This window comes from Phoenix dactylifera, chromosome 6 (assembly GCF_051530095.1).
Source record: "Phoenix dactylifera cultivar Ajwa chromosome 6, Ajwa_hap1_PhDact_Kaust_v1.1, whole genome shotgun sequence".
Taxonomy (NCBI): domain Eukaryota; kingdom Viridiplantae; phylum Streptophyta; class Magnoliopsida; order Arecales; family Arecaceae; genus Phoenix; species Phoenix dactylifera.
The window spans coordinates 31,294,500-31,437,107 of NC_143195.1; the positions used below are offsets into that span (position 1 = coordinate 31,294,500).

A 142,608-nucleotide genomic window follows, 5' to 3' on the forward strand; every position below is an offset into this window, starting at 1 on the left:
AATTGCAGATATGTTGGATGCGCCATAGAGTGATGCTCGGATGAAAGCTTTGTTTTCCCAAATAAATAGCTTTGACAAGCATGTGTCAGTGCTTTTTCCTAATCTCAAGGTTGGTTGTGGTATATGGGGAAGCACAAGAATGCTCAGTACCAGCCAGAAATCAAACTCCTCAATGGATTATATTAAATAATAAATGACTGTTAATTTTCATATTTTACTTATATTATAAGCCTAATTAAGGAATCAGTCCCCAATTCTACAACTAAGGTATGGGTCGTTTATTATAAGCCTAATTAAGAAATTAGGCCCCAATTCTAACAACTAAGGTATCAGTCTCGACAATCTCGAATGAGCTTATGTTGAGCTGCCAAATTTGGATAAATTGGTTCAAAATATATAAAAAAAATAACAAATTATACTTGAGTATCTCTCCCCCAATCGATCCTGCCACAGTTTTCTCCCAGACAGGCTCTAAATAGTTAACTCAGTAGTGCATGGAAAGCCAAAAACCAGCATCCAAACTTATGCGAGTAATATATATGGCTAAAAAAAGGGCCATGATCCATAATATTAATGGTGAAAATAAATCAACTACTATTCATCTAAATATATTTTTTTGTATCCAAAACTATTACAATACGAATACAAATTTTAGCATATGATAAATATCGATATTCATATTTGTATCTATCAAAGAAAAATAGATGATGATATGGATACACAAACTATTCTATTTATAATCCTATTTAATCTTGTATCTTTTATAAACTTCAGAGAGATAGATGACAAAACCAGCATACTTTTACTTGTGGCAATATTTTTGATTTGGTAGCTCAATAAGTTTAACTATTTGATTTATATTCATATTGTCAATTTATGATATATACTTGTATCCATAGAAAATAAATATAAATTTTAGCATCCAAGTAATATCGTCATCACACAGACATTGTACTTCTATTTTCAGCCCCGGTAATATTAGCTTAAAACATTTCAAGGCATCACTTAGATTCAAAAGGTGGATGGAAGATTGTGAGAAGAGCAACAGATAGGGCAAAAAACACGTTCCCCTACATGAAAATTTTTCAGATTCATTTGCTGCTCCCCAACTTGATAGTTCTGGATATAATTTTGAGTTCACCCTCCCTTATTACGGATTGTGGAACTTTGCATGACCAACCAGGAGCTGCGTGCCCACACAGAGGCTACCAAATTTATAGTCGTTAAAGCACTTCTTACCGAGATCAATGGCGAGTGAGCTCGCGCGCGCGCGACCCCTCCTAAAGCAGCTACTAGGTACATAATTTAAGTTTGAAAAATAGAACATTAAGTCGATTGATGCAGCCTGTGATCGATCAAATATTCCTCATGCTTCAATTAGTCTCAGGAATGGCATGCAGCAAGAAAAATAAATTCGATGATATTTTTACAGCAAACAAAAGGCTCCTACCCTACATGTTCCCGAACAATTAAGTGATATTCCTCTTGGGCTCAAAGAAATGAACTTTCGGTCAGCTGTTACATATCTGAGCAGACAACAAATCTACTGGTACGATCCAGAATTACATTATCACCTGGTAATTGCAGCTTATACGGCCATTTTTCACTTCCAATGGTTAGGCACATCAGGCAAGCCAATATAAACCACTCGAAGCATGAACAATATCTCTTCATAGCATGAAAATAATCTTTCCTTCTGACATCTACATACTACTAAAATATATGAGAAAATTGATTCACATATCTACAATCAAAAAGAACTTCCTGAACCATGTCTACCTTGGTCATTGGCTCATCTCCATTTTACTCACCCACTGGAATCTTCAATCATCACTTCATTGTCATCGTTTGCAGCATCATTCTCCGAATCATCTTCGGTACCATCACCATCAGATGTATCACTATTGTTGCTACCCTCGGTTTCTGCATCAGACATGGACTCATCCTTCTCCCCCCCTCTGCCACCCTGGAAATGTTGCCTGAAATCAGGTGCAACCATTGCAATCATGGCATTCAGCAACCGTTGTTCCTTGCTCAGTTTAGGGACTGCATTAACACCATTGCTCTGACTCCCTGCTGCCTGACCATCAGAGCAGGGCAGAAGTGTGGCAGTGGTGGTGGCAGTTGCATTGCCTTCGGCACCAGCACCAGGATCACCAATGCTCCATGGGGACTCGTTCTCTCCATTGACAGAAGGGGCTGTGCTCGCTGCCCAGCTACCAGCAACTTCAGAGGCCAAAAGATCAGCAGTCTGGATTGTACCAGTCTTTGTATCTTCCAGTCTTGACTGAGAGCAACCAGCAGTTAGGCCTTCAAGCTTCCCAGCAGGTTCCACATTTTCTTGGACCTGGGCTTCATCATCAAGCTGCATTGTGTCGCCTCCCAGATTACTGCATTTTTGCAAAGCAGTGTTTCGTTCATCAAAGCATGTATCACCAGCTTGGTTTTCTGTCTCAAGAACTCGCTCAGTGTCTGTAGGTTCCCCATCAGGAACCACTGCTGCGCCGACACCATCAATGTCTGAACCAAATCCTTTAACCAATCTATCTGCGCTCGTGCATTCTAAGTCTTGGGTATTGCCGTCTTGGCTTCCCAGGTCACAGTCATGCTTCTCCGTAGTGCTGGTATCATCAGCAGAACTGTCTGTCATGGCTTGGGCATTCTTTGGAGAAGCACCAGAAGCTTCTCCTGCATTGTGGCTCGGTTGAGCTGCTTCTCTTCCGCTGACGGAAGCCACATTTACATTTCTCGCTGCTGGTTCATTAAGATCAATGCCTATTGATGCATCCTCATAGTTCTCCTCATCTTCCAAAGCCTTCTGCATTGCCTTCAGCTGTTCCTGCTGTTTCGCAAACAATGCAGTAATTTCCTCAGTTGTCGAATAGAAGGAACGCAATTGGGTTTCCCTGGATGTCAGCCATAAGCAGATTATATACAGAAGAAACAATGTAATTTAGTATATAGGGAACATTCCAAATATCCTACGCAATAGGGTCTTCCTTTTTTTTTTTCCGGGTACAAGCAATAAGGTCTTCCAGAACGTTAGCCACAAGTGGGCTATAGAGGAACTAACATAATCTTCACAAGCAAGAAAAAATCCAAATGTAATCAGCAGTACAATTTCTTAATATGAAAAGGAAAAACTAATGCACTTATCATAATGCCTCATTTGATATTTAAATATACCCAAGAGAAGAAAAATATCATTTTCTAGCCAATCATTTCTATCACCCCAAAAATTAAAATAAAATGCACGTAGAGTATATTACAAGACCAAACCATTCTATAGTGAGGTAGACTCCAATTCACACAGAAAAAAAGTGATAGCACAGGTCCATCCAACAAAAGATGGCTTTTCTTTAACTTATATGATAATCAACGATTTAAAAATTGCCACCAGTGACTAGGCAGATCATACAGCAAACAATGTCGAGGCATGGTTAATATGAACTGAACTACCTATAAAAAAAATATATCTAAAAGCCATGAGTGCTATATGTCAAACTATCACAGTCCGTACGAGCAGCTGGTTTCACTCAAGAACATGATTGCCATAGCATGCAAAATAATGGGCAAGATCAATATGACCTCATCATATATCAAATTCCATATATTATTAGACAGGTTTTAGATATACCAATTGTGGTTCAGCAGACCATATACGAATAATAAGACAATAGAGACTCCCCTTTGGAGATTGCGTCCATTATGTTTTAAGTCCATACAATAAAATATTTTGATAAAGTGATATGAACTAAGCAGTATTTCGGCAAGTATATTATGTAACTTATCATCTTGTTTTGTTTTGTTTGAATGCGCAAAATTGGATGCAGATTTCAAAACAAAATGTTCCACTTTCAGACTATTGTGCAGAACATTTTGTTTTAAAATCTGCATCCAATTTTTCTTTAACAAAAATGTTTTCTATGCTTACCGCAGAATTATTCTTTCCCTGGCTCCTTGGAACCTTTGTTTCTCATTAGAAAGATCACGAATTGCAGCAGCTATTTCAAGCTCAAGAGCTGAGACCTTTGCCCATGCTTCTTCTCGGGCCACCTGCTAACAACAGCATACAGAATTCTCAGATACAGAAGGGAAATGCATGTAAGCCTTAAGGTTACCCAACTTGTAATATATCATGATACAGCTTAAAAAGAACCCATCTCAGTATACCCGAGGAAAGCAGCAAATGACCAATATAACTAGAGTATCAGGCATTAAATATAAAGATATCAAGTTTGTAGTGGCATATAGTAGTACAAGATCAGAGGCATGAAATGCTTCATTAAAGAAATCATGAATGCTAGCTCACCTAAAGCAAAAAGAAATCTGCTTCAGGTAAAAATTATATTGCAGTTATAAATTTAGGAAATGGGATTTTGGAAACTTGATATACATGAAATTCACAAAAAAATAGGTAACTACTTACATGGTTACATCCCAACTATGACCAAGATCTAGCTATTCTTTTTGAGGGAAGCAAGGTCTAGATATTTAAAACCACCAATTTGAGATGGTAATCTTTACTTAGATCACAACTGGTGTGCAGAAGACGACTGGTGTCCTATGGTTCACCAGTCAGACACGATAGATGACGGATAAAAATGGATATAGACAAGAATCTATAAGATCCAAAAGTCCAGACCATGCAGCCCATAATTTAAATAGCCAAAAGAAATGATATATAGTATATAGAATGAAAATACATAGACAGTGTAAACCAAACGTACAAGGTGATACATGGTGTACCGTACCAACATAGTACATTACTGGGATAGTAGTATGAAGGCTCAGTATGCCACCATAACAACACATGGTATAGGTGTTGTGCCGACTCCAACAGTGTATCATGTGTCACGATGGGGGCATATCAATACCACATAAGTAAGGTACCAAGGCATGATCCAATACCAAGACTTGAAAAATTGACCTTGATATTACCTCCTAAACATAATAGTATCAACCATGGGACATGATTAATTAGGCCATCTGCAGAACTACACATGGTATCAGCATGTGAAATAAAGATCCAAGAAGGATCCTGTAAGGACTTACTCGAAAGTACAGTATGGTCAGACAAGGATGGGAAGACCTGATAGCACATATAGCCCTTAAAGAATGCAGCAAAAAAGGATCAAAAAGTGAAGCTTGTAGATTATGGCTATGATTCTTATCTTCATGTTACACATGCATCTATATTTATATGGTACAGCTGAAAAAAACATCGTAAAGATGATAAACAAAAGCAGGAAAAAGATAAAAGTGCTTGTAGCGACACATATGAGACTATGGGTGGAACAAGAATAGCAGGAGGCAATTTTTCCCATGTATGTATATCTTTGAATTTACCTCTAGTGGGATCCAGCTGAAAGTGCAACCATATGCTATGTTTTAAGATTCTGACAGAACACAGTTTTGATAGGTAAATTTCCCAATTATGTCCCACTCATGAAAAGACATTCTATGAAGATGAAAACTTTGTATGGGGCTATTATGAACAACGGTGCATGCCACAGTTGTGGGTCATGCAAAGTCATGGAAGGTATATATAAGAATATATGACTAAAGAAGGAATGTCGAAAGGAATCTCCATTAGTGAAGTCAGATTTTTCTTTCCAATTTCTTGTATTTTTCTGGTTCATCTTCTGTGTATTTTAACTTCGAATTTCCAATCTCCATTGATGGTCCATTTTTCACCTTTTTTTCTAATATTTCAGCAACAAACCTTGGAAAAGAAAGCATCTTTCATGTTTTAATTTCTTGATTTTTTTTAATAAAGTTTGTTTCTTTTTTTATTATATTTATGTGTATGATCCATTTCAATGCTAAAAGAGAAGAATGTATTGTTCCTTTTTTTCTGAGTGTCTTTGTCTTTGTTGATCTCTTTTGATGGTTCAAGAGACCGATGTAGATATGCTAATTTTCTGACTCTATGTTTTATAATTAATGTATTATATTTTTGTGTTATTTCATCATAAGCGGTTGTTCATAATGCTAAATTGTCACAGACATCCAAAAACAGATGAGTCACAACCAATTATAGTCACATAATGTGAAAGACTACTGGACTGGTGTTGCTCTTTTGCTAAGTGAACAATTTGATAATCCAGAGTAGTGCACACCACACATCCCATCCAAGAGTCACCGCAATACATGGACCATGGCTCACTATATCACATCAGAACAGATGCTGCACATTTTACAGCATTCAGAGCATGTTCTCTGCATTGGATGATCAAATCATCTAATAAGAAACAGATATAACCTGCTTGCTCTGCTCCTTAGCGACACCACGACCACTCGATGACAAAACAGACAAGTGTGTATTAAATGCACCCCATTGTTTCTGCGTGCATACATGATGCATTATTTCTTTGAAATGAACCTTGAACAGCAAAATTTACATAAAATGGACAGTATCTACCATGCAAAATTAATTCAACCCATGAAACAAATTCTTAGTTGAATCAGTAAACAAAGAAAACTCCGTACCACCGGAATCCTTACACAAGAATATATTTACAAAAAGAATACTATTTCTACCTTTTCACTTTCAAGTTCCTTCTGCAGTCTTTTCAATTCAGACTCCAGCATTTCTGATTTCTGTTCAACAACAGCAGTGCATAAATGAACATAAGACTTTCCTTGACAGTAGATATTGCTACAATAACAATAAAAAGATATTTCAGCCACTCAAGTGAACAGGACTGCTATCAGGACAAGGCTCAAGTAATGCCTAGTGGACACAGGAAGGGGTAAAAGTTGTCTTATTTCCTAATTTTCAATCAATGAAATTTATTCTTTTATTACTAATTAAAGTTAATTGGAGTGTTGAAGTAGTATCACTCATCAAATTTCTCATGCTTCTTTCCAAATCTAATTATAAAACAAACGTTTAATGCAGCTTAGCATACCTTTCTACTGTTAGCGAAAGCTAGTTGTTCATCCTGAACCTGGACTTCCAGTTGCCTAACTTTTTTCTCGGACATCACAAGGCTTTCCCTAGCATCTTCCTTTTAAGAGAGGCAAATAATTACAGCACAAGCTACTGGAAACAGTGCCATAAACAAGATAAGATGTCAGTTTAGCTAAAAAAAGAATGAGGCAACACAGTTACCCGTTTCGATCTTAGTGTTTCCACAAGCAAACGACTTTCTTTTTCTGATTCCTGAGTATGTATAGAGGAAAAAATAGTAACTATTTATAAATGAAAATATAATATTTTCACTGATGTCACTACATATTGTTTTACGATCACATAGAAGTAAAAGTTACTAGAATAATTTACAGACCTGAAGCTTACTAATAACTTCCTGCTGCTCTCTATGTTGTCTTATGTAAACATCAGCCTGCCGTTTAATTTCCTCTTGAGCCTCTGAGTGAGCTTTCTGTAATGCAAATTTTAGTTCTGCAGCAGCCTTTTCTCGCTCCTCCCTTCTCAAGTTTCTTTCTTCGTCTAGCCGAGACTCAAGTTCAGATATTGTTGCTTTCTGACTACAAGAAAAAGTGAGAGCCTTTACATCTTTGCTTCAGCCAGAAAAAGAAAATAAAAAAAGAAAGTTGTAAGAGAAGCTTAGTACGGGAATACACAACCAAGAAAAACAATTAGCACAACAAAATCAAAACATGTCCCACAAAGGTTTTTAAAAAATGACTTAGGAAAAAATATGTTCCAGCCATCATGTTTAATTGCGGAGAGTACTGTTCAATAGTCACTAGGACCTAATGAGAGGTGTTTGTTCCACCTTAACATATTAACCCCTTAATTCATAAATTAGTCAATTCAATCACCGTATCCAAGAGACTCTCACAGCTACCCAGCATTTGGCTCCATATTTCTAAGATGGCAATTAGCTTTTCCTTCAAAATTTCAAATCTAAAAGCCATAGAATATTTTATATAAGGCTACTATCCTAGAAACATAAGATATGGAACGCAGCCTTGCCTCCAAATGCAGAGATATTGTTTCTATGTTTCAAACCCATGACAACTAGATCACAGTGGAGCAACCTTATCTTCGTGCCAAGGCTCATTCTCACCAGATTTACCTAAGTACCCTTCCAATATTCCAATGCACTTGCAAGCAATAAGGTTATTCTCGTAGCACACCGATCGTGTCATCATTAGCCTGTGTAACTAATTCTTTTGGGTGCATTTAACAAGTTGGTTAAATTACAAGAAAACTCTCACTCTTTGGACTAATAGGAATAAAAGCTATGGTATTTAGGTAATTTGAACAATGAATGCAAACCGCTCCTAACTGTCCTATTTGCACTACAACCCCTACTTAATATATATGCTACAGAAATAATAGATAAGCCAATAATCGCTGCATAGTGGGCCAAATTTCTGAACTGATGGATATAAAAAAATCAAATAATTATATAGTAAATTGTCCAAGTTAATAAACAGCCAAAAAAAAAAAAACCCTCTAACCAATCAGGAAACAAGAAAAGGGGTAAATTACTTAGGTGTGTGACATTAGTCATTTTACAGTAAAATTGGAGTGTAAATAAAATGGTCCACAACAAGAAACTGGTGACAGAAGCATTGGTGCATGATTAACTACATAATACTAAACCAATAGTGCTTACAAAATGTATTAGCATATTCAATCATATTCCCTTAAATATTGCCTGGACCTCCTTTTTAAGGATGACATTCATTTAAAGACTCAACTGGAAATTGATATACAAATACACAAGACAGCAACCCCATTCCATCCTGCCCTAAGCATGTGTCTGGAAATGTTGCATAAAAATACATAAGCATAACATGGATGGAAGATAACAAACAGTGATGCTCATGCACATAGGAACTGTGGCAAAAAATAAAGCAGCCAAGCATAACAATTTAAATCTGCATTGAAAAACTGGTGACCTATTGTGTTACATAAAATATGAAAGTGTAATTCTTTTACCTCTGAATTATCTCATCAGCATCAACTCGTGATTGCATGGATGCACTAAGTCTTTCATTAAGATCTTTTACTGAATTCCGTAGTTCAGCTGACAATGGGTTAAGCATATCTAGTTCTTTCTGCTTCTCATCTAACACCTGCTGCAGCTCTTTAATTTGATCAAGAAAAGAATTTGATACAGTCTCCTTTAGCTCTTTCATTTCCTGCAAAGTCAAATTTCATTAATAAGAAAACATGTACCGGAGAGTTAAAATGTCGAGTCTCATTTTGATGAGAGAGGAGTAGCAATAGTTACTTGGTCATTATTATTGAGCAACCCTCCAAAAGACAGGAAAAAGATCAAAAAAAAAAAAAGTTTGAAGTAGATGAAGGTCAGAAATGAAAACCATGTGCATGGAACTCAATGTCCAAGAAAGAACCAATGTTTTATATAGCATGGGGATTGCAAAATGCGACTTTTAATCAACAGAAAAAGATCATGCATGTCATGAATCTGCTAGCATGTGGACATATTATTATTGTGATGTAGGGAAACACTGAACGTGATCCTCCAATTAAAAGTTGGGCAAAATTTTTTCTTATTTCAGATGTTCCATCGGTAGCAACATATTTAAGCAAAAAAAATATATTAAAAAATGCTTGCAGCAAACACTTTTTAATACTTGATCATCATTTTTAAGAGCTCAAAGATATCCGACCTTTCTAGCCCAAAGTTGTCATGGGCGAACACTTAGGCACCAAATAGTCCCACCTAGGCACTTGGACAACCCAACTGCATAGGCACCTAGCGCATTGCAAGCGTTCAAACGAGGCTGCTGCTCAAGTGCCTAGATTGGTGCCTAGGTAGGTGCCTTGTTGCCCAAGGACTATCTTTATCTCGGGATGTTGGAATCAGGCCAACCTAGCGACATTCCTACCTAAGCCCAATCTGGAAATTTCTTTGGGGCTTCGCTTCAAGCTTAGGCCCAAAATTTCTTTCCATATCCTGGTTCAGTCGAAGCCCAATCAGGCCACCCCAAATAAGCCCATTGGGAAAGGTTGGGTCCGATTCAAATTGGCCCGACAGACCCAAAATTCTTGACCCAAATTGGCCCGATAGACCCAAAATCTTTGGCTCAATTGGCCCAAAATGTTTAGCCCGATTTGAATGACCCCTGCTAGAAAATCTAATAAATTCGTGCTAGGTCCAAGCTCGAGCTTGAGGTCGAGCCTAGGCCAAGCCAAGCACTCGCTCGAGCTTATCTCAAGATTTATTCAGGCCCTATTTTTAAGCCCAAGCTTGACCCAAACAGTCTCGGGCCTAGCCCAAGGCTTGATCCAAAGCCGGCTTGGCCCAACGGGCCTCGAGGCGACTCGAGTCCATTTCCAACCCTATGTCTTAGGCAAGCACCTTGTTTGTTAATTTATGAAAATATTAAATTTTCACTAATTCTCTAGAAAAATATTTATTCGTGAGAGAAATAAGTTGAGTCCATCAATAACATGTCCTCTTAGATGCTATTTGATGCTTAAACATGTTATGTTTCTAAGGATCTTTACATCACTTAATACAAAAATGATCAAGCAAAACTACAATAATTAATTAAAGATTTCGATGTTGCATAATTTAGTAGTCGATAAACTTATTGTTTATCAATATCAAGGTTTTCAATCTTGGTACCAGGTCTCATACGGATAGCTTACTGGTACAATTCGGGTCGACATAATGCACCCTGGTTCAGACAAATGGTGTGCTGCAAAAGGCTTCGTGTGCTACTAGAGGCGAGACCGTGGCTAATACCATGTGTTGGTACAATAATATATTACACCCCAAACATCACTCATACCTTATCAGGTTGATAAAGCACATGGTAGCATGGGTTGGTACAGAAAACCTTAATCAATAAAATGTTCTTTGATGTGTTTTTATTAATTTTAGGAATTAAACATGAAAACTAACAATTTTATTTATTTATAATAATTTCTCTTTTCACCCCAGATCATGCCTAGCCACCTAGGTATTCCACCAAGGCATTTAAGGGGTCGACACCTAGAGCCGCCTAGGGGATTTGCCAATCTTAATCTAGCTTGAATCCATATCAAGGGGCTTCTGCCTCAGCAAAACAAAAATGTATGTTTCCCCTCAACAAACTTAATGTTAAATCAATAAAGTAAGAAAATAATATGTATCAGCAATAAAAAAGATAAAATTAACAAGTATCACTTCATGATGGATGTCATTAAGCCTCATGCCAAGCTTCCAAGTAAAACTATGAGGGAACCACACCATCGTCAATTTCATCACCATCAAATCTATAAGACTTCTTCATAGTCTATAATTTAATTCCTCAGAGCAAAATTGCTACTACATGTGCAAAGAAAAAGTTTCAAGCATTCTTAAGGTTAAACTCTTTGGTTGTGAATCTATCCCACTTAAGACGAGGTAGAGACTACATGATGATGATATTGATAATCCCTTCTTAGAAAAAGCAAGAATTAGTTTCTTTTGGCAAAGAAGGATTTTGGGTGGAATCTAGTAAATCAATCACGTTGCCTTCCCACATATGTAAAAGGTTTTACAAAGTTGGCAATCCATTTCCTTCTGGTATCAATTTCCTGATTGAAAATGGCAAAAAAATTCATTTTTGGCTAGATACATATCTTTGGATCTTCCCATCAAAGAATGCTTCATGAATTTTGTTCTGCGGCTACAATGATGCAGAAGTCTTTCTTGCTTCAAGAGGTGCAATAGATGACCTCTTTCAATGGTGCCTTGAGGTAATAACTTTTTTCACCTATTTTGGCGGATGAAAGAATCTTCAGACAGCTTCTCTGGGAGATTCAATTCTCTAACTTTTTTTTTAATGTTCCTTCCCTAGTATTTTTTGTAATCCAACGAAAAGAAAGAAGGGAAAGGTGGGGCAGCAGGGTACAGGGGCAGACATGCATACAAGATATCTCTCAACTACATTTAGATGCATAAGTCCTAGGGGTGGCAAAATATGACCCGACCCGCCAACCCGACCCGTGTTCGACCCGCCATAAACAGGTTTGGATTTGGCCTAAATAGATTCGGGTCGTAAACAGGTCGACCCGTTTAACCTGTTTATTAATTGGGTCGGATACATATTTTAAATGTTTGACCCGTCTAACCCGTTTAATATATGGGTCGGATTCAGGGTCATGGCTACGGGAAAGTAAAAGCTACAGGGTATGGATGCTAATTATGGCTATGGCCACCTAATGACGTGATAGCGTCGGCACGACGAACCAAGTCAGAGAAGGCCAGTCCATAAATGCCGAGTTTAAAAGGGTCGGTGAGAGCAGGTCATAAATACACGCAAACCATCGCGTAGTACCATCTTCTCTCTGCCATGCTTTTTTTTTTTTAAGCTCTCCACACTCCACAGGCAGCCTATGGGCTACCCTCCTCAAGCCTTCAAGAATTAAGACGATGTGACTGAAAGTCTGAAATGAAAGCCCCTATAGGCCTACGACTGGTTCCTCGGGCCTCCATGCCACCCATCTCGTGACTCTCGTTGCCTCGCATCACTCACCTACCATGGAGGATTATCTCACCTACGCGCAGGACACCATACCCGGGGACGACCAAGAAGACAAGCAGCTCCGCATGGTGGACCACCGTTGCGGACAGTGGTGCGAGCTGCGACTGCACGGCCTCCCTCAACCTTTTCGCCGGCCTTTCCTACGCCCGCTTCCAATCGCCGTCCGTCCTCGTCCACCCCGTCCACGAGCACCACCTCCCTCCGTCCTCCGCCACCCTGGTCTGCCTCCCCCCTCCCTCGCCGCCGCCCTCTATGCTCGCCTCCTATCCCCCTCCTTCGCTGAGTTCCTCCCCTCCGACCTCCCCTCCCTCCTCTCCCACCCTTTTACCCTCGGCTCCTTCCTTGCCCTCCCTTCTTCTTCCTCTCCTCCTTTCTACTCTCTCTCCCACACGCTTCCCGAATCCTTTGCTTTGCTTTCCCTCTAGGACTGCACCAAGGTCTTCCGCCTCCGCGTCGCCGGTGCCCCCGCCGCCGTGCGCTGCCCTCGCCCTCCTCCGATCCCTCGACGAAAGGGTCCCTGGATGCGGCTCCCTCCGTGCCTTCCGTTCGGCGTCTACTTCATGTACGGACTAAACAATTTAAACGGGTTAAACGAGTCGGGTCGGGTTACTTATTTCATAAACGGGTCGGGTTCAGGTTATAATTTCTGACCTGTTTAATAAACAGGTCGGGTTCAGGTTTATGATTTTCTGACCCGACCTGTATTTGACCCGACTCGTTTATGTCCGACCCGACCCGATTGCCACCCCTAATAAGTCCTTGAAATATATGTGTCAACGCAGTTTAGCAATGCTCATTACTAATTTATTGTCATAACTTCTCAACGTACCAAAACAATGTCTAGAGACTTGATCTCGATGTGAAGCAGAAGGTTAGAAAGCATCCATATATAGCTACCAAATCAAGTTCAGAGTAGGCTTAATACAAATCACACAATAAATGGAATGACAAGTTCTGGGGAGAAATATTATTTTTAATTGAACTCCAAGACAAGATTTGTCCATTTAAAATTCAAGATTTGATGAACATGTGCCATGTAAGAAAAAACCATCTGAATAATAAAACTGTATACTGCCCCATTCATAGCACAAGTACCAGGAAATTTTCATGTCAGTCAGCATTCATATGAGATGCCAAGTCTGTTTTAACATGACTAAATTCAGCTTCTAAGACATGTGCAGCTTATATTAAATTAAAATTAACGAGGGAAAGATCAGAGAATATCGATAAACTATAGTAATTCTGAAGCACAAAATTGTGTATATGAATGAAAGGAAAAGTCCTAAGGAGATAGAAAACCATGAAAAAACATACATTTTCATGTCGAACAATGGATGCGCGATGTTCACTATGCAAGGTCTCAATTGTAAGAACATGAGATTCCAATTGCTGCCTGAGCTCCTGCATATATTTTAAAAAGCAACCATTTCAAACAGAATATCATCCCCATACGCTCCTGATTATAGCTAGAGTTATTATAATTCTCTATGATAGATACCGTGTTAGATCGTTGAAGACTTCGAAAATCATCTAGTGAAATTGGGCCATCAGGTGCACCAATGCCAATGCCTTTCAGCCTCTTGCTTTCAACAACAACATCCTCTTCAGGATTACATATATGAAATGAGATATATTAGAGGTTAGAGGTGAGACCAAATTAAGCTCAACGAACGCAAACATAATCGCAAGTTTGGTGTTCTAGAGCAACTCAAATAGGGGCATATTTGGAATTCAGAAGGAACAGATTTTTGCCAAACAAATTCAGATATTTAGAAAAAACAACAAAACAAAAAAGTACTTAAGATTATTAATATATGCATGTAAATATAATATATGTAAAACAAAAACAGAAGAGACAAAACAAAAGGTCAAGACCAAAAGACACCAGCAAAAGCATTCATTAATTTGCAATCCACGACCTTTTTATTAAATGGGTCAAAAAACCAAACCTGAACTTGACCATTTTACTAAACAGATAAGCTAACCTGAACTCCTGACCTCCAACAAACTTGAGCTATAATACCATGTTAACTAACTAATTAACCCAAAAGTTGAGGCTGATAGGAAAACGGTTAACAATGTATATTAGGCTTAAGACAACCATCCCACCACCCCCCACATCTCATGTGAGAACACGGACCAACTTGGGTATGGCAAAGGACCTACTAAATAAAACTTCAAGATGCCCCAGATTTTTTTGACTCACCACAATCAACATCATTCACTAGAGGCTGAATTTATTCATGGCAAGGGGCACTTAGTTGGCAAGAAAAGAGCTCTTGATATTACTATGACCCATTGTCAGATAAAGAATTAAAGTTAACAAGAAAAAAACTCTTGATATTACTATGGAAAATCCCCTTTTCTTCTCATCTTACCACATTGGGTATGGATAGAGTCAATGGAGAAATAGCATGAGGGCACAGCTAACACAGGCAAGGTCTGCCCAACCAGGCCGAATCGCTCGGTTCACCCCGTACCAAACCAAAACAGCGGAAAACCGGCTCAGTTCTGCCCTAAATTTCAAAATCCTCCATAAACTACCCTGAACCATCTAGTTCCTAAATTTCGAAATCCTCCCTCAACCGCCCCGAATCAGGTCGTTCGAAGCGGAATCGGTGTGAACTGAGTCGCACCGGTTTGAACCAGTTTGGACCCGACCTCTTTAAAAAGTTTGAATCATGGTATATTGAACCAGGTGAACCACCCACCCCGTACCGAACCGGAACCATACCTAACCGGTACCATACCAAACCAATAGCTGACCGGCATGGGTCTCAGTACCGGTTCGGCTAACTTTGAACAAAAGTGTGTGTGAATGTGATTTCATGCTATATTTATGTGTGCATATCTATGTATAGGTATATTCAGGTGGGTGGGTGGGTGCACAAGCATGTGTTATATGTCCGCATGAGGGATAATGCTTCTCTTAAGAGTTGAGAGGAAAGAATCTACTACTAATTTTAATCATAGGGGTGGGCCTTAAAAGTAGCCAAATTCATCAGATATGGACATCAGAAAAGAAGACATCCCATTCTTTGCTGCCCCTATCCTCCTCTATCTTCCATGACTTCCCCCTCAGAAGCTTGTTCCTCCCTCGGGAGTAGACACTGGAGCAGTAGAGGAGGAGGAGACAAGGGGAGGGGGGAGGAGACAAGGGGAGGCGACAAATGTGGGAGGGAAAGGATGGATGGATGGATGGATGTGTTTTGAATATAGTCCACATGTACTACCTTTGTCATGTACAAATCCCAATGCATGAGTATGACATTTTCAAATTTGCTGACCTCTAGGGCATGTGAACTAGACAATAAACAAAGCGTCAATGACCATTAAATATGCATATTTTATGGGTACACGAGATGCATTAATATATACCTGACTTCCTTTTCAGAACTGCACCATTTGCTAAGGAAGTGGATTTTTGCACTTCTCGATATACAAATGCATAAGAGTTATCTGAAAAACATATAAAGAAAAAAAAAAGGGCACAATATTAAACAAGTTAAAAAGGTCCCATATAATCATTCTGCATGAAGAACAGAAACAACATAAAACAAGGGTAGCCATATACAGGATACTGAAATCAACAAAAGCCAATGGCATTGTAGAAGATACAAATATACATTAGTGAAGTCAGATAGCTAACAGCCACCATCATCTAAAAAAAATCCAACATTGCATCAATGCCAAAAAACGATGGAACACTAGCGAGCAACTTTGGGAGGGCATCATAATTTTGCTATATAGTACATTCTAAGCACACTGGAGTTTGACATTTGCAATGCATGTGAGAGGTATTGTAGTTGGTTGTGATCTCATTGTGGGATGCACAAGTAGATTGGACAGCTATTATCCTCCAAATTTGATTCAAAATTTTTTATTATTTATGCAATTTGACAATTACAAACTTAATTATGGGAGGTGCACTTTGCTTATTTCTCTGCTCAGAAACTGAACTAAGTCTTTCATCTAGTTGACAAGCAACAGTAATTAAAGCAGAGAGAGTGATGCGGAGAGGAATGACATAATCCTCATGCAAAACACTCCAGAATATGGGCTGAATATTAGAATAGACTATAACTGCCACATTTTTGAAGGGTTTGATCATGGACACTATGTTCACTGACTCCTATAGGAAAAGGTCAGCAAGGTGAAAACCGAAAAAATTAAAGTTTAGTATAAATGGGGGATGAAGATCATATCAATTTCATGCATAAGGTTAGCAGTTTAGTAAGATGACACTATTCTAAATCAGCATGTATTTTTATCAAATATATAAGCAATCCAGTTGTCGCCTAAAAATGTATCAATACATTAGCACCCATACCGGCAAAAGAACGCCTATTGTTTAATTTGCAAATGCCTGAAAGAAAGGATACAAGGCCTACAATCACATTATATTATTATCTGTGGGATAGGGCTGCACAAGATCCAAGGTGTTCGCGAACAGCTCAGTATTGGCACCCTATAGAGTTGTCTGGGCTCTAGGAAACAAGACAGGCTCAAATAGATTACAAAAGTTCGGCTAATAAACAGGCCGAGACTGAACAGTTAAGGCATGCAAAAATAAATAAAAGCTTCAATTGGCTCTGCAAGAAGCTTGTTCAAGCGCCACTTGTGTGATATCTAAGCCGAGTTTGATCACCTTCTGTTAAGCTCCTCAAGCTCAGCTTGAGCTCAGCCCATTCATATAGCAAGCGGAGCCTAAGCAGTCTACTACTCAGCTTGGCTCGGCTTGTTTGCAGTTCTCTAGTGGTGGAATTGAGCGGCCTAAAAGCTGTTCACATTATTGATGAAATGACCATACTTTTTAATGTCATATTTTTCATTCATGCGGATGCTTCACATGTTATATGAGAGACATTGAACATGAGTAGGAAAAAAGTCTATTGTTTGTGACGACTGAAGTAATTAAACAGTTAGTTTCAAAGCAGATTACGATATTATTGCAGTAATACCTGCAATTCTCAGCAATCCATAAGGTCAGAGGCATATGACTGCAACTGTGGAAAGTGTACAACCACATTAGTGGTTATTCCATGACCCATTAAAGAAGGATCTCATATTGACCAACCAGTCTGTCTCTCACCAAATGGTCAGTGTTAAGAATCCACCAAATGAATAACAATGTCCGTATGTGTCATTCTCGATGCAAGAATTTACATGTGGTCTTTCGACTGAGCACAAATTTGCTTTGTGATGGTATTACATATAGTACTCATGCGAAGCGCCCTCGGTGGCTAGGCTCAATTATGGATGGAAATACAAATGTTTAGCATGGAATCCATCATATTTTTCATTTTAGGAATAGATGTGACTATACACAAAATATTTATCTCAAGTGTTCAAATTGTTTTTGCATGATCCCATAAATACCAAAAAAAAATGGTAAGAAATAACATCATGATTCCTTAAGGATTACATTCTTGAGTGACTAACAATCTGATGTCCAGATGGTCATGATTCATACTGCTTACATTTGACCAGCATCAGTAGGTTGATCCCAAGAACCATTTGGGGTAAGGTTTTATCAAAGGATATGATCACAAAATTTTTACATGTGAATAGCTTTAAGTTATGATTTCTTTTCCCAAATAACCAACTGTTTTTAAAGTACAATTACAAGTAAGCAATTCCACCGAATTAAATTAGTTGTGCTTTTGATCATCTCTAGGATAATAAAGACGCATTAAATAGATGGGCTGCCTAGGCCCAAACCGCTTAGTATTATCCTCATTTTCAAATTCTTACACATTTTCCCTTATATTGCAAGTCTCCCTTGTTAGGTTGTCTGCCTCTTGGTTTCCCTACTCCAACCACCAACCCAATCAGCAGTGTAACAATGAACCAAGCGTTGATGGGAGAGGGAATTAATGGCCACAGGCGGAGCCACAACAATGGCAGATGGCAGAGATGACAGCAACAGCCACCAATTGGGCCAAGTAGCAGCACCCGAAAGGCGGAGGTGACAGCAGCAACTGCCAAATGTGCTAGGTATGTCACTTCTTACTTATTCTTCCTATGCTGATTCTTCTTATTCTTCCTATTCTGATTCTTCCTAGTGTTCTCTTTCTCCATTCCCTTCTTTCCTTGTCTAGTTGATTCTTCTTTTTATATTTTCGATCCTTCTACTTCTTAGTCAGGCCTAGGCACTGAATTGCTGGTGCCTTGCAACCAGCAAGCTGTACCGCTTCTATTTCCTTCTCATTCACTCAATGAATGCAAGAAATAGATTTAACGTGCCATACATGATGCAGACGGGGTTTATTTAAGAGGATTTTCACAATATATAAGCATCATATGTATCTTTTGCAGTGTTTCAGGCATTTCCTCCCTAGGCGGCTGCCTATTTGCTTAGGTCCCTGCCTGTGCCATACAGGGGGGCCATTGATTGGCCCCACCTAAGCCGTTTCAACGCTTTGATGGACAACCAACCCCAATTACAAATATGCAAGCGTGTGTATGCATTTCTTTTTCCATATGTGGTCTTGTGTTGTTTAAGCGGGACAAGCTACATAACCCTTCCTAACCTTCTCAAGAAAAAAAAATGAAAATGGTAAGAAAGGGTAAGAGAGTGGGAGAGCAGTCCTAGCAATGCTTGGTGGAGTTGATATAAAGTGGCAATGTACAATTTAGTAGAAATCTAACTATACTGCAATTATTCTTTTTATGACAAAATGCAAGTAACTTCTATTTTCTCCTCCCTCCTCTCTATGTAATCTTCCTCCAATATGATCAGCCCATTAGCTAGAAATCTTTTAGGATTGCATCAGGATGCTCAAAATCAATTGTCAAAGTATGAAACCCATTGTATGCCTTATAAATGTCTAATCTTGACAAAATCTCTCTCTATAATAATTGGTCATATCCATGTTTCACAAGAACAATTCAATGAAAGAAAAAAGGGATGATTTTGCATATATGCATCCTGAATATCCACCACATTACCATCAGTGTGTTGCATTTTTTTTCCTTGTAATTAACATAAAGATTAGTAAAGGCATATTGCATGGAAGACTACAGTTACCCCAGAAACATAAAACTGCTGGGCATATTGGTATACGCACCCTCTATCTCCTGATTAGCAAAGACAAATGAATAGTATTTAGTTTCAAGATCAGGAGCAACACAACATGTGATATTGTATTTAAGTAAAAATATCTTTTTGATCATCAATATCAGCTCATAGAGCTCTAATAAAAGTTGCCACTACTATGACATAATAGAAGGCAGACTAACAAATGCAACTTCTATGAGAAAAAAGTTCTCGTATATTACCATTATGTGGAGGAGCAATAAAAGATATTATATCCCCATGCTGAAGTCTAGCTTGTGGAGAACGTTTTCTTAGCTTTGTCCAGTTGAGATATGTCCCGTTCGTGCTGAAAAGCTAGGACAAAACAGTTTATATACATACAATCATCTGAGGAATCATTTATAAATACAACCTTGTGTCTTTTAGGAAAACCGGCACAGACAAATTGGGATCCAGCTCTCCATCTGCAGCAGCTACTCTGTCCCTAAGAATTCTGCAATGATTTGCGCTAACAGCAATTGCTCCAATCTGGAAATGTGCATCCTCTACACATCGGCCCAGGCAATGCTCATCCGCACTCAAAAGAATATTAATTCCCTTGTATAAACTATCTCCATCAGCAACAGTTGTCAAGAGATAACAAGAATATAGTGCAGAATTTTAAAGCATAGTTCTTTGATGAACATGTCATAAAACTAAGAAAGATCAAGTGAGAAACAAGCATCTGTACAAGCCAAAGAGTTGCATTAGTTGGAAGAAATACAAAGAACCAATCAGGATGATATGTTCATGTGCAACGAGGAACAAAGGATGCACCTTGATCAAACTGAAATATCAGACTTCGTTTATCAAACTCGGAAACAATCGACGTGGACAAAAGAAGTTCGCAGTGCAAGTTATGCAAAGTGTCAGAAAAGAATATGCGAAAAGATGCAACCCTTCAGAAGCAAAGATTTATATGAGGTCGGTCCCCAAGCACATGGTATAAAAAAGATTGTAGGATAAGGTCAAAACAGCCAACAGCCGAGCAAATAGTAGATATGTCGCTTCAGAATATGAATGATCGATCCTAAATTTACTACCAAATTACATGATTGATTGCTATTTCTCAACAAGTAACGTGAAGAAAGTTGGAAAATCCGGTGGCTGAGAGTTTTAACGGCTATAGCATGACCCCCAAACCTCTTATAATTTTAAATAAAAGGACTACGACTTTAAACTATTCCACCCCGTTTCAGAATCTTGAGAAAACCAAAGATTGGTTCTTGGGTAACTTACGAACAAAAAAGATACAGCACTCCTAGTTCTAATGCACCCGTACCTGCGCAGCACAATGCCGGAGTACAGCAGAGAGAATACGGCTAGGGTTAGGATAAGGGTCAAGATTCGAGGAGTTCTTAGCGAAAAGGGAACGGGGAAGAGTGAGAAGGAATACCTGGGGTCGCTGACGGGCGTTCTTCGAGATAGCGGTGAGGACGGCCCAGACGCCGGAGTCGGGGTTCTGGACGGGCTGGTCGGCGAACTTGCGGGCGACGGCACGGATCTCATCCTCCGAGCTCGCCGAAGATTTGGGAACCGACGGAATCGACGCCGCAGACACCTCGTCCTTCGCGGGATCGCCGGCGGAGTCCACCGCCATTGCCATCCTAGGCGTTCGGAACAGGGGAGGATGGGGCGAGCAACGGAGCGAGGAATAAAAAAGACCACGGCTCTCGTACCCAAGAAGCGGGTGGGGAGCTCCCAGGCGAGGCGCGACTCGATCTCCAGGGGCCAACGCCCGGGTGCGGATCAGTGGGGATTTGGTCCGGTCGGGTGGCTAATCGGTTCGATCAGGACAAGAAATGGACTCGGATTGGCCTGTTAGATCGACGCCGATTGTACGCGTAGCTTTTGGACTCGTCCCATTAATTCGTCCAGCTCTCTTGTCGCCTAATCAAGAAGCCCCATCTCCCGTAAGAAGCGGTCGCCCGCAAAGTGATGACAGCGCAACAGACCACGACCTTCCACTGCTCCACGCCGTTTCAGAATCTCGAGAGAACCAGAGATTGGTTCTTGGGTAGTTCATATAAAAAAAAAAAAAAAAATGCAAACAAACAACAAGAAGAAGATACACCATTCTTAGTTCTAGTGCATGCGTACCAGCACCCAAGTAATTTACTTCGTTTAATATATATGTCCATACTATACAAAAATCCATACAGACATGTATTTAGTCTCACATCAATTATTTACTGAATAGATCTTGAATACTTATACAAGTCCAAGAAATCCAAATAATACCTCCCGGCTAGTCATTTTGAGAAATTGCTTTCCGGCGAAAGCCCAGATGTTGAAGCAGGTTCTAGTTTTTGGATGAGATCCTGAGTTGTTAAAAATGATATAAGAGCAGATCCAGTCCATAATCTATATACGCTAGAAGATACTGCAGCATAAATCCATTAGGACTGACCACGAACCGATCGTGATGTTTATGATTAGATTTGAATGAATTTGAATTCTTAGCCTAACAAAAATATTAGGGCTTAAATGAAGAAAGTATGTGAAAATCCGTACAAATGTATGTAGCTAGTTATTTTGAATGAGATCCTGAGTTGTTACAACTATATATATATATATATATATATATATATATATATATATATATATATATATATATATATATATATATATATATATATATATATATATATATATATATATATATATATATATATATATATATATATATCGCGGCACTAAAATGTTCTCTTTCTCCTCAGCAAACCAAATGGGTTGTACAAGTCCAAATGCCTCTGAGAGTCATCTTTTTTTTTTTTTTTTTTTGCTTAAGCGGGTTATTCATACCTCACGGGTACGAATACACCCTAAAGAGTCAGAATACAAAATGTCCCGAAGTGCTCCGGGCATCTCTCTCTCCCCAGCCCATAGGGTGCCTCCAGAGTGGCTCGCAACAAACGCGGCCACCCAATCGGCCGCCCCATTGGCCTCACGATATACATGCATAGCCTGTAGCGTAACACCCTCCCTCACCATCATCCATATGTCACGAAGCAGAGGATGAGCATCTCCGTGACCGACCGGGCCCCTACGAATCCAGCTGATCACCGTAGCCGAGTCGCCCTCCAGAAGGACCGAACTCGCCCGAAGTACTCGCCGCACATAGGACAAGCCCAACCAGGCCGCTCGCAACTCTGCCCCTGGGACAGAGATATCAAAAATCTGACGGCCCCCTGCTGCCACCACATCCGACCTCGGGCCCCTAACAACAAAACCGGCCCCTCCCCTCCTACCACCGTCCAAGACTGAACCATCAAAATTGACCTTGAGGAAACTCGGGGGTGGGGGCTCCCAGGTAAAGAATACCCTGTGTGGAGCTGCCGAAGCACTATGGGATCCCCAGATGTCCCGAGCTATCAAAGGTCTATGAGCTGGCTCTGCCTGGATAATCTCTGTCGCCTGAGCACAGGCCCGCTCCATCACAAACCGTAGGGACAGCCGACGCTGACAAAACACCCGGGCGTTCCTGGCCAGCCATATCTGGTACGCTGTGCAGGACGCCCTAATAGCCAATCCCCGCATCTGAGTAGAACCCGCCCAAAGCCGAACCTCCTCCAAGTAAAACTCCCTACTCCTCCAGGTATCCTCCGGTATCCCAGTCAGCCTCCAAACACCTCTCGCCCATGCACAGTGGAATAGAACATGATCCACCGACTCGTCCACCCCACAGTCCGGGCATAAGGGTGAAAGGCCCATACCTCGTCTACACAGCTCTGAGCATGTCGGCAGTCGCGCCCAGGCCACCTTCCAGAGGAAAAGAGCAACCCTCTGGTGTAGCCCAAACCTCCACACCCAACCACAATCTAGCCCCGACTGTGAACCTGGCTGAATAAGCCGGGTAACATCGCCGACCCCAATGCTCGCTCTACTGGTGGTGCTCCAGACTCTGACATCTGGACCTCCTGACCCCGGAAGGGGAATCGACCAGACCCGCTCTACTAGATGCTCTCCAAACAGCTGGCCCAGCCTGTCACTATCCCACTCGGCTCCTCCTGGTCGGAGCAGATCGGAAACTCGGAGACCCTCCCCCGCCTCAGCACAGAGAGTCGTCGGCCATAGTCTCAAGGGAAGTGCATCCACCCATGGGTCCGCCAGCACATCAATACTCCGTCCATCACCGATCAGCCACCTCGAATGCGCTAGGACCATAGGCACATGCCTCTCAATCTCTCGCCACATAAAGGATCTCCTCCGCCGGGCTATCCCCTGACCCTCAAGGCCCGCCCGGCCGTACCTGGCTCCAGTGACCATGCGGCTCCAGGACAAACTGTGCCGCCCTCCGTGCCAATAGGGCCTCGCGTCGCACCAGGGGTGACTGCACCCCCAGCCCGCCCTCCCGCAGTGGTAGACACACCCTCTCCCAAGCCACCAGATGTATCCCATGCCCCCCTCCGTAGGAGCCCCAAAGAAAGCTCCGCATGAGCCGTTCAATCCCCACCAGCACAGTCTTCGGCACTACTGTATGAGCCATCAGATAAAAAGGCATGGAACATAGAACTGACCTGATCAATGTCAACCTCCCCATCATAGAAAGTGATGATGCCCTCCATCCCTCTAATCTGCTCCGCACCCTCTCCAGTAGGGTAGAGCACTCTGCCACCCGTAATCTCCTCCCTGTGATGGGAACCCCAAGATACACCAGAGCTCCTGTCTGCTCCTGTATCCCCAATGTCGCCCTGATCTCCCGGCGCACCCTCCCCACAGTGCTTGGGCTGAAGAAGATGGCGGACTTGTGTAGATTGACCCTCTGCCCAGACATCACACAATAATCGGATAGCACGCTCTGGAGGGCTCTGGCGTCCGACACCCTCGCCCTAGCAAGTAGAAGGCAGTCATCTGCAAATAGTAAATGAGAGATAGGTTGGGAACCCGGGGCTGGACAGTAGGGTGCCAGCCCCCGATTCCCACAAGCAGTGTGCAAAGCTCGGGAAAGCACATCGGAGCAAATAATGAATAGAAACGGGGACAGAGGACATTCCTGACGTAGCCCCATAGTAGCACGAAAGAAGGGCGATGGTGAGCCGTTGATCAAAATGGAGAAGCTAGGCCCATGCACACATCCAAGAATCCAATCAATCCAAACCTGGTGGAACCCAAAACTCTCTAGTGCCCGCCGCAGAAAATTCCATCGGATCCGGTCATAGGCACGCTCCATATCTAATTTCACTGCCATCAAGCATTGCCTCCTCGAGGCTCGCTGCAGATCCCCCATCATCTCCTGGGCCAGCAAAATGTTGTCTGAGATGCTCCTCCCTCCCACAAAGGCTCCCTGCTCCTGACTAATGATACGTGGCATAAGGTGCCTCATCCTCCCCACCATGATCCTCGCCACCACCTTATACAGGGTGTTGCATAAACTAATGGGTCTGTAATGACTCGGTTCCGAAGCATCGGGACGCTTCGGTATCAAGGTGATGAAGGTGGCCTTCCAGTCATCTGCCATGCCAGCTCGGCTAAAGTAAAGCTGTACTGCCTCCACCACTGCCCTCCGAATAATGCACCAATATCTACGAAAGAAAAATGGAGGGAAACCATCCGGACCAGGGGCCTTGTCCTCTGCGAGCCCCCAAACTGCCTCCTGCACCTCCAACTCCGTCACTGGCTGAATCAAGGCTGTGTTCTCTGACTCCTCCACTCTGAACTCCGACCGTGGGAGAACTCCCGTCTCAACTATCCCCCCCTCCTCAGTCCATCTAGACCTGAAGAACTCAAATAACACCTGCCTAACTGCCGAGTCCTCCTCCACACGGTGGCCCGCCCCAACCCTCAAGGAGCGGATCATATTCCTCTGCCTTCTGATGACTGTGGATCGGTGAAAAAAGCTAGTGTTCCGGTCACCATCCTTAACCCACTGAATTCTGGACTTCTGTCTCCAAAAAATCTCCTGCTGCCGCAACAAGGAATGATGGGAGGCCAATGATCGCCGCAGGTCCGCCAGATCAGCCTCCGAAAGCACCTCCCCTCGATCCTCCCGCCCCTGGGCGTCCGATACCTTTTGGCCCATAAGTTTGCATGTTTCTTCTTTGGTTGTAGTATTACGTTCTATCAGATAGAATTCAAATCTTCAACCGAAATAAAGAATGATGATATACATTACGGAAGCACATGATTGATCTTTCAAGAATCTTTCTTCAACCGTGATTACAGTTCTTAGGCTGCTTGTTATATTTTTGAATATTTTTTCCAGTTGTAGCATGAATTTATGGTTGGAAATCCATTAAAAATTTGAAGCCGAGGCTTTTTCTCATAATCCTATGATCCACTGATTTCAAAGATAGATTGCTTACATAATCTCTCTCGTTTTTCACCCCCTCTTTTTATTGTATGGGTGATTAAAATGTTCGTTTAAATTTAGCATGGACATGCTCTCATAGAAGCAAAACTTTGGTTCTTAACACCGTCTTTTATCCAATGAGATGAAATTTGATGGTGCCTCCATTATTTCTTGCATAGGAAGGAAGAGAGGAAGAGAGAAATTTTGTGCTAAACAAAATACTTAGATGATCCTGCACTCCCCCCAGTATCTTGAAGATTAACAGTTCAATCATATAGCTAAGGATCCTAATTGCACAAGGTTGTACCCATATCTCATTAACACGAAGTTCGCCATTGTCACCAAGCCATAAACATGCCAATCCTAGACTATATATGCCACGATCAATTCTTGAAGGACAAAATAAAGAATCAGGCTAATAATTGAGTAATATCTCCCGTCTCTCCCAAGCTTGCCATGTTCAACTCGCATGGACAAATATTGTACCAAAATTCCAGCTCGCCATTGCAAAGCCTAGCAGCAAATCTTATCCATAATATATTAATATTCTTCTATTCTTGATGCCCTCGGGAATAAAGTCTATAATTGCTTTGGCTGGCTATTTGCTTTTGAGCAAAGCGCTCCACTGGCTTGGACTCTCCGCTTCGACCTCTCCACGCGTCGGATGCCAGATAACTGACCGCGCTCCACCGCCGCGACCGAGTCCACTCACAATCCACGGCCACGTGGTGCCCAATGCCGCCCGCGCCTCCCATCCCTGAGGTCATTTTCGTAAATTAATTCAACAAAATAAAAAAGTGTCGGACTTTAATTAAAAAAAAATCCGAACATGACGCCAAAGCCTATCACCTTCTGTTTTTTTAACCAATCCGTCTTCGTCCGGGTATTTAGGTTTTCCTCCGCCGAGAGCGAAGCCACTGCTCCTCTGAAACCAACTCCACACTTCTCAAAGGCTGAGCCTTTACGCTTCTGCAAGCGAGAAGCTGGGAGGCAAAGCCTTTGGTTTGACCCCCCTTTTCTTCCAAGTTTCTTTTTTTAAACGAAATATACCCAGTTTATTGTTCCCCCCTGTTCCTGGGAAGAAATTGGCGTTTTTTAGGTGTTTGATTGAGGGGTTTTGATGGTGGTTTGATATATTTGCGGGCGATGACTTATGGGGTACAATCCGAGGATGATATCGTGGTTTTGGGACAGAAGATGGGAATTGGGGACGGGAGTGGGGATTATGTGAAATTGGGTGATTTGGAGGCAGGGAGGTTTGTAGGGGTACCGGGGCAATGTCATCCGAAGAAATGGAATTCTCTCTGGTGGTGGATGAAGGTGGTTTTGTTGTCCCTTGGCTTGCTGGCAGGCACGGCGGCTGTCATTCTCTGCGTTGGCCCCGTTATCATCAAAAAGGTCTCTCCTTTTTTCATTCGTTCTTTCTTTTTTCCTCTGTACAGTATTTTGCTTCGTGATCATTTTCTTTTTTTTTGAGGTATTTTTTTGGAATCAATTACCGCTTTGCACTGAGATGTAGTAAAAAAGTTGGCATTGATTGCAAACTAGATTTCGTTGCTTTGATATTCTAAAATTGCTATATTTTCTTGAAGAGAAGAAGCTATTTTTAGAGCTTATATTTGTCGGTAGAATTTGATCTTGTTATCAACCATTACTTGTTTCATTGCAACAACCAGCTAATTGTTCGTTAAATAATGAAATCGAATTAATTTAACTTGATGGAACAATCTCTCTCCCTCTCTCTCACACACACAGGCACGGAGAAATATTTTATTGCTTGCACTTTAAAAAAAAAGAACTTTCATTTTGAAGAAAAAAAAGTGGGTATTGACTTAAAACAGGCTAACATTCTATAAAGGGCAAGATTTGGGAACTCATTATGGTAATAATTTTTTTTCATTGCTTTTCTTACCTATCAAGAAAAACCACACTGTCCCCTTCCTGCCTCTTAAGCACATATAAAAGCTAATTCTGGGAGTTGGAAGCATATCGAGCATAGCTGTGCGGTCAAGAAATTATTCGATGCATGGAATCAAAGAAGTACAAAATGAATTATTGAGGGTTAACTGGATAAGTCTCCTGTTTTTACGTTGAGAAGTGTTGAAGATGCGAAATACCCTAGTTGCTGGCAATGCGATGCTCTATCATGCTTTTAGGTTTGTGATTGGATTCAATAAACTTGAATTCCTTTTCATAGATGGTGTTTAGTTAATGTGGCAAATTATGGCTTGAGATGTTTTCCAAGATCTTTTTCAAGCTGAGATTTAGATGGGAAGCTTAAGGATTGCTCTCATGCATGTGGAGCCTCACTTGGGAGATCCAAGTCGCACATTAGGAGGAATTGTTAGTCCTTTTTTATTAAAAAAGAAAAAAACCCAATTGTTGCTGGAAATCGGACCCGGGGGCCGCCGTGAAGCCGGGGAAGGAGGAGCTCCGCTGCTGTAGGAGGCGGGCGGCGGTGCGCCGGCTGGCTGCGTCCTCCGCCGCGGGGGGGTGTGCAAGTCCTGCAAAGAAAACCGGTGGCCGGGCTCCCCGGCGCCGGCCCTTCGATGCCTAAGTCAGAGAGGGCAAGTATGTGGAGAGAGCAGGGAAGAGAGTATGTGGAGAAGACAGCAAGAACATTTGGATAAGATAAAGAAGACGAAGAGGATGATGTCCTTAATTGTGTCTGTGCTTCCCGGCGGGTTCAGTCCCGGGGATCTGTTTCCGTTTTTGTTCCCCTCTCCCCCACTTGGTTCTCCCAGGTTCCCTTTTATAGGGGGATTACGTTACCTGGGAGGTCACCGGGGGATTTGTCCCTGTCTGTGATAATTGGGCACGATTTGGCCCATTTATGGCGTAGTGGAGAACGGGGCCGAATCAGACCGGAACCAGGGAGTTGTCACGGTCGATCGGACCTGTTGGAGTGGTTGAACCGCCGGCCGTAGCGGGCTTGGGGTCTATGGATGGTAAGTGCATTTATTACCGAATGAACCGGCGGCCAGGTAGAGCCATACGCTCTGATGGTTCAGTGATCCGGAGATCGTCTTGGGCCGTGTTCATTAAATGCCTGAGTGTATCGGAGACTTGAGGGAGTCTCATGCATTAATGGCAGGTTATGCCGAACGCCTGCGGAGATCTTATGCCTTGATGGCTTGGAGATAGTGGCAGGTCGCAAGCCGTAGGAGTTGTCAAGTCCCTTGGACTTTTTGCGGGGGTTGAACATTTGGTAAAGGCATCGGTTCGGCAAGGGTGCCGAGCCGAGCTGGTCGCCCAATGGGGCGCCCTGTGGCGGGGCTGCTTTGAGTACTCCTGGTCGGCGCCCTTTAGGCGAGCACCTTCTAGCAGAGCGCCTTGGCGCTGTCTTTGGTCGGCACTTTCTAACCCAGCAGCTTACTTTGGGTGGGGCACCTCTTGGCGCGCGCTCTGGTCGACGCCCTCTAGTCGAGCGCCTTCCTGGTCGGCGCTCTTCGGCCGAGCAGCTTTCCGGTCGGCGCTCTTCGGCCGAGCAGCTTTTCGGTCGGCGCTCTTCGGCCGAACAGCTTTCCGGTCGGCACTCTTCGGCCGAGAACACTACCCCCCGACTTCCGAGCTCCAGTTGGCTATCAGCTGGAGCGCGGGAAGTAGCTTTAATTGGGTTATTACGAATTCCGAAAATTTTGATTTACTGCGCGTTTTGAGCTATCGAACGCTTCAAGGTGCCTTTAATAGGCGGCGTCTCTTCTTTCCCGAAGAGCCTCATTATTGGGACACCTTTTGCGAAGCGTCCTCGCGTTGTGGGCTCATGATGGGGCCGCACGATCTTCGATTGCGGACGCTTCCCCGCGCGATCCGATGGGGCGCTTCGACGTTCAAAGCGCTAGCCCTAATTAAATGCGTCGCTCTGTCTTTTAGACCGACACGTGTTATCATCTAACCAGGACGCAGCGCTTTCTTCGCTGATCCGGGCCGTTGGGGAGGCCTATATAAACTCTCCCCCGGCCCCCTGTTCTCTTTCCATTGCTTTCTGCTTCCAGCTTCCTATTCTCCCAGTCTTCCTCAAACCGAAGTCCCTTCTCTCCGGCTTCCTTCTCAGGTCCTCCTTCTTTTTGATTTCCCTCTCTTGTAATGGGTTCTTTGCCTAGCGAAGTAGTATCCACCATGAGTGTCCTGGAGGTCGAGATGACCGAAGAGTGGTTTTTCCCTCTTCACGGGTTCCGTTTGGAACCCGCCAGGCGAAGGGATCGGGTAACCGATCCTCCGGTAGGCCGGATCGGAGTGCACTCGGAGTCACTCTGGGTCGGCCTCCGATTTCCTCTCCACAGCTTTGTGAATGAGTTGCTGGCGGTATGCCAGTTGGTTCCGGCGCAACTCACTCCAAACGCTTGGAGGACAGTAATGGGTTTCCTGTCACTGTGTTTACTACAGGGGATTCCTACCTCTGTCAACGTCTTCCGGCGACTTTTTATTTTCAAGTCGAACCCGGGAGACGGGGAGTGGCTCTACATCGCCCTCCGGGTGGGTCGGCCACTTTTCCATGGTGCCCCCTCATCCATTCATGGTTGGAAGGAGAAATTCTTCTTCCTGGGCTCTGAACGGTCCTGGGGGTTTGACCCCAGGTGGAGGCCGGCCCAACTTAAATCCATCAACAGGCTCCCCCAGCTTTCTCCGCGTGAGCAGGAGATCTTCGATACCATCCGCAGCCTTGGGGACGGGATTTTGCTGAACGGCCTCATTAGCGAGGACGCCCTGGTGAACGTGGGCTTGAGCTCGGCACGTCCTCAGGGTAAGGATAGTTACAGCAACTTCTTATTTCCTTATTGTTCTAATGTTCTAATTTTGCTTATCTTTGCAGACATCGCAAAAATGGTGACCAAGAGCGAAGTCCTCTACGCCCGCTTCCAGAAGAGGGCAGCTGAGCTCTCGGGGGAGCCTGCGGAGCCGAGGAAGAAGCAGAAGGTCTCGGCAACCTCGACTCCCTCGGCGGCAGTGGTGGCCGAGGCGGGTCCTTCCCGCCCTGCGCATCCCGAGGCGGGGCCTTCTCGCCCCGCCAATTCTGAGGCGGGGCCTTCTCAGCCCGCGTGCCCTGAGGCTGATCGGAGAGAGGGCGCGGGCTCCGGGGGCTCGGGCTCCAGAGGAGCCCCGATGGCGCCCCCATGCCCGACGCCCTTGGCACAGGTTCCTGGTCGGCAGGACGCTCCAGTTGCCGACCAGGGGAGGAGTTCAGCGGGTCCCGTGCTTGCACGCCCCGCTATAGTTGTGCGGCGGTCAGATCGGCCGCTCGTCCGACCCCAGCCCCCTAGCTCCGAACCGGGGGGCAATCAGGGAGCTTCGGGGTCGGCTCTACCTAGGCCAGCCGATGCTGGCCTTTCGGGCCCATCGGGCTCGGGGGGACGGGTGCCCCTTGCACCCACCTGGTCGGTGTTCGAGGGAGATTCAGCCCTCGAGAACCCTCGAGTAGCGCTGGAGGTATTCCGGGTCGCGCTGCTCCCAGCTGACCGGGCAATGATGCAGTCCATGAGCTATAATACTTTCATGGACTACACTCGCTGCAACGCCGTCCGGGTAAGTAAAATCTTCCACTTGTGTAATCCGTATAGATTTTCTACCAGTGGCGCCTTAATACTTTTCTTTTCGTCTCTTTTACAGCATTTGCACGAGACGGAGATGCTGATGCACCTAGTCCAAGAATACCGGGAGAAAGCCCGGAGGTGCCAGCGCGGCTATGACGAGGCCCAGAGGAGGTACACGGCCGCCGAGGTGAAGTACCAGGCCTCCGAAGCGAAGTACCAGGCCTCTGAGGCCGAACGACAGGTGCTCCAAGAAAAAGTCGGAGCATCTGATGAAAGGATTCGAGCTCTGACCGCCGAGCTCGATGAAGAGAAGGGCGCGCACGCATTGGCAAGGTCCGAGCTGCGCGCCGCGGAGGCTCGATTGGCTAAGGCCGAGCAGGCGTTGGCCTCCCGCGAGCAGGAGGTGGGAAATGCCCGCCTCCGACATTCGGAGCTCGAGCAGGAGCTGAGGGGCCTCGAGCGGAGAGCCGCTTACCACGAGGCCCGGGAGATGGAGGCCCGGGAGAACGCCCAAAACGCAGTGAAGCTCTTCCGTGAGTCGGAAGAGTTTCACGAACTCATGGCTGAGGAGGGCGTGAACGGGCTGATCCAAGGCTTCCGGGATTTCCGCAATCAGCTGCGGCGGCTTCTCCCGGATTTTGATGTTAACCTGCTCCAGCCGGGAGCAGGGAGGGCGGAGGCAGAAGCAGAAACCCCGGAGGCGGAGGCAGAAACTTCGGGGGCCGAGGTGGCCGCGGCTGTCCCCGAAGTGACCGAGGTTGCCCCCGAGGTCGCCCCCGAGGCTACTCCTATTGCTGCCGAGGCCATCGAAGAGGTCCCGGCAGCCGAGCCAACCACTCCTAGTACTGCCGAGGCCGAGGTGGTCGAGCTTGAGCCTCCGATGTAATTTTTGTTATTTTTTGTAAGATCGGGATGGCTTCCCATACTTGTAAGGGCCAAACCCGGATTTTGTACTTAGCCTACGGGCCCTTTTGAAATGAATATACATTTCTTTTTTGAAAACTCTGTCTGCCGTAGCCTAAGTTTTTCTGCTCGGATCCGTTTTAGGTTTCGAGGATATGGGCTCTAGGGCCTCAGCTTTTCCCGCCACAGGGTTTTGAGTTAGAGTTTGGCTTGCCGAGCTCCATTGCTCGGTTCTTCGACTAATGGTATAGCAACACTTGTGCTTATACCAAGGGTTTGGGCTCGGAACGTTTTTCCGAGCCTAGTCCAGAATTCGACTAAGCCCTAGGGCGGTCGTTAGGACTTGGGACTTCTTAATGCGGCGAATTTCGAATCCGAGCCTCGGGTTGCCGGGGCGAACCGGATTCTTTTCTTACAAATGGACTGCATACCCGTCAGCCCGTGACGGGGATTCACCGGACTTGCAACAATGTGTCGGTGTCATGAGCACTTCTTCGCCGAGGCGATCGAAGACGCTCCTCTGTTCGGTGTCCGCTTTTTGAGGACATCGGCAGAGAAAAATCCAAGACAACGTAGAAGCATTAAATGAATGGGTACCTTGTACCATATGCGTCCTTGCGCCGAGGCGGCTGAAGACGCTTCTCTGCTCGGACTCCGTTCTTTGAGGACGTCGGCAGAGAAATTCAAAAGCAGAATAGATAATGTAAAAACATTAAGTAAATGGGTACCTTGTACCGTATGCGTCCTTGCGCCGAGGCGACTGAAGACGCTTCTCTGCTCGGACTCCGTTCTTTGAGGACGTCGGCAGAGAAATTCAAAAGCAGAATAGATAATGTAAAAACATTAAGTACATGGGTACCTTGTACCGTATGCGTCCTTGCGCCGAGGCGACTGAAGACGCTTCTCTGCTCGGACTCCGTTCTTCGAGGACGTCGACAGAGAAATCCAGAAGCAGAATAGATAATGTAAAAACATTAAGTAAATGGGTACCTTGTACCGTATGCGTCCTTGCGCCGAGGCGACTGAAGACGCTTCTCTGCTCGGACTCCGTTCTTCGAGGACGTCGGCAGAGAAATCCAGAAGCAGAATAGATAATGTAAAAACATTAAGTACATGGGTACCTTGTACCGTATGCGTCCTTGCGCCGAGGCGACTGAAGACGCTTCTCTGCTCGGACTCCGTTCTTCGAGGACGTCGGCAGAGAAATCCAGAAGCAGAATAGATAATGTAAAAACATTAAGTAAATGGGTACCTTGTACCGTATGCGTCCTTGCGCCGAGGCGACTGAAGACGCTTCTCTGCTCGGACTCCGTTCTTCGAGGACGTCGGCAGAGAAATCCAGAAGCAGAATAGATAATGTAAAAAACATTAAATAAATGGGTACCTTGTACCGTATGCGTCCTTGCGCCGAGGCGACTGAAGACGCTTCTCTGCTCGGACTCCGTTTTTGGAGGGCGTCGACAGAGAAATCCAATAATAGATAATGTAAAGACATTAAGTAAATAGGTACCTTGTACCGTGTGCGTCCTGGCGCCGAGGCGACTGAAGACGCTTCTCTGCTCGGACTCCGTTTTTGGAGGGCGTCGACAGAGAAATCCAATAATAGATAATGTAAAGACATTAAGTAAATAGGTACCTTGTACCGTGTGCGTCCTGGCGCCGAGGCGACTGAAGACGCTTCTCTGCTCGGACTCCGTTTTTGGAGGGCGTCGACAGAGAAATCCAATAATAGATAATGTAAAGACATTAAATAGGTACCTTGTGCCGTGTGCGTCCTGGCGCCGAGGCGACTGAAGACGCTTCTCTGCTCGGACTCCGTTTTTGGAGGGCGTCGACAGAGAAATCCAATAATAGATAATGTAAAGACATTAAGTAAATAGGTACCTTGTACCGTGTGCGTCCTGGCGCCGAGGCGACTGAAGACGCTTCTCTGCTCGGACTCCGTTTTTGGAGGGCGTCGACAGAGAAATCCAATAATAGATAATGTAAAGACATTAAATAGGTACCTTGTGCCGTGTGCGTCCTGGCGCCGAGGCGACTGAAGACGCTTCTCTGCTCGGACTCCGTTTTTGGAGGGCGTCGACAGAGAAATCCAATAATAGATAATGTAAAGACATTAAGTAAATAGGTACCTTGTACCGTGTGCGTCCTGGCGCCGAGGCGACTGAAGACGCTTCTCTGCTCGGACTCCGTTTTTGGAGGGCGTCGACAGAGAAATCCAATAATAGATAATGTAAAGACATTAAGTAAATAGGTACCTTGTACCGTGTGCGTCCTAGCGCCGAGGCGACTGAAGACGCTTCTCTGCTCGGACTCGTTTTTGGAGGGCGTCGACAGAGAAATCCAATAATAGATAATGTAAAGACATTAAGTAAATAGGTACCTTGTACCGTGTGCGTCCTGGCGCCGAGGCGACTGAAGACGCTTCTCTGCTCGGACTCCGTTTTTGGAGGGCGTCGACAGAGAAATCCAATAATAGATAATGTAAAGACATTAAGTAAATAGGTACCTTGTACCGTGTGCGTCCTGGCGCCGAGGCGACTGAAGACGCTTCTCTGCTCGGACTCCGTTCTTCGAGGGCGTCGACAGAAATCCAGAAGCAGGAGGGAATGAGCCGAGCTCGTCGGTTGAAGCTGGTAAAGAATGAGCCGAGCTCGTTTGGCCAATAAAGACAACATCCCAACGTATCGGGGCATCCCGATGAACCGGGGCATCTCGATGTCTCGAGGCATCCCGGCCGAGGTCGGGGTAGGAGCACGAGCCGAGCTCGTCCGGTCAGAGAGGGCCGCTACTCAATAGTCGATGGAGCACAAGCCGAGCTCGTCCGGTCAGAGAGGACCGCTACTCAATAGTCGATGGAGCACGAGCCGAGCTCGTCCGGTCAGAGAGGACCGCTACTCAATAGTCGATGGAGCACGAGCCGAGCTCGTCCGGTCAGAGGACCGCTACTCAATAGTCGATGGAGCACGAGCCGAGCTCGTCCGGTCAGAGAGGACCGCTACTCAATAGTCGATGGAGCACGAGCCGAGCTCGTCCGGTCAGAGGACCGCTACTCATGTCTCGACGCCTCGAGCTTCCCGGTAACCGGGACATCCCGACGTCTCGGGGCATCCTGACCGTGGCCAGGGTAGGAGAATGAGCCGAGCTCGTTGATGGAGAGCGCACCATAAACTCATGGACATCTTTAGGGAGTCCACGCAGGTACTCCATCATCCCGAGGTATCAGGGCATCCCAACCGTGGTTAGGGAAGAATAAACCTGATGCCATGAGTTAATCAAGAAAATTGGTGAGCTCGGAATAAGTTCGCAAACCATTAGTTTATCGTGAAATGAAATTCATAGAGTGAAATTCATAGAATGAAATTTAATGGTTGAATAATGAGGGACCCCTTAGGGTTCTACTGGTGGTACACGCGGAGATTTTCAGAGCTCCAGCTCCGCGGAATGGGAGTCCCATCTAGAGACTCCAATTGATAAGCTCCGGGTCGGCGAATGCGCGTGACTCGGTATGGTCCCTCCCAATTCGGGGCCAGCTTCCCTCGCTCAGTCGGTCGGGAGGTTTCAGCTCTTCTTAGGACAAGGTCCCCTGGTCTGAAAGATTTGACTTTGACCCTGGCGTTGTAGTACTGAGCTGTCTTTTGTTGGTACCTCGCCATACGCACTCGGGCGACCTCCCTTGTTTCCTCGATCAGGTCGAGGTTGCCTCTGAGCTGCGAAGAGTTGGAGCTAGCATCGTGGTGCTCGACTCTTGGAGAGGGGAGCCCAATCTCTAGTGGAATGACGGCCTCCGTCCCATATGTCAGGTTGAAGGGAGTCTCGCCGGTGGGGACGCGGAACGTAGTCCGGTAAGCCCACAGGACATTGTATAGGTCTTCGACCCATTGTCCTTTGGATTTGTCGAGCCTGGTTTTGAGACCCTGCAAAATAGTACGATTTGTTACCTCGGTTTCTCCGTTTGTCTGAGGATGCGCGACCGAGGTGAAGTGGTGGTCAATGCCAAGCTCGGAGCAGAACTCTCTGAAATGGATGTTGTTGAACTGGCGACCGTTGTCAGAGATAAGGATGCGGGGGAGCCCAAATCTGCAAATGATGGACTTCCAAACGAAATCCCGCATCTTCTGCTCGGTGATCCGGGCGAGGGGCTCAGCTTCCACCCACTTAGTGAAGTAGTCGATGGAGACGACCAGGAACTTCCTTTGCCCGGTGGCCAGAGGAAATGGCCCGAGGATGTCAATTCCCCACTGGGCAAAAGGCCAAGGAGAGCTGATGGAAGTCAAAGGAGCCGAGGGCCGGCGCTGAACATTGGCGTTCCTTTGGCACCGGTCGCATCTTTGGACGAAATCCATAGCATCCTTCTGGAGTGTCGGCCAATAATATCCTTGGCGCAGAATTTTATGGGCCAAGGCTCGTCCTCCCAGATGGTTTCCACAAATTCCTTCGTGGACTTCGCGCAGGGCATAATTAGCTTCCGTTGGGCGAAGGCATCTGAGAAGGGGAGAGGTGAAGGATTTCCGATAGAGCTTTCCCTCGTATAGTATGTATCGGGTGGCGAGGCGCTTGATTCGGCGAGCCTCTCGTACATCAGCAGGGAGGGTTTCGTCTTGCAGATAGCTGATGAGTCCATCCATCCAGCTTGGCTCGAGCTCGGTGCAGAGGGTCTGCTCGGGCTCGTCTGTGCTGGGCTTTTGGAGATATTCCAGGACTGCCTCTTTGGGAAGCTCGCTCATGCGAGAGGACGCCAGCTTTGATAGCTGGTCGGCCCTGAGATTCTCCGACCTGGCAATATGTTGAATGTAGAAAGAGTCCAAGGTCGAGGCGAGATCCCGTACCTTCTGGAGATACTTCTGCATGGTCGGGTCTCTGGCTTCGAAGTCGCCCATAATTTGGTTGACGACGAGCTGAGAATCACTGAAGGCCTTCAAGTCCTTCACTCCTAGCTCTTTGGCTAGCTTAAGCCCGGCGACGAGCGCTTCATACTCCGCCATGTTATTGGAAGCAGGAAACTCGAGGCGCAGGGCCTGCTCGGCGACCACCCCCTCCGGGCTGGTGAGAATAAATCCTGCTCCACTACCCCCCGAGTTTGAAGAGCCATCGACATGTAGAGCCCATGTAAAACTCGGGGTCCGCTCCAGCGGTGGCTCGGGTTCAGGCTCGACCTCATCTGGTATGGTGCACTCGGCTATAAAGTCTGCGAGTGCTTGTGCTTTGATCGCCTGTCTGGGCCGGTACTCAATGTCGAATTCTCCGAGCTCAATGGCCCATTTAGTGATCCGACCCGCACGATCTGATCTCTGCAGGATCTGCTTGATCGGCTGGTCAGTCAGCACAGCCACTGTGTGAGCTTGGAAGTAGGGTCGGAGCCTCCGAGCTGAGATGACCAAAGCATAGGCGGTCTTCTCAAGCTTGGAGTATCGGGTCTCAGCATCCCTTAAGATCCGGCTGGTGTAATACACCGGTTTCTGAAGTTTCCCCTCCTCTCGGACCAGGACCGAGCTTACTGCTACAGGGGAGACAGCTAAATACAAGTAGAGAAGCTCACCCTGTTGAGGCTTCGTGAGTAGGGGAGGGAAAGCCAGCAGGTGCTTGAGCTCTTCAAAAGATTGCTGGCACTCGTCCGACCACAAAAAGTTCTTCGGCTTTTTGAGGGCTGCAAAGAATGGAAGGCAGCGCTCGGCTGAGCGGGAGATAAACCTCCCGAGGGCTGCCACTCGGCCCGTGAGCCGCTGTACCTCCTTGACCGTCTTGGGAGGCGTCATCCTTTGGAGGGCTCGGATCTTCTCTGGATTGGCCTCGATTCCTCGTGTAATGATAAAGCCGAGGAATTTGCCGGAGGTGACCCCGAATGCACATTTAGCTGGGTTGAGCTTCATCTGGTACTTTCGGAGTGTGGAGAATGCTTCGTTGAGGTCGGCTATGTGGTCTTGCGCCGCCTTACTTTTCACCAGCATGTCATCCACGTAGACCTCCATGTTTCGGCCTATTTGGTCTTTGAAGATCCGGCTGACCAGCCTTTGATAAGTCGCCCCGGCATTTTTTAGACCGAATGGCATCACTTTGTAGCAGTAGGTTCCCCCGTCGGTGATGAAGGCTGTCTTTTCCTCGTCTTCTGGCGCCATGCGGATCTGGTTATATCCGGAAAAGGCGTCCATGAATGCCAGCAGCTCGTGACCCGAGGTGGAGTCCACGAGCTGGTCGATGCTGGGAAGTGGAAAGCTGTCCTTCGGGCAGGCTTTATTCAGGTCGGTGTAGTCCACGCACATACGCCACTTTCCGCTAGCTTTTTTGACGAGGACCACATTGGCGAGCCATTCCGGGTAGGATATCTCCCGGATGAAGCCGGCTTCAAGGAGCTTGCCGACCTCCTCGGCTGCTGCTCGTTGTCGTTCAGGGGCGGCGCCTCGCTTCTTTTGTCGCACGGGCTTGCAGGTCGGCTTCACCTGAAGCCGGTGGACCATGACCTCCGGGTCTATCCCCGGCATGTCTACAGGCGACCAGGCGAAGACATCCATATTGTCCCGTAGGAAGTCGACGAGGCGACTCCTCTCGTTTTCGCCAAGGCCAGAGCCGATCTGCACGGTTAGCTCGGGAAAGTTCTCTCGTAAGGGAACTTGAATTAACAACTCACCAGGCTCTACCCGCTCTTTCTGGGGGTTGACCCGTGCCTCCATAACTTCAGTTGAGGGCTGGTCAGTCGTTGGGGCGGGCACCTCGGCTGGTCGTTTTGCCTCGTGGGTCGCTAGGTAGCATCGCCTTGCCACCATTTGGTCCCCTCGGACTTCACCGACTCCCTGGCTGGTGGGGAATCGCATCAGCAGGTGGTGAGTTGAGACCGCTGCGCGGAGGGCGTTGAGTCCTGGCCTTCCGAGGATGGCGTTGTAAACCGAGGGCAGGCGTATCACAAGGAAGCTCATACCCACGGTACTTTCACGAGGGGCGAGCCCGGCTGTGACCAGAAGGTCGATCTCGCCCTCTACTGGGACTGAATCCCCAGTGAATCCAACTAGCGGAGCATTCATCCTCCGTAGCTGTTCTTTTGTCATCCCCATTTTACAATAAGCATCAAAATACAAAACATTCGCCGAGCTTCCATTATCAACCAGGATGCGTTTTACATCAAATTTATTTATGATCATGGAGATGACCATGGCATCATCATGGGGAGTTTCGACTCCTTCTAGATCGTCATCTGAGAAGGAGATAGCTTCAGAGGTGCGCGGGCGCTTCGAGGAGGCTTCTTCCCCTGAGGCTTCCCCAGCCGAGGTCCCTCCTCGGATAGTGTTGATGACGCCGGCGATGGGCCTGTTGGCATTGGAACCTTCAGGCTGTGCTGCTCCTTCGGCTGGCTTCTTTCCTTCACGCCGGCCTTGCACAAACCGATCGAGCACCCCTCGGCGAATGAGTGCTTCGATCTCATTTCGGAGCTGATAACAATCCTCGGTATCATGGCCGTGATCCCGGTGAAAACGGCAATACTTCCGGAGATCACGCCGGATTCTGGTGTCTGGCTTTGGAGGGGGGAGCCGGATGCAATCCCGATTCTCAATCTCCATGAGGATTTCAGCCCGAGGAGCATTGAGGGGAGTATACTTTTCATACCTCCCTTCAGGTGCACGGGCCTGCAGTGGGAACCTCGGGCGGAGTGACCTCTGCTGCGGCGGTCCTCTCAATCTTCGGGCGGGGCGGATTCTTAGCTCGTCGTGGAGACGGGCTTCTGGGTCGGCCGCGCTCCTCGCGGCGTCTTTTCTTGGGGTTCTGCTCGGTTCCACCCCGCCTAACTGCCACGGCCTCTTCTGCCTTGGCATACTTCCGCGCCCGAGCGAACATTTCGGTGAGGTCCGCGGGGAAATTCTTCTCGATCGAGAAGAGGAATCTGTAGGACCGGGCTCCAGTCTTCAATGCTGACATGGCGATTGACTGGTCAAGCTCCCGGACCTCCCATGTTGCGGCGGTGAACCGGTCCAAGTACTCCTTGAAGAATTCTCCCTCTTTTTGTTTGATGTCAAGGAGGGAGTCGGATGTCCGCCGCTGGGGCTGGCTAGCGGCGAAGTTGCCAGCAAATTGTCTGCCGAGTTGCTCAAAGGAAGAGACAGTACTCGGCTTCAGCCCGGTAAACCAAAGCCGGGCTGGCCCTCGGAGTGTCGCCGGGAAAGCATTGCACATCATGGCCTCCGAGGCTCCTTGTAGGGCCATTAAGACCCGGTAACTCTCCAGGTGGTCCAGGGGATCAGCCTTGCCGTTGTAGGGCTCCACCTGGGGCATCTTGAACCGTGGTGGGACCGGTTCATCTTCGATCTCCGGGGAGAAGGGAGACTTCGTAGTGAACTCGAAGTCGTTATCACGTCCTGATTTTCTCCCGTGGAGTGCCTGAATTTGGCGCTCCAACTTCTCGACCTTCTTGTCGAGTTCATCATTCTGGAGGATTGCTGCAGCGGTTCGTTCGAGCGCAGGTTGCCCTGGAACCGACTCAGCTTCTGAAGGCTGTGGCCAGCCTCCGTAGCCTCTGGCTGGGTGCTCTCTCCAGAGGGAGGCCTGGACTTGGGAGTCCTGGCCTCGAAGGGGAAGTCCGCTTGTAGGAGGCTCCGGCTGAGCTGGAGCTGGAGGAGACAGTGCCGTTGGGATGCCCCTGGGTTGCAAGCTTTGGACAGCGGTAGCCAAGGCTTGCACTTGCTGCACCAGGGCATCAAATTGTTCCGGTTGAACTTGAGGTGCTGGCTCAACCGGGGGTGGTGAGTTTCGGGCGGAATGCTCAGGACTGGGTGGTGGACGTCGAGAGGCGTTGGAAGCCCCTTTGCTTCTTAGCTTCATGGCAGCGAACTCGGGCCCTTCCTCTAGCGCCAACTGTTGCTGGAAATCGGACCCGGGGGCCGCCGTGAAGCCGGGGAAGGAGGAGCTCCGCTGCTGTAGGAGGCGGGCGGCGGTGCGCCGGCTGGCTGCATCCTCCGCCGCGGGGGGGTGTGCAAGTCCTGCAAAGAAAACCGGTGGCCGGGCTCCCCGGCGCCGGCCCTCCGATGCCTAAGTCAGAGAGGGCAAGTATGTGGAGAGAGCAGGGAAGAGAGTATGTGGAGAAGACAGCAAGAACATTTGGATAAGATAAAGAAGACGAAGAGGATGATGTCCTCAATTGTGTCTGTGCTTCCCGGCGGGTTCAGTCCCGGGGATCTGTTTCCGTTTTTGTTCCCCTCTCCCCCACTTGGTTCTCCCAGGTTCCCTTTTATAGGGGGATTACGTTACCTGGGAGGTCACCGGGGGATTTGTCCCTGTCTGTGATAATTGGGCACGATTTGGCCCATTTATGGCGTAGTGGAGAACGGGGCCGAATCAGACCGGAACCAGGGAGTTGTCACGGTCGATCGGACCTGTTGGAGTGGTTGAACCGCCGGCCGTAGCGGGCTTGGGGTCTATGGATGGTAAGTGCATTTATTACCGAATGAACCGGCGGCCAGGTAGAGCCATACGCTCTGATGGTTCAGTGATCCGGAGATCGTCTTGGGCCGTGTTCATTAAATGCCTGAGTGTATCAGAGACTTGAGGGAGTCTCATGCATTAATGGCAGGTTGTGCCGAACGCCTGCGGAGATCTTATGCCTTGATGGCTTGGAGATAGTGGCAGGTCGCAAGCCGTAGGAGTTGTCAAGTCCCTTGGACTTTTTGCGGGGGTTGAACATTTGGTAAAGGCATCGGTTCGGCAAGGGTGCCGAGCCGAGCTGGTCGCCCAATGGGGCGCCCTGTGGCGGGGCTGCTTTGAGTACTCCTGGTCGGCGCCCTTTAGGCGAGCACCTTCTAGCAGAGCGCCTTGGCGCTGTCTTTGGTCGACACTTTCTAACCGAGCAGCTTACTTTGGGTGGGGCACCTCTTGGCGCGCGCTCTGGTCGACGCCCTCTAGTCGAGCGCCTTCCTGGTCGGCATCCTTCGGCCGAGCAGCTTTCCGGTCGGCGCTCTTCGGCCGAGCAGCTTTCCGGTCGGCGCTCTTCGGCCGAGCGCCTCCGTGGATGCATGACTTAGGGTTTTTCCCCTAACACCAATCTATCTATATTGTTTTCTTATAGGGATTATAGCATCACTTGGAAGATGTATGAGTCACTGAGAGGGGACCATGGTTTTTGTTTCAACTCCTACTTATTTTATGTTCTTTCCATAGCTGAAAATTGTTTTAGAGGAAAGGTATACAGTCAAGATTGTCCATTAGGATCAAAATACCTTGTCCAATGCTTTTATTTCATGTCTACTGTAATAGCAAACATAATTTCATTTTATAGCTATATCAAACAAGTCATCGCTCAACTAAGTTATAGTCGGCCATTTTTAACCATGATATGGTATATATCCACTTCACGAAAAATATAAAAGGAGTGAAGAAAGAAAGGAAGTAACCAACAGTAGTCATTCTTAATATCTTAGTAAACCTGATAATTTGAATGTCCATGGAATCACTGTGGTTGGTTTCTGGTGACCTAATATATTTGGGTAACAGAATTGTAGATCTATGAATCATGAATAACAATCCATTTATACAAGATAGCTTTTGGATCATCAATACGGGACATCTTGTGCGATATTCTTTATTTTGCACATAAAATTCTGAATTTTTGAGAAACAACTGAATTCTTGTTTTCTAAATGTCTTTTGGGCCACAAAGGAGAGAGAAACCATATAGGAGAGAAGTCTGGTTTTAATTTTTAATCTTTTGTTACCAAGGCAATGGGCAAATATTTATAGGAACACTTTATAGATTTGAATGTTTTGTGTGCAACATTGTAGGGGATTGCTTAGAAAGCTTGCAAATTAATGCTTTTTTTTATATTAGTAAATTAATTTATATAACGTCGTATTTGCTTCATAGCCATTCATAAAATTGCAATCCTCTACTTTTCATTCCAAGAAACTAATATTGTATGATATGTTTGTTATATACAGATCTGTTTATTCTCCATCTCTAAATTTAATATTTTATAATGATAGGTTTTGTTACTTTTGTATCACTCAATGTTCAAAATAATTCTAATTGGAAGTGTTAGGAGCTGTAGAGAGGAATAATATTGGTGCCATGATAGTATTACTTTGTTCGTCGAAAAGAACTATAAATAGTAGTTATGCATGATTTCTGCATCTTTGGATATCCAATTTTGCTTCTGGAGATTGAGATGCAGCTAAAATTCTTCACTATGTGCATCCTTAATGCATGTGGATCATGTGTGAAGATATGCATCTTATAGATGTGCAAGCCATAAACTTACAAATTGCTTCATAAAGAAAAATTGTATATTTAAGATGGTGAAATGAGTGGAATGAACCGAAATTTGATTCTTCCAACCTAGTATTCAATTTTTGCCTTTATCATGAAAAACCTTTCACTCCTGAAGTACATTGTCCTTTCACTTCTGAAGTACATATATCACCTGTTTTCTAGACTTACAAACACAGTGTGCTTGTTTCCGAAGGCCAAAAAGATGGGTTCAGAGACTTATGAGGGGAGGAGGTTTGGGAGAAGTTGAGATACATGGTTGGGAATGATTTATAAATAGGGATTTTTTTTTCAGAAGTATTTGGATCAGAGAACTTTCAATGTATTCCTCTAGATTATTGGGTGTTTCATTTCCTGCAGCTTGGGTAGCCAAATCTATGAGATTAGGGAATGGTTGACCCTGTCAGAAATCAGAATGCTTCAAAATCTAGTCATTGGCTGTTTATCTGTAAAATGATGGTCAGAATCACTATGGCTTATTAACAGGAATTTTGGAATTTTTAACTAATATGGTTCTATAAGCAACTGTTTGGTTGTAAGTAAACCTATGGAAAGGATTTTTTTTTTACATGGGAAAGGAATCTTTTATTTTTCATTTGATTGGTTGGCTACTAAATTTGATGATTTGGAGGGGGAAAAAGCTTCCCTCTATACTCTGGATCTGGAGAAGTTGGACTTCTTCATTTTACAGCACTTTTTTTTCTGGGAAGCAAAAGTGAAACTTTCCAATAAATATATATTATTTTTCTTTCTTTTTTCTCTGTTTTCACGTAAAAAACAAACAGCTAGAAAATGTGTTATTCTAGAAGAAAACTAGTTCTTTTAGGATATTTCCCCTTGCAACCAAATAAACCCAAAATGAATTGGACAACTGCTTCTTTTTTCAGAAAAAAAAGGTTTCTTTTTTCTTTTCATTTGATGTGCTGCAAAATTGTAAGTTCATTTTGCCCGTGTGATATAAGCATGGTGCATTGATAACTTGTCATTTGTGTGTTTTTGTAGTAGGTCTTTAACAAAAAATGTATCTACAGAACAATCAAAATGGAAGTATTGATGTAGTAACGACTAAGTGACTCCTTTGAATTAGATTAATTACATTGCACAAAGAAACTCTTAAGCCGTCCAAGGCACCATCCGGAAACTCCATATGTCTGACTCACAGAGCTTACAAGAAGTGATAAAATATATACTGACTGAATTGCAACAACACTAAAATTCAAAATTAAGTAAAGGCCTTGTGCTTAAGTCATGCAGATATTACTTTTACTCCATATGGAGTACCTTCTGTTGCCTAGATAATCAATTTACTTTAGTTGCCTTGAGACTTTCATTCGGATTGAAAATGAATCTTCCAACAGCAACTTCTAAGTTCATCTGAATGGTTATTGTTGCGGGAGGGGGAGGGGCCTTGAATTTAGTTCCACATCGGCTAGTAGCGGGAAGGTTCTGTGCCTTAAATGGGGGTTGGAAAACCTTTCCTCTCGAGGCACCTTTTGAAGGGCAAAACCGTGAGGGCAGTGGTCTCCCCCCGTCTGCGCTGGACGCGCGGGCCGGAGCGCCCAAAGGGCAGTGGTCTCCCCTCGTCCGCGCTGGATGCGCGGGCCGGAGCGCCCAAAGCGGACAATACCTCGGGAGGAACGCAGTCCTCTTTCTCTGCTAGCTTAATGTGGGCTAGGCTGTTGTGTGAGGCTCCGACAGAATGCCGTCCCCGCAACAGATGGCACGCCAGGTAGGGGCGCCTCCTCCGACCGTTGACTACCCCTCAGGACTGTGGAGGCTCAATAACCTTCCCGCTGGGGGGGCTATGTTGCGGGAGGGGCCTTGAATTTAGTCCTACATCGGTTAGTAGCGGGAAGGTTTTGTGCCTTAAATGGGGGTTGGAAAACCTTTCCTCTCGAGGCGCCTTTTGAAGGGCAAAACCGTGAGGGCAGTGGTCTCCCCCCGTCTGCGCTGGACGCGCGGGCCGGAGCGCCCAAAGGGCAGTGGTCTGCCCCCGTCTACGCTGGACGCGCGGGCCGGAGCGCCCAAAGCGGACAATACCTCGGGAGGAACGCAGTCCTCTTTCTCTGCTAGCTTAATGTGGGCTAGGCTGTTGTGTGAGGCTCCGGCAGAATGCCGTCCCCGCAACAGTTATGTAGAGGTTTTAAGCTGTATTCATAACATGAAAATGTCATTAATTTAATCACCTTATCAGTGTGCAAATGAGATAATGAATCTGTGGCTAATGCTAGTCCTCAAGAACATACCTTTGCCAGAATATAAGTTTGAGCTTTAATCTTCTGTTCAAACATTAAAGCTATATGAGGGACTACAGAATTTGTAGACCGCACAATCCAGCACGTGTTTTTTTTTTAAATTTGTTTTTCTTATCTCCTCATGCAAATGCAGCTAGAATACCAACCAAGGAGCAACCTTAATCCATCCACTCTCAGCCTCATTTCAACATTCTGAATTGGTGCTAAATTTGTAGCTAAATTATGAACAATAGACAATCTTGCCATGGAGCCTGCAAGACTATTTTGTAGTTAGTATGCATCTTATTGGTTACATATTTAAAGGTCATGCTATTGGGAAGCAACCATCCAAAGTTCTCTAACTTGGAAAGAATCTAGAGGATGAGGGAAGAAGACAAGTTTTGATGGAGAGAACTGTTTTTACCTTTGTGGCACAAATTATAAACCATAAACTAAATTGAATTGGCAGCATTAATCGAAATAAACTAGAAGCTTGTTTTTATTAAATGATGTCACAATGATGGTAATACCTCAACCTTTAGCCATTTTTCTCATTCATTTGACTTCATTGGGTTAAATTTGTTATTTTGGCAGGTGGTTATACCAATTTTGGACTGGGAAATGACCACTTTTAGCAGACCAGTTCTCGGACTGTTACTTTTTACTGCTATTGCGGTATTTCCTGCTCTATTGGTGCCCTCTTCTCCTTGTATGTGGATAGCTGGGATGACATTTGGCTATGGTTACGGCTATCTGTTAATTATGGCAGGGACAAGCATAGGCATGTCATTGCCATTTTTAATTGGTTCTCATTTTCGTCATAGAATACATGTTAGTCTCTACTTCCCTCCCTTCTTGTCTATGTTTGTTTTCTAAATTTGTTGCATTTGTTTAATGCTATAGTGGATTCTTCTTTTAATTCTTTTGCAGAGGTGGTTGGAAAATTGGCCAAAGAAAGCAGCTATAGTAAGAATAGCTGGTGAAGGAGATTGGTTTCATCAATTTAGAGCTGTAACTCTATTGAGGATTTCTCCATTTCCATATCTCATTTTTAATTATTCATCTGTGGCAACAAATGTCAAGTATGGTCCATACATATGTGGTTCACTCATAGGAACAGTGCCTGAGAATTTCCTAACGATTTACAGGTTGGAATTCCCCTCATACTATGCGTGCCTCTGTTTTTTGTTTTTCTTTAAATTTTTATTTTTAAGTACAGTAGTTGTAAAGCTGCCATTATAAATCTATTTGCAATATATTTTCTTTTTTTGCTTATTGTCTGACACATCTTGTTTAGTTATATGTGTTTAAGTTTCTTACAAGCATGCTGCACGCATATATATATATATATATATATATATATATATATATATATATATATCAATGTTGTTAAAGGCAGCTGCTTAGGTGCCAAATTGAGCCAGGCTGCCTAGGCCAAGCCCACTGTAGGCTTTACTTCATTAATGGTTTCTTTTTTCCTTTTTCCTCCCTATTTGAACCCCATAAGGGACCTTTTGGAGGGTAATGGAGGCTGCCACCAACCACTAGCTGCTGGTCGGCTGGTCAATAGCTTTTGCTGGATCAGCCAGTGGTGATGAGTTGCAGCGATGATGCCAAATTGAGACAGGCTGCCTAGGCCCACTGTAGGGTTTACTTCATTAGTGGTTTCTTTTTTCCCTTTTCTTCCCTATTTGAACCCCATATGGGACCTTAATGGAGGCTACCACCACCCGCTACCTGCTGGTAGGCTGGTCAATAGCTTTTGCTGGATCAGCCGGTGGCGATGAGTTGCAGCGATGATGGCTATATATTTTTCGCTTTTCTTCCTTCCTTTGTTCTGTTCTTTCTCTAGACCAATATTCAGCATCTTCTTTGTCTTTTTCTTCTTCTCCATCGTTGATTTTCCTTTCTCCTACAATTGCATCTTTTTCACTTGGCCATGCTTCCCCTACTTTTCATATTTTTGCCTTCATCTTGCTTGCTAAACTTTGTTCTGAACGCCACCTCCTTGTCTTCTTCTTGTTGATGGGTGTTGGCTATGACCCTCCAGTCTATTGGGTTCTACTTCCCTACGATCCTCTTCTTCCCTCTTCTTCTACTCCGTGCTGGGTGTTGGCTTTTTGAGGCCCTAGCTATGGCCTATATAGCTTGATGGTCACTGCAATGGCGGTAATTCTATTACTACTCTCCTTCTTCTTTATCTTGTACATTTTGATCTTGGACTTTTTAAGTGTGAAAAAGATTTCATGATGCCATAAAAAATGGCAGCCGAGTGCATGAGGCTTTCGCCATTGCGGGGTTTGTGGAGGGTTAGATGTACATAGTCTTACTGCGAGGCTGTTTTCGTGTTTTGAACCATAACGTCCAAGCCACAATGAAATAATTTTATTGTTGTGCAAAGGCTCACCCTCAGTTTTTGTAATGCCTTACATTGTGAGAAGGACAATCATAATTTCCTCCCTAGGTCGCCACCTAGGGTTAGATATATATATATAGATATATATAGACATATATGTATTAAGATAAATTTGCTAAATTTGCAACACGGCAGTCTCAAATACACTATTAAGATACAGTTTTGTTCAGAAACTACTTAAGCCTATGAAGTATGAACTATTGCATGATTCAATGAACTCTTGTCCATTTAACTGTGCTTGTTTTGTACTAATAGAAGATGTTCGATATGATCGTTAAACCTGCTAACATGCTTGTGCAGACATGGCATTATGCATCAATATTGTAGTCATGGTTGTGTTTTTCGATTAACTTTCTTGGAAAGGGTTGAAAAGAAATAGTGCTAATAGCACATGCAGAATTCTTTCTCCACCTCATAATTTGTGTTCAAAAGGCCTCGCGACCCTTTGGATATATTTCTTTTTGATAATATTAATCCAAGTAGGAGCTAAAACATTATTTACTCATCACTAGGTTCTAACTTATTGGAGTCATGAAGAAAGATTGGCTGAAGGACTTGGCTCATGTCAATCCATTTTTATATGTAATATTTACTTGATTTGCTATTATGCATGCATCACTATACAGACATCCAGATACACACATCATCTGTATATATGAAAAATAGCCATCAGATTTGGAATGTAATTCCATGAATAAATCATGTGATACAACTAACGCAAAATGATGCTTTATAAGTAGTTTGGCATAATATTCTGGATAGTTCTTTAATTGATTTAGGGTTGGAAATGGGACTAGGCTGCCTTGAGGCCCATCGTACTGGGCCAAGTTGGATAATGCTTTGGGCTTGAATTTTATTGGTCCGAGTTGGACACAGCTTAAAACTTGAGGCCCAAATAACTTTTGGTTGTATGTGGGCAACCCTTGGCTCAGCTCAAGTGCAACTTGCAGTTACTAAAAATTTATTGTATAGAGGCACGTAAACATTAATCAATTAAATGAGTTAGTTAATGCAATGGAGAATGCTTCAGTCATTTTAATGTTAGGGGCTTACCAGGAAAAGGGATGAGGAAAAACTAGCAGATGTTCTTGTTTTCAGTAGTATATACATATCTAGAATGTGGTGTGAAGAGATGTATACATATCTTGAACTCTCACATTTTACCGTTGAAGTCCCAAGTGTGTGTATGTGTGTTTGTGCATGACAGTATCATTATGGAGAGAGGTTTGCAAGCACAAGCATGGAGGAATGTCTGTAATGCATGTGCAAGAGATGTGAAAGTTGAAATTTGAATCACAATCACTGTGAAGGTGCGGTGGGAATATAGAGCCAGATCAGAGAAAAACAAAATGGATGCTTCCTAAGCTGGTTGAATGAGAATCATTCTAGGAGAAATGATGGGAAAGAGCCTTACATAAGGATGACTTTAATTTGTTAAAAAAAGAGAAAGCTTTACCAAAAGTTAAATTTGTGTGGTTTTAGTGACTGTGGAGAAAACAGGCTTTAAAATTAGATGTGACATGATTAAAAATATGGAGAGTAACAGAACAAACCAAGGCAGGCTTGCTTAACATGCCAAATGGTATAAGCACATCCGATGAAAGGGATTCATTGTACTTCACAAAGTACTCCCAACCAAGCTCATATAACCCAATGTTGGCGTGCTTAACATACCATGAGAATTTCAAATGGTACGAGCACATCAGAAGAAGGAGGCGTATTGTACTTTACAAATTACTTCCTAATCAAACCTTTAAAGCCATATATGAGGGTATGAAAGAGGGTGGTCCTAGAAACTCAGGCAGGTAAAGTACTTATAGTACTCGGGCAACGAATAGGAGTACTGGCAGTGTCTAATGCACGCTTTCCTGGATAGTTCTCCTGTTTTTGAAATCTTATAGAAGGCAAGGGAGCTCCAATTGGCACTAAAAGGTGATCTCCAGAGGCTTGTCCGTTCATATTGTTTGCAGATTACAAAACATTAGTTAATTAGATTAAGGAACCAGTCAACCTTAAGTTCGGTATATGCTACATCTTCTTGGGAATTAATGTATAAATGCTGGCCCTGTATGATACAAAAGCACAGAGTAAATTAAGCACAATGGAGAAATGGATGGTGTTTTACGCAATAACAGGTGACTAAAAACGATTGCCCAATAACTTTTTTTCACCTGCTGATTTATTTTATGACCTAAAGGGCTGGATGGATTGGATGTTCAAACAAATTATATAGGTTAGATGCATTGCAGAACCGCCTTGATATCCATTAAAATGTTGATCTGTGAAAAGGGCCTGATGGGCACAAAGTATATTTAAGGATTCGAAGGAAAACTGTATGAACAATGCCTGCCGCTTTTCACAGATAACCCTATTTAGGAGGGGCCAAGAGGTCTTGAATGCAAGATGAAGAGATTATGATAGGTATAAAAGAGATTATATGGAGGACTAATAAGAAATGATCTGAGGGCATCTTATCTCATTCTCAATAATAATAGGAGCAGGGGTTAGTGGCTCTTTGATCCATCATGTTAGGTTTGGCAGCCTGCTTTGTTCTCTCTCCTGCAGCGCCCCACCATCTGATTCCTTGAGCTGGAGGGAGTTAATTCTTAAATTAAACAGGCTTTGATGTGTCAGTATAATTTCTATAGCACACTGTTCGTATAATGATTTCTTAGTCCTATCAAATGTAGGCTACAGATTTAAGGAAAAGAGATCTCTGATTACTGACCAGGTTGCGGGTTCACATTGGAAATGGATCTGTTGTTGATTTGGATCAGGGCCCTTGTTCTTGGAATTGGATGGTAAAGTTGGTGAAGCTCACGGTGTTAACCAACAGTGTCGCAGTTCAATCCATCGAAATCATATAGCTTTGTTTGAATCTTTCTTTGTTCCCCTGCATGGTGAAGGAATCATAAATAGTTAATGTTTATTACAAGAAGAATCTTTGGGGTAGTATTCCTTCTGGTCTTTGTTGAATGAAATTTCAAAAGGGAGTTTCTGGCATATTACAGAGGCCACTGAAACTTTTGCTCAGGTGTCTTGTGGGAAGCTGCCAAGAAGCATTTTCATTTCTTGTTTTAGTGACACAAGGGCACACAGGCTTCTGAAGCAGATAAATAAAAGTAAACCTGGGCTGTGTGTGAAAAATCAACACAATCAATCACTCTCTTTTTCCTGACCCTTGTCGAAGCTTTATGATATATACTTGCTTTTGAGTAGTGAAGATACTGTCTCTATTTGCAAGCAGCAACCTGATCTATTTTTCTTTTGGGTGTATATCACTTGCGAGAACAGTGGGAAACTGCTCCAGGCCTTGGCAGACGCTACCAATAGAGGTGGCTTCCTTTCAGTGGAGCAGATCATTTATGATGCTCTCGGCTTCTTTGCTGCGATAGCTGCCACTGCAGCCATCACGGTCTATGCCAAGAGAACTCTTCAAACACTCCAAGCTGAGGAGGAGCTCAGTTAGCTCCAGGCAATTCATCAACCTAGGCATGGACCACAGTAGTTGATGTTTGCAGCTGTGTATTCATGGAGCGCTCTCTTCTGTTTTCTTCTTTGCTGCTATACACCCACAGACATTCTGCTTTGCGAACAATTTACTTGTACACTATACCTTGGGGCCAGTGTTATAAGGAAGGGGAGTTGATGTTGCTTTATAAAGCTTTGCAATTAGTAGCAGATGCTGGAAAGAAACTGTGACTGTATGTACTTATTGTTTTTTTCAGACAGGGAAGAAAATTTGTTAAGTTATACTTTCTTTCTTCTTTTTTTTTCTTCTTTTTGCCTAGTTTGAAACAAAAAGTTATGAATGCTATCTATCTAACCATTGCTTGTAAATGCCATCTTCCAAGTTGTCAAAGTTGTTAACATGACATTTACTGCATCATTGATCAATAACATAAATAAAGCTGTTCTTCAAGAATGACTGGATGTAGACACTGGATGCCAGGTCATCAAGTTAGACTTGTCAGAGCAAATTTGGATCCCTTGGGCCTTTTAGTCTTTCAAACCTAAAGGCTCTCAGAGGCGTCCTTTTTAATCATAACTGCAGAAACCTTTGTGTTTTCCAGTCAACCTTTACAGAAACAATTTCCTTTTCTTTTAGGGTGCTGACTTACTCGGTTAAGTTACTGGGTGCTGGGAAAGTCACTGGGTTTCAGAACTTGGAACTCATGATATTGTTTCAAATCCTACCTGCACCTGATTTATTTTAAAAAATGAAAAAAAAAACTTTACCTGCTATTATTAAAGGTCAAATCTGTGGGTGGCTTGTTACGGCGTTGCATTGATGTCAAAGCATCCGGAATTCCTCCCGTGACCATCAGCCAACCTGGCATCCTTGGACTAGCAAGAATACCAGGATTCCCACTGGAGAGTACGTAAATATGGATTGTATCCTTAAGAGATCTTGGACTCTTACAGGATCCAATCACCAAAATATAACAAATTGATGTTTGGATTTTACCTGTGGATAAGGTTGAATTTTATTTGGAAGTTTGCTCTTTCAGTTCCCATTATTCTAGATTCATTAAATTGGTATATGTATTTTGATGACATTGTAAGGTGATGAAATTGCTTTAGGATTATCAATGAAAGTTGAAATATATGATAGATTCTATATTAATTACATAGATCGCTTAGGGCAGACGAGACAAGAGGAGAGGAATGTTGTCCACGAGGAGGCTGCATGTACATTGACATATAATGTCTCGGGCCATGGATGATACAAAAAAAATTATATAAAACATAAATGGCCAGCATCGCCGCAACTCATCATCACAGGCTAAATCACTGCACTTATACCCGATGTAATGCTGCATCAGGCCACCTTAGGTACAGACTGCACTCGGTTTAGCTGGGATAAGCTTGTATTAACAAAAAATGGGGAATAAGCTAAACCATTGAGACAGCTCGCTATGTTTGGTTATTATTATGGGTTTAAATAGGAATAAACCATCTTTATACCAGATCCAAATAGGGCCTTAAAAACTAAAGCCACCAGACCATGGATGCCAATAATCTCTTTTAGGTCCTATCACAATTGTATACGTATGTGTGTGTGTGTGTGTGTGTGTGTATATATATATATATATATATATATGTATATATATATATATATATATATATATATATATATATATATATATATATATGTATATATATATATATATATATATGTATATATATGTGTACTCAAGACAATCGTTCATAATTAATTACGAATAATAAGTAACTATACAAACTAAAAGAGAGACCACACATGATTTTTTAGGTTTAGATTTTCAATTAGATAGTATATCACTGACTTTGAATATTTAACTTTTTTACAATAAAAATTTAATATAATATTTAAGTATAATCTTGATTGTGGGATCTTCATCAAATGTATACGTTTAAATAAATTATGTGCATCGGACATATCTTGCGCAAGTAAATAAGATATTAAAATTACATCTTTACTAATAATAACAGTGAAGCCATGCTGATGGGGCTCTAGGTTATGATTAATTGTTAAGAAAATAAAAAAATAAAAGAAATAAGTCAAAGGCAGAAGGAACATATTTATTTTTTTTATTTTGATAAATACAAAATTTAACTATTTAATTGCAAGATAAAGATATAGAAAAATAGTGTTCTCCAAAAAAAATTCCTTTCTTCTTGTTGTTTGTATGGGATTAAAGAAAAAAAGAAAAAAAATAAAAAAAAACCATTTTGCATGATTGGAATTTGACCTTTTGTTTTCTAGAATAAAGTTTTATAAAATTACCAAATTAGACAACTAGAAATTAATTTTTCTCTATTTCAAGGAAAAAGAAATGGCTCTCAATAAATGGAAAACCCTCGCTTTCTCTTTATTTTTCTTTCCATTTATTTTTTTAATACTGAATAATGAAAAAACAAAGCAGATTCTTCTCCACCTCTCCAATTCTTCTGCTTTATTGGCAACTGAGCGTCAAGATGTGGTCCAATCATGGTCACAACGGAGACCAACGTTGATGGCAGATGGGGATTCGGACCCATCCAGCCTTGTAATTTCTCTCCGCATTACTTGGTTTGGGTCATGTCGAATGTGATGGATTTGTACCAAAAGTTTAAAAAAGTAAGAACGCAATGGAATCACGGAAAAAACGAAATCATAACCACGGGTTGTGTCAAAGTTTCATTGCCTGTAGCTGACTTAATAAAATAATTTTCATTGGGAACATGATCATATGAATCCCCCTGGATTTATCGCTCAGTTTGACGTAGCTTCATATAACTGTACCAACCACACCTCTTCCTTTATTACTTTTCTTTTTAAAGGCAAAGCCAACTTGTCTTGCATGCACGCCGTTGCTTGGACGTTGCTTAGACTTATCTAATTATTAAAAACAAAATTATCGTACGAGCCCTGGAGCCCTTCCCTGCCTACTGCGCTCTGTTTCTCCGCTCCATTATTTTTAAAAGTTAAATTCTTTATCTTGGTAGGTGAAGCTCAAGATATTGAGATTACTTATATAGATATGAGCCAAGTTTAGATTTTTGATATGACCATCAAAAGAATACATAAATTTTCTAGCTAGCATAGTAGCATCTCCATGCTTAAGTATTTGCATAAAATTTCTACTACTTTTTGTTTTTATTTCACTTTAATTTCAAACTAATACATCATCGCTTCTAAAAACTTTAAACATCATTGGAACAGTTTGATAAAATAAAAAGGTTTTGTCATATATGCCCTTCAATTTGGTTCATTTTTTTTGAAATTTTGAAAATGAAAACAGAGAGCAAGAGGAAAAATAGTCATACGGGTCCGCAAGGAAGCAGTTTTCTTGATGAAGTTATTGAAATAGATGTAGGCTATAAAGGCTACCTGTAAAAGTGCAGAATCAAACAAAAGCGAGAAATAGAAAAATAATAAAATCTATCGAGATCCAAGGAAAAAGTAGAATGATCAGTGGAGATGCACATCCCAGAGTTATAGTTACAAAAGTAAAGATTATTTTTTGCACCTCTGCTCCTTTGACCATAGTTATTTCTTAACATGGACATTTGATTGGGAGATCCCCATGGAGATCGGAATTGTTGAGAGCTTGCCACTGCACATTATGATAAATAGATTAACAAAGATGAGAGTGACATCAATAAGAACCTGTTGTCAAAGCTGAAACTTGCCTTTCAAGCTCCCTTGTGACAAGGAGAAACACCCGAGCTAACCTCTCTTTAAAGAAAGCTCTTTTCTCTACATGATCCTACTATTAATGCAACGAAGAACATTGATTTAGATATTTAAATTAGGGAAAAGAATATATGAACTCAGAGATATCTAGAATAAAATAGAAAGATTCTACAATTAGCAGGGCATTAACATCAGGGCTAAAAAAGATACAGAGGAAGAGAAATGACTTGCAAACCTCTGTTTCATAATAAACTATGATCAACCACAATCATCCATGACTCTTTACAAGACTCCATAAGTGGAAGTGATAGAATTTTTTTCTGGAAATGTGGTGGTAAATAGATCATTCAACGATCTAGATCGGATGGATTTTATTTCTTTCTTCAATAGAATAGAAAGAAAAAAATAAATTAAATTGTAGAGTCGTAAGCATAAAAGATGCCTGTACGATTGTACAATTCTATTAAGCCCCTGCGATACATATAAGAGAGTTTTATGTACCTTTAATAAGTGTAAATAAGCTCAAATGTCCAATCAATCACCCCATGTTCATTCTAACAATGGGACACAAGAGGAAGTGTAGCAATGTACATTTTTGTCCAAATACTTGGTCATTGCACAATATACAAATAATAAGTGATCTAAAGTGAACTCTCAATACCAAACACATAAAGGTCAACAACTGTTCCTCTCTCAAGGGCTTGCCTTTGGAGAGGTGCTGGCTTTATATCATTTTAGTGGTACATTACCATCCAAATTGGAGAGCAGTCTGCTCATGCACACACTTCTCTCCACCTTATCTCTAAGGATGCCAGAGAATAAGATTTTCTAATAGTACTACACGATCAATTCTCTTACCATATAGCAAGAATTGATGCATCTTATTAGAGTTGGCTGCAGAGTTGTCGATTAACTAGGTATTTTTCATTTTCCAATCTCCGCCTCTCTCTCTCTCTCTCTCTCTCTCTCCAATTTTTTGGTATGCCATATATCAATTGTAATTGAATTATGGGTGTTTAATTTCTGATATCCATAGCCAACAACAATTTTTAAATTCTTCTTCAACTGAAACAGGCTTTCTTAATGATTGTCCTAGAAAAAAGGCATGGGCCTTTCCATTCCAACTTCCAAGCTCTGAGTTTGTTGTGCTCCCCTTCAGGCAAGAGCTTTCCATTCCCTCCTATTTAATTCCAACCACAAAAATAAAGTAGCAGATAGTGCCCAGGCATGGTGATGTCTGTCATCACAAATCTCCCTTTTCCAAACATAAACTATCCCAACTAACTTCGCCTACTCTTTCTTTATCTTTTCCTCAACATCGCCTCTTTTAAGTTTAGTAATCAGGGACAAAGCAGTCTCCTTCTCCCTGTCATCTCCTTTGGTGCTTGGAAGTATGGAACCAAGACAAAAATGGTACTGCATTTCCTGTTCATCACGCACAGCAAGAGAGAGGATCAAAAAATAACTGTGAATCCACATGTCGTATTTATATAATACTACCTCAGGGATTGTTGTTTAAGGTATGAATCCATGATTACAAAAGTTTGGTCTCCTACTCATCTTCAAATGCTTAGACAACCTGGCTATGAAGCTATGGCACTCAGAGCATGGAATTATGTGTCAAATGGTTGACCCACAGGCTGATGCCATGCAATGCTGTTTTGCGCTGCTTAGTAGTTTGTTTGATGTAATGGGAGAGATTTGTGGCATTTTTTTATATATGGATGGGACCATTCATGGGTTGCCATTTGATGGATAATTGAAACAAGTAATATGGTGGGGCTGCATAGCTTTTTCTTTTAAAAGAAATAATATTCCCATTTTTTTAATCTTCTTTTTACCTTCACAATGGCGCTGATATATGCTAGTTGTTATATTTTTTTGTTTCATGAATTGATTCTGCTAGCAATGTTATCTACATATTTCTTGCATGAAAAAGTCACCTATTATGTGCAGCATATATCTTACTGAAAATTTTAAATAAGTAAATTCTAGGTGATCTACATATTAAAACAATCTTAATGAGATTAGCTATGGAGGTGGGGAAAATCCAACAAATAATATATTAATAAAAAATGCCTGCTATATTTAACCCATCAATAATTTTTTTTAAAAAAAATCAAATTTTCATTGATTGGTAAACCCAGGAGGAATAAATAGCAAAGCTACAAATGAACTAATTGTAATAAATTTTCAGACCATTCTTCAATTCTAGAATAGTTTTCCAGATCTTTAATGTGATTTATTAATCTGCCACATCAAATGCCATAGCTATTTCTTTGTCCGAAGTCTATACAGCTGACCCGCTCCCTCACTTTCTTCTCTCTTTCCCAAAGCAACAACCTTTTCCGCTTATAATTCCTTGCTCCCATCTCTTCTTCTCTCTGTTTATTTTCTGGTCCGTACTCTCTCCGCTCCCATAAAGTAGTACAGGAAACAACAAGCCCCTCCTCTCCCTTTCCCTCCTGATAAAAAGAAAATAATCAAATTTCCAAGCTTTATTTTCCTTTTAATCTGAATAGAAACAGCTAAGACTTCTCCCACGCGGTTTCTCATTCTTTCAATTCCTACATCTTTCTTCTCTCTGATGGTTGGAAGCAGAAAAATTCAATTATTCTTCCAATAATAATAAAAAAGAAGAATTTTATCGCTGCCACCACCAAAACACCATGAGCTCCTTCCTTTCCCCATTAAATGCCAATTTCCCCACGACTGAGCACGTGCTTCGGCCCTTTTTTTTACCGCTCACCGGAGGAATTCCCCAGCCCCATTAGAACCAGTCACTTGAAGCCCACACCTACTGCTCTCTACCTTCTACTCGCTTTCTAGCGGGGATGCCGAGGGCGGTGACCGCACCACCCTCGATTAACGGCCGGCCAGGATGACAAGCCGCCGCCCTTTCCTCCTTCCCGCCGCTTCCGCGCTCCTCCTCCTCCTTCTCCTCCTCCGCCTGTCTCCGGTCACGCCTGCGACAGAGGAGGAGGAGGAGCTTCTCCTCGAGTTCAAGGGCAACGTCACCGCCGACCCCGGCCGCGCCCTCGCCTCCTGGTACGCCGCTCCCGGCCGCGACCCCTGCAGCGATTTCGCCGGCGTCACGTGTGGTCCCTCCGGCGACGTCGAGAAGGTTCTCATTCACAGCGCCTCTCTCGCCGGCACCCTCTCCGCCGCCCTCGCTGGCCTCCCCTCCCTCCAGATCATCTCCCTCTTCGGCAACCGCTTCTCCGGCGGCATCCCGCCGGAGTTCGCCGCCCTCACCACCCTCCACAAGCTGAACCTCAGCAAAAACGAGCTCTCCGGCCCCGTCCCGCCCTTCCTCGGCGACTTCCCCGGCCTCCGGCTCCTTGATCTCTCCATGAACTCCTTCTCCGGCGAGATCCCCGAGAACCTCTTCAAGAACTGCTTCAAGACCCGCTTCGTTTCCCTCTCCCACAACAATTTCTCCGGCCCGATCCCGTCCTCCATCGCCAACTGCTCGAACCTCGTCGGGTTCGACTTCTCCTTCAACAGTCTCACCGGCGAATTCTTGCCCGAGATCTGCGAGCCGCCGGCCATCAACTATGTCTCGCTGAGGAACAATTTGCTTACGGGAACCGTCGCCGATAAGGTCTCTAGGTGCCACAGCTTGGACCTTTTTGATCTCGGGAGCAACTCCTTCTCCGGATCGGTGCCTTTCGATCTCCTGGCCCTCCAAAACCTCACCTACTTCAATGTATCTTCTAATAAATTCCAGGGGCAAATCCCGGCGATCAAGACTTGCAGCGAGAGGTTAGGGCATTTTGATGTCTCTGGCAATAAATTGGATGGCGAAATCCCTTCCAGCATCGCAAATTGCCGAGGCCTGAAGTATTTGGATTTAGGCTCCAATGATCTCAGTGGAGGAATTCCGGCCGAGATTGGGAGCTTGAAGTCTCTCAATGTTCTCAGGTTAGGGAACAATGCCGCCATTGGAGGCTCAATTCCGCCGGAGCTTGCAGGCGCGGAGCTGCTTCTGGTTCTGGACGTCGAAAACCTTCAACTCTCTGGCGAGATTCCAAATGCCCTGAGCCAATGTCGCTTCCTTCTCGAGCTGTGAGTCCTTGCCACAGTTAAAACTTAAATCCACAAACCTTCAAAAGGATCATTTCTTTCAGGAATTTGATTGAAGGATTCACAGAATTGTGGTTTTGCAGGGATTTATCAGGAAATCGCTTGCAGGGAGAAATCCCTGACACTCTCTACAACATCACGTACCTCCTATACCTCGACCTCCATCGAAACCGGCTCGATGGGAGCATCCCGACGATACTTGGCAACCTCACCAAGCTCAAATTCCTCGACCTCTCGGAGAATTCACTGACAGGAACCATCCCCGACTCGCTGGGGGATCTAACACTACTGACCTATTTCAATGTCTCCTACAACAACCTCAGCGGCGCCATCCCTTCCTCTCCCACCATCCAACATTTCGGTCCATCGGCCTTCTCTCACAATCCATTTCTCTGCGGCCCTCCTTTAGATAATTCCTGCTCGGGCGGTCCTTCCCGGCGACCAAGGCAGTTGAGTACGTCTACCATAGTGGTCATTGTCGCCGCCGCCGTGATTCTCATCGGCGTCTGCGTGGTAACTGCGATGAACATCCGGGCATATAGGAAGAAGAGACGGGAGGAAGAAGAGATTCCGGTTTCTGAGAGCACCCCTCCAGCTTCCACCGGTTCAGGTGTGATCATCGGAAAGCTGGTTCTTTTCAGCAAGAGTCTACCTTCCAAGTACGAAGACTGGGAGGCGGGGACCAAGGCATTGCTCGACAAGGACTGCCTGGTTGGAGGTGGATCGATCGGAACAGTCTACAGAGCCAGCTTCGAGGGCGGCGTCCTCATTGCTGTGAAGAAGCTGGAGACACTCGGGAGAATAAGGAACCAGGACGAGTTCGAGCAGGAGATGGGCCGGCTTGGTGGCCTCCGCCACCCCAATCTGGTGGCATTCCAGGGCTACTACTGGTCATCCACAATGCAGCTGATTCTATCCGAATTCATCCCCAACGGCAGCCTCTATGACCACCTCCATGGTTCTCGCATTACTTATTCTGCCAGCAGCAGCAGCGGCGGCAGGGGAGAGCTGTTCTGGTCCAGGAGATTCGACATAGCTCTTGGAACAGCGAGGGCTCTCGCTTATCTTCACCATGACTGCAGGCCCCAAATCCTGCACCTCAACATCAAGTCCACGAACATCCTGTTGGATGAAGGGTTTGAGGCTAAGTTAGCTGATTACGGGCTGGGGAAGTTGCTGCCGATCCTGGGCGGCCATGTCTTGACCAAGTTTCATACCGCCGTAGGATATGTGGCGCCGGAGTTGGCGTCCCAGAGCTTAAGATACAGCGACAGGTGCGACGTCTACAGCTTTGGGGTGATTTTGCTGGAGCTGGCGACCGGGCGGAAACCGGTGGACAGCCCGGGGGCGGCGGAGGTGGTGGTGCTACGTGACTACGTGAGAGGGGCGTTGGAGGATGGCACCGCATCCGATTGTTTCGATCGAAATCTAAGGGGCTTCGTGGAGACTGAATTGATTCAGGTCCTCAAGATGGGGTTGATTTGCACTTCCGAGGATCCTTTGAGGCGGCCGAGTATGGCGGAAGTGGTGCAGTTTTTGGAGTCGATCAAAACCAATTCATGATGTTCGTGGCAAAGAGGTGATGGACGCTTGGGTTTGGTGGGATTGTTGGTGGCTAATGCAAGTGTTTAGAACAGAGAAACAAAAAAGAAAAAGAAAATTACATTCTTTCCTTCATTCTTTTCATTGGTCACCGTATTTATTGGAATTTGTTATGTGCAATTTAGATGTTTATTGAAATAAAAGTTGATTTATTGCAATATCTGTCGCTTCTTTCTAAGATAACAATAACTGCAGCCCACGGATAATAACTGGTTTCTTGATTTAGATGTCTGTTTTCTTGATTGTTGGTGCGGTTTTCTAAAGTTTTTATTTATTTAGATGTTTAATTTTTTTTTTGTTTATTGGAATTTGTTATGTACGCCCAGAACTGCAGCCCAGAGATTACATATAGCAATAACTGTTCCTCAGTTTTGAGTGCCATGCCGAGAATGTTCTGGGACAAGCCATATTGTTGAGCCGCAAATTGAACTCTAAAATGAAGCCAGTTGGTGTTAAGACAAAAAGCCACTCGATGGTAATTTCTCAGACTACAGCTATTTGGTTTTGTTTTTTTTAAACCACTGCACATTAAATTTTACTTTGAGAAGTATCCATTAACAGATATTTTATACACTTTGATGCATGCATCTGAAACGATATATGGTTCCTGCTATTACGGCAGCTGCCTTTGATTTACCTGAATCTTCAACCAAAAAAACCAAAAATGACACTACCGTATTCAGACTCCAGGATCAGGTCTTGCTGGTAATATTCAACCTGCTTGCTTGACTAAAGTAGACACCAGCAATCTAGCTAATGGAAGACTGGTAGATGAGGAGCCAATTTAAGAGACTACAAATCCACTCAGCTCCAGGCCCTTAAGACCTTTTAAATGGATTATATCCGGGATCAGGTCTGATTAGTTAATAGTCAACCAGGTTGCTTTAACTACACTAGAGTGACTAGACACCAGCAAGCTAGCCAAAGAAAGTTCATAGATTAGGAGCTCAGCTCAGCCACTATAAAATGTCTGGGTCTGTAGCCCTGTTGAATGGACTTGGTCTATCACTAGTAGCTGCTTGAAGTACGAATGTCAGCACATATCATATCAGAGAATTTGAACTGCAATCTATCTGGGGACAATCGATTTTTATATTTCCCTTAAGCATCATATATTCCGCATACAGCAGAGAACTTCTGGACTGGTCGCTCATACAGTAGAAATATAGAGACTGCTCATGATTCCTCCCACCGTTGCAGGTATTCATAAAGAAGATCCTGCCTATATGCTTTCCATTCAGCACCAGCAGCAACAAAAACAATGTATTTATCAGCAACTGTCAAAGCAGGAGATTGATCACCACAGGACCTACTCAAGGATCATCTAAGATTAGTTATATCTCACCCTGCACCTCAACCTGTATGCTTCCATGTAGTGATTCCAGAGCTGAGAGCTCAACAACATATTCACCTGCCTATTTCTAGGATTGGCAAAATAGATGGCAGTATTGAGAGATAATTACCATCACCCCTGCTATCTATGGCAGAAATCTTGCTGAGTCAGAATAATAAAAAATCACAGACCTAATTGATGTATCATGGAAGTCACCTTCTAGCATTTCAACGACGATTGTTATGGCTATTAATAACTATCATCATGCGTTGGATAACTACAGGTATATCACCCTCCGACAATGTTGTAAAACAACACCTAAACCATCCAGGTTCGATACAGTGGCATGATGATCCAGGTGTTATATTAATCTTAGCTACATTAAGCAGTTTATCCCACAGCTCGAGCTCCCCTTTCTCGCTGTATGGTCGAATGAACTTGCTCATGTCTGCCCAACAGTAAAATCCACCACTGCTTTTTACACACTCAATACCTAACTGTTTGAGCGCATTCACAAACAAAGCATACATTTTCTGAAGCCTCGTTTTGTTTTGCATGATATACCTAGTAATAAATTTTGAATCTGCAAGCATTGAGACCAGCAAGTGCTGAGTGGGAGCTGAAATGGACGAGAATCTTGCAAATTTTGAAGCAGCTGCCAGTACATGTTCATTAAAGGAATAGATGACTCCCACTCTGAAGCCCGGAAGAGAGAGATCTTTTGACAGCCCATATATTATATGAACCCTGCTCCTGTCAAAATCTTGTGTCTGAAGAACCTCTGCAATGCTAACAAATTCTACATTTCCGTGGATTGATCCGGCATATACTTCATCAGAAATCAGATGGATATTCTTTGCAGTGGCAAAGTCAAGAAGATCATAGAGTGTTTCCCTATTCAGTAGATTGCCCACAGGGTTGGAGGGGTTTGAAACAAGAACAGCACGGACCTTTATGCCTCGCTTCTTTGCCTGATTATATGCTCTTTCAAGAGTGGCGATATTCAAACTAAAGTTGTCAATGCTTCGGCACGGTACAGGTATTAGATCTATGCCAGTTCGCCACTTTATATCCCTATCAAATCTGCACACAACAATACTGTAAGAATATGAAATGGATGTCTTGGTATCACAGATCAAAAAGGAATAATTTGTTACAAGAAGAAAAATCACCCTGGATAATATGGTGAAGGTACAAGGAACGCATCTCCAGGGTCTGCAAGACAGAAACTGAGGGTCTCAATTGCAGGAGTTGCACCTGCTGCCAATATGATTCTTGATGGATTAACTGAGACTGATCGTTGCATGACATGACTCATAAATCCAGCCACAGCCTGTAAAAAAAAAGTACAAAATTGTTAATCGACAAGCATTTCTAGCTTAGCCAGGAGTCGCAATAAACAAACAAAAACACTATATATTACATGCCTTTTCCTACCTATTTGCTGTGACTTTACAGATACTAGCTCATAATTGGTTAGTATAGTCATAACTAGGGCTATGCTGTCGATGAGCTATGCTGTCGATGAGCCATGCTGGCACAAGTAACCAAAGACCCAGCCTAGGACCGAATCTTTGAAGCTCAAACGAGTTTAAGCCAGGTTGGGCTTAAGTTTTTGGTTAAAGATGAACTGGATTCATTTTGAGAACAGCCTAGCTCATCAAGAAATCCATATTTACTCTCAGTTTCAGGCTAGACCAGGCATGGATCTTATATTTACAATTCAAGGCACAGCACTCCAATATAGATGACTTTGAATAGCAAGGAAATTTAGGGCTATGTTACCCAGACCATTGCTATTACTGCAAAGTACGCGCAACTGATCGTTCAACATGGATTTGAGTTTGACACTTGGATATGTATCCTGATGCCCCATGATGGAGAGGAAAGGAGGTAGCCATGTGAGATGCAGCATAAGGCCTACTTTGATCGGTCTGATTTGGGAATTGGTCCATGAGCATTTCCTGTATCATGCTCGCAAGTTGAAATACTTAATAAAAGGATTGGACATTTAAAGTTGCATCTAGACCTGAAACTCATGCTTGACTCCATGGAACACAGGTCTAGGTAAAGGAGGGTCAAGAACACATCCCAAAGCTAACTTCAAACTTCAAAACCAAAACAACTAGCAAGTTCTAGAAGTTGCACATCCTCCAATAGCAACTTTTAATCAGTGGATGTTAAGGTAAACTTCGAAGCACTGGAGGAAGATATTGAGAAACAAAAGAGACCGTGGTTGTCAATATTACCTAACAAAAGCTGATAAAGCTAAATTTATCAGTGGAAAATTCTTTCGTAAAGTCTAACTCACAATAGATCTCAAGCATTCAAGTCAAAATTTTGATATATTAACAGCAAAATCCAAATAAAAGATATGAGGAAATTAAGATCTTCACTCCAGTTTTTCAACTTTCTTGGTTCAGACTTCTTTTTTTTTTTTAAATAGTTTTAGTAGCATATATTTGGGTTTGCTTAGGTTGCTTTTGTCAAAAGCTTGAGGCAGGTTATAGCAGGTAAGTTTTAAGTTTTGGTTGTAACCCCAAGAAAGTACTAGGGAATGAGCAGCTTTGACCTAGTGACGGCTTGTGTTTGGCCAGACAAAGCTAAGGATATGTTCTTCTGCATTGGTTGTTGACTTACATGAATTGGAACTAACCCAATCTTTTAATAACCTCATGAATGTCATCGACTCATCTTCCAACTTAGGTTTTTCATTAACTTGGACCAAACCTCTCTAATCCATAATACTGTGTAGCAAATAAGTTAAATATTTCAGGTATATCAAGGATGCACCAATGACTAGCAATCATTTTCTTTCATATAAGAAATATTTAAAGCAGAGAAGGCGATGGTGCAGTTGCAAATAGGGTGTTGTTGACACCTCCACAAACAATGACGAGAAGCGAATCTCTGAGATCTTGCTAAGGATGGTAAATTCTAGGTTATGCTATACTCATGAATAGACCAAAGGAGAACTCTAATAGTTACAGTCTTCCACTTCTATCGATGGTAGTCATCATAGTTGATGTTGTCAAGCACCAATTCTCATACCAAGGAGTGTACTGCGATGTTCAATTCATGAGTGTATCATCATTGAAAAGTCATGGTTGTCAAAACCCTCCAACTCCTAACAATCAACCTTCCAGCTCAATCTTCCATTCTTAGTTTTTAACAACCATATCTATTAGGAGTTGCAGGCTAGACAAGGAGGCTATTTGTTGGCATGCATTCAAAACACAGATTTGGATACCCTGCATTATGAGACAACAGTTGCAAGGGTTTATCGACATAGGGTACAAGATACCCTAGGTGAGATGAATTGACCCTTTGACCTAAGGAAGATGAAGGCCAGAAGGTTTTTTGTAATATTTCTACAAATATAGACCTTGCCAATCGTTAAATATGTCCCTGAATATTCAAATATGCTCACCTACATTCTTGCAAATACTACCAACAGACGGCTTGCTCGCACAAATATAGTATAAGTGGGGAATTTTCTTGATAAATGAGTATCTTGACTTCATGAATTTTCTACTTAATTCTGTGTTCATTTATTAATCAAATTATCAAAATAAAAAAACAAATATGCCAATCAATATTTGATTACTAATTTGTTATTTATTTCGCTCCAGTTTATCATTCTGGTGACAGTTTAAAAGCAAATATATTGTTTGATTTTGAGAGCTTTGAATATATAGCTTTCAGAATTTTTTAAAAAAATTTACTCCTTATATACCTTTACAACTTGCACAGAAATTTTATGTTTCGTATGGACTTGCATATCTGTATCTAGGTTTTTTTATAAGAAACTAACTGTCATTGAATCAAATGGAAGGACTGCCATTCGAGAAAACATAGTAACTAACTATTTAATTTGCTCTATGTATCACAAAGCATCTAATGTGAAGTTTCTTGAGTTACACCAAATACATAAATGGTACGAGAAATGTTAAAGAAAAGAATGAATTAATGAGTGAAAGAAAGAAAGAAGAACAAAGCTCGCAGACAAAAATAAGCAAAAAGGAAAAGCGAGGACCTAAGTGAAAGAGAGAGAACGAAATCCATCCCTTTGCTTACCATCTTCAATTCCATCAATCCATCAAACGGCTGATAAGTTGCCAAGCCACTGATACTCAAATTTCCCTCCTCGCCATCCAGCGCCAGATCCTTCAAATTCTCAGCAAGCCAATCGCGGAGCAAATCCAGCGACAACTGCTCTAAAACCAACAAGCTGACCTAAATCTCCACATCCAAAACAGATCAAAAATAAGAAAAGAGAGCTAAGAGAATACCTGGTTCTCGGCCAATCCGAGCTGCATGACGCCATCGGAATTGGAAGCGGGATGGTAGGGGTCCTCCAGGCACTTCTTATAGCCAACATAGTACGGGGAATCACTGGGTCCGGCGACGGAGGAGGCCCGGGAGGAGATCGGTGCCGGGCCGACGGAGGTTTTCGAAGAGAGGATACCCCGGGAGGTGGTCCGGGGAATACCATTGGGGAGCTCAGAGACGCTGGCGGCTGCGGAAGCCGCGGAGGAGGAGGAGGAGGAGCGGTTCTTGCGCTTGAGGTAGAGCTGGAGGACGTAGAAGAGGGCGCAGGGGAGGAGGGAGCCGAGGACGAGGCCCCCCCGGCCCTGGACCACGCCCTGGAGTGGGACCACGAGCCGCATCGCCGTGCCCCCTCCGCCGGACGGCCAGGTTTCGGCGGTGTTCTCCTCCTCGCCGGCGGACTCCGGGGAGGGGGTTCGGGTCATTGGGGGAGGGCGACGAGGAGGGTTTACGAGAGGCTTTCCTTTGGGTCTGACGGCCGCTTTTTATTGAACTTTAAATTTGGTAAGAGTTTGGTGGGTTTAATAAAGCTCGGTCCATCGGAGAGAGCGGGGGAGAGGGAAGGAGGGAGACAATTTTGCCGGGCTGGGCGCATCCTCTGGTCTTGTGGTATTTGGATTTTTTTGGGGGAGTGGGGAAGATTGATGGATTTACCAGAACGTCCTTGCTCCTTAGCGAAATTACTAATGAGCCCGGTCAAATTTGCATCCCCCCCCCCCCCCCCCCCCCCCCCTAAAAAAAGAGGAAATTCACTGTAACAAATTATGGATGGATGAGAACTTGGGTGTTAATGGGTTGCCTTTTGCATTGCTTTTGTATTATTAACTGCTAGTCGCTGGGTCGGATAAACTGGATTACCTCTATATACACGATGTGTTGGAATCACATGTACATGGTGTCCACAAATTATCTAATTTTTTTGCAAAATATTTATGGTCAAACATTATTACCATCCTGATTCACCACCGTATGGATGAGAGAGAGAGAGACAAAATACATGGAAAACTATTATTTTCATAATTTGTTGTTGATGAGATTTCAGCTAAACTATTGATTTTCCTACTTCTATCTCATCCTCTTATAATTATTCTCGCTAGTATGTATGGCACGATTCGAATTCTACCATTATTTTGGAACAAACATTATGACATGCTTTCGCATTTAGAGCTAAAAGCGGATAAGATATGGATCGAATACTAATATATCCATATCCGTATTTATTTTGTTTGATAAGTAGAGATACAGATACGAATATTAGTCGGATGCAAAAATATATATCCATATTTGTTTTAAACAATATAAATCGGATACCGAAAATACGGATATTAGTTGGATAATTAAATTTTATAATTATAAAATCAAAAATATTACTAAATAGATAATAAATCAAATTAATAGCATATTAATTTAATTATTTATTTTTTTAAAATGTTAATAAGTACTATATAGCTACGCATAGGGTTAGGGCATCACCTGGAACCAGAAGCGAGTTTGGAAAGTGTTCTAAGCCGCGTCCCGCTTAGCTGTGATGCAAAGAAAAAGGTAATTCAAATTGGACAATCTGGACCTCGACCACTCCGGCGTCCCTCCAAATTAAGCTAGCGGCGGGAAAGAACTAGCATCGGGCCCATCCCGTGGGGAGCCGATGGAGCCAGGTGCGGGCTGCTGTGAATGCTCCCAGATCGCAGGGGATCTTCTCCACTGCGAAGAATCCGTCCACTTCTTTGCCATGCTCCCCCCCCAGCACTCGAATCCAAAGCCTCCTCGCGTCCCGCCACACGGGCATCGAACCCCTTCGGCACCAAAAATCCAAATAATCTGAAATTCATCTACTACTCTGTTCAACTTTATTAGTCATCCACAAGCTTAGAGGCAACATTCGTTACTTTGGACTAGATCTTCCCAGCTCCATCTATATATTAGGATCGCATAACCCTGACCAGTCACTGAAACATCTAAGTCCCTTTGCAGCACTTAAAGCAATTGAAGATCTTTTATTTAAAAAAATTCTAAAGTTCTGCTCCTTCCAGCAGGTCCAACATATAGCAGCAATCAGTATGAGAATGGTGGACTGAACATATTTTGTGAAATGGTTCAGCCTCCAATTAATGCATAGATTTTGAAAACCTAGTTGAGGATGAAACATCTCAAGAGAAGAACAAATGATCTTCCATATAGTGAAAAAAAACTTATAGGTGCAGAAAAGATGATCAATAGTCTCATTTGTATCATAGCACAAAACACAATTGCCAAGATGCTACCCATTTTTTTGTAAGGTTGTCTTCTAGTATTAAGTTTTCTTTTCAAACACAACCAAAGAAAGCATTTGATTTTAAGTTGTATCGAGAGCTTTCACAATGAGTGAGCAAATCTACATTAGATATACACATGGTGTTCAAAAAATGGTAAAAGCGATTTTGTGAAGAAGGATCCATTGCTACTCAATTTCCAACATATTTGATCTTTTACCTGATTAAGAGTGACCGAAATCAAGAGAGATGAAAGATTAGTGAACTGGGTTCAAGCTTCCAAGGAGGCAAAGGATGGCCTTTTCAGCCTCTAAGATATATAATGTAGGTTATAATGATCGGTGACCGTGCTATTTTTTCTCCTGCTAAGATTATATAAAGTTGGAAATATAAATTGGAGGGGTGCATCACAAACCCAAGCATCTTTCCAAAACAATGTATTTTGCCCATTGCCAATTTTAAACTGAGCTCTATTCCAAAAGGCAAGGAGAGTGTTAATGACATCACGCCAAATATTAGAACACCTTCTAATAGGTTTCTAACTTATAGATAATTTAACTTTTCTATAGTAGGCAAATTGTACTTATTTTCTTCAAATTTTTGAGTTATTTGAAATATACCTCCATCCCCATTTTGATAATAGAGACATATTAAATTAAGCCAAATCCTTGACTCCCAAACTTTCTCCTCTTTTTGAAAGATAAACTGTACTCCAATTAACCTTACATAATACTCCATGATAACTTGAAGAGCTTAACCATAGGAAATATCTTCAATATTTATCAATCATCTTGATCACCCATGCTAGAAGCTTGTAAATTGACATAAAGTAGATACGGAGAGATGTGAGTACGGAGTTGATTAACATTAACCTTCCCCACAAAAGACAAGAATTTGATGTTCCATATTGCCAATCTAGCTTCAACTCTTTGAATTACGACCATCCAATTAACTTTAATATGTTTACCTCCATATAAAGGAAGCCCAAGGTATTTGATTGGAAGAGATCAGCAACAACAATTTAGCCAACCTGTGTGTCCTATCGTAGCTATGTTGTCCTGTCCCATAGCCAAGAGGGAGCTTTTATGATAGTTGATAACGAACCTAGATATTATTTCAAAATAGTAGAGAATGATCTTCAAAGCAGCCATATGCTCCTTCCTAGTAAATACCAGAGTGTCGTCTATATATTATAAAATCTTCGTCCTTCGACATATCTAATAATTACCATGCCATTTAAAATTTTAGCCGTTGTGGCACAGTTGAGAATACATAGGGGATGGATAGCAAGAACAAAAAGATATGAAAAAAGAGAATCTCATTGCCTTAGCCCGCTCCTGCAAAAGATCTAGTCTCCATTCTCGCCATTCCCGTTCACCGTCCTAAACTTTTTTAGACTTCATATTTTGAGCTTGAGTTCGGGTTCTTGAAGCCGATCATTGGGCTAACTTGACCAATTAACACCTTTGTTTTAAAAGAATTGCGATAAATATTTGCAAATATCTTCGTAAAAAAGAAGTAAAACAATGTGTTTGAGGTAGAGAGCTTATGCAATCGAATAAAGTAATTATGGATCATCATGTCCTTGGTGCATTATTGGCCTATAATGCCACCACGGAATAGTCTGTCCGTTGTTCAATTATCTGATGTCGTTTTCTTGAATCATTTTGCAATAACCAGAGCTTTCAATAGTTTCAGGCAATACAAATGTTCATCCCAGCCCGCAAAAGTCAGATGTCATGCGAAGACTTTTTATAAAACTTTTCTATAATTCATTTCTTTTTTTTTTCTTTTCAATAAGACAATGATTATTTTAATGATATTTATAATGATCTGTAGAGGCCTATGCAGAGATGAACCAATCTATGGTGTTTGCATAAATGTACACAGGAGAAACAACTTAAATTATTCATTGATGCGTAAGAGCAAAATAACAGCATGATGAAGATTTCTCCGCACCGATGAGATTACATTAAGCAAATTGCTTTTAATTGTTGTATTAATTATTTTCTAATTGGTAATTTGGTATGATGTTTATATAACAAATGAAAAAACATTATTTTATTTACTAGCAAAATTTGTACGTGTGCATGTTCATACTTATTTTATTTTGATAGTCAATTTTGCATCAATTTTTTATTAGCCAAATGCATTGCACATGTAGTAGTTTACTTCGACAAAAGTTCCTGGTGCATAGAGGTGGAATCGAGCTAGATCGAGCCGGGCCACATGTCTGCCCAAACTTGGCCTAAACATTTTTCGGGCTTCGGCCCAAGCTTAGATCCAAAATTTCTTTGCAAATCTCTGTCTGAGTTGGCCCAGCTCAAAAGCCAATCAGGCTTGACCCGAAAAGCCCGTCAGGGCCGAAAGGCCGGTCAAAGGGACAGAGGATCCTCATTATGAATTCGAGATTTCGAGCTAAGCTCCAGGCTCGAGATTTGGACCGGAGTCAGGTTTGGGCTTCTGGACGGACCAATGCAGATCAAGTATCAGCTACTTTTAGGCCCGAGCATGACGTGAGCATGTTTCGGCTTCATCCGAGATCCAATCCAAAGCAAGCCCAGCCTGATGGCTCTTGGGTTCGCCAAAGCCCATTTCCAAGCCTACTCATGAAGGGTTCTTTGTCCCATCCTACTTACATGGCTATGGCAATATTTTGACAATAGTTATAACGGTCATAGATGCCTTCTTTTTATATTTATTTAAGGGGAAAGGTACCTCCAATGTACGCATGCTATGAATGTACCAAGGTACCTGTGGAAGTCTGAAATCCTGTTACGCAGCGAATTGCATGGAAGCCTCTCGAAATACATGCTTGGCCTGAATGGCCACCCCAACCCCACACATCAACCCTATGTCCCGAACCAAGGGGTGGTCTGAGCCCTCACCCCTCAGCCCCTTCTGAATCCAACTGATAACTGTGGCTGAGTCGCCCTCCAAAACAATCGAGCCAGCCTGCAAAGCCTGCCTCGCATATCGAAGACCGGCCCAGGCAGCTCGTAACTCTGCCCCGGGGACCGACGTGCCGAACAGCTGACAACCCCCTGCTGCCACGACTCTGGAGTGCAGGTCCCGTATCACAAAACCCGCACCGCCTCGCGCGCCTCCATCCAAAACCGATCCATCGAAATTGACCTTGAGGAAACTCGGGGGTGGGGGTTCCCAGGTGAAGAACACCATCTGAGAAGCTGCCGAAGCAGAAAGAGAACCCCAGGTGTCCCGAGCTATCAGAGGTCCATTTGAAGAGGATCTGATCTCCAATGCCTGTACGCGCGCTAGCTCCACCACGAACCTCGGTGACACCCTGCGCTCACCGAGGGTACAAGCGTTCCTTGCCAGCCAGATCTGATGTGCTGTGCAAGTCGCTCGAATAGCCTCCTGACATGTCCGAGGGCGGACCAACCACTGCTGCATCGTCTGTAAAAACTGAGTCCTCCCATGCCAGACCTCCGGCGGAAACCCTGCCCACTGCCATGCCGACCTCGCCCACGTACACTGGAAAAGCACGTGGTCGACCGACTCCTCCACACTGCATGTCCCGCACTCCGCCGGGATCCCACATCCACGCCTACTCAGCGCTGCTCTCGTCGGGAGACGGTCCCACGCCACCTTCCATAGGAAGAGTGCAGCCCTCGGGTGAAGCCCTGACCTCCAGATCCAAGTGTAGTCCGGCCCTGGCTCATGCTCCTGCTGGATAACACCGGCGAGATCTCCCAGTCGGACCCTGGATCGGTAGGAGGTGCCCCAAACCCTGACATCAGGCCCCCCACAGCCTGGCACCGGAAGAGACCGGATCCTCTCAGCTAGGTGTCCCCCGAACAGCTGACGTAACCTGGCATCATCCCATGCTGACTCTCCTGGGGCAAGAAGATCAAAAACCCGCAGTCCCTCCGCAGCCGCAGCATCAATCATGGTCGGCCAGCACCTCAGTGGGACAGTGTCCACCCATGGGTCCGCAGTCACATCAATACTCCGCCCATCGCCGACTATCCACCTGGTATTTGCCGACACCGTCGGCACATACCTCTCAATCTCACGCCACATGAAGGAGACTCACCGCCCACTCCATGCCACCTCTGAGCCGTCGCGTCCATATCTGGCAGCCATCACCTGACTCCACAGCCCGTGTGACTCCATATCTGCCGAGCAATGAAAGCCTCGCGACGCTCCAGCAGGGACTGCACCCCGAGACCGCCCTCGCTGGTAGGCCGGCAAACGTGCTCCCAGGCTACCAGATGCACCCCGCGGCCTCCGCCATGTGACCCCCACAGGAAGCATCGCAACAGTCGCTCGATCCTCAGTAAGGTCATCTTCGGAACCACAGTGTTGGCCATGAGATAAACTGGCATGGACCCCAACACTGATCTGATCAAAGTCAGTCTCCCCATCATAGATAGGAAAACTGCTCTCCACCCGCTGCACCAGGCTGGAACACTCTGCCACTCGTAATCTGCGGCCTGTGATGGGAACTCCCAGGTAGGTCAATGTCTCCTCCTGCTCAGGAATCTGCAAGATCCCACGAATCTCCTGTCTGACCCTGCTCTCCGTGCTCGGACTGAAGCGGACAGCTGACTTTTGGAAGTTAACTCTCTGGCCCGACGCCATACAGTAATCTGCTACCACCCTACGAAGGACCCGTGCATCAGAAACCCGCGCCCTGGCCAAAAGAAGACAATCGTCAGCGAAGAGTAAGTGGGAAAGAGGACTAGCCCCCGGGGCGGGAACATAGGCCTCCAGCTCCCTACGGGCACACACCCTCTGCAAATCACGAGACAAAATATCAGCACAAAGAATAAACAAGTAAGGAGATAAAGGGCATCCCTGACGCAGCCCCATAGTAGACTCAAAGAAAGGAGAAGGTGTGCCATTGACCAAAATCGAAAACTTTGGCCCCCTGACACACCCCAGCACCCAACCGATCCACTGCCTATGGAATCCGTACGCCTCCAGTGTCTGCTGAAGAAATCTCCATCTGATCCTGTCATAAGCTCTCTCCATATCCAGTTTAATAGCCATCAGGCTATGTCGCTTCGATGCTCGCTGAAGGTCCCACATCATCTCCTGAGCCAGCAGAACATTATGGGAAATGTTTCTGCCAGCTATAAACGCCCCCTGCTCCTGACTGATGATGCCAGGCAGAAGGGGCTTCATCCTCCGAACCATAATTCTGGCCACTACCTTATACAAGGTTGTGCACAAACTAATGGGTCTGAAGTGGCAGGGCTCGGCCGCCTCCTGACGCTTCGGAATGAGCGTGATGAAGGTAGCCTTCCAATCCCCTGGCATCACCGCCTGGGAGAAGAAGCACTGAATGGCCTCTACCACCGATGTCTGAATAATACCCCAATATCGTCAAAAGAAGAACGGGGGGAACCCATCTGGTCCCGGAGCCTTGTCTGGAGCCAAAGCCCAGACTGCCTCCTGTACCTCCTGTGCCGACACCGGTCGGACCAGGGCTGCGTTCTCATCATCCTCGATCCTCACATCCACCCGCGGAGGAGGGAGGGGGTTACTGTCGTCGGACTCCTCCTCCTCCGTCCATCTGGTGCGGAAGAAATCCAACAAGATCTGACGAATGGAGGGCTCACCTTCCACCCGATGTCCCGACCTATCTCGCAGCGAGTGGATCGTGCTCCGCTGCCTCCGAATGATCGTAGTCCGGTGGAAGAAACTAGTATTGCGGTCACCCTCCCGCACCCACTGGACTCGAGATTTCTGACGCCAGAAGATCTCGTGCTGTCGTAGAAGGGAGTGGTGAGTCGCTAGGAGCCCCCGAAGGTCACTCATATCGTTCGTCGAAAGTGTGCCTTCCAAATCTTCTTTCGACTGCAACTCGGAGATCGCGGTCTCAACCCCCTCCACTCTTCGGAAGATATCGCCCACAACCTCGCGGTTCCATCGCCGGAGACGCCTCTTGGCCAACTCTAGTTTGCGCGATACCCGGTGCATAGCATCGCCACGCACCGGGAGGCGCCATGCATCACGTACAATATCCCAGGACTGGGGGTACGATAGCCAAACCTTATCAAAGCGGAAGGGGCTGTAATGCCTGGGTCCCAATGATGTAGAAATCAGCAGGGGGCAGTGGTCCGAGGCGATCCGAGGTAAGTGAGTGACCCTGCAGGTAGGAAAGAGAAGAAACCAGTCTGGGGACGCAAAGGCCCTGTCCAGGCGCTCCCAAACCCTAGCACTGCCAAGCTGATTATTGCACCAAGTAAACTGAGGTCCTGAGTAACCTAAGTCCACCAGGCCCGTACGTGACACAAAATCGCGGAACTCCCTCCTGTCCACTCTATCCGTGAAGGCTACCCCTCCCCTCTTGTCACCCGAACTCAGGATGCAGTTGAAGTCACCTACTACAACTGTCGGGACACCCTGGGCAGTGAGACTGGCAATCTCCTGCCAGAGGAATCTCCTGACCCTGTAATTCGTGCTCGCATACACCCCACACAAAACCCACGGAGGAGCGTCAGGTGCCGATACAACCATAACTACCTGTTGAGAGCAGTTATGGAAGACATCAAAGGTCGCCACCCCACGCCTCCACAGGAGCAAGATACCTCCCGACAACCCCTGGGACTCGACTGCGTATGTCTCCCAGTTCCTCCCCAGACGTCGTCTCAGACGTGCAAGCCCCTCACCAGATAGCCGGGTCTCACTAAGGACGCAGATCTCTGGGCAGTGAATTTGCACTAACCGTTTGAAGGAAGACATGAAGGACGGCTTGGCCGCCCCCCTACAATTCCAAGCTAGGATCCTCATGGATCACAGTCCATGTAGTCGGCCTCAGACCCATCCTCCCCCTGGTACGCGGACCCAGCCTCAAGTACGATGCCTGGGCCCACCCCCTGCTCGTCAGATGTGGTCTGCATGACTGCCGCCCTGATACGCTGCACAGTAGTCATGTAGTCCGTACCCTCTCCTGGTCTCGGTGGCGCGGCCTGACACCCCTCCGGAAAAGGCCTGAGGTGATCCCTGGCCCTACTCCCACTAGAGGAGGCTTCCCCCTGCTCACCCGCAACCAGGGGCAGAGGGCCAAACCGGAAGACTCCATCGGGGCCAGTACCACCCTGCACATCCCATGGCTGTACCTCACTCAGGAGGGCATGGCCACCGTGCTCTCCTCGAGAGGGGGGGCTATACCGAAATAGCCCAGCAGATTCGTCGCCCAGGCCCTGCACCGCGGGTACGGCACAACTCCCCGGGCCCGAAGCTGGCTGGGCCTTTGGGCCAGCAACAGCTTGGCCCAAGGAGACAACCGCGGGCTGGGCCGGAAGGCCCACCACCCGCGGCTCCACAGCAGACCGCGCGGCCTGCTGGCCGCGCGCAACTTCGCGCGGGCCCAGCGGAACCTGGGCCCCCGCGACCACAGCACCGGGCGCGGCCTCAGCGCCCGGTGCGTCCCTGGGTCTGGACGTGCCGACGGCGCGCGGCGCGACAGCGGCGCGCGGCGCGCCAACGGCGTCAGCCGCGCCGAGCTCACGGCCCCCATCCTGGGCCGCCCCCACCGGCCCACGGCCCCGACCCCGGCGCCCGGCCCTATGGGCCCGGGTGCGCTGGGCTGGCCCGTGCTGTTGGCCCCGGCCCACAACGGTGAGGGCCAGTTGGGCCCCCTGCCGAGATTCCCCAGCTGGGCCAAGGCCCGCCAGCGGCCTCGGCCGCTTCTGGGTTTGGACTCGGGCCGCAACTGCCTGGCTGGGCGCCGGATCGGCCCGACTCGGGCCTTCGCCGAGACACAGACTCGGCCCCGGGTCCCCCGACTCGACCAGGAGATCGTCGGCCGAGTCAGCTTGGAGGGTGCCGAAGGAGAGCGCCGGGTGCCCATCCCCCCCAACGGCGAGCGGAGACCGGCGGCGTGCCACCTTCGCTGGCTTTTGCCAGCCGTCGGTGTCCGCCGGGGACACTGGCGTGGTTGGGCAAGCCACCGGGGGGGGCGGCCGAGTCGAAGACGAACCGGGCCCCGAGTGCGGCTCGCTCGTCTTCCCCGGCCGCGGCGGCAGAGTCTTCCGATGGAGTCTCTGCCGTGACGCCACCATCCAGGGACCATAGATCGGTCCCTGTGCCTCCTCCCCACCGCCCGAAGACGGTTGAGCAGGCCCACCCCCCGGGTTCGCCTCCGCCGGGGACGAACCCGAAGCCTCAGTAGCGCAAGGAGTCGCCGGAAAGCGGCAAGTCCCTGCCTGGTGACCCATTCGCCCGCACCGGGAGCACAGGGCCGGGACACTTTCGAAGATGAAAGGCTGCCATCGCACTTTCGTCTTCCCCTGGATCAGCACTCCAGGTAGCAGAGGCTTGGTGGTGTCGACCACCACCTTCACCCGGGCGAATCCCATCGCCTGACGTTGCTCCGTGACGCTATCCACGGCGACCGGCCGGCCCACCCGAGCGGCTATATGGAAGATGGTCGACGTCGACCAGTATTCCGGCGGCAAACGGGGCAAGCGGAGCCACACGGTAGCCGTCTGCACAGCCTCCTCCCCGGATTCGAAATCCGGAACCCATGGGGTCATGGCGAGCAGTTGCGCGGCCACCACCCACGGGCCGTCGCTCAACGCCCGGTCTCGGTCCTCCGTCGACCGGAACCTCAGGGCCAGGTAGCCATCCGCAAGCGGGACGGCCACCACTTCCTTCAACTTTGAGCGGGCGGCGACATCCTTCGCCACCCACTCGGCTGGGACGCGGCGGCCGAAACTACGGGCCACCGCCGCCCGCCCTTCCCACTCGAGTCGGGCTGCCGTAATCGGTTCCTCCGGAGGAGTCAATACCTCCGGGAAACAGCGGCTCAGCCGCTCCACCTCCGCGGCCGTGGGCCACTGAGTCCCCCACGGCCCCGGCCTCGTCCAAGCGTCAGGGCCCTTACCTTTTCCTCTCGCCGGTCCTTCCGTCCCCGCCGGTTGCTTCCCCTTCGGATCCATCGGGAGCCCTGCAAAGAAGAGGAAAGTGAGTAGGAGTTGGAGTAGCCCAGGGAGCGCCGAGGTGTTCGTGTCGCTCGCCCCGCCGCCCGAAGACCTTGGGTGGCCGGCCTCCCGCAACACCAGAGAACCCCCGTCGCCTACACACCGCCGAGGGGTTCTCCGGTTTCTCAGTGCCCCTGGTCCGCTGCGCCGGCCTCGTCTCAGGGCCGCTTTCTCAGTGCCGAGCAGTTCGTGTCGCTCGCCCCACCGCCCGAAGACCTTGGGTGGCTGGCCTCCCGCAACACCGGGGAGACCCCGTCGCCTAGCACACCGCCGAGAGGTGCTCCGGCGGGATACTAGCCATTGTGAACGTCGGTAACCTGTCAACGACGGGATACTAGCCGTTCCATGGAAGCCTTCTCTACTAGAATTGAGAAACAAAAAGAAGGATGAAAAGAACTCCAACGTGTGGGCTTCTTGTTGTTGTTGTTGTTGTTGTTGTTGCGCTAAGGCGGGTGTTCCATACCACTATGGTATGAAAATATTCAAGAAAAATAACATATCCCGAAAAGCTCTTGGCATCTTTTCTTTATTGGTACAAAATATTTTACTGGAGTGATCGGCCACAAAGGAAGTCAACCAATCTGCTATCCCATTGGCCTCTCCGTAGATATACCTTGCCCCAAAAGATGCACATTCTCTCGCCAAACTCCAGATGTCCTAGAATAAGGGGTGCATGTACGTCTTCTTAGTTTGTTACTCGATCCAGCTAATCACCGTGGCTGAGTCATCCTCCATCAAAATATCGTTGGCCCCCAAAATGCGTCGAGTATGATTTAGGCTGGCCCAGACGACCCACAACTCTATTCCTGGAACCGAGATCTCAAAGATCGAGCTTCCGCCAGTGGCTACAAATTTGAACTTTTGATCGTAAAGCCCGCTCTACCTCTTCTGCTACCATCTATCACACATCTATGGAAGTTGACTTTGAAAAAATTCGAGGGTGGGAGAGGAGACAAAGAATTGTGAAAGAAAGAGTTTGATGACAACTCTGAGAACCCTACACCTTTTATTAGCTCATATCATTTGTTGTGTTTTGGAGTTGAACCTTTTTGAGTCTCTCATGCTTTCAGAGAATCAAACCAACCAGCTGATCATCTTGCTAAGTCTGCCAGCAAACGTAATCTTTCGGTTTTCTTCCACGCTCCCTCAACTTACTCATTTGTTAGTCATGGCTGACATGGCCGAGATCATTTCCAATGGACTGTACCCGGAAAAAAAAAAAACAAGCAGGCATCGCTGAGGCGGCAGCGCTTCAAGTGGCAGACGACCACGGTTTTTACGTTTCGGTTGGGAATTTCGTCGAACAGATAGGATAAGGCATAGTTATGAGTGCGGAGGCCACATCAACATCGGTGAAGAGTCTGAATTTAAGGAGGTGAATGCGGAAGTGCGGGGTGAGGAGAGACACTTTGATAGCTATTAAATGCTCTGATCCTTTCGGTCTTGGCACCTTAATACCTTTCCAGTATATCTGAGAATTGGATGAACATGTATTCAAAGTGAATAATGTCTTAAGTTATTTTTATTTTTATTTTTACTGTGAAACTAAAAATATTAAAATCTAAAGTTGCCATCATAATCTTGTGAAAGTGTCTCATAGCAGTTAAATGCCAACTTATCAGTGCTTCATTGCTTCATAATTTAATGTGCATCTTGGAAACACTACCGAATAGTATTATTACATTCCAATGATTTCAAACATCCCAATGATTCATTATTACAGTCTATGGTAGATTGTTAGGTTTTAAAACTCATGATGGCCTGTTGTGATTAATGTTGCGTGGCACTCTTTATGATGACCAAATACTACCACTTTCACCTGTTCATATATTATAGTTTTATTATTTCATTCTCTTCTACGTGGGCCTTCTTTTCGTCTCTTTTCATTAACATTCTTACAGTAGCACTAGAGGTTGTTTAGTGTCCCATGAGTTTCATGGTGATATCAAGCCTTAAACGTGTTGCTTTCTCATCTCATTCCTTATTTCTTAGGGCATAGGAAACGTAATCATGATGGTTTCTAGATCTTTTATCTTCTATCATATATGGTAAATGCTTTGGAGATCTCACAAAAATAATTTGATGAGCAGCTTATTGTTGCCTTGGTGAGATACTAGAGAAAAATGCTTGGGCATCCGGAGATCCTTAAGTGGTACACTTTGCTGTATGAGATTCTTCTCTCATCCAACTGCTAAGTATTCGGAATAGTCGGCAAATTTTTGTCATTGCTGGGCTTCCCTGATCTTAAGTCACAGTATATATATATCGTAGCATCAGTTTTGTATAAACCGAGTATTATTCCAGTTGGTGATCAGGGCTTGCTGTACAGACTCTTTAAATTTCATTTTTTTATGAAAGATTTAATGATTAGAGATATGATGTTTCCTATTTAAAATGAGACAGGGAAAGGCCTCCTCCAAATATACCATTCCCTGATTACCAAACTAATGGTTCTTTCCAACTTACAAATATTTTACATTTTTTTTGTTGCAACATTTTTCTTTGTCATTAAATCATCATCATTTCTTTTGTCCCTTTGAATAGAAGAGCATGTAGATAATGGGCTATAGATGGGAGGTAGCCCTCTTCCATTCTTGATCTCTCAAATTTTTGATTTATGATACCTGGCGTCTCTTGGGTGAGTGCGTCTCCCATCGGATTACTCAAACCTACAAGAAGGTAAATAGTGTGGCGGGCTGGATAGCATCCTTTGCAGCCCAGCATTCTAGGGGTTCATCTAGGATGACTACTCGGTTCCATATCTATTGTACTCTGTCATCCTTCTTGATCTTATGGGCTACAACTACACCCGTTGTATGTGAGTCGCCGTTGTACCCCCCAAAAAAGAACAAAACTTAAGCATAAATTTTTACTACAAATAATAAGGTTGGATTTGAATGTAGGTCAGCTAACCAGGAAGAATTATCTTTTACCCTTGGTAACTTGCACTTATTTACTTATTTTTAGGTTAGTAATAATCCTCATTTGACCAAAATTTGGGGGTTAATACGCTTAGTTATGAAAAAAAAAGTGACAAAGTAAGAGACAAGAGAGAGCTTTGCCAACTAACTATATCTTTAACATAAGCGAAGCCGGTTAAGAGAAGAAAGAACTTTAATAAAAAAAAAATTGCTACTGTATAAGGAGTTATTTTGCATTGTAGAGGGCCGTGCATTGACTCCAGTGCTTGCTACGACGCAAAAAGGTTCCTTGATCAAGAAATGATCCTGGTATAGCCAGCAATCATCCGCACCTTTTTCATCTCCCTCTATATCATCGCACGTGCCACATCATATCAGACGATCATTTTACATGCCATATCATCAGGTCATTTGTTGCACATGTAGCTTAGCTTGCTAAGAAAGTTATGAGTTGTTAATTCACCAGAGCCATCTAACATCTAATGATTGATGAGTGTATGATGGCCCAGTGGACCTCAATTATGAGTATGATCCACAAGGGATGAAGTCCCTTGCATATAAGTGGCAGGCTAATAAATAATTTTTATTTATAGAAGCAATATATTACCAAAGGATTTACTGAGTTGTGTTCTCGCAGCATGGCATTTTGAGGATCTCACTCAGGCTATATACACGTTTCTTGAATTGTGGTGCTATGTAGAAGATCTTGAATATGTAAAGATCCGTGCGGATGTATGTTTAGTCTCGCATCAAGAGAGTATGTGAGGACCATGTAGGCATGTATTTAGTCCCACATTGGTTATTCATCAATAAAATCGTGTATACTTATAAAAAACTAAGAAATCTAAATAATACATTTCGGCTAAGTTTTTGGAATGAGATCCTGAGTTGTGACAAATGATATCAAAACGAACTCGGCTTATAGCCTATGTAGATTAGGAGACACTGCAATACAGATTCATAAAGTCTGATGCTAGCTTTTTGGGATGAGGTGATAGGCACTACATGCGTCGACATGGTCTCCAACTGCGACATTAGTCTTTTGCATGCTGTGGCCGGCTCTTTTAACTTTCCATCTGGATTGCATCATTCAGACACGTCATGCAACTGACTCACATTAATCCTTCAAAAGATACATCTATGACGCCTAAGTAATTTTTTGAGCAGTCAATCGAGGCGCGTAGCCCAATTCTCTTTATCAATCTGGATCTCAATCTACATGCAGTTTGGGGAGGACGACGCAATGGAAAGCACCAGACCAATTTCCAACTGGAATGTCACACCAAACCCTGGCAGTGTAGCCAGCTACCAAACTAATTACCGAATAAATGTTTGAAAATACGTTCAAATTAGGATAACCCTGAAATCAGAGCAGATATACGGAGACTGGAGCTCCGAGGATTAGTTTGCAATTCTAGGCAAGCAAGACCATACTAATGACTCAAGATTTACAGGGCCTGAAACTTTCACCAACCCCAAAGTACCTAAACATAGGTTCTCATGCGCTAGTTGTTTTCCCGGTCGGCGCGCGTCATCTTGCCTCCTCCTTACGTACGGTCTCATCCTTTTAATCAGTGGATTCCAGAGCTAAAGAATGCCCTAAGGCACACGTCTCACAAAAGCCTCCAATTAAGTCCCACCTAGCATCTAGACCGGGGAGGATTCGTGGCAATTGCGAGGCTCGAAGCTTTCAAGGACAGACCTTGCTCGTCTGTCCACAGACCATAAGGCATCCACCACGCGGGAACTGTAAGCTCCAACGCCACCAACAGGGAACACAATCGGGTAAAAAGAACAGCCTTTATCCTCCCCCGACATGGAATCTCTCAAACTACGAGAGCATCTTTACCATATATAGTCAGTCTTGTATCTATATTTTTAAACTCACAAGCGACAGGTAAGTCGACCCAAGAATAATAACTCCCACTATTTGGTCTCTTTACCATTCACCACATTCGTATCATATACATTTTCATTCTAAGGTGAAAAAGCTGCACTACCTTTACCTGGTAGCTAATTGAGCTCAATGACTTGAGACAGGATAAGAGACCAGAAGCTTCAAAACAGTCACACCAGTCTTTGGCCATACTAAGACACAGAACAGAAGAGGAGGCTCATGGGATGGGAGGCCGGTAGGGTCGCAGCCCCTGGGGTTCTCTCTCCCAAAAGACACAACAGCAAACCTCGGTGTCCTCCTCCAACACTCACATCAGGATAAAAAAAAGAAGAAAAGACAAACGAGAGAGAGAGAGAGAGAGAGGGGTCCCAACTCTCAAGAAGGTCCGGCTTTGCAAGCGGTGCCGCCCTGGAGGACGCTGGTGGGTGAGAAGCCAAGCCTGGGAGGCGACACGTTGTTGCTGCCGCCGCTGCTGCTGCTGCTGGAGTTGGTGGTGGGCATCAAATGGAGCCCACCGCCAGATGGGATGGCAATGGAGAGATAGGTGGTGGTGGTGGTGGTGGTGTTGCTACCATTGTTGTTGGCTTCGACTTGCAATGTGGTGGCGGCCGGAGTGGCAGTGGCCGTCGAGGCGGCGGCGGCTGCTCCAGCTCCTGCTTCCACAGGCTTTCTTGAACGGTTGCGGCCGCGGTGCATGTGGCGCTCGCAGTATTTCTGGTCGGGGACGACATCCCGGGAGCACCGCCACTTCTTGCCGTCGGTTCTTCGGCACCGCCCGGGCTCCGGCTCCATGCTATTCCTGTAGTCTAAGCACAAGCTCCCGTACCCCATGACTGTTGTTAAACCAACCCAGGAGAGTCAAACCCCAAGGACTCTAAATTTTTTAACACTTGAACGCGAAGAAAAAAGCAGTTCTCTTATGTTCAAACTTCAAAAGCAAGTAGTTTATGCGCAAAGAGTATAACAGACTCTAAAAACCATATAAAACCCCAAGGACTTGATTAAAACAGTTGGATGTTCGAAATAAAAGTGTAGAACACAAGAACTGAGTTGCTGGGCACAATTGTAATGATTAATCATATGTAAAGAAAGACAGCAACGAAGATAATATTTTTTTGGTAAGAAAATAAACTTCAAACTGGTGTTCTCTTTTTTCTCTTTAATGGTCACCCCATCAGCATAATTGAGAAAATGAAAAGAGCTACATACGAAGGAAAATGACGGATCAATGATCCTAGTCCTGTGCTTTTTATTCCAAGAAAGATGTTCCACGAGGAGCTAGGAGCTCAACATTAAAAACCTCAAAACAAGGACCACCACAGAATCAAATGATGCACGACATGAACCCAATCAAACTAAATAAGCCAACAGTAAAAAGGATAGAAAAAAAAAAGGTTTGAGAGAGAGAGAGGAAAGAAGGAGTGCATACACGAGGGGCAGTGGTGCGGGCCGTAGGAGGAGGCAGCGACGCTCTTCCAGATGGGGAGGACGAGGTGGAGCGGGACGGGGACGCCCGCGACCATGTATTTGTAGATGAGCGCCTGGTGCTCCAGCTCTTGCAGCTGCATAAATGTGAAAGCCGGCCTGCTGTAACCACCTCCCAGCCCCAGTCTCAGCCCCAACCCCAGTGGCGATGGAGCCGCCATCGTCACCGCCCCTACAAAAAAACTTATAATCCCATCATCAACTCAACCCAACAGCAACAAAAAAGAGAGGGAGATAATATAGATATAGCAAAGAGAGTGGAGTAATATTCAAAAGGGAGCAAAGTACTACCCGAGGCATCTGATGAAAGGCGAGGGATTTTGGAGAGCGGTGGGAGTAGGCTCCGCCGCTGCCGCTGCTGCTGCTCTTCTTGGGGTGGTGCTGGTGGTGGGTTCTGTTCCTCGGCCATCCTCTGGACATCCACACGCGTTGAAAAGGATGGTTTTAAGTCGACAAGGCAGCCCCAACTGGTTCGCTCAGATCGGAGAGCGGAGAGAACGCTTCTTTCTTCTCTTCTCTGCTCTTCTCCCAAGTCCGAAGGCAAGAACACTTTTTCCCGGCCCAAAACCAAACTGGTGTTGGTGACAGGACCCGAGAGAGGGTCGTCTGAGATTTACGGGATAGATTGTTGTCAGTAAGGCAGCAGGGAGTAGGGACTCAGGGAACTAATTAAGGGTGAGGGCTGAGGAGAGGTTTATATAACGCCGTTATTTAAGTGGAACGTTTTTCTTGCCCTAGGACTATCAACAATGTGTTACTGCAGCCAGAACAGTCTGTTAGAAGGAATTATTATTATTCTTATTATTATTTTTGGAAATACTGCTGAGGTAACTAGAACGTAAACGCGGTTTTACCTCACGGATCACGAGACATAGGATGCGATACTTGTGTCCTCTTGGCCTTACATATCAGCTACAGGATGGCCTAGTCACGGACACAGCCAGGTAAACCACACCGCCTTGCAGTGCCAGGGTCTCCTGACAACGGAAGTCCCTGTCCTATCCGGGTGGTGAACTTTGTGATTCATGTTTTATTCCTTATATCCAGGATATTAGAATGCAAATATAACGTTATTTACACTTGTCCAATATCATCATATAAGCAAACTAGACCATGCACACGATTAAAATATGTGCACTGTCATTTGCTGAAACAACCCAGTTTCTAAGACCAGCATTAGTCACAATTTTTTTTCACTAATCACAGACCTAACTAACTGTAAAAATATCTCAAGGTAGACTGTAGAGCCCCATCTAGAAGGGACCAAGCTTAATAAGATTGCTAAGTCTAACTTGGCTGCGTTTTAAACAATATTTTTACTAGCCGTTGCATAACGGCAAGAATGTGGTTCATTAATTGAAACGACTACCGTGACAACGGCGGTAAGGATCCAAATGGGAGTGGGGCGCGCGGGGTGCGGTGGGGCGAGCCATGTGTGTACGGTGGAGCCGCGAAAGTCGTCTGACATGTGTCAGCCTTTCTCTCTCTATCGCCTCCACCGTCTGTCGTCGCGCTGCCGCTGTTGGTGCTGCCAAAAGATTTCCGTATTCTATTAGGATTGCACATCCGGGGCTCCCTCCTTGACCTGAGAGCCCAAAGCTGAGGTCCTTCATACTTCTCCTGCTTCTTCACATCATTTTAACTAACCTACTCCTGCACGATTCCAATGTATTAATCACATAGCATATCGATCAACCGTTAACCCAGTCCTGCTACTGCGGATGGCGGAACAGGTTAACAAAGTAGATCTCCTGAAGCAATTAGTGGAATAACGACTCCCCCCACGAAAAAAAAAGGGGAGGGGAGAGGTACGCATATCCTCCTTCTATTCCAATGTTCCCCGCGGCACGCCCCGGAAAAGACACCCACATGGTACCACATCCACGTCAGCCCCGTGTGAACCCACGTAGGTGGGCCCGGGTGAGGTGGGGTCCAGCTACATGGACGCTCGATCACGTGAACGGACCCACGGCAGCCCACGGGCCACAGCTGGAGGGATGGTGGTGAGCGGTTGGCGAAGGCAAAGAAAAAAAGAAAAAAAAAAAAGGAAGAACCCGCGTGGGGCCCACTTTCTGACACCTGCCAGCTGCCACGCATGGTCATAATAGCACTCGTGGTAAAAAAATAAAGCTACATGCCATCACCCACACCGGGCTTGGACGATTTCTATCTTTGCAATCGTACGCATAAAAACTTCTATGCAGAAGAACGATCTATGGTCGGTGATGCTTCATTAACACAACTAATGGCGGATCATCGTAAGGCGTATAGAATTTTTTATCCGCGAGATGAGGTTATACGTAGAGTCAGGTGAGTTTCGTAGTAGATTCAAACGAGAGACCGTATACGTAGTAAGTAAATGAGCTGACCGAGTCAACGTGTATTTATTTATTCTTGTGATCACGTGGCAAGTGGGGAGTTATCGAAGAGTGGGCCCTCTTTCTTCTGGGTTCTGCAGTTTTTTTTATTTTTATTTTTTTATGGTTTTTAATTAAGTCTTTCGTCTTCCATCGTGGGAATTGGGATCCAAGGTTTTCGCGACGAGAAGCCCCTGGCTTAAACCGTTATCAGCCGTCTTACTCTTATAATAACTTTGTCGTTACGAGTCCGTATTTTTGTATTATAATAACTTTGCTATTAATAATCCATTTATGGCAGCAGCAACTTTCATGATATAAATAAAACAAGGATTAGATTGTATGTCAAATCTTTTAACTTTCTAATTAAAAAAGATTAACATTATAAAATCAACGATAGGTTATATAAATTGTAGAATGTAGATCCTAATGCTGAAGATCTTAATTGCAACTTATTTAAATGAGTATAAATGAATGATATAGATTGGACTAGTATAATAAAGCACATGATAGTGTTCATAAATTAAAAAAACCACTTTATTAATCATGATCTACCTGTGTTAAGATATTGATACATTTAAATTTATTAGATTTCAATGCTATAGATTCTAGTAAGATATAATATCATAACAAGGCCACTTAGTTTTAATCTACTTGGTTTTTTATTAGAGAATCAAATACATAAATTTTTAATTTAAGTTATTCTTTAGAGTATATATTATCTTTCAAAATTTATGCTTACAATTTGAATGATCTATTATTGATTTTCAATCATTAAATATTTTCTTTCAAATGCTTGAGATAAAGCATGCAGTCCGACTCATAAAATAAAGAGATTCTTGAACCAAAAAAAGTTGAACTAAGAGCCAAACTTCAAAGCCTCACTCTAAAAAACAAAATATTATGACAGAGGATATCTATTACAATACCACTTTCTGATCATGAATGAATGAAAATGAGATTTGTTATGTTAACATGTACAAGTGTCCTACAACATTAACATGAAAAAAATATCATAAAAAGAGTGTCCCCTGCTGCATCAACTGCGACATGGCTCTTTTATGGATCATCACTATTTGATCGCATGCGTTCATAACATCGTGCAAGGAATTCGATGGCTTGATACACTACCTGTTCTCAATGGATTATGACAAACCCATATTTCCCTTCGAATCCCTCCTCTACCAATTCAAATAAAATTAGAGACCATCACTTTGCCATTATATGAATCCATTCGGCATATTTACAATTAAAATATGTGGCAGGTACTTCTAGTTCACAGATCTTCTTTACCATGCTTAGATTCCATCAGGCAGTTGAATCTTCTTTTACCTATGCATTAAAGAATTTACTTGGATCCATGAGGAAAGCCACAATTTCTGGTGTCTGAATGCAGAGATCGAGAATTGGATAATAAAGGCTTCAGCTGAATGAGATATAATTAGTGCAAGGAACTGATATCAGAGTGCTCTGTTGTATGCTTCAACAAGCATTGTAGCTTTATCCTGAAAACATGAGGAAGAAACAAGGCAAGTTTGGAAATGAATCGCTGTTAGGCAAATACATAATTTGTTCAGTATCTTGCAGTGACAACCAAGTTTTTCAAAACCTGTTCCTGAAAGGAGAATATAAAGTTCTATATGTCAATACTTACAAAAGCTCAATTCGCAGCACACAACCTATTAGGCAGCATCAAATCTAAAAGAAGCATGTAAATATGAATACTATGGATAATAATCAAATGCATGAAGTGATTGTTATTATCCATTTCCTACCAGACCATTTAAAAAAGTTCCATAGGAAGGTAATGCAAACAACCAAGTTTTGGTTTTAGATCAGTAACTTGATAGTTTACCGGCCACAAAATAATATAACAAGTGAACGCACCTCATTCTACAAAGTTGCTTTCTGCAGGAAACCAGTGCATGAGAATGCCACGGTGCATCACAGCAGGGATTAATTTGAACATGAGAGAAGTGGTTACCTACGGCAAATGGAAGACAGTAAATAAATATAAACCTTGAAAACAAAAGGCTTTGATCAGATAGGGGAATTGATGTCGGAAAAAAGCTTATCAAACTAAGAGCTGTCGTTCCCAGAAGTATGAAGACTCTGATAAGTACGCTACCAGTCTGAAAGACCTAACAGGGACTATATAGAAAACGTGCATAAGAGGAGAATGCAAGAGCTTAAACAAATGAGAAACTACCAAAGCAAGACTAATATCAAAGTGACCAGGGAGGGATTGTGCATAAATCTTATAATAAGACCACATAGAACCTTTGGTTTTTTTTTTTTTTTTGGTAGATTCATCATACAATGCATTTACAAATACACCCAATAAATCAGAAAACACAAGCTCATAGAACCCTTCTTCATAAACAAAACTGATAATTACAGCAGCTCAAATATGTTATCCGTCAAGCACATGATATTTCAAACATGTATTGCAATGTTGAGATGACAAATCTAGGGGGCTCAAAACCAGACAAGGACTAGAGCTATATTTGGAGGTTTGTAATTTCAAAATCATGATTTTGTTCTTTTCCATGATAATAAATTTTAATTTTTAAATCTTGTTTTTTTTATTTTTGTTGGGTATAATCTTGACATGTTCTAAAAGGCTGTTAGTTTTAAATAAATAAAAGATCCAAAAATAGAACTATCAGATGATAATGACAGAAGAAACATGAACTAAAAATTTATACTGAAAATAGAAAATTTCAACTTTGTAATTTTTTGGGCGTTCTTGCATGATCTCATTAAACAACTTAAACTCCCAATATCAGAAAATCAGGACTTAATTTCAAAAAACATGCAGATCATGGAATTACGTGATTTCGTTGTCCAAACATACCCTACATAACCATATAAATATAGGCCTTTAGGACAGATTTTCATCAGCAATAGTTACTTAAATATTTTGCTGCCAAGTCCACCTTTTGCATATTAAGGATGTCTAGGTACAGCATTACAAAATTCTGTTGATGAATGTTAAGGATTAGTTTCAAAATAAATAAAATATTATATTTGCACTTCACTACCTAACTATCTATTATTAAAAAAAAATATAGTACTGTATCAAAAAAAAAATATAGCAGTAAATCGCACAAAAAGAATAATCTAGTATCTCGCAGATGCATAATCATTTGAGGGTGAGAGAAGTTACCTCCACGAGATGAAGCTTTGAGGCACTGCTCAAGAGAACAAATGCAAAACAAAGTGAAGGGCATCATAAAAGGGATGCTTAATCATTACATGATCAACAATTATTAGTTCAATCAAATAGTGCTATCAGCAATACTCACAAGAAATGATGTTCTGGTTTTGAATCCAAAAGCCTTGATCACCATGGTTACCGCAACTGTTTTAACCATCACAACCAGTATGGCAGATGCGATCGACATGGTTCCAAAGAAAGTGCACATGTATGAGAATGCCAATGCAAGCAAGGAATAGCGCTGCAAAGAGGCTATGGATTGCTCTCACCTTGAAAGCAGGAAAGCAATAAAAATCTAATCAGTTATATTGTATCATACACCTGGCATAAGTATAATAAAATGTTCGAGCGTAAAGCAATCAATCTGCTTACCCAAATAATAAACTTGCAGTTCAAAAAATGAACTAGTACTGTAACAACCTAAGACCTCATCCAAAATGGCTAGTCGGAAGGTATTATTTGAGTTTCTTGATCCTATATAAGTACCCAAGATCTATCCAGCAAATAACCGATGTGGAACTAAACACATGTCCACACGGGTCCTCGCATACCTCCCTCGTTTAAGTCCTGACGTTCTCGTCAGGCTAAATATTCAAATCCATTCAAATTGAATCACAAATACCATGATCGGCCCGTGGCCAGCCCCAATGGACCCGTGCTATAGTGTCCCCTAGCCCACATAGGCTATGGGTCGGATTGGCTCTGATACCATTTGTAACAACCCAGGATTTCATCCAAAATGGCTAGTTGGAATGTATTATTTGGATCTTTTAATCCTGTATAAGTACCTATGATCTACCCAGCAAATAACCGATATAGGACTAAACATACGCCCGCACAGGTCCTCACAAGTATTGTCAATCAGCCCTAAATATGATCTAAAAAAAATTCACTTTAACTAAGCTCAAAATGTATAACTCAAACTCTGATAATATCATATTTATGATCAGCATGCTTCAATTATTCTTGGGTGAGTTGAATAAAGAAAATCGAGTGATGTCATAGTTGACACCTACCTTTTTCAAGAAGGCAAGTCAAAATCTACATGACTAAACAATTTCAAAGTAGACAGGAGTTAACAAATTGCATCAACGAAAAAATCCATTATAGGCCAGTATTTTCATCAGTAACATATTGTAAACTCTGAATTTCATAACAAAGATTTCTATGGCAACCCCAGAGGATGGAGTGAAGATCCCTCTTCTTCTCTCTCGCTTGATTATGATCAAGGAGCATGTGTAAATTATTGATGAATTAGAAACTCTAGTTGGGCTATACTACGGTGGTAATTAATGACATCAATATTCTGGCACCCTCTTCTCCCAAGGTTGAGGTAGTTTTATACCAAGGGGAGCTCTAGAAGTGGTACTGCTACATTTCTTTTATAGTGTCCCCAGCCTTTAGTTTATCTGCAGAAGATTATGGCATCTGTATTTAATAAGAAGGTGCATGATGAGAATATTGAAACAATTACTTCCTAGAGTCTGATTTTTCCAGTCTGTTTGGCTTTGTTTAAAAAAGTGTTTTATAGCTTTTCAAGCAAAAATGTACTTTCTCGAAAGAAAAAAAAAGAATTTTGTAATATTATCCCAGAAATGCTTCTACAAGAAAAATTCAAAAAAATACTTTTAGTCGAAGCTAGAGAACCTAGTTTCTAGCTTTTTCGCTTGCAAGAGCTTTTTGAAAAAAGAGAAGCAACACCAAACATGGCCTTTTAGTTCCATCTTTTGGCCTTTTTATGAGTTAATGAAAGAGAAGTGTGAAAATAATTTAATCGTGTCCTGAAATGTGGATGTGCTCCTATACAGCTTGCAAATAAATCAACAATGAGTGGAATGAAATAGCTCAAAAAAAGATGAACAACAAATATCATACTGTAATAAGTATAAAGAATCTTAAAGATAGATCAAATCTGAATGGTATAATTTGACATAATACACGAAGGAGAAGCTCACCTGTTCGAAAGTATCCTGTGCAGAGTCAGTGGTCGATATCTTGACTCCTGCAACGAATGACCCCAACTCAAGACCCAGGCCTAACTTATCACTGCACTGAGTGAATTTATCATGGAAAATACACCAGGAGGGAATAATCATAACAACTGCCAGGCTTTAACAAGCTCTGCATTACAAAGGTAGAAAAGAAGATATTTTGTTTTGCTTGCTCTCTGGAAATCCTTCAGCTTAATGAGTTTGTCCAACAAAACAAAGTAAAAACGACATCAATTGAAGAGGTTATGCTGCAGTTTATGCTCAAGAAGTAACTGTCTCTTAGGTTCATTGGGGTTGTGTTCATAGTAAGAAAGCTTGGAAAGCATTTAAAGCATAAACAGGATACACGACTGGAGTATTCAGTTCTGAAATCTGGAGACATTTGGGATGAAGATTGTTGCTGGAAATTGGACCCGGGGGCGGCCGCGAACCGAGGAGGAGGAGGAGCTCCGGCGAACACTGGCGGGCGGCGATCCGTCGGCGGGCGGCGTCCTCCGTCTGGGTGCCTGCAGAAAAGCCGGTGGCCAGGCTTTTCCGGCGCCGGCCCTTCGATGCCTAAGTCAGAGGAGGGGCTTAATTTTGGAGAAGAGAGAGGGACTGTATGTGAAGTCCGAAAAATCCCCTTGGGAGGAAGAAGCCTCCAGCCCCCTTTTTAGAGGGAGAAGCTCCCCTTTTATAGGGAGAGTGGCAGAGTTACCTGTGATGTGACTGGGCGAATTAATGGGTTACCGTCACGATTGGACGTGGGCGTGGAAGTAATGAGTTGCCGTGGATGGCCCGTTCCCATCATGGGAGATGGCGTGCGGCCAGAGTTTGCTTGAGGCGCGCAGTGCAGTACATTGAGGCGTTGACAGTCGTAGCAGAGTATGGTTCCTAATTAATATGTCGTGGCGTGGCCGGCAAGTAAAACATGGTGCGGTAAGGCTGCTGCAGGGCATGGCCGCAACATATAGACGACAAGGTCGGCCTTCTGAGGTCAGCTCAGCCTTTTGGTCTCGGCCTTCTGTGCTCGGCCTGCTGTGCTCGGCCTTCTGAGCTCGGCAGCCTTCTGTGCTCGGCAGCCTTCTGGTTCGGCCTTCTGTGCTCGGCAACATGGATGAGCTCGGCAGCCTTCTGAGCTCGGCTCGGCCTTCTGAGCTCGGCTCGGCCTGCTGTGCTCGGTCTTCGGAGCTCGGCCTTCTGTGCTCGGCAGCATGGATGAGCTCGGCAGCCTTCTGAGCTCGGCTTGCATGAGCTCGGCTCGGCTTTCTGAGCTCGGCCTGCATGATGAGCTCGGCCTGCATGATGAGCTTGGCAGCCTTCTGAGCTCGGCTTGCATGAGCTCGGCTCGGCTTTCTGAGCTCGGCCTGCTGTGCTCGGCTCGGCTTTCTGAGCTCGGCCTGCATGATGAGCTCGGCCTGCATGATGAGCTTGGCAGCCTTCTGAGCTCGGCTTGCATGAGCTCGGCTCGGCTTTCTGAGCTCGGCCTGCTGTGCTCGGCTCGGCTTTCTGAGCTCGGCTTGTATGATGAGCTCGGCTCGGCCTTCTGAGCTCGGCCTGCATGATGAGCTCAGGCTTGTTGTCAGATTTGGGTGCTTTAATTGTACGTGTGGGGTGGTCTATTTTTCCCCCCAACACTACCCCCCGACTTCCGAGTTCGAGCAGCTTTTTGGTTCGGGCGAAGGAAGTAGTCTAGTCGTCGATCATCCTGTAACATAGCCAAATATGTATAGAGATGTACGTGCCAAGTAGGGTGTACCTCTCATGCAGTTGGAGTTAAGTGCTCCAGGTTGACTCAGCGGCCTTCTTTGTGGCCTTGTCTGTTGGCGATCAAGCCGAAATCGAGCCGAGCTCGATAGTCGATGGAGATCGAGCCGAGCTCGATTAGTCGATGGAGATCGAGCCGAGCTCGATTAGTCGATGGAGATCGAGCCGAGCTCGATAGTCGATGGAGATCGAGCCGAGCTCGATTAGTCGATGGAGATCGAGCCGAGCTCGATTAGTCGATGGAGATCGAGCCGAGCTCGATAGTCGATGGAGATCGAGCCGAGCTCGATTAGTCGATGGAGATCGAGCCGAGCTCGATTAGTCGATGGAGATCGAGCCGAGCTCGATTAGTCGATGGAGATCGAGCCGAGCTCGATTAGTCGATGTAGCATGACGTTAATCCTTTAACTGGGGAATCCGAGCTTGGTCGGGAATCCGATCTTGGAGACATTCGGGAGATGGACTTCATTCGTTGGCGATCGTGCGCCCTTATTCGGAGCGGGGCGACGTTGGAGATAGAGATACCCGTAGGTCGTTTTTTGGATTCTCCGACCTAAAAATAGATAAAATATTGAAATTATTTGAAGCCAAAGTGGCGTCCTGTACCTTTTGGAGATATTTTGATGGCTCCTGAGCTCCAAAGTCCCTCAGGACTTGGCTCAGCACCGGCCTTCTTTGGCTCGATTTTCTGGGAGGTGTTCTGCGCTCGGGCTTCTGAGCTCGCGCTTATGAGCTCAGCAGCCTTCTGGTCTCGGCCTTCTGAGCTCGGGCTGCATGAGCTCGGCCTGGATGAGACTGCTACAGGTCGTGGCTGCAGCATGTGGATGACGAGCTCGGCCTTCTGAGCTCGGCTCGGCCTGCATGAGCTCGGCCTGGATGAGATTGCTGCAGGTCGTGGCTGCAGCATGTGGATGACGAGCTCGGCTTTCTGAGCTCGGCTCGGCCTGCATGAGCTCAGCCTGGATGAGACTGCTGCAGGTCGTGGCTGCAGCATGTGGATGACGAGCTCGGCCTTCTGAGCTTGGCTCGGCCTGCATGAGCTCGGCCTGGATGAGACTGCTGCAGGTCGTGGCTGCAGCATGTGGATGACGAGCTCGGCTTTCTGAGCTCGGCTCGGCCTGCATGAGCTTGGCCTGGATGAGCTCGGCAGCCCTCTGTGCACGGCCGGGGCTTCGGTGATGGCGACGCTCTGAAGGAGAACAACGTCACGAGCGCCGTCGTAAGGACTTACACCCATGAGGAGGGAGTACATAACTCTCCTTCTCCAGACCTCAGCTTTTATTTCTCTTTTCCTCCAACTCGTTGATGTGAGACTTGGGCTACTACTTCTCACTAGTTGCCCCCACGTACGTCGTTGTAGCGGGAGCCATGCCTGATTCGAGATGACTCGGGAGAAAGTTTCTTCCTCTGCTTAACATGAACCCGTGGAGGCGGCACAGGAGGAGCCTCCACTTGTTGCAGGCTTTGGGCTGCAATGGCTAGCGCTTGGACTTGCTGCACTAGCACGTCGAAGTGCTCGGTTTGGACTTGTGGAGCTTGATCTGCCGGAGGTCTTGGTGGTGGATTCTGGACTGAGCGCCCGGGGCTTGGAGCATGATGCCGGGAGGTATCAGAGACTCCTCTGCTCCTTAGTTTCATGGCCACAACTCGGGCCCTTCCTCTAGCGCCAACTGTTGCTGGAAATTGGACCCGGGGGCGGCCGCGAACCGAGGAGGAGGAGCTCCGGCGAACACTGGCGGGCGGCGATCCGTCGGCGAGCGGCATCCTCCGGGGGACCTGCAAGAAGCCGGCCCTTCCTCTAGCGCCAACTGTTGCTGGAAATTGGACCCGGGGGCGGCCGCGAACCGAAGAGGAGGAGCTCCGGCGAACACTGGCGGACGGCGATCCGTCGGCGAGCGGCGTCCTCCGGGGGACCTGCAAGAAGCCGGTGGCCGGGCTTTTCCGGCGCCGGCCCTCCGATGCCTAAGTCAGAGGGGGGCTTAATTTTGGAGAAGGAGAGGGGGACTGTATGTGAAGTCCGAAAAATTTTCTTGGGAGGAAGAAGCCTCCAGCCCCCTTTTTAGAGGGAGAAGCTCCCCTTTTATAGGGAGAGTGGCAGAGTTACCTGTGATGTGACTGGGCGAATTAATGGGTTACCGTCACGATTGGACGTGGGCGTGGAAGTAATGAGTTGCCGTGGATGGCCCGTTCCCATCATGGGAGATGGCGTGCAGCCAGAGTTTGCTTGAGACGCGCAGTGCAGTACATTGAGGCGTTGACAGTCGTAGCAGAGTATGGTTCCTAATTAATATGTCGTGGCGTGGCCGGCAAGTAAAACATGGTGCGGTAAGGCTGCTGCAGGGCATGGCCGCAACATATAGACGACAAGGTCGGCCTTCTGAGGTCAGCTCAGCCTTTTGTCTCGGCCTGCTGTGCTCGGCCTTCTGTGCTCGGCCTTCTGAGCTCGGCAGCCTTCTGTGCTCGGCAGCCTTCTGGTTCGGCCTTCTGTGCTCGGCAACATGGATGAGCTCGGCAGCCTTCTGAGCTCGGCTCGGCCTGCTGTGCTCGGTCTTCGAAGCTCGGCCTTCTGTGCTCGGCAGCATGGATGAGCTCGGCAGCCTTCTGAGCTCGGCTTGCATGAGCTCGGCTTGGCTTTCTGAGCTCGGCCTGCATGATTAGCTCGGCCTGCATGATGAGCTTGGCAGCCTTCTGAGCTCGGCTTGCATGAGCTCGGCTCGGCTTTCTGAGCTCGGCTTGCTGTGCTCGGCTCGGCTTTCTGAGCTCGGCTTGCTGTGCTCGGCTCGGCTTTCTGAGCTCGGCCTGCATGATGAGCTCGGCCTGCATGATGAGCTTGGCAGCCTTCTGAGCTCGGCTTGCATGAGCTCGGCTCGGTTTTCTGAGCTCAGCCTGCTGTGCTCGGCTCGGCTTTCTGAGCTCGGCTTGCATGATGAGCTCGGCTCGGCCTTCTGAGCTCGGCCTGCATGATAAGCTCAGGCTTGTTGTCAGATTTGGGTGCTTTAATTGTACGTGTGGGGTGGTCTATTTTTTCCCCCAACAAAGATTAACAAGTTATTGCCTTCTTTCTGTGTTGTGGATTTCATGTTCCTAAAGTCCTTGTGAAGATTTAGCATGATGGAGCTCCTCCTTCTTAGGGTTTAAAATCTAGGTATTCCAAGATTTGATAGATGATATAGCTTGTGGACTATCAGGTTTGTATTCTAAAACAGAAAAAGAAAAGGTTTAATTAGTTAAACAGGGGAAAAAAGGCTAAAAGTGTGACATTTGGAATAAAGTACAGGGACGTGAGACTAAAAGCACAACAAAGAATGTAATAAGATTCCAGCAAAATCCAAAACAACAAAAATAAATTATTTGGAGCGAAAATATATGCAAGTTGACAAAATATTCACCATCGAAATAGCCTAGAATCATCGCCATGGGCTTGAAGCAGTTTATAACCTCAAAAGGAAATAGCGAGGGCAGAATGAGCTAGGAGACAAGTGTTTATCCTCTATGCAACAACGAAACTGATAGCTAAATTAATACTCCATAGTCTTTTATTATTACCCTCTTCTCAAGCATGAAGCATCCGCCTTCTTCCTCTCTCTTCTCTCATGAGTCTCAATCAACTGAACTCACCTAATCCATCGAACATGAAAGGGTTGGCTTGAGAACTGAACCATTGATATGAAATACTTGATTGAACTGACAATAACTTGATTGGTGTTTTATGTTTTGATTGGCCTCTAGTGCTAACTGTTAAAGGTGCAAGTAGGTTTGAAAAGCCATATGCGATGTGAAGCCGTTTGCATGTATTGGAGTAAAGTTACAGAGAATGAAAATACTCTGGAAGTAGGAAGGTTCTCCAGGAGATAACTTCAGGAAAAATTTACTCAAGCATTCATGTTAGTACAGTAATTTTATATTGTTTATCGTGTTGACTGAAACTCTACACAATGAACATCTGACAAATTAATTCTATACAAGTTGCCCCAAATCAGCATGCTTCAGACAAGCTGAATTATTCTAAGGCTCAGATTGATTCAGGAAGCTTTGGTGAATTACTTTAGTGGCAAGACAAGAGTTCATGAGAATTTTTCACATTGATTTACTTCGCCATTAATTCACTTCACAACAACTTATTTAATTCTCCTTGTTTCTCAGTGTTTGCGGTCAAACAGAGATTAGAACCTATTAAGTCAAAGCAATTTTATTCACATTGTCAAGGTGCCATCAAGTCAATGAGAGGACCACTAAGAGGTTTTAATGTTATGCACCAACGATCATCCATAGGTCTGGTTTAATGCTCAACAAGAACATAGTAACAGATGCATACAATTTGCCGCATGATATTCAAAAGCCACAGAGGCTAAAAGATAGGGCTCATTTGTCTGCAAAATTAGTGCAATATTAACTTTAGATAGAGTTGTCAAGCTGAATTGAAGAAGCTCAGAGGACAGAAGGACATGTATAAGCAATAAAACATAAAAGTGAAGAAAATATCAAAACTAGGAATCCTTGACAATGGATCTGGTTGCTGAGCAATGCAAACAACAGTCAGAAGTTGAATGGGGATTAAAGAACCATTGCATCTTTTCTTAGATTTAACAGGATGAAAAAAAATTGAAGGATCTGTTATGTTGCTAAACAAGCCAAACAACTGGCAGCAGTTGAATAGATATCAAAGAATCTCTATTGCACCATCTTATGTTCCTTATTAGAGGTCAGAGATCCTTATGTATGGCATATACTTTGGTGGACTTCAATTTGATCCTATGTACCCTTCGGCGGGAGGAGAGCGAGGGGATTTAGAGATTTGAGGGAAGCATTGCGAAGAGAGGAGGAAGGGAGAGAGGAGAGGCGGGCGCTAGTTGGATATGGATTCAAGGGTGGGCTTTCGTGTTCAAAGTGCTAGTTGGATTGAGCCCCACCAAACCCACTTCAATCCTGACTTGGTTGGAAATTCTCAGAAGTTTGAAATTGTGTTTAAAAGAATTTTAAGCTTGGAACACATAACTGTCTTTGGCCCGCTATGTGTGTCTATGGGTTGGTAGGTTCAGTAAAATTTACATTTATTTCAATATAAGTTATCAGAATGAGAAGTTTGGTTTGGTTTTGATTTGGTATATGTGGTTCCGAAGACAAGTACTGGCTTCAACTTATTATTGGGTAAGCATCTATTTCATCTTATTGTTTGAAAAAACAAATTAAATACATTAGTTAATAGATTGATTCTAAGAGAGTTAATATACATCTCATCTCGATATTAAAAAATAATAATAATACCCATCATGTATTTATTCTCCTATGATAAGACAAGGTGTAACTCGTACAAATTTCTTTTGTAATATTTTTTTAATGTAATTCAATGAGCCCTCCGTGGTTTAAGGAGATGTGACAAGATCTTTTGAATTTGCAATTCTTTATATACTTAAATGTCAAATCTTAAAGGTCATTCCAAGAAACTAAGATATATATATATATACAAAGAATTTTGCACACAAGGTTTAACAAAAAGAATTTTGCAGTATGTAGTCACAAGACTTGGATTCTTACGTCAGGACCTCAACTTGCTGCTAAGCAAGTAAAATACAAAATTAGAATTTTGTAATTCAACAAGCCTCTGCACCTGTCGTTCTAAGAAGGTCCTACATTTGAGAACTAATAGAGTTCATAATTTTGGAGAATTAAGTTCCTTCCTTAATATATGTATCAATTATGTGACTTGAAAAATAAAAGGGAATGTATATCAAAGGTGCTCAAATTTTCTCCAGACATGAATAGAGAAGTTCAAATTAGGCCGGATTAAACAAAGTCTCATCCCAAGCCAACAAGTATTTTGCATTGGCCTGGGCCATGGTTTATGTAATCTGGGCTGGCTTTTGGTTTTAAAAATGTCAACTGATTTTAGGTCATGTTGGACTTAGACCGAAAGTTTGGGAAATACAACAAACCTGAACCAAAGTTGTATATCCGTAATTATATTCACAATTAAGCCCCCACCCAACCCTAACCTAGACATTGATTGAACCAATCTAACCCAACCCACATTATATGCTTGGGTCGAATATTTGGAGTTGGAGTGGCTTTTAGTTCTGCAACTGGATGTATTAATGGTTACGAAGAGCACTGTCTTGGCTATTTTTTACGACTCAATTGAACCTAGGTTGGCTTTCTCAACTTGAGCCAAAGCTTGCAATTTCAAGGAGCGACTTCTTTTACATTTGAACTCTGCTTCAACGTATCTTTTCCTGTATGTCTCTCTCTGGAAGGTTGAGATAGGATACCCAGCCACTGTAAAGAAGGCTGTATAATAAGCAAGCTAATCACTCTAGGAACAAACAGTCTAGGGCTTGTCCCACAGATCATGGTGAAAGGCTTGATGATCAAGCCAACGTTGTTAATAAATGAAGCACGGTACATCTCAAATAATATAATAGGTCGGCTATCTTTGCTTAATCATGTTTGCTTTCTAAACTATTCAGAGCAGCGAAATATCACACAACCATTGATTTCGACCTGTTAAAATTTCCATGATTTATCACTTTGTATTGTTTAACACCCGCTCTAGATTAAGTTAGGCTAGACAGCCCCATTCCAACTCCAACACACTAGTTAGTAGTCACTTATCCTTGCATATTGGGTCCAGCGAGTCATTAGCTATCATGTGGTGAAACTGCACCGATTAAATATTTTGATTGAAAATATACAGCGGATTGCAAGCACAAATGAGTTAAAGGATTAGAAACTATCAAGTATGTACTTGTAAGCGGCTTTGCACAAGGAGGATGATCATGCACGAACAATCTGGCTCCCAACTTATTGTCGTGCTCTAAATTCTCTTTCTGAGTTGATACGTGACACGGTCATGCATTATACCATATGCACTACATGGCTTGCACCACATCAATCACCTCATCTTCTTTTTGTGGGCTTCATTTATTATATGTTTGTCTCAATGATTGATCCACAATAAAAAGACTGAGATGATTGGCGTGGTGGATGACCATATTGGTATATATGGTATAGGGTAAAATTTTCCGATCACCAATATCTACTCTTATAGAAATTAGAATTCTAAAAGGCATAACACCATGATTACACAAATTGGCTCAGACGAGGCTTGCTCTTCAAAGATCCACATGCATGAGATGCTCACGCCAAGCTGGGTGGCCACCCACCTCACATTCTACTTTCTAGCCAATTACGTGTGCATCCATCTTCTATTTGTCTCTCTAACCATAGCATAGAAAATTAGACGTGCTGCTTCGGAAACCAAACTTCTCCGATGGTCCACAGATCACACGCATCTTTTCCTCTTTCTGCCACGATTCTTCGCATTCCCGCGTCATATCAGAGCTACGTTAACAACATTTACTGTGATGACAAGAAGGCATGGATCGTCACACTCCCATGGTTTTTTCTAAGAAAATAAAAGAATAATACAGAGAGATTAAAAAGAAGAGAGGGTGATACGATTCTCACTTATTACTATTTCCTGAAAGAAAAAAATCTAACTTCCATTACAAAGAATTACATGTAGATTTTTAATAGAAACTGTTCATAAATTACAAACTTTAGACTTTAGGCACCACAAAAACATGTAGCCGTCCTTCTGTAACCCATATCATATAATCTCAAACATCATTCAGTCCACGTTTCTCTCACCCGAGCACCCGTCCCACCGACTGCTTGGAGGCGACCATACCCCGGAGAAACCCACCCCACCCAAAAAGAAATCCCAGCTGTGACCAACCGACGCCTTCCCCCCCACATGGAGGTACGATGAGACTCACGGACACATCTATACGGGAACAGAATCAGCCGCCTGATTAGCGTACGAGGAGACAGTTTGCGCATCCGCATATAAATTCACATACACGCGCCCACAACGCGATATATCTCTCCCAACGGCTCGATCGCCTGGGTCGCCCCCTACTCCTCATTCAGCGACGGCACGTGCCTACTCCGAGTACTGCTGCTGCTGCTGAAGCTGCGAAGCCCGTATCCAAACCCTGGTTATGTTAACCCACCATGGTTACTTTAAGCCCACACTCCTTCCTTTTTATCGTCTTTATCGTCTCGCTGTTCCCTATTCCCTTTTCTCCAGCCTCACCGCCCCTATCAACTCACAGCCCAACCACTGTAGATAGGTAGTGAGAGTGCAGTATAGAAAAAAAAGTAGCAGTAGAGAGAGAAAGAGAGAGAGCCCCTCAATGGCTTCTCTCCACCTCCCTCTGCTGTTCGCCTTCATGGTTTGGTTGGCCCCGGCGGAGGGGCACAACATAACGGCGATTTTGGACGGGTTTCCGGAGTACTCGGTGTACAACAGCTACCTGAGCCGGACGAAGGTGTGCGACGAGATCAACTCCCGGGAGACGGTGACGTCTCTGGTCCTCCCTAACGCCGCAATGTCCGCCCTCGCCGCCAAGCAATCCCTGGCCGGCATCAAGAACGCCCTCCGCCTCCTCACCCTCCTCGACTACTTCGACCCCCAGAAGCTCCATGATATCCCCCACGGCTCCACCCTCACCACCACCCTCTACCAGACCACCGGCAACGCCCCGGGCAACTCCGGCTTCGTCAACATCACCAACCTCCGTGGCGGCCGCGTCGCCTTCTCTGCCGCCGCCCATGGCTCCAAGCTCGACTCCTCCTACACCAAGACCGTCCGCGAGGTCCCCTACAACCTCTCTGTCCTTGAGATATCTGCGCCCATCGTTTTCCCTGGCCTCCTCGACGCCCCCTCCGCCGCCTCCTCCAACCTCACCGCCCTTCTCGAGAAGGCCGGCTGCAAGACCTTCGCCTCCCTCCTCGCCTCGTCTGGCGTCCTTAAGATCTTCCAGTCCGCCATGGATAAAGGCCTCACCCTCTTCGCCCCCAACGACGAGGCCTTCAAGGCCTCCGGCGTCCCCGATCTCCACTCTCTCTCAAGCGCCGAGCTCGTCACCCTCCTCCAGTACCACGCCCTCCCCAGCTACACCCCCAAATCTTCGCTCAAAAGCGCCAAGGGCCGGATCGCCACCATGGCCTCCACTGGCGCCGGCAAGTACGACTTCTCCGTCGTCTCCCGCGGCGACGACGTCTCCCTCGACACCGGCGTCGACACCTCCCGCGTCGCCAGCACTGTACTCGACGACACCCCCGTCTGCGTCCTCACCGTCGACAACCTCCTCCTCCCGTCCGAGCTATTCGGCAGAGCGCCGGCCCCGGCGCCGGGGCCCGCGGCGCTGACGCCGTCCCCGTCTCCCCTCCCGGCCAAGGAGGCACCGGCACCGACCCCGAAGGCCAAGGCGCCCAAGCATAGGCATCGGTCCCCGCCGGCCCCGCCGACGTCCGCCTCCGAGGGGTCGCCGGTGGGATCTCCGCAGTCGGCCGCGGACAAGGTAGCGGACGAGAAGTCGGATGCGGTGAGGCCGCTGGGGACACTGTCGGCAGCCGCGGCGGTCTCCACGTTGGTGGCGCTGGCTTCCGTCTTGTAAGCCGAGCTTTTAATGGAATCTTAAGTGGATTTGAGTGGAGCGAGTGAGCGAAGAACAGTTCATCATCGCTTTCTTTCTCACTCACTCTTCAACTCCATCTGTGTTCTCTCTGGTTAGCTGATTTTCTTTTTTGTTAGTCGAGAGATGATGCTGTTCCTGGTTTTGTCTCGCACTTGGCATGTTCATGAATTTGTTATCTTTTTCTTTGTCTTCATTTATATTTGGATTTCTCATTATGAGAGCTGTCTATTTTAATCCATGATGTTGCTAGCTGAAAGGAACCGTTTCTTCTTCTACGTCTTATCACTCTTCGTTTTACTACTTTTTCCACGGAGATAATGGAAGACGACTGATAATTATTGTGCTTTTATATAATAATATTACATGTCTTCGTATATAAATAACAAATGTCCATAATATAACCATTGTTCTACGAAAAATTATATCTATATTAATTAAAAATAAAATAAAAATTTAAAATTTTTTTTGTTATTGAGATTACGATTTATTTGCATGTTTAGCTATTAAGACTATTTTAGTTATTTTAATTTAAAATCGTTAATTTTTATATAAATATATATATAAAAATAAAAATAAAAAAAATATAATAGTAAAATAAGTTTTTTATAAGGTATACATATAAATATTATTTTTGAAAAAATATTTATATAAAATTTAATATTTAAAAAAATATTTATGTAAAAATTTTATTTATATATATATATATATATATATGCGCGCATGTGTAGGGCTTCCCCATTTCTTTCCATCATTTATATATCTTGAATCACGGATAGTCCTTCCAATCCACCTGGGTTTCTCTAAATGTATTTTGTTAATGTGGTCGAGTTATTTTTCATAATGATAGGGCTGGCCTACTGGATTTGCTGGGCGGACGCATATCGAAAGATCCGCTCGTGCAGCCTGCAATTTTTTTTTTTAAGTGACGTTGGGAGGGGGGATGTGCGTAATTTATTTTGGTTTTTTATGATAAATGGGTTTTTGAAGAAATAAAAAGGATTGGAAGCTTTGTGGATATGAAGGGACCGGGGAGTACAGCTGCACGTGAGACAGCAGCGGCGGGATCTCTCAGGAGGCCATGTGCGTGCCTAGACGGGGTGGGCCCACTCGCTTAGTCGCTTCTCTAACGGGCCAGGAATTTGAAAGATTATCCTGTATATGGATTTGAAGGACTATAGAAAAACCCTTTTTCTTTAATTTTAATAATACTGGCCTTTTATTTCAATAATGCGGGTTTTACCGTGGTTTGGTTCGATTTGGTGTTAGATTTTGTCGTGTTTTGAGGAGGATGAGGCGGGGGAAGAATCATGGTCCGTGGATATCATTCGCTTTCGGTCTCCCCTCTCTTTTCTTCCCACGTGGCTTCGGCTCGCGAAGCGCTTCGTCTTGATTTGATCTTTATGTCTCCCGCGCTCTCGTTTTATGGTTTTGGGATAGCATGTTGATATTTGAGATTTCTGTTTTCAAAATTATTTTTGAATTATAAAAATTTATAAATAAAATATTTTTTAAAAATATATAATAAATATTTATATTTTTAAAAAAATAGATACTAAGCCGTTTTAAAATGTATTATTTTCAAAAAATATTTGTTAGAAAAAAAAATATTTTGATGACAAAAATTATTTATGGTTAACCAAATAAGTCCCTGTAGTATTCAACTAAGCTTATTAACATTCTTTTTACATGGATTGCTAATTATTCGATGGTAATACGCCGCTGTCGGTTACTAAGAAATGAAGGAGATTTCTTCAATAAGAAATTTGGCTAGGAGCTCAATGCTAAACAACGGTAGAATTGAGGGCTGTAAGGAAAAGGTAAAATGTTGCACCACTCATTCACGCAATCATAATTATTTATCAAATCCCTACCTTTTGATTTGTCAACTCATCAGTCGTTTTAATAATGGAAAAAGGAATGACACTCTTTAAATGCATTAAAGATGGACAGTAAGCATCATACTCTTATTCTCCTCCAGCGATGTTGTGATTATATTGGCTATGAGCATGGTCACAAGCTTCACATTCAGAAAATTTGGCAAGAGATATAGAATTAAAATTTTTGGAGAATAGTCGAAGATTTAACCAAAAGTTTAAAATATTAAAAAAAGAATGAAGAATGAAAATATCAATATATGTATATCTCAGTGCATTTTGAAATAAAACTATTTAAAAGAAAGCCATCAATATATGCAATAAAGAGGACGATCTTCATGCAACTGCTTAGATCAAGAAACTTTTGCATCAGACCAGATTCAATTATTTATTTGTGTACATGCTAGGGCTGCCTTTCGATGACTAAAGTTAATCCCACCAAGCATCCAGTAATTCCTCATCAATGCATTGTTGTCTAATTATGTGTCGGGATTAAGAAATCCATGGATCTAAAGTGTATCATCTAAGATTCCCTCAAAATTCCAGACAATCAATGAAGATAGCCTAATATTACGTGAAGAGCCTCCAGTCCTTAATACAAACTTTTGTTCCATTCCTGGCGCAATCCGCGGAAACATTAGCCTTTCCGAACGCCCCAACCGCTCTCTGGGAATTAAATTGGCCAAGGCTAAAAACGGAGACTCTTGGAGTCCAGGCTCAGCCTGGAACAAGCTCAAATGTAGACCTGACTGAAGGGATTAATTTCCAAGCCTGAGTTTAGATTTAGACTTTGTTTATTTATTTTTTAAGGTTGAGTGAAGAGAGAGAGCATTAGGAATATGCAAGGAAACAAAAAAGAAAAGAAGTTAGAGGAAGCGAGAAGAATAACAAACTGACAAGTCCAGCTAAATTTGGGACGTTCCGGAGACATGATTTGGTTCATCAGTAAAATCACTCTATGTTCACCCTTTTCTTCTTACGGGGTAGAAAACCAGAACAAAGAGAGAAACTCAACTTGAGACCTTACTGCAGCCGTGTAGGTGTCTGGGCTTACGGTTTCTCTTAGTTTCCGCCTCCCTCGTTACGGTTTGTATGGTCATTGGATACTTACATAATATCAAACTTCGTCATTTCAACACCAGTGCCATATTAGTATTGTTTTGGTATAGTACAATATGAAATTTTTTTGACGTACCGATTATCAGTATGTCTTATACTATACCAAACTGGTACGATATGATACGTTCCATATCATCCGATTCAGACAATACGGTAGACCATGCATAATATAATTGACACCTTGGCCTTTGTTTAGCTTAAACAATATAATTCGACATATGTCAAGATATCAGCTAGAGATTTCTTAATCTTCTTTTTTTATTTATAATACTGAATCAATTATATTGAGAAAAAATGATAAAATTTAAATCAGTCAATCTCATAACAAGATAGTTAATCTCACTGCTTGTCAATTTCCTTCATGCCCAAGCTCCATCAACACTTGTTTAGAGTTGTGCTTGAGAGCATAAAAGACTTTTGAAGCAGGATTATGTCATCATGTAGAGAAGCCAACCCAACAATTCGTCAGCTAATAAAACTTGCAAGCATTCTCTTGAGGCCATCCCAACCGGACCCTGAACGGATTTTGGCCTACCATGATGAGAGGCTAGTTACTGAGGCCCCTCCTCCACTTGAGACCGGTCATGCTATAGCCGTAGGAGATCGATGCTGAGCTAAGCTTTTGAAATAAGTAGTAATTTTAATAAAATATTAAAGAATAAAAAGTATAAAATGTATAAATAAATTTATTTTATTTTATTAGTTTAAGTTTTTAGCACGAATAGTGGTTTCAACCCTTGCGGCCCTTCGCAGAAAAACGCGTTGTTGGATGATAAACTGATGGTGGGTCCAGTATGCGTTGGATGCGATTTTATGGTCTGATGCGTCCATGAGTCACGACAAACACCAGCCTGTGGAGCCACGATTCTCGTCGCCTTGGCTCTTGCGCATAATCCGTCGCTTTGTGAATCCTTAGCTGTCTTGAGAGGGTTGGGATTTATTCTCACATTCTTTCATACTAGAACCACTGCGGTAGTATACCCACTTTAAGCTACGGCACAAGAAGGAATAATGAAATCGGCATGCTTTGGATGCTAGAGGAAGATTTTTTTAATTAAAATATCTTTTTTAAAAAAATTGATGTCTGAATAGATGACATCTAAGAAAGTTTTTTTTTTAATTTTTGGTGGATCATGAGAAAATGGCACATTTTAGAATTACTTATAATTGGTTGAGCATTTATTTTCTAAAAAAATAATATAAAATATTTGTTATTCTCTTAATAAAGAAAAAGATATTAATACATTATATTTAAAATTTTAAGGGTATAATTGAAAAAAAAATTATTTCAGTTTTTAGCAGGAGGGAATTTGGCTTTTTCATATTCTATATGGGTTTTTCTCCTTTGAAATCTCCAACAGGATATGAGATCTTTATTTATTTTTTTATAGATTTTTTTGCATAAATATCATTCTAAAAATTTAAATTTGAGTGAATACCCTCTTACAAATTATATTTATTTCTGTACCCTCATAAAATACTGTTTTTGCACAAAAGACTCAAATATAACGGTTCTTCTAACACCGTTAATAAAAATCATATCTATTTTAATTAAAAATAAAATAAAAGTTTAAAATTACTTTTTTTGATCCTCCATCGCGATCGTGTTATAAATGTTTCTTTTTACACATCTATCTATTAAGAATATTTTAGTTATTTTAATCTGAAACCGTTAATTTTTTAACAATGTTAGATGGTGTAGGTATACATGCAAAAACAAAAATAAAAAAAAATAAAGTAGCAAAACAAATATTTTCTTAGGATATACATATAAATATCAATTTTATATTAATGTAAACTTTAATATTGAAAAGGGTATTCATGCAATTTTTTTTTTATTTTTTATCGACCATACTTTTTTCTTCTATTATTTTTGTGGACTAAACGTGTCCTGTGTCTCGGCTTCCGCGAACAAATATGGCTTAAACAAACGGTGGAGAGCGACTGATGCTTATCCGAGCCAGGCCAATCGTCCGACAACAACAAAACCCAATAACCCCGGCCCAAAAAGTTGGGGTCCAATCAAACCTGGACGTCTGAAGCCCGAGATCCGGACCAGGCTCCTCCTGAGGCTATGTTCAAATGAGCTGGACTTGGATCTGAACTAGGGGGAAACTCGGATGCAAGCCCAACGTGCCTCTTGACATCTCGACTTGTCACGTGGCAGGAGTGGATTGGCGTGGTTCACTAGTTTTCTACCCCTTTGGTGGACATCAAGCTTTTTGGTTGGTTGCGAGTTTGGGCGGTGTTTTCGAGCTCCAGCTCCAGAGAAGATAAAATGGTATTTTTTTTTTCCTGTCCCTCCTTCCTTCGCTGCATCAAATTGGTGCGATGGCAGGGGTTTATTAAATGTTGAACTCCAAAACCAGCATTAATAGGTTTGAGAAGGTTTGATTATTCATTTACCACAGGTCAGGCCATATGTGGAGTGTGCTTCAGACATCACACTGGAAACAGGCAAAGGAGTTGTGTTTCAGAGACATTTTTTCCAAAGAGATGTCTAGTCAATTTGTTCTACGTTATATGACAAATTTGCCGATATGTAAAGGACTTCGATGCTTATTGATGTGGAAGATAACCTTGCTAATAATCAAAGGATGTGCCGTTTAACTTCTCAAATGATTTTTTCTTATAGCAATGAGTGTTAATAGCAATCTGGCCATCATCGTGACGATCGGACCTCTCCATCTAGAAAATGGAAGTTCCAAGTTCAAGCCTCTGCAGGAGTATCCTTGAAAGTTAGAATTTGACTATAAGGAGGCATATTGCTCCAGAAACATTGATGAACCAATTTGTAAACCTTATTTTATACTATTATGGTAGGCCTTTTTATCGAACCAAGCTAGTTTAAATTTTCCTAAATGCTTTGCTCATACCTAATCTATTGGCATCTCATGAGCGGGATTCATCAATACCAAGTTATCAAGCAGTTTAATAATGTAATAATTAAAAAAAATCATATAAAGTGTTTTTTAAACAAGGCTAGGGTTAAAATAATATAAAAATCTTGTTCCATAATTTGCCATCAAAGCTTTTACTATATTGAAAGAGAGAGGGCCAAATATCACAACATTATTCTCATACATAGAGAGACTATTTTTATATTTCAAATTCGATTATAATTAAGTAATTTTATCATTATGTCGAGACTCATTTTCGAAGCTTATGCCATGATTTCTGGCCTCTCAACCTAGCTGCCAATAATAAACCTTTTCAATTTAACCCTGAAAAGAAGAGGATCGGCATTTAAGTGGTGAAATCTTAGAATGAGTTTTCTATGTTATTTAGGTGTCTTTCTGCTGGAAAAGCATGGCTCTGTTTTGGACGGCCATGCCTGATGCTTTTTTTTGGGCTAAAAAAAGGGGAAAGAAGAAGGAAGGGACAAGCCCACTGATGCAGCACAAGTGTGGGGAAAGAGGAGAAGAAGGAAGAACAAGAGAGGGAAAAGGAAGAAGAGGTTGTAGAGACGCAGGAAGAATAGAGGAGGAGAGGAGAAAAAGAGAAAAAAAGAACGTAGGGGGAAAGAAATTCCAAATCACTTCATTAAACCCTAATCATGAAAATAGTTCCCTATATATAGGGCCCAAATACACAACTTGCATAAACCCCCTTACACAACAATAAATCCTAATAAGCCCACAAATAACACAAATAAACCACAAATAAGCCCTAAAATGCAAATAAACTCAGAAATAAAATAAACCACAAATAAATCCCTAAATGCAAATAAATGCGTCTGGCTCAATCCGGAGGCTCAGGATCATCTGGATGAAGGGCTCTGATGTCCCCATCAACTCCTCCCGGGTGAGAAAAACTCGACCCCGTCGAGTACAAGTCTGGCCGGCTGTCGTACTGCTCCAGAAGATCGGGGTCAAGGCGCTGCAACTGTGCTCTGGAAATCCACGTCACATCAAACTTTGGTCGACCTTTCCACCGAACAAGGTAACGTTGGTAACTACCATTCCTGGTTGAAATAACCTGCTCATCCAATATATGTTCTATTTGTTCTCTACGTGCATGAGATTTGGAAGGTGGTGGCTCAACAGCAGGTAAGAGGTCAGGGTGTCCAACATGGGTAGGTATATCAATAAAGGGGTCAGAAGGCATGAATATAACTTTTTGTATGGGACTAAATCTTCAATATTAAATGTCGCACTAATCCCATAGTCATCAGGAAGATCCACAACATATGCATTCGAACTGGTTGTCTTTAAGATTTTGAACGGTTCTGCACTACAAGTTTGCAATTTCTTAAACGTTTCCGAAGAAAGTCGTTCAAACCTAATTCTTATCATGACGTAATCTCTTTCACTTAACTCATTATAACGTCTGGTTAAATCAGCAAGAAATTTATATTTTAAGTTATTAAAGTGACTGCAATTGCTGATTTCTTGATGCGATGAATGTGGATGTGATGCAATTGATTGTGCAGACTCAAAGACTCTATACTGATGAGACATGAAAAACAGGTCTATGGGTTGCCTAGGTTTGTAATCATGCACCACCTCAAACGGATTTATGCCTATGGACTTATGAACCGAACTATTATATGCAAACTCAACTGTCGGTAATATTAAACTCCAGGTCCTAGCATATGCATTTGGGTTGAGCCTATAATGTTGAAGGTTGGGCAAAAATACTCCGGAAACTAGATCAATTGCGTGTTGGATATCACGCATCGGAGAAAGTGCATCCGGAAGATCATCAGGGACTACATCATTAAACTCCTCTAGAAGGAAAACTACTATAGGGGAATGTTCAAGATTGGACTCCACATGGGTATCTTTAGCTACAAGTGCCAATTCAGGTGACTGGCTCTCAATATCTGTCACTACCTCTTCCACAGTAGTGATGTGAAATGACTTGGTTGTATTTAGATCAATAGTCTCCCTTTGGAAATCATTTTGGACAAAATCTAATTCTATAGGTTCGTCTTCAAAGTCTTCTATATTTGGTTCATAGACTTCTTCAACATATTCGACCTCTTGGCTCCTAACTTCTGGTTCAGTAATCAGGTAGGTCCTAATAGGACATTGGGATGCTATGTGGTCGAATTGTTGACACATTGAGCATTGGGTTTGGTGCCCAAGAGAATGGGGAAGGGTTACAGGTGGTGCAACCAAACCGATTTTAGGTTGGGCTGCAACAGGGGTTGGCGGTGTAGGGGTCCTAGAATTTTGCCTGAGCTCACGGATCTCTTGTGTGAATTCTTTGTATCCAGTCCGTATGGCAACGATCTGTTCCTTAATATACCTCAAAATGTCGGAATTCATGGTAGTTACAGGAGTTTTAGGTTGACTGAGATAGTACTCCATGTCACTACAGGTTGACATGCAATGATGACACTAGGTGATGATGTGAAATGCAGTGTCACTAATGAAACCCTAATAACTATGATGTAGGACCAAATTTGATGCAGGACAACCTACTAATGCAATCTACTATGATTTCAGAAATCAGCAAGTCTCCACAATAATAACTTAAAATTTAAATGTTGCTGATTTTTACTTCGGTTATTCAGAATTAAGGATTAAGATTATTCAATTTAAGAAATTAGATTGCAATCAAGTAGTACAGTTGTTCTGATCCTAAATCAATCTGATCGAATAATGTTGAGAAACGTCCTGTTACTAGGGTGTGCTAATTTAATGTCAAGATTTAAAGGGTAAGAGGACGGGTTCAGAAGTGAAAGGTTCAATGTTCTGAATTATAACAGCAATATAAGTTTTCAAAATGTGGCTATCATGCAAGAGAACTAGAACATAATTAAATGAACAAGCCCAAGAAAAGTGGAAACCTATCACCTGTCGTGAAGTAGTCGACCAAAATTGTGTGCTCGTGGGCTGGGATGACGATTGGTGCGCGGCTGCAGCTGATGGACCCTTCAATTGGCTTCAATTTAGTTCTGATCACAGCACCTTGGTGAGTCTGCTGGGCTTGTAAAATGGCGGGGAGTGGACCTGTTGGAATTTTGTGAGATCAGATCAGGCCTCTGTAATGAGGGCTTGCTGGCTTGGGCCCGTGAGGTGGGGTGGCCCGAAACTTGGGCCCAAAAGGGGCCTGTCTAGGGTCGATGGAGGGTTGCTCGGTTGAGCTGCAGTGGCCGAAGACGAAAAGGAATAAGGGGAAAAAGGGGGGGGGGCGGCGGAAGGTGACAGGGGTTCGGAATGGGGACGGCCGGCGGCGGCGCAGACGAAGCGGCAGGCGGGTGGCGGCAGAGCTGCGGTGACGACGGTGGCGTGTTGAGGTGGGGCGGCGTTGTGTGCGAGCGGAGGCGGAAACGGCGAGGCGGCGAGGGCGGTGCAGTATGGGAGGTGGGTTGGCGACGGATCTCGACGGCGGCGGGGTGGCGAGGCCGGAGGGGCGACGGCTGCGGCGGCTAGGGTGGAGCGACGCTTCACGGTCAGCGGCGATGCTGCGATCGGCCGCGGGGAAAGAGGCGCACGGCTTGGCGGCGCTGCGGCGACGGTGGGGCCGTGCTAAGCGGGCGGTGGCGACGGCGAAGTGGCGGCGGCGTAGGCGGTGGCGGAGAAGCGACGGCGGACGCAGTGATGCGGCTTGGCAACGGCGGAAGAAGAAGCGGCGGCCGATCGAGACGACGGACAGAGGTAAGGATTTTCCCTTTTTTTTTGTCGCGTGCAAGGCACGTGCTACTCTTTTTTTTCTTTTTTTTTTCTTTTTTTTTTTGAATTACAGGTTCGGGTTATCGGGTCCGGATTTTCTGGTGCAACCCGCTCCGATACCTGTTCATCCGCATGTGCAACTCACGTGCGCTGCTTTTTTTTTTTTTTTTCCGGAACGGATCCGAGCTAGTGTGGCGGGCTAACGGGTCTGAGACTTACCCGTTTAGCTGGCCGTCTTCAACCTCCGATGGATTCGTTGGGGATGCGCCGGATTTTGTGGCGGTGGCTGCGAGGCGGGATGGAGATCGCAGTGGCGACTCTGGGGTTCGCAGCGACGGGCGGCGGCCGGCTACGGATACCCACGGGGCAGTGACCTCCTCCGAGGGTCGGACACGGCTAGCCGGTGACCAACACAAAGAGCTCGGGCACAGCGGCGCTTTCGTGGGATTGCGACGATCTCCAGCGATGAACTAAAGTCACGGCGGCGATGTTGGCGGTAGGGTGTGGTGGAGAGGAAGCAACCGGCGAGGGTGGGCGTGGGTGTGGTGACGGGTGGTGGGGAGACCACCGAAGGGTTTCTTCTTTTCCTTCTTCTGTTTTGAAATCGAGGGGTTGTTCTCTTTTTTTTTTTTTTCTCCGGTGAAAACCGACAGAGGGGAAGGGGGGCTGGTGAAAACCGAGAGAGAAAGGAAAAGAGGAAACACGGGACCGTGGCTTTGGCAGCAGGGGCAAAGCCTCTTGCTCTGATACCAAGTTGATGCAGCACAAGTGTGGGGAAAGAGGAGAAGAAGGAAGAACAAGAGAGGGAAAAGGAAGAAGAGGTTGTAGAGACGCAGGAAGAATAGAGGAGGAGAGGAGAAAAAGAGAAAAAAAGAACGTAGGGGGAAAGAAATTCCAAATCACTTCATTAAACCCTAATCATGAAAATAGTTCCCTATATATAGGGCCCAAATACACAACTTGCATAAACCTCCTTACACAACAATAAATCCTAATAAGCCCACAAATAACACAAATAAACCACAAATAAGCCCTAAAATGCAAATAAACTCAGAAATAAAATAAACCACAAATAAATCCCTAAATGCAAATAAATGCGTCTGGCTCAATCCGGAGGCTCAGGATCATCTGGATGAAGGGCTCTGATGTCCCCATCACCCACCCCCACGTAGCGGTCCCCATTAGCCCTCTATCCCGTTAGGAGAATATTCGATGCGAGTAGAAATAATCGTGTTGGGCACCCCAGCCAGTTTTACTCATATCCTCTCCACCCGTAGCCCAGTGTGGTAACCCCTCTGGGCTCCGGTATGAACCCTCCATATGAGTACGTCACATCTGACGCCACCGAGGATACTAGAAGACCAATATGCCCTCCCAAACCATGTGTCCGAGTAGGAAGCATTCGGTATCTACAATTTAATCGACGTCCACGCGTTTCGAACTCGAAACTACGGAGTTGGAAGTAAGGCCCAGTTTTACTGAGCTACCACCTCAGTGGCCATGCTTGATGCTTCTGTAGCTTGATGGATGGGAACCATAAGCACCTTCCGGGAAGCTATAAGGCCCATATATGCTGCGGATTGAACCCAGAGTCCACCGGTATAGAGTCTAGAGTGACATAGCATTTCCTAATACTGTTCCCATGTTTAGTCTTTTACCACGTCATCAAGTTTTTTTTTTTTTTTTTTAAGGGCACGGAAGGAATGAGAAATAGAGGTAAATATAGCCACGTGTCAGCACCTCCATCGTCAATTCCGCCCCAATCTGAAGAAGGGCTCGTGTTCTCCACGGCACCACCTTCAAAAGCGGCGGCTCCACCTCATCCTTCACCTACCTCTCGCAGCCCCCAAGAAAGAAGAAGAGAGAAGAGCGACAGCGAATAATCCGGTACGAAGAGATGGCGTCTTCTATGGTGAGCACGGTGGGAGCTCGCTTCTCGTACGCCCCTACCGCGGAAGGGCTAAAACAGAGGCGGATGCAGGCGGTCTCTCTTCCGCGCCGCGCCGTCGCGGTCAGGGCTGAGGGGGGCGTCAACCCGGAGATCCGAAAGGCGGAGGAGAAGGTCGTGGACTCCGTCGTCGTCGCTGAGCTCTCCAAACCCGTCACCGCCTACTGCCGGTATTTATATTCCTTTCCTTCTCTCTCTCTCTCTCTCTCTCTGTTTTTTTTAATAAACGAAAACGAAAACGAAAACGAAAACAAAAAACAAGAACATTGCTATGATTAATTAGTGGGAGATGGGATCAGGTGTTGGAGGTCGGGGACGTTCCCGCTGTGCGACGGGAGCCATATGAAGCACAACAAGGCTACGGGTGACAACGTGGGGCCTTTGCTGCTCAAGAAGTGAAGTGAAATTTGGACTCCAATTCCACCTCTTATTTTCTTTAATAATTTGTTCCTGTTATGAGTTCATGGATATTGCTCGTCTCCTGATGAATGGAGCCCATATAATTAATTATATGTACGCATGATCTCGGTATGTTGGAAATGATCCTTTGAGAAGAGCGCAACTTCCACTCTCAGGTTGATCATGTTTTCATTTTATTACTTGATGGGTGTTCTTTGCCTCTAAATTTAGCACGGTATTTAACATTCTGGTGATGATCTTGTCAGGGCTAAAAAAAATAGGTGGAACAGATTTGCATTAATGTGTCATGTTTTTTTTCAGCAGGATGGTGGGGAGTATTTATTTTTACTTCATTTCACAAATAAGAAACTAACTCATGGTATGTAAAGGATTAAGAGGGAAGTCTCATAGGCACAAGTTTGGAATCCAGCAAGAGACAAAGATCTACAATTCATAAAAAAATTAATGTTTTTGGAGCGAATATGGTACAGATTAGACTGCAACAAGAACATAATGCAAAATTGTTAATGTAATCCTGTAAAAGAAAGTATAGGAGGAAGGATGTGTGCATAAACTTGCAAAACCACCATCACTTACATGTGAGAATGACTAATTTTTTAACCAAGAATTAATTTTTGGTTAGTTCAACTCTCTCCAAGAAGAATTCAGGAAATCATATGACATGGGAAAGAATTATGAATGGCTAAAGATTTTTCTGATATTTCAGATAATGTTGCTGTTTCGTTCAAGAAAGCAATATCAGGAAAAAACCTAGACAAATTAACATTACAACCAGCTCATCACAACTATCTTGGCCAAAATAGCAGAGGTGCCTAAAATACAGGACAAATATTTTAGGATGCCGAGCTGACTAATACTGGCTTGGGAACTGAGCACAATTCTCTGGGTGTATCATATCAATTCCCATGAATTGTTTTGATCCTCTTGTGCTATATGACAGGAAAGTGTTTGGGTGTATCTAATATAAATATAATCTGGATCAAACATGTTGGGGGGAATAAGATTTTTCCCCCAAATGACACAAATGCCCCTAAGAAGCCGCACAACCTCCAACCCTGGACGGCCAAAGTCGGCGTCCGACCTCGGAACGCCCGACCTCAAGACGACTGACCTCGAGACCTCCGATCTAAGAAAAACCCCGATGTTCGAGGTCTACTCTTGTCAACCACCTACTACGGCCGTGCACCTCTGAGGTCCGGCCGAGGACCATACCCTGACGCCCCTCTGGCATTTATTGCGCATGGCCGCTGTAACCCTCCGGCTCACTCAACAATTAATGCGGATCTCCGGCTTACTCCACAATAAATGCGGATCTCCGGCTTACTCCACAATAAATGCGGATCTCCGGCTTACTCCACAATAAATTCGGATCTCCGGCTTACTCCACAATTAATGCGCATGGCTCCTGTCATCTACGGACTCTCAGCTCCCCACGGCAAATTAGCCCAGCAGAGTCTAGTCGACTATGATAAGTCTCTGATCTCGGCCATACCTCCGACACCAATGCAATAATTCGCCTGGTAGCGTGCTAGTTCGGGTTGTACGACGCCCTCACTGCCGACATCAGTGCAATAATTCGCTTGACCGTGCGCCGACCTGAACAACATGCCGAGCCGTACTACGGCTTCGCCCTGTTACATCGTAGGTAAACCGACCCCCGCCTATAAAAGGGAGCCTTCGCCTCTCAGGAGGGGGTTGGAAGATTGATGCACTCTACAGATACTGTTTATCTCTCTTTTTACACTATTTGCCCCCTCCCTGACTTGAGCGTCGGAGGGCCGGCGCCGGAAAACCCGGCCACCGGTTCGTGTGCAGGCACCCAGACGGAGGACGCCGCCAGCTGACGGATCGCCGCCCCGCCGCGAAGATCTGCTACTCCTTCTCTCCGGCCGCCCCAGACGGTGGACGCCGCCCGCTGACCGGTCGCCGCCCCGCAGTGGTGACTCTCCGCTCCCTCTCCTTGACCGAAGATTGCCCCCGGGTCCAATTTCCAGCAACAGTTGGCGCTAGAGGAAGGGCCCGAGTAGCAATCATGAAGTTGAGAAGTAAGGGAGCCTCTAACATCTCCCGGCGTCCCCCGCAAAGTCCCGGACACTCCGTCGGGAATTCCCCAACTCCGGTTGACCCAGTCCCTCAGGTCCAGCCGGAACAGTTCAATGCCCTCGTACAGCAAGTCCAGGCCCTAGCCGCCGCCGTTCAGGGCCTGCGGCGTGAGGAGGCTTTACCGACGCTTCCCCCGCAGGCCCAGGCCCCGCCGGAGCGTCTCCCCAATGGCCCGGTTCTCCCCGGCTAGAATTTACATGGCTCCTCCAGAGCCAACAATGAAGAGCGAACTTCTCCCCGGAGGGAGCTACCGGGGGAAGATTTCAACAGAAGACTCCAGCCTTCTGAGGCTGAGTCAGCCCCGGACCGCCGTGAGCCGGCGCAGACCACGGCGATAGTTCCGCGGGTGGGAGAGCTCGACAGAAAGGTTGAGCACTTGGAGCGCCAAATCGCAGCGCTCCACGGTAAGAAGGCGAGGCAGGAGGGAGACTTTGAGTTCACCACCAAGTCTCCCTTCTCCTGCCAGATCGAGGACGAGCCGGTTCCCGCGAGGTTTAAAATGCCTCAGGTGGAGCCCTACAGCGGAATCACCGACCCTCTCGACCACCTGGAGAGCTATCGGGCCCTCATGGCCCTACAAGGGTCCTCGGAAGCTATACTTTGCAAGGCCTTCCCAGCAACCCTCCGAGGGACCGCTCGGCTTTGGTTTTCTGGACTGAAGCCGGACACGATATCCTCCTTTGAACAACTCGGCAGGCAGTTCACCACCAACTTTGCTGCCAGCCGACGTCAACGACGGACGTCAGATTCCCTCTTGGACATCAAACAGAAGGAGGGGGAATCTCTTAAGGAGTACCTGGACCGCTTTACCGCCGCCACATGGGAGGTTCGCGAGCTCGACCAGTCGATAGCCATGTCGGCTCTGAAGACTGGGGTTCGCTCCTACCGACTCATCTTCTCCATCGAGAAGAGCTTTCCGGCCGACTTCACCGAGATGTTGGCCCGGGCCCGGAAGTACGCCAAGGCCGAGGAGGCGGTCGCCTCCAGGCGGGGGGCAATTGAGCCCGCCTCAAAGAAGCAGAAGAAGCGCCGCGAGGAGCGCGGCCGACAGAGGAGCCGATCCCCCCGCCATGAGAAGAATCTCCCCCCACTGAGGAGCCCGCCCCGTCAGCAGGGACGACCTCAGCAGAGGACACCTCCCCGACCGAGGTCCCCGCTACGGCCTCGGATGCACCCAGGGAGGTACGACAACTACACACCCATCAATGCTCCCCGGGCCGAGATCCTGATGGAAATTGAGGGTCGGGACTTCTTCCGACCCCCGCCGCCTATGCGAGACACGGGAATTCTCCGTAATCCCAGGAAGTATTGCCGCTTCCACCGAGACCGTGGGCACGACACGGAGGACTGCATCCAGCTCCGGGATGAGATAGAAGCGCTCATCCGTCGAGGAGTACTAACCGGTTCGTGAGAAACCGGCGCGAGGAAAGAAGGCCGGCGGAGAACGTCGCACCAACCGAAAATCCGGACGACAACAGGCCCATCGCCGGCACCATCAACATGATTGGGAGGGCCTCGGCAGGAGCAGTCGCCCAGGGAGCACCCCCGAAACGCCTCCGCGCTGATGAAGTCATCTCGTTCTCGGACGAGGACTTAGAAGGGGTCGAGACCCCTCACGATGACGCTGTGGTCATCTCAATGATTGTAAATAGGTTTGATGTAAAGCGTGTCCTAGTTGACAATGGAAGCTCAGCCAACATTTTGTACTACCATGCCTACCAAAAAATGGGGCTGCCAGAAGGACATCTCCGGAGAATTAATGCCCCGCTGGTCGGGTTCACCGGAGATTCGGTCCTGGTTGAAGGCGAGGCCAGCTTCCTTGTTACGGTTGGCCTCGCCCCCCGGGAGAGCACTGTGAGGACGGACTTCCTGGTGGTCCGTCTGCCCTCGGTCTACAACGCCATCCTTGGGCGGCCAGGGCTAAACGCCCTTCGAGCCGTGGTTTCAACCCGCCATCTGCTCATGCGGTTCCCCACCGGCCAAGGAGTAGGCGAGGTCCGCGGAGACCAGCTGGTCGCCAAACAATGCTACATGGCGGCCCACGGGGCAAAGCAACCAGCCGAGGCGACGATTCAGCCTACGGGCTCCTCATTGCCCATAGAAACCCTCGATGCGAGGGACACCCTTTGGAAGAAGCAAGTAGAGCCCGGTGAGCTCCTTATTCAAGTTCCACTACAAGAAAATTTTTCCGAGCTAACCGTGCAGGTCGGCTCCGGCCTCGGCGCCCGCGAGAGGGATCGCCTCGTCAGCTTCCTGCGGGACAACGCTGACGTCTTCGCCTGGTCGCCCGCGGACGTGCCAGGAATTGACCCTGAGGTCATGGTCCACCGACTCCAGGTGAGGCCAACCAGCAGGCCTGTAAAGCAGAAGAAAAGAGGATCCGCCCCGGAACGACAACGAGCTGCGGCTGAGGAGGTGGACAAACTCCTCGGGGCCGGCTTCATCCGGGAGGTCTCCTACCCGGATTGGCTCGCCAACGTAGTCCTCGTAAAGAAGGCCAACGGGAAGTGGCGTATGTGCGTGGACTGCACCGACTTAAACAAGGCCTGCCCGAAAGACAGCTTCCCCCTCCCGAGCATCGACCAGCTCGTCGACTCCACTTCAGGACACCAACTGCTAACTTTTATGGACGCCTTTTCAGGGTACAATCAAATCCGAATGGCGCCAGAAGACGAGGAGAGGACGGCCTTCATCACCGACAAGGGCACCTACTGCTACAAGGTGATGCCCTTTGGCCTGAAAAACGCTGGGGCCACCTATCAGAGACTGGTCAGCCAAATTTTTAAAGACCAGATCGGCCGGAACATGGAAGTCTATGTGGACGACATGCTGGTAAAGAGCCGAGCGGCGGAACGCCACATAGCCGATCTCAACGAGACATTCGCCAAGCTCAGGAGATACCAAATGAAGCTCAATCCGGCGAAGTGCGCGTTCGGGGTCACCTCGGGCAAGTTCCTGGGTTTCATAGTGACCCAGCGCGGAATTGAAGCCAACCCGGAGAAAATCCGGGCACTGCAAGAGATGTCGCCTCCAAAGACAGTTAAGGAGGTGCAGCGGCTCGCGGGGCGGGTTGCCGCCCTGGGAAGGTTCGTCTCTCGGTCAGCCGAGCGCTGCCTCCCCTTCTTCAAGAGCCTCAAACGGCCGAAAGACTTCCGGTGGATAGAAGAATGCCAGCAGGCCTTTGAAGAGCTTCGGAGCCTTCTGGCCTCTCCCCCGCTGCTCACCAAGCCCCAGAAAGGCGAGGTCCTTTACTTATATCTGGCCGTCTCCCCAGCTGCAGTAAGCTCAGTCCTCGTCCGGGAAGAGGACAAGCTCCAAAAGCCGGTCTATTACACTAGCCGGGTTCTCAGGGATGCTGAGACCCGATATTCTAAACTTGAGAAGACCATCTTCGCTCTCATCATCTCGGCTCGGAGACTCAGGCCTTACTTCCAAGCCCACACGATAGCTATATTGACCGACCAGCCTATGAAGCAAATATTGCAGAGGTCGGATCGTGCGGGGAGGATCGCCAAATGGGCGGTCGAGCTCGAGAAATTCGACCTCGAATATCGGCCCAGGCCGGCTATCAAAGCTCAGATACTCGCCGACTTCATCGTGGAGTGCACCCTTCCGGACGACCCCGAGCTGCCACCCGAATCCGTGGAGGAGGCCCCGAGGCAGCCATGGGTCCTGCACTCGGACGGGTCTTCGACCTCGAGGGGCAGCGGGGCCGGACTTATCCTCACCAGTCCAGACGGAGTGGTGGCCGAACAAGCTTTGCGCCTCGAATTTCCGGCCTCGAACAATGAGGCCGAGTATGAGGCTCTCATCGCCGGGCTCAAGCTGGCGAAAGAGCTAAAAGTGGAAGACCTGATGGCCTTCAGCGACTCCCAGCTGGTAGTGAACCAGATCCAAGGAGATTTTGGAGCTAAAGAGCCATCCATGCAAAAGTATCTCCAAAAGGTGCGGGAACTCATATCTGCCCTGAATTCTTTCAATATTCAGCATATTCCCAGAACGGAAAACCTCAGGGCAGACCAGCTATCCAAATTGGCATCCTCCCGCATGAGCGAGCTTCCCAAGGGAACAACGCTCGAGTATCTTCAGATCCCCAGCACGGAGGAACCCGAGCCCACCATGTGCATCGACTCCGAGCCAAGCTGGATCGATGGGCTCATCTGCTACCTTCAGGACGGAACTCTACCTCATGACGAGACGGAGGCTCGCCGAATCAAGCGCCAGGCCCCCCGGTATGTCTTGTACGAAAATAGACTCTATCGGCGATCATTTACTTCTCTCCTTCTCAGATGCCTCCGCCCCTCCGAGGCGGACTATGCCCTCCGAGAGGTCCATGAAGGGATCTGCGGAAATCACCTGGGGGGTCGGGCATTAGCCCATAAGGTCCTGCGACAAGGATATTATTGGCCCACACTCCAGAAGGATGCAACGGATTTCGTCTGGAAGTGCGATCGGTGCCAACGAAACGCCAATATCCAACGCCGACCTTCAGCTCTGCTGACCTCCATCATCGCCCCCTGGCCGTTTGCCCAATGGGGGATCGACATCCTGGGGCCCTTTTTCCTGGCCACCGGACAGAGAAAGTTCTTGGTCGTCTCCATCGACTACTTCACCAAATGGGTCGAGGCCGAACCCGTCTCTCGGATCACCAAGCAAAAGATGCGGGACTTCGTGTGGAAGTCCATAATCTGCAGATTCGGACTACCCCGTATCCTTATATCTGACAATGGTCGACAATTTGACAATGTTCATTTCAGGGAATTTTGCTCTGAGCTCGGCATTGATCACCGTTTTACCTCGGTCGCTCACCCCCAGACAAACGGAGAAACTGAGGTAACTAACCGCACTATTTTGCAGGGACTCAAGGTTAGGCTTGATCGGTCCAAAGGACAGTGGGTCGAGGACTTGTACAATGTCCTTTGGGCGTACCGGACCACGTTCCGACTGCCCACGGGAGAGACCCCCTTCAACCTAGCATACGGCACTGAGGCCGTCATCCCGTTGGAGATCGGCCTGCCTTCTCCAAGGGTGGAGCATTACGACCCCGACAACATTTCCTCCCAGCTCAGGAGCAACTTGGACCTTGTCGAAGAGACAAGAGAGGTTGCCCGGATCCACATGGCGAGATACCAACAGCGAACGGCCCAATACTACAACTCTAGAGTCAAGCCCAAGCTCTTCAAAGTGGGGGACCTCGTCCTCAGGAGAGCCGAGGCTTCTCAACCGACCGAGCAAGGAAAGCTCGCCCCAAATTGGGAAGGGCCGTATCAGATCGCCCGGGTACAACGACCAGGGGCGTATAAATTAAAGTCCCTAGAGGGGACCCTGATTCCGCGAAGCTGGAACTCCGAGAATCTACGAACGTACTACCAGTAAAACCCCTAGGGGTTCAAGACAATCAGGACAATGGACTCAGCTTCCTTTTCGCAAATAATTCTCTTATCTTGATGGCTGTAATTCTCTTCTAATGTTGGGTCGTCTGTGATCCTCAGATTCTCCGGCCAAAATCGGGATGCCTCGAGGGTCGACCGTAGAGAACCAGACTCCCTCGACCTCGGGAAGAAGCCGTGAGGGGTGGAAAGGGTGGCTCCACCCGGGGCGCCACAAAGTGGACCTCCGGGAGCGGTCGACGATCCCCGATCCCCGAAGCGAGCGTTCCCTCGACTAAGGTCGGGATGCCCCGAGAGTCGACCGTAGAGAACCAGACTCCCTCGACCTCGGAAAGCGTCGCAGGTCGGTAGAGCGTGCCCAGACCCGCCGACCTGACGGACAATCCCCCGATTAAGGTCGGGATGCCCCGAGGGTCGACCGTAGAGAACCAGACTCCCTCGACCTCGGGAAGAAGTCGTGAGGGGTGGAAAGGGTGGCTCCACCCGGGGCGCCACAAAGTGGACCCCCGGGAGCGGTCGACGATCCCCGATCCCCGAAGCGAGCGTTCCCTCGACTAAGGTCGGGATGCCCCGAGGGTCGACCGTAGAGAACCAGACTCCCTCAACCTCGGGAAGCGTCGCAGGTTGGTAGAGCGTGCCCAGACCCGCCGACCTGACGGACGATCCCCCGACTAAGGTCGGGATGCCCCGAGGGTCGACCGTAGAGAACCAGACTCCCTCGACCTCGGGAAGAAGCCGTGAGGGGTGGAAAGGGTGGCTCCACCCGGGGCGCCACAAAGTGGACCCCCGGGAGCGGTCGACGATCCCCGATCCCCGAAGCGAGCGTTCCCTCGACTAAGGTCGGGATGCCCCGAGGGTCGACCGTAGAGAACCAGACTCCCTCGACCTCGGAAAGCGTCGCAGGTCGGTAGAGCGTGCCCAGACCCGCCGACCTGACGGACGATCCCCCGACTAAGGTCGGGATGCCCCGAGGGTCGACCGTAGAGAACCAGACTCCCTCGACCTCGGGAAGAAGTCGTGAGGGGTGGAAAGGGTGGCTCCACCCGGGGCGCCACAAAGTGGACCCCCGGGAGCGGTCGACGATCCCCGATCCCCGAAGCGAGCGTTCCCTCGACTAAGGTCGGGATGCCCCGAGGGTCGACCGTAGAGAACCAGACTCTCTCGACCTCGGAAAGCGTCGCAGGTCGGTAGAGCGTGCCCAGACCCGCCGACCTGACGGACGATTCCCCGACTAAGGTCGGGATGCCCCGAGGGTCGACCGTAGAGAACCAGACTCCCTCGACCTCGGGAAGAAGCCGTGAGGGGTGGAAAGGGTGGCTCCACCCGGGGCGCCACAAAGTGGACCCCTGGGAGCGGTCGACGATCCCCGATCCCCGAAGCGAGCGTTCCCTCGACTAAGGTCGGGATGCCCCGAGGGTCGACCGTAGAGAACCAGACTCCCTCGACCTCGGAAAGCGTCGCAGGTCGGTAGAGCGTTCCCAGACCCGCCGACCTGACGGACGATCCCCCGACTAAGGTCGGGATGCCCCGAGGGTCGACCGTAGAGAACCAGACTCCCTCGACCTCGGGAAGAAGTCGTGAGGGGTGGAAAGGGTGGCTCCACCCGGGGCGCCACAAAGTGGACCCCCGGGAGCGGTCGACGATCCCCGATCCCCGAAGCGAGCATTCCCTCGACTAAGGTCGGGATGCCCCGAGGGTCGACCGTAGAGAACCATACTCCCTCGACCTCGGGAAGCGTCGCAGGTCGGTAAAGCGTGCCTAGACCCGCCGACCTGACGGACGATCCCCCGACTAAGGTCGGGATGCCCCGAGGGTCGACCGTAGAGAACCAGACTCTCTCGACCCCGGGAAGAAGTCGTGAGGGGTGGAAAGGGTGGCTCCACCCGGGGCGCCACAAAGTGGACCCCCGGGAGCGGTCGACGATCTCCGATCCCCGAAGCGAGCGTTGTTGGGGTATGTGGAGACCTTTGGTGATGAAGAGAATTGAAGAAAAATCAATTCTGCATAGTTTTCTGTCTGGCGGACTGTCGGAGTCGACTCGAGCTTCAGTCGAGTCGACTCGGGAACAGTCGAGTCGACTCGAGGTCTGTCGAGTCGACCCGAGAGGAGAAAGCCGCAAAAACCATGTTTCTGTCTGGACTGTCAGAGTCGACTCGTACTACAGTCGAGTCGACTCGGAGCATCGTCGAGTCGACTCGAGATACAGTGGAGTCGACTCGAGATCGTGCCAGTTAAACTGGAAGTTGTTCAGACGTGCCAGAGTCGATTCGGACTTCAGCCGAGTCGACTCGGGCTCGCGAAAAATCGTACGGACGATTTTCTTTTGGTGTTTTTGGTGGCGTTTCGACGGCTATGATCATCTGAAGGTCTTGAGACTATATATAGGACTCATGAGAGCCCTAGGGTAGGGTTATTGGCCGTATATTTGAGAGAGACTCTTGTTTGTGAGGCTAGGGTTCTAGAGAAGAAGAGGATTGGGATCCTACTTCTTGTGCAAAGGGAATTCTGTGTGAATCTCTTGTAGATCGATCGCTTGTGATCGTTCGGGTGTGTGCTATCTCTGTAATCAGTTCATCCTTATTGAGATTTGGAGCGGTGGAGGACGTAGGCTATTTGTAGCCGAACCTCGTTACATTTTTGTGTTTGCTTTGCTATTTTCTTCCTTCTTCTTCCTTTGATCTTTGATAATCCGTTGCGGTGCTCAAGTGTTTTATCCTACTGATACCACGGGGTAATCTTTTGCCCTTCGTAGACGGAGCGAAGAGGTGATCCTTGAGTCCGGAGTCGAGAGAGCGAGAGAGTGCTTATCCGTTTGTATCTCTCTTGCTTGTCCGACGTCGGTGGCGGCGCTGGTGTGAGTGGGTTCCGGTGCGGGGCGCCGACAACAATTGGTATCAGAGCTATTGGTTATTCTGCGATGGCGGATGAAGGGAATTTGCGAATTGAGAAGTTCAATGGCACGAACTTCGGATTTTGGAAGATGCAAATAGAAGATTACCTTTACCAGAAGGATCTCTATTTACCTCTTGGAGGTAGAGCAAAGAAACCAGAGAAGATGTCCGATGAAGACTGGGAGGTCCTCGATCGGAAGACGCTCGGCACCATCAGATTGTCACTTGCATCCCAAGTGGCATTCAACATCAAAAACGAGAAGACGACGATGGAGTTGATGGCAACATTGTCGCGGATGTACGAGAAACCCTCAGCATCAAACAAGGTATTTCTCATGAAGAGGTTGTTTAATCTTCGTATGAAAAATGGCGGCAGCATAGCAGAATACCTCAACGAGTTCAATGGACTCACGGCCCAGTTGGAGTCAGTGGAGATTAGTTTTGACGATGAGATTCGGGCATTGCTAATCCTCTCCGGATTGCCTGATAGCTGGGAGGGCCTGGTGATGGCGGTGAGCAACTCTTCGGCAACGGGGAAGTTGATTTTTGATGACGTTGTGGGAGTGCTTCTGAGTGAAGAAGGAAGAAGGAAATCTTCTGGAGCTACGGAGTCGTCTGGAAGTGCACTAAACACCTCTGACCGGGAAAGACAAAAAAAGGACGGTCGATTTCGAAGCGACTCGAAGTCGAGATCCAGCAGGTCTCGAGCACCTCAGAACAAGGGAGCGAAGTGCTGAAACTGCGGGAAGACGGGGCACTTTAGGAGGGATTGCAAATCTCCTAAAGGGAAGCAAGGCGACCACACCGAAGGAGTCAGCAAGGATCTGGCAAATCTTGCTGAAGACGGTGATATGGATGCCCTCGTTCTATCTTTGTCTACCTGTGACGAGTCTTGGGTGATAGACTCGGGCGCGTCTTTCCATGCTACATCCCAACGGAAGCTTCTTGGAGGATATGAGAAGGGAGACTTTGGCAAAGTCTACCTAGGGGATGGAGAGCCTTGCACCATACAAGGAAGGGGAAGCGCGGAAGTGAAGTTGGTTTCTGGATCTTCACTTGAGCTTGAGGACGTACGGCACGTGCCTCAACTGCAGAGGAATCTGATTTCTGTTGGACAGTTGGCGAGCCAGGGGTACAAGGCTACTTTCACAGCTGATCAGTGGAAGATATCCAGAGGTTCGTTGACGGTGGCTAGTGGCAAGAAGGTTGGGACACTTTATGTCACCAACGGCACGGAGAACTCTATTGGAGTTGTTGCAGCAGATGTGGACACCAAGTTATGGCATTGTAGACTTGGGCACATGAGTTATCAGGGACTGGAGGTGATGCACCAGTTGGGAAAGCTGCAGGGTCTCAGGAGTGTTGAGATGGACTTCTGTGAGGATTGTGTTCTCGGAAAGCAGAAGCGTGTTTCATTCAACAAAGAAGGTAAACCTCGGAAGCAAGAAAAGCTAGATCTCGTGCACACGGACGTGTGGGGGCCTGCACCAGTTTCTTCCATTGGTGGATCTCAGTACTATGTTACTTTTATTGATGATACTACCAGGAAGCTTTGGGTGTTCTTCTTGAAGCACAAGTCAGAGGTATTTGGGGTCTTCAGGAGATGGCAGGTGATGGTAGAACTCGAGACAGGAAAGAAGTTGAAATGCCTGAGATCGGACAACGGTGGTGAGTATTGTAGCAGGGAGTTTGAGGACTATTGTGCAGATGCTGGGATCGTCAGGCAAAGGACAGTTCCAGAAACACCACAACAAAATGGAGTTGCTGAAAGGATGAACAGAACAATTAATGAGCGTGCCAGGAGTATGAGGATACATGCTGGATTGCCACAGCAGTTTTGGGCGGAAGCAGTTAACACTGCTGCCTACTTGATCAACAGAGGGCCATCAAAGAAACTTGAATTTGGGATTCCTGAGGAAGCATGGACAGCGAAGAAGATTGATTTGGCGCACTTACGAGTATTCGGTTGTACCAGTTATGTCCATGTTGATTCCAGTCAAAGAAGCAAACTAGACGCCAAATCAAAGAAGTGTATTTTCGTTGGATACGGAGGTCAACAGTTTGGGTACCGGCTTTGGGATCCCGAACACAAGAAGATCATTCGTAGTAATGATGTGGTATTCAATGAGAAAATGCAGCAGAGCACTGAATCAGAAACAAAACCTGTTGAGCCGTGTTTTGTGGATCCTAAAGAGGAGTCTACAAATTCTGGTCAGAAGACTCAGTCAGAGCAAGAACCTGAAGCATTGGCACCCCCTCCACAACTAAGAAGGTCCACTCGTAGTACTCATGGGAAGCCTCCTCAAAGGTATGATGGGACTCTTAGTTATTTGCTGCTCACAGATAATGGCGAACCTGAATGCTTCACGGAGGCATTGGAGGTTGATACCAGGAAGGAGTGGGAGTTGGCCATGGATGATGAGATGAAGTCATTGGAGCAGAATCAAATGTGGGATTTGGTGGATCTGCCCAAGGGGAAGAAAGCACTGTCAAACAAATGGGTTTACAGGCTGAAGGAAGAGCAAGGCGGGAAGAAGCGATACAAGGCCAGGCTGGTTGTAAAAGGATTTCAGCCGAGAGCAGGTATCGACTTCACAGAGATCTTTTCTCCTGTAGTCAAGATGAGTACTATTCGAGCGGTGCTGAGCATGGTGGCAGTAGAGGATCTTCACTTAGAGCAGCTTGATGTGAAGACGGCCTTTCTCCACGGAGATCTCGATGAGGAGATATATATGCAGCAGCCGGAGGGATACATTGCAGCTGGCACGGGTGACTTAGTCTACAAACTAAAGAAAAGCCTCTATGGTTTGAAACAGGCACCCAGACAATGGTATCTCAAGTTCGATAGTTACATGCTTGAGATAGGATACAGGAGATGTCAAGAGGATCACTGTTGCTACTTCCGGGACTTCGGTACATCTTACATTATCTTGCTATTGTATGTTGATGACATGTTAGTTGCAGGAGCTAGCATGCATGAGATTGCAAAATTGAAGCTGAAGCTGTCAAGAAAATTTGCAATGAAGGATCTATGAGCAGCAAAACAGATCCTTGGGATGCGGATCAGTAGAGATAGGTCTAAACATATCCTCAGACTATCTCAGGCGGAGTACATCAGCCGAGTACTCAGGAGATTCTGCATGGAGGGTGCCAAACCTGTTGGCACACCGCTGGGTGCCCATTTTAAGCTCTCAAAAGGGCAAAGTCCGAAGACGCGGGTGGAGGAGCTCAATATGTCAAAAATCCCGTATGCATCGGCAGTGGGGAGCTTGATGTACGCTATGGTGTGTACGAGACCAGACATTGCTCAAGCAGTGGGAGTTGTGAGTCGCTTCATGAGCTGCCCAGGCTTGGAGCATTGGCGCGCAGTCAAATGGATACTGAGGTATCTGAAAGGCACTGAGCACATGTCATTGTGCTATGGAGGTTCTGAGATCCGGTTACAGGGCTATGTGGACTCAGACATGGCAGGGGACTTGGACGGCAGGAGAAGCACGACAGGGTACTTGTTCACCTTGGGCAGTGGAGCCGTCAGTTGGATTTCCAGGTTGCAACCAGTTGTTGCATTGTCGACTACGGAGGCGGAGTATGTGGCAGCCACAGAGGCGTGCAAGGAACTAATATGGCTTCAAGTCTTGATGAAGGAGCTTGGGAAGGAACAGAAGGATTGCATGTTATATTCAGATAGTCAAAGTGCAATTCATCTGGCAAAGAATTCAGCTTTCCATTCAAGGACGAAGCATATTGACATACGGTACCACTTCGTGAGGTCATTGCTCGAGCAGGGACTCGTCAAGTTGGAGAACCACCCGGGGCGCCATGGTTTCAAGGCGAAACCGTCCTCCGGCCCCGCGGTTTCAAGGCGAAACCCGGGCTGGAAGAAAAAACGGGAGCGGATTAACTCCAGCTCCTCCTCTGACAGACTCGACCCTACCTCCTCGGGACCCAAACCCATTCTTACAGAAAAATAAAGGGGAACTGAAGCTAGGAGAGGAAGAAAGGAAGGAAACCCTAGATAAAACAGGGTGAAAACCTACTGGACATCGCCGGAAATCGCTCCGGGCACCAACGGCAAGGTTCGGTTGAGGAAGGAAGTAAGGGAGAAAGACAACAAAAATAAGAGGCAGCCAAATAAAACCTTTAGGGCAACCTCGAGGGGTTTATATAGACCCCCCTGACGGCCCAGATCAACAGGGTCGGTTCCCATCCCCCGACCGGGTTGCGCCACGTGTCGACCTCGGAGGCCGAGGCACCATATTCACTCCGGATTAATAAATCGGGTACGAAATCAAAGCGTTGTCCCATCGGATCTCGGGGCCTCATCATGGGTCCGCAGAATCAAATCGTCTTGAGGAACGAGCGGACGCCACCCCCGCTCCCCTCATTTAATAAGGCCCTGAGACACGTGGAGCCCCGACGTAGCCTCCAACTCACCAGATCCATGATCCGGTAGCACGAGGTCGGAAACGTCCGACCTCAGATCATGCCGCGTGTCCATTTTGAAACGTAAAACGGCACACTCATTAATGAACGGGGAGCCTCGACCACAGGATCGAGGCGCCGTCTCGTCGAGCTCGAGGACCCTCATCATGGATCCGCCGCACAAAGCGACCTTGGCGATCCAAGAGACGCCACCCCCGCTTCAAGAAGCGTAATGATGTGAGCTTCATCATAAGTTCGCTGAATAAAGCAGCCTCGAGACGTCAAAGGGCGCAGGTTTCACCATGAAAACTCCGAGAAGCGCAAGGGTGCGGACGAGACTCGCCCCCCAACTTTAGCAATAGACTTTACTTCCTACGTCCAAGCCCACAAGCCGCTCGAACTCGGAAGTCGGGGGTAGTGTTGGGGGGAATAAGATTTTTCCTCCAAATGACACAAATGCCCCTAAGAAGCCGCACAACCTCCAACCCTGGACGGCCGAAGTCGGCGTCCGACCTCGGAACGCCCGACCTCAAGACGACTGACCTCGAGACCTCCGATCTAAGAAAAACCCCGATGTTCGAGGTCTACTCTTGTCAACCACCTACTACGGCCGTGCACCTCTGAGGTCCGGCCGAGAACCATACCCTGACGCCCCTCTGGCATTTATTGCGCATGGCCGCTGTAACCCTCCGGCTCACTCAACAATTAATGCGGATCTCCGACTTACTCAATAATAAATGCGGATCTCCGGCTTACTCCACAATAAATTCGGATCTCCGGCTTACTCCACAATAAATTCGGATCTCCGGCTTACTCCACAATTAATGCGCATGGCTCCTGTCATCTACGGACTCTCAGCTCCCCACGGCAAATTAGCCCAGCAGAGTCTAGTCGACTATGATAAGTCTCTGATCTCGGCCATACCTCCGACACCAATGCAATAATTCGCCTGGTAGCGTGCTAGTTCGGGTTGTACGACGCCCTCACCGCCGACATCGGTGCAATAATTCGCCTGACCGTGCGCCGACCTGAACAACATGCCGAGCCGTACTACGGCTTCGCCCTGTTACATCGCAGGTAAACCGACCCTCGCCTATAAAAGGGAGCCTTCGCCTCTCAGGAGGGGGTTGGAAGATTGATGCACTCTACAGATACTGTTTATCTCTCTTTTTACACTATTTGCCCCCTCCCTCACTTGAGCGTCGGAGGGCCGGCGCCGGAAAATCCGGCCACCGGTTCGTGTGCAGGCACCCAGACGGAGGACGCCGCCAGCTGACGGATCGCCGCCCCGCCGCGAGGATCTGCTGCTCCTTCTCTCCGGCCGCCCCAGACGGTGGACGCCGCCCGCCGACCGGTCGCCGCCCCGCAGTGGTGACTCCCCGCTCCCTCTCCTTGACCGAAGATTGCCCCCGGGTCCAATTTCCAGCAACAAAACATATTGACTATTACTTAAGTATTTTTATGGATGGCAGCCCTCTTTTTAGTTAACGCCCTGTAGAATGGTGCTAGTTTTATCTGGAAATGATGAGATTTCTATCATTTTTTCTGAAGAAACTTGAATTATCTTCTGCCTTTGATTTTGTTGGTTTGTTAGGTCCGGCTAAAGAGAATGCTCCATCTTCTCTCTGTATTTGATAGATATACTCAATCTAATAGCTTTTAGCTTGATTGCCTGAATTAAAAACGTGTAGGTGCCATTTTACTAGAAGATTGTGTAATGCATTTGAGCAACAAGACAAGGTCTAAGATTGCTACTTATATTTATCTTTTATGCTCAATCAATTTAAAATGTAGGTCATAACTGGTTGTGGACTTGTGGTTGTGACACATGAGCAACTGTTTGTCACCAACAGGAGTATAGTGTTTTCTTTTTTTCTTTTTTGTTAAGGGAAAAAAATAAGGCAGAACAAATCAATATCTATCAGAAAATAAAAGGAGGAGAGTACAAGGAGCAAAATAGAAGAGAGAACAAAATAGAGGAAATTGAGATCTGCTAGGAGACAGAATCACAGGAGGAAAGAAGGAAATCAATCGCCAAATAGATTTCGATGGATTGAGAACTAATCCTAGCTGATATGCAACAAGGAGAACGGAGGAGTTTCAACCTTCTCTTCCTTCTACGCGTTCATTTCTTTCCAGCCACACAATCCAACAGATTGTCATCATCAAGGTCTTATAGCCAAACCTTCAATCTTTGTTAAGAGAAGCATCAACCCAATGAGTTCAGAAGGTATCCAGTTCATCAGGCACATTGAAGAGATTTAGCTGACAGATAAAATGCGCCCAAATACTGAAGGACACAAAAGAAATAAGTGAGCTACTGTTTCATCATCCAAAGAGCAGAAAATGCAGCAGCTTGGTGAAGGTGAAGTCCTCTTTCTAAATCTGTCTTTAGGGAGAATACTTTCTTAGTGAGAAGGATAGTAAAGCATTTAATTTTATCAGGTAAAGGAACCTTCCATACTCTTTCCTATAGAACAAAGAAGGCCTCCAAAGCTTAATGTTTTATGACAGTTGTTCATTTTCTTCCTTAGACCTCCTCCAGACTGCAAGATCCTCTCTTTCTGATAATACAGAAGATTGCAATAAAGTAAGAAGCATAGCTAATTCCTCATTGCCGCCACGAATTTGATGATTTGTGAATTCGAAATCAGCTCTATTGGCATTTCTCTTGACTGCAGGACAGTAAAGTATTGGATATAGATTTAATAGAGGATGTGAATCAATCCATTTTCCAGCTCGAAGCAAGCACCAATGTTAAACACATTATATAGGGAGTTAAGTACACTCTCTCTTCTAATATAAGCTCCTGGCTTTGACTAGATATTCTCACAGTTTTTCTTGCATGGACTAGGTTCCACCATAATTCATCAAACTTGGCATCATTTGGACTTAAAGATCTATCACACCCAAATACCCAATCCACCTTGGCATTTCTTCTTACATGCCCTGTTCCATTTCTTCTTACTGCCTTTCAATAAACATACTCTTCTAAGTTCGTCAATTTCATTGATAACCCAACACAGGAGGCTGAAGTTGGACATCAAGTGTATAGGGAGAAGAGCGTTATTAAATTCCATGATGTAGCGAAAATGCCTTTGCGTGAATGGAAGTGTGGAGACAATTCACAGGAAAAATGATCATAAGCAGCTCGTTTAATTTTATCTCTTTTAAGAGCATATTTGAATTTCGAGCACTTTGATATAGATTTTATGCATGGGCTTAGCAAGCATACCGAAAAGGTCTACATATGTTTGAGAACAGAAATGATATCCTATAAACTTGTAAACAACATCAAATCTGAGAAGCTAGAAAACAAATGGTTAAGGTCTTCCATATTCAAAATTATATAAGTGTTTCATGATACGTTGAATATAGCATGCGGTGTCTTCAGCAGTCATCATGTATATCATGATAGTCCTTACTCCGTACATCGATTACTATTAGAACTAAATTTACAAAAGAGGTCTATTGGAGATTACACAGGATACGAGAAGACATTCTGTACAGGGACAAATAAGGAGAGTTGGAAAGAAGCTGTTGCTGGAAATTGGACCCGGGGGCCGCCGTGAAGCCGGGGAAGGAGGAGCTCCGCTGCTGCAGGAGGCGGACGGCGGTGCGCCGGCTGACTGCGTCCTCCGCCGCGGGGGGTGTGCACGTCCTGCAAGGAAAACCGGTGGCCGGGCTCCCCGGCGCCGGCCCTCCGATGCCTAAGTCAGAGGGGCCAAGTATGTGGAGAGAGCAGGGAAGAGAGTATATGGAGAAAACAGCAAGAACATTCGGATAAGATAAAGAAGACGAAGAGGATGATGTCCTCAATTGTGTCTGTGCTTCCTCGGCGGGTTCAGTCCCGGGGATCTGTTTCCGTTTTTTTTGTTCTTCTTCTCCCTTTTCCCCCCAGGTTTCCTTTTATAGGAGGATTTTTGTTACCTGGGAGGTGACAGGAGGTTTGTCCTGTTTTGTAATAATTGGGCACGATTTGGCCCATTAATGGCGTAATGGAGAACGGGACCGGATCAGACCGGAATCAGGGAGTTGTCACGGTCGATCGGACCTGTTGGAGTGGTTGAACCGCCGGCTGTGGTGGGCCTGGGGTCCGTGGATGGTAAGTGCATTTATTACCGAATGAACCGGCGGTCAGGGAGAGCCATACGTTCTGATGGTTCAGTGATCCGGAGATCGTCTTGGGCCGTGTTCATTAAATGACTGAGTGCATCGGAGACTTGAGAGAGTCTCGTGCATTAATGGCAGGTCGTGCCGAATACCTGCGAAGATCTTATGCCTTGATGGCTTGGAGATAGTGGCAGGTTATAGTGTTGTTGTCAGGTCCCTTAGAGGGTTAGGTGGAAATTGGATATTTGGCTAAGGCATGGGCTCGGCCTGCTGTGCTCGGCCTTCTGGTCTCGGCCTTCTGGTCTCGGCTCTCTGGTCTCGGCTCTCTGGTCTCGGCCTTCTGGTCTCGGCTCTCTGGTCTCGGCTCTCTGGTCTCGGCCTTCTGGTCTCGGCTCTCTGGTCTCGGCTCTCTGGTCTCGGCCTTCTGGTCTCGGCTCTCTGGTCTCGGCCTTCTGGTCTCGGCCCTCTGGTCTCGGCTCTCTGGTCTCGGCTCTCTGGTCTCGGCCTTCTGGTCTCGGCTCTCTGGTCTCGGCCTTCTGGTCTCGGCTCTCTGGTCTATGAGCTCGAGAGCAGAAGAGCTCGATCACTTAGGATGAGCTCGAGAGCGGAAGAGCCCGATCACTTAGGATGAGCTCGAGAGCGGAAGAGCCCGATCACTTGGATGAGCTCGATCTTGCTGACGGATTTGGGTGCTATAATTGCATTTGTGGGGTGGTCCATTTTACCACCAACAGAAGCTATATAGAAGATCCTTTTGAGAATATCCCGTCTTAGCCTTTATGCTTCACACCTATTTGTTTCCACAAGGAAATGAGCAAAACTGGCCCTCAAATTCTGATAAATTTCCAGGCAAATTGCAGTGAAAATACTTTAGTACACTAATCATCTTAAGTAGGGTTGAAATTAGATCTGATATGGATTAGATACCAGTATATTCATATTCATGTTTGTTTAGATACGAATATGGATGTTAGTTAGATACAAAAATTTGTATCTATATTTGTTTTAAATGAATATGAATGTAAATTGGATACTTAAAAGTATAGATATAAATATGGATATACACTGGATAATTAAACTTTATGACCATAAAATCAAAGATGTTGCTAAGTGAAAAGTAAATCAAGTTAGTAATATATTAATATAGTCATTTATTTTTTAAAAAAATTAATGAGTGTTATATAAAATTAAATAGAGTTACGAATAGAATCAAATATTCAGATACGGATTATGTAGTCACCTATCTATATCCATATCCATATCCTTTTTTCTTTGATGGATACAGATACGGATACAGATATTAGTTAGATGTTCGAATTTTTATTCATATTCGGATAGATTCGAGTATAAAAATGGATTTAGATAGATAATATCCAAATAGTTCATATTCTTCTTACTTTTTCAGAGCCACAGAAAGCGTAATTTCGAATGGAAGAAACGTGGAGTTCGTGAATCTAGTCATTAGTTACTTATTTCTTTTTTATTTTGCTGATTCTGATGGATATTGAAAAAATTATAATTGAATTAGTTGGTGATTTAATGCTAGCGAATTGATTTAATTATAATTATTGATATTGTATGAATATTACTTTCTCTGAGCTTGCATTTTTTTTTTTTTTTTTTTGGTACAACGGCGGCTCACAACCTACGGGTGTGGATACGGCCTGCAAAATCTGAAACAAGTAAATCAAAGAGAGACTCCGGCACAGTGTCGGGCTCCCGCAAAATAAAACCTCCAGAATGGTGAGCCGCATAGGAAGCGACCCAATCAGCTGCACAATTCGCTTCCCTGTAGACGTGTGTAGCCTGATAGGTTTCACACGCCTGCAGAAGACTGCGAATGTCCATAAGCAGCGGTCTGCCCTCACCTGCACGACCTCGGCCTCTCACCCAATCAATCACAGTGGACGAGTCACCCTCAAGAATGATCTGGTCAGCACCCAGTGTCCGTCTCGCATAAGATACGCCCTCCCATGCGGCTCGGAGCTCAGCACATACCACCGATGCATCGGAGATCCGCTGACCCCCCAGTGCCACCAGTCTGGCATCATGATCTCGAATGACGAAGCCTACACCTCCACCTCTCCGGTCAGCTGCCATACTGCCATCGAAATTCACCTTCAGGAAGCCAGGGGGTGGGGGTACCCAGGATACGAAAACGTAAGTGGGCGCTACAAGAGCAGAGGGGGTACCCCAGATGTCCCTGGCCAACCCGGAAGGTGACCCCACAGCAGTGCTAAGAAACTTCTCTGCATGCAAAAAGGCCCTGGCCACCACCGCCCCCGGGGGCGTGCTCCGACCCTCAAAGACTCGTGCATTCCTGTCTAACCAGGAGTGGTAAGCCAGGTATGCAACCCGAGTCCCTCTCTCCATCACCCCGGGCCCTGCCCCCGGACTCTCCAGGAAGCGAATGAACTCAGCAATGGACGGCCATCTCTGCCTCGGGTCGTAGGCCAACCCTGCACACCTCCAGATCTGAACAGCCCGCGGGCACTCAACTAGCACATGATAGATGGACTCCTCCACCTCCGAACAGACTGCACAGTCCGCAGCTATCCGTACTCCCCGTCGCATCAGAACACTCCTCGCGTGGAGGCAGCCCCAAGCTACCTTCTACATGAATAGTGCGACGCGTGGATGAACACGTAGTCTCCAGATCCAAGCACCATCAAGATATCGGGTCTCCACTCCTCCCCTCCACTGCGCTATATCGCGAGACCTCACTGTCGTCCGCCCGGACAAGCTCCATATCCTCCTATCCACTGTCATCCCCATCGGTATTGGTAAGGCCAGCACTCGCTCTGCAAGCTGCTCATCAAAAGTCCGCCTAACAAGATCTACATCCCATCTCTGCTCCCCCTGGACAAACAGAGCACTCAGTGTGCGCCCCTCCAACCACCCATGATCCATCAATGTGGGCCAGTCCTGCAATCTGCCCTCTGATAGCCACCTATCCTCTAGAATCCTGATAGTCCGACCGTCCCCAATCTCCCATCGTATCATAGGCAGCACCCCCGGGGCACGAGCACATATCTCTCTCCAAATAAAGGAAGCTCCGCGTCCAGCTCTGAATGTGGCCGAAGTGATGGGGTCACCATACTTCGCCCTCAGCAAAGAGGCCCAAATACTCCCCGACTCCAGAAGAAATCTGACTGCAAGCCTCGTGGCCAGTATCTCCCTACGCTCAAGTAGAGAGTGGATTCCCAGTCCACCCCGACTGGTTGGCTGACAAATGACCTCCCAAGCTAGTAAGTGGATGCCCCCTCTGTCCCCACGATGCCCCCAAATGAAAGTCCTGAACAACCTCTCCAATTTGCGGAGCACAGACACCGGTACCAGTGTATTAGACAATAGGTAAACAGGAATAGAACTCAAAACTGACCTCAGTAGGGTGACTCTGCCCATCATCGAAAGGGTGCTCACCTGCCAGCTCTCCAATCTCCGTCTGATACACGCCTCCATAGACGAACACTCCCCCTGCCGTAAGCGTCGGCCAGTAATCGGGACCCCGAGGTATCTAAAGGTCCCCTCCTGCTCGCCAATCCCCAATCTGCTCATAATGGAGGCCTTCACCCTAGGATCAGTCCTCGGGCTGAAGCTGATGGCTGACTTAGATAAGTTGACCATCTGACCTGAAACTCTACAATATCCCTCCAGGATCCCACTAATAGTCAGAGCTGATCTCCGTGTCGCGCGAGACAGTAGTAAGCAGTCATCCGCAAACAGCAGGTGAGAGATACATGTCGCACCCCTCGCCGGCCTATATGCCTCAATCTCCTGTGACACTGCTGCATGGCGAAGTGCTCGTGACAAGAAGTCCGAGCAGATGATGAACAGAAGAGGTGACAGCGGACAGCCCTGTCTCAAGCCCACTGATGACTCGAAATACCGCGATGGGGAACCATTTATCAATAATGCAAATGATGGTGACAGAATGCACCCCTGAATCCATCTAATCCACTGAGGGTGGAAACCAAACATCTCCAATGACCACCTCACAAAATCCCACCTCATCCTGTCATACGCCCGCTCCATATCCAGTTTTACCCCCATCAAGCTCCTACACCGGGGAGCACTCTGCAGATCAGACATGAACTCATGTGCACAAAGGATGTTATCAGAGATCGAACGACCCCCTACAAAGGCTCCCTGCTCCTGACAAATAATCCTGGGCAAAATACCTCTCAACCTCTGAACCAATACCTTAGCCACTACTTTGTGCAAAGTCGTGCACAAACTAATAGGTCGAAAGTGGCCCGGCTCTACTGGGTCATGTCTCTTCGGGATCAAGGTGATAAAGGTCCGCCTCCACTCCACAGGCATCGATGCCGATACAAAGAACTGCTGCACAGCCTCTAGAATCTCCTGTCTAATGATCTGCCAATATCTCCTGAAGAAAAGTGGGGGGAAACCATCCGGGCCTGGGGCCTTATCCTCACCTAGGGACCATAGGGCCTCCTGAATCTCCATATCTGACACTGGTCTGCTCAATGCTGCATTCTCACCCTCGGTGATCTGCACCTCTGGAACCAACCCCCACTCACCGCTATCAACATCCAACCTCCCTGTATCAGTCCATCTGGCATGAAAAAACTGCAGTAGAGTCCTCCTGACAACCTCCATATCCTCTGACTCCTGCCCACTGCTGTCCCTGATCCTGCGAATCCTGTTCTGCTGTCTCCGCATGATAGTCGACTGATGAAAGAACCTCGTGTTGCGATCCCCCTCGCGGATCCACTGAACCCTCGATTTCTGTCTCCAGAATACCTCCTGCTGCCTGAGTAGAGAATGATGCACAGCCAAAAGCCCCCTAAGCTCCCCCTGGTCCTCCTCAGACAGTCCTCCACCACTATCCTCATGGGCCTGCGCCCTAATAATAGATGCTTCAACTTTCTCCACCCTTCTAAACAGATTCCCCACTTCCTCCTTATTCCACCGGATCAACCGGCGTCTAGTCAGCTCAAGCTTCCGGGTCACCCTATACATCGCACTCCCCCTAACAGGCGTACTCCAGGCCTCCCTCACCACATCCCACGATCTCGGGTAGGATAGCCATACCTTCTCAAATCGAAATGGAGAATAAGTCTGAACAAAATGTGAAGTACTCACCAATATGGGGCAATGGTCAGAGGCAATCCTAGGCAAGTGGCGCACCCAATAATCTGAGAATCTCTGTACCCATCCGGTCGAGGCAAATACTCAGTCAAGCCGCTCCCATACTCTGGCCTGGCCCTGCTGGTTATTGCACCATGTAAATCTTGGGCCTGTGAATCCAAGATCAGCTAGCCCATTAGACATTAAGAAGTTCTGAAATTCCCGGACCTCAATTTTGTTGGTGAATGCCTTTCCACCCCTCTTCTCCATCGGACCATCAATACAATTAAAGCCCCCTGCTATCAACACCGGGTGCCCCAACTGTATGAGGCTTGTGGCCTCCTCCCACAACACTCTTCTCTCCCTATAATCAGTACTTGCATATACTGCCAGTAAAACCCATGGGGGAGCATTACCCTCTGATATCACTAAGTTCACCTGCTGCCTACACTGGTGGAAAACGTCAATGTTGCACGTCCCCACCCTCCACAACACAATAATCCCTCCGGATAGCCCCTGTGCCTCCACTACATAAGTCCCCCAAGACCTCGGAATAGTATGCCTGACCCGCTCCAAGCTTCCTCCCGACAATCTTGTCTCAAACAGAATACAAATCTCAGGATCATGAAGGCTTACCAATCTCTGGAAAGCCGGTTTGAAGGACGGCTTCCCCGCCCCCTACAGTTCCACAATAAAACCTTCATTACAACTGTTGAACAGTGCTTGGATGAGTCAGAGATACCTGTGACCCATCCACCACCCGTGACCCATTCTCCTCTATGGAAGACCCTGCATCCTTCTGTCCATGAGCAAGCAACACCTCCTTCATCTGCTTGGCAATCACAGCATGACCCGGGCCGCCAGTGGAACCTCCTTCCCCAGCCTCCCGATTGGCCGATTCCCCCTACACTCCAACAACCGGCAAGCATCTAGGGTCTCCCGTGCCCCTGTTCTCCCCTTCTCCCGAACATGACAAGCTGCCCGTTAGAATCCCCGTCGGGACCCCGCCGCCGGCCGCCGCTGTAGAGGTCGAAGTCGATGATCCCGGCCGATCCAACGCCTTGTCGCCGTAGACCCCCTTCACCGCACCACCGGGACTCAGGGCAACAAAGGGCTGCCCAGCAGGTGGCCGGACTCCTCCCACGACCGTCGGCGACAAGCTCCGGCTGCGGAATCTCCGCCGGTCAGCTCCCTGGCCTACCATCGCCGGCCTCGGCACATTTGGCACGGAAGGGAACCGTGCCAAACGGGCCGTGCCAGCCGGCCGCTTGGATGGGCTACGAGCCCGTTTGAGCATAACGGGCCCCGCCTCGGCCCGCTGATGGGCTCTGGCCTGATCCAGATTCAGCGGGCCCACAGATCTATTCGGCCCACGGTCCTGACTTGGGCCTGGGTCTTGGGGTCTGGCTGGCGACTTCAGAACTCGGTCCGATTGCGCCTGGTGCCGAGTCAACTCGGCCGTCTGAGATCCCGCCGCCACACCGGTGTCCGGATGTCCCGAACCCTTCCCCGGCGACCCTCGCCGGGCGAACTTCTTTGGCTTCCGCCACCCCTCAGCGTCCGGCGAAGAGTCAGCTAGATCTGCCGCAGCCGAGTCAGGAGTCGGTTTCACCGCACTTGCTCGCCGATCCGCCTCGGCCGTTTCCGTCATCTTCTTCACGCCAGCCGGGGCGCCGCTTTTCCCCCAAAACCTCTGTCGGGGAACTGTCATCCACGGGCCAAAGGTCAGCCGATCCTCCTCCAGCTGTGGGGATACATCCGACCCACTACCAGGCTCGCCATGCCTCTCCATCTCTTCGACCCCCGGCTCCGACCCCGTTTGCAATCCCGGGGCCTGGAAGCAGCACTCGCCGGATTGATGGCCCAAGCGGGCGCACCGATAGCACAACCCCGGCAAATCCTCATAGGCAAAGGTTTGCCAGAACCTCGCCTGCGCTCCCTGGACAATGGTTCCCGGGATCAGTGGCTGCCGGACATTGATTTCAACCTTCACCCTAGCATACCCGATGCGCCGCCTCTCATGGGAGAACCGGTCGAGCTCCAGGGGGTTTCCCACCTCCGCCACAATCACCCTGATCGCCTCCATATCCCAGTACTCGACTGGGAGCCCGGGCAGCCGGACCCAAACAACCGCTCGGTTCACCGAATGAGTACCCGGAATGAAATCGGGTCTCCACTTCTCCATTGCCAATAACTGCCCCGCACCACCCACGGCCCAGCAGCGAGCGCCGCCGCCCGGTCGTCGCCAGAGGCAAACCGGACAGTAACGAAGCCCTCCATCATCGGCAAGACCTCAACCTCATTTTTTAACTTTCCCCTGCTCCTGAGATCCCGTGCCACCAGCTCCGGAGAGACCCGCCGCCCCAAGCTCTTTGCAATCACAGCTGTTTCCATCCAGCTGTTCCTAGCTGCCGCAACCCTCTCCTCCGGGACCACCGCCACCCGAGGAAACCTCCGTTGCAGCACCTCCAGTTCGTCAGCAGTGAGGCGATGACTGGGTTCCTCCGGCCGCCGTTTCATCCCTCCCGCCACCTCCGACCACAGCGGCGTGGTCTTGGCCTGCCCAGGAGCAATGTGTGAAAGCCGGGGCCAACCCGGGTCACCGGCCACCACCGTACCAGGGGCCTTAACTGACCCCGTCTTCCTCCCCACCTCCGGCTCCGCCATCTCCCCCGACCGCCACTCGTTCGGGATAATCCCCGTGAGACCGCCCACGGTCGCACGAAGATTAAAGCACTCACTCACTCACTCACTCACCCACCCCGCCACTAGTTGATCGTGGTTGCTTGCATTTTTTTCGGAGCTTTGCTCCGATATTGGATTCGGGGCGCGACATAATATCTCGTACACTTCTATCCCTACCCACAAGGCAAATCCACCGCCAAGCCTTCAGGGCATCCAATCCCCCGAACAAGAGCTCCACGTCATTTGGACGAAAGCCACTGGTTGCTTGCTGCTTCTCGACATCTTCGGCGCCCCTTCTGGTTTTTCTCGAAAAATAAGTGTTCCTTTTGGCCTGTTGGAGTACTGGGACAACGCTGCTGCTGAACCTCATCATGGGCTAAAGAGAACATATGGAGCCATTATTTCCACATCATCGCCAAATACTACCAACGTACAGCTTAAGCACCTCCCAGTGGATCAGCATTTAGAAGGTGAGCTAGGCATGAAGCATCTTTCAAAGAGGAAGCTGCAACCCTTGGGATATCATGTGCATTTGCCCAATTGCCCATCCGGTGCCGGTGCTGTTCTGGCGGCGGAGCGAGTACGTGCAGTACGGGTCGTGTTTACCGGGGGCGGAGGAATGGTCGGTGTTCATAGATCGGACGGAGGTCAGGAGCCGCGCGGTAAGCGTAATGGGAGTGTTGGAGGGAATCAGGGCGGAGAGGGCGAAGAAGATGAGAGAGAAAGTGGTGGAGCTGATACCGAGGTTGGTGTACGCGGCGGCGGAGGACGTGTTGGGGGAGGGGATGGAGGACGCGTTCGACGCGGCAGTAGACGGGGTCTTGAGGCGGTTCCGGGACCGCCTGTGGAGGGGCAGGGAAGGAGGAACAGTTTTGGGGAAAGCGAAGGGAGGAGAGGAGGGAGGGATTAACGTACATTTAGCAATATAGCTTTAACTCTGGGTTATAGC

The 142,608-nt window shown here is 46.0% G+C and overlaps 9 protein-coding genes across 16 annotated transcripts; 4 read left to right on the forward strand and 5 right to left on the reverse strand.

Moving 5' to 3' along the window:
- Positions 1–1,651: 1,651 nt before the first annotated feature.
- On the reverse strand, positions 1,652–21,270 carry LOC103716893 (SMAD/FHA domain-containing protein). 7 transcript variants are annotated; one of them, XM_088723645.1, is made up of 15 exons: positions 20,940–21,193; positions 20,783–20,825; positions 19,917–20,101; positions 19,747–19,850; positions 15,844–15,924; positions 13,964–14,067; positions 13,780–13,866; positions 8,921–9,123; positions 7,293–7,494; positions 7,118–7,168; positions 6,915–7,013; positions 6,544–6,603; positions 6,266–6,346; positions 3,935–4,056; positions 1,652–2,906 (listed from the first exon to the last, which is right to left on the reverse strand). In XM_088723645.1, the coding sequence occupies exons 1-15, from the start codon at positions 21,050–21,052 to the stop codon at positions 1,808–1,810; spliced, it is 2,634 nt and encodes an 877-aa protein (XP_088579771.1). In that variant the 5' UTR covers positions 21,053–21,193; the 3' UTR covers positions 1,652–1,807. The 7 variants fall into 7 exon arrangements, with proteins under 7 accessions (XP_088579771.1, XP_088579776.1, XP_088579770.1 ...); XM_088723650.2 differs by lacking the exon at positions 20,783–20,825 and having other exon boundaries at positions 20,940–21,203; XM_088723644.2 differs by lacking the exon at positions 20,783–20,825 and having other exon boundaries at positions 19,947–20,101; positions 20,940–21,195.
- Positions 21,271–26,445: 5,175 nt separating this feature from the next.
- On the forward strand, positions 26,446–52,000 carry LOC103716892 (uncharacterized). Its single transcript, XM_008805080.5, has 4 exons — positions 26,446–27,233; positions 46,339–46,575; positions 46,675–46,892; positions 51,455–52,000. Exons 1-4 carry the CDS (start codon positions 26,982–26,984, stop codon positions 51,627–51,629), a joined length of 882 nt encoding a protein of 293 aa, XP_008803302.3. The 5' UTR covers positions 26,446–26,981; the 3' UTR covers positions 51,630–52,000.
- Positions 52,001–57,627: 5,627 nt separating this feature from the next.
- Positions 57,628–61,170, forward strand: LOC103716891 (uncharacterized). The gene is made up of 2 exons (XM_008805079.6): positions 57,628–59,390; positions 59,492–61,170. Exons 1-2 carry the CDS (start codon positions 58,204–58,206, stop codon positions 60,969–60,971), a joined length of 2,667 nt encoding a protein of 888 aa, XP_008803301.3. The 5' UTR covers positions 57,628–58,203; the 3' UTR covers positions 60,972–61,170.
- A 910-nt stretch (positions 61,171–62,080) lies between these two features.
- On the reverse strand, positions 62,081–67,269 carry LOC103716889 (1-aminocyclopropane-1-carboxylate synthase 6-like). Its single transcript, XM_008805078.6, has 4 exons — positions 66,636–67,269; positions 66,421–66,555; positions 63,516–63,676; positions 62,081–63,426 (listed from the first exon to the last, which is right to left on the reverse strand). The coding sequence occupies exons 1-4, from the start codon at positions 67,095–67,097 to the stop codon at positions 62,571–62,573; spliced, it is 1,614 nt and encodes a 537-aa protein (XP_008803300.3). The 5' UTR covers positions 67,098–67,269; the 3' UTR covers positions 62,081–62,570.
- Positions 67,270–69,024: 1,755 nt separating this feature from the next.
- Positions 69,025–72,965, reverse strand: LOC148703219 (uncharacterized). The gene is made up of 2 exons (XM_088723327.1): positions 72,214–72,965; positions 69,025–69,043 (listed from the first exon to the last, which is right to left on the reverse strand). Exons 1-2 carry the CDS (start codon positions 72,963–72,965, stop codon positions 69,025–69,027), a joined length of 771 nt encoding a protein of 256 aa, XP_088579453.1.
- A 9,891-nt stretch (positions 72,966–82,856) lies between these two features.
- LOC120103910 (growth-regulating factor 12-like) lies at positions 82,857–84,858 on the reverse strand. 2 transcript variants are annotated; one of them, XM_039126656.2, is made up of 3 exons: positions 84,473–84,858; positions 84,126–84,353; positions 82,857–83,529 (listed from the first exon to the last, which is right to left on the reverse strand). In XM_039126656.2, the coding sequence occupies exons 1-3, from the start codon at positions 84,588–84,590 to the stop codon at positions 83,072–83,074; spliced, it is 804 nt and encodes a 267-aa protein (XP_038982584.1). In that variant the 5' UTR covers positions 84,591–84,858; the 3' UTR covers positions 82,857–83,071. The 2 variants fall into 2 exon arrangements, with proteins under 2 accessions (XP_038982584.1, XP_038982585.1); XM_039126657.2 differs by having other exon boundaries at positions 84,126–84,364; positions 84,473–84,593.
- A 16,245-nt stretch (positions 84,859–101,103) lies between these two features.
- LOC103716887 (fasciclin-like arabinogalactan protein 8) lies at positions 101,104–103,252 on the forward strand. The gene has a single exon (XM_008805075.5). It carries the CDS (start codon positions 101,691–101,693, stop codon positions 102,954–102,956), a length of 1,266 nt encoding a protein of 421 aa, XP_008803297.3. The 5' UTR covers positions 101,104–101,690; the 3' UTR covers positions 102,957–103,252.
- Positions 103,253–114,371: 11,119 nt separating this feature from the next.
- Positions 114,372–115,115, forward strand: NEET (2 iron, 2 sulfur cluster binding protein). The gene is made up of 2 exons (XM_008805074.5): positions 114,372–114,711; positions 114,841–115,115. Exons 1-2 carry the CDS (start codon positions 114,491–114,493, stop codon positions 114,938–114,940), a joined length of 321 nt encoding a protein of 106 aa, XP_008803296.3. The 5' UTR covers positions 114,372–114,490; the 3' UTR covers positions 114,941–115,115.
- Positions 115,116–139,079: 23,964 nt separating this feature from the next.
- Positions 139,080–139,803, reverse strand: LOC148703220 (uncharacterized). The gene is made up of 2 exons (XM_088723328.1): positions 139,717–139,803; positions 139,080–139,652 (listed from the first exon to the last, which is right to left on the reverse strand). Exons 1-2 carry the CDS (start codon positions 139,801–139,803, stop codon positions 139,080–139,082), a joined length of 660 nt encoding a protein of 219 aa, XP_088579454.1.
- Between the last annotated feature and the right edge of the window lie 2,805 nt (positions 139,804–142,608).

Coding starts and splice junctions, on each gene's coding strand:
- LOC103716892 (XM_008805080.5), top strand. CDS start 26,982: ATGACTTATGGGGTACAATCCGAGGATGATATCGTGGTTTTGGGACAG. Junction 27,234..46,338: donor GCCCCGTTATCATCAAAAAG/GTCTCTCCTTTT, acceptor TTATTTTGGCAG/GTGGTTATACCAATTTTGGA. Junction 46,893..51,454: donor AATTTCCTAACGATTTACAG/GTTGGAATTCCC, acceptor TTGCGAGAACAG/TGGGAAACTGCTCCAGGCCT.
- LOC103716889 (XM_008805078.6), bottom strand. CDS start 67,097: ATGACCCGAACCCCCTCCCCGGAGTCCGCCGGCGAGGAGGAGAACACC. Junction 66,556..66,635: donor TCGGATTGGCCGAGAACCAG/GTATTCTCTTAG, acceptor GTTTTAGAGCAG/TTGTCGCTGGATTTGCTCCG. Junction 63,677..66,420: donor GATTGATGGAATTGAAGATG/GTAAGCAAAGGG, acceptor TTTTTTTTACAG/GCTGTGGCTGGATTTATGAG.
- LOC103716893 (XM_088723650.2), bottom strand. CDS start 21,149: ATGGCAATGGCGGTGGACTCCGCCGGCGATCCCGCGAAGGACGAGGTG. Junction 7,014..7,117: donor AAACACTAAGATCGAAACGG/GTAACTGTGTTG, acceptor CTCTCTTAAAAG/GAAGATGCTAGGGAAAGCCT. Junction 4,057..6,265: donor CTAAGGAGCAGAGCAAGCAG/GTTATATCTGTT, acceptor TGTTGTTAGCAG/GTGGCCCGAGAAGAAGCATG.
- LOC148703219 (XM_088723327.1), bottom strand. CDS start 72,965: ATGTGGCGTGAGATTGAGAGGTATGTGCCGACGGTGTCGGCAAATACC.
- LOC103716891 (XM_008805079.6), top strand. CDS start 58,204: ATGACAAGCCGCCGCCCTTTCCTCCTTCCCGCCGCTTCCGCGCTCCTC. Junction 59,391..59,491: donor TGTCGCTTCCTTCTCGAGCT/GTGAGTCCTTGC, acceptor GTGGTTTTGCAG/GGATTTATCAGGAAATCGCT.
- LOC120103910 (XM_039126656.2), bottom strand. CDS start 84,590: ATGGCCGAGGAACAGAACCCACCACCAGCACCACCCCAAGAAGAGCAG. Junction 84,354..84,472: donor CCTTTCATCAGATGCCTCGG/GTAGTACTTTGC, acceptor GTTTTTTTGTAG/GGGCGGTGACGATGGCGGCT. Junction 83,530..84,125: donor CCCGCACCACTGCCCCTCGT/GTATGCACTCCT, acceptor GTTTAACAACAG/TCATGGGGTACGGGAGCTTG.
- LOC103716887 (XM_008805075.5), top strand. CDS start 101,691: ATGGCTTCTCTCCACCTCCCTCTGCTGTTCGCCTTCATGGTTTGGTTG.
- NEET (XM_008805074.5), top strand. CDS start 114,491: ATGGCGTCTTCTATGGTGAGCACGGTGGGAGCTCGCTTCTCGTACGCC. Junction 114,712..114,840: donor CCCGTCACCGCCTACTGCCG/GTATTTATATTC, acceptor AGATGGGATCAG/GTGTTGGAGGTCGGGGACGT.
- LOC148703220 (XM_088723328.1), bottom strand. CDS start 139,803: ATGAAGGAGGTGTTGCTTGCTCATGGACAGAAGGATGCAGGGTCTTCC. Junction 139,653..139,716: donor GGGTGGTGGATGGGTCACAG/GTATCTCTGACT, acceptor GTGGAACTGTAG/GGGGCGGGGAAGCCGTCCTT.